Here is a 144,179-nt window from a genome sequence, read left to right on the forward strand (position 1 = left end):
GATAACCCATGTATGTTTTTATTACTGTTTGTTGTGTCTTGGAAGTTGTTACTACTGTAACAACCTCTCCTTATGATATTGTTGTGCCAAGTAAAGTCTCTGATAGTAAAGTTGATACTAGATTTGGATTGCTGCACAGAAACAGATTTCTACCTGTCACGAATTTGAGTAGATCTCTCTGTAGGAAACTCGTAAAATGCTGCAAATTTTCATGCGTGATCCTCAGATATGTACGCAACTTTCATTAGTTTTGATCTTTTTCATCTGAGCCTGTTAAGTGCCTCTAAAAAATTCGTATTTACGGACTGTTCTGTTTTGACAGATTCTGCCTTTTATTTCACATTGCCTCTTTTACTGTGTTGAGTGGATTTCTTTGTTCCATTAACTTTCAGTAGCTTTGGGTAATGTCCAGAAGTGTTAAAAATGATTGTGTCCCCTCTGAACATGTGAATTTTTGATTATGCACTGACCCTCTAATGAGTTTGTTTTGAGTTTGGTGTGGAGGAAGTTTTCAAGGGTCAAGAGAGAAGGGTGATATAATGCGATCAAGAAGAGTGAAGAGCCTAAGCTTGGGGATGCCCCCGTGGTTCATCCCTGCATATTTCAAGAAGACTCAAGCATCTAAGCTTGGGGATGCCCAAGGCATCCCCTTCTTCATCAACTTATCAGGTCATCTCTAGTGAAACTATATTTTTATTCTTCCACATCATATGTGCTTTACTTGGAGCGTCTGTTTGCTTTTATTTTTGTTTGCGTTTGAATAAATTCGGATCCTAGCAATCCTTGTGTGGGAGAGAGACACGCTCCGCTTTTTCATATGAACACTGGTGGTCTTCGTTTTATTTTTCATGTTCATAGCGAAGCTGAGAGCCGCATCACTTATTGATATTTGGTTGGAAATAGAAAATGCTACATATTGTCTTGAATAATTTGATACTTGGCAATTGTTTTGAGCTCTCGAGTAGATCATGTTTAAGCTCTTGCATCATGTAGTTTAAACCTATTAGTGGAGAACTACCATAGAGCTTGTTGAAATTTGGTTTGCATGATTGGTCCCTCTAAGGTCTAGATATTTTCTGGTAAAAGTGTTTGAGCAACAAGGAAGACAGTGTAGAGTCTTATAATGCTTGCAATTTGTTTTTATGTAAGTTTTGCTGTACCAGTTCATACTTGTGTTTGCTTCAAACAACCTTGCTAGCCAAAGCCTTGTACTGAGAGGGAATGCTTCTCGTGCATCCAAAACCTTGAGCCAAAACCTATGCCATGTGTGTCCACCATATCTACCTACTATGTGGTATTTCCTGCCATTCCAAGTAAATACTTCATGTGCTACCTTTAAACAATTCAAAAGCTATTATCTCTTATTTGTGTCAATGTTTTATAGCTCATTTACTTCGGACAGACTTTCACCAATGGACTAGTGGCATATACATCCGCTTATCCAATAATTTTGCAAAAAGAGCTGGCAATGGGGTTCCCAGCCCCAATTAATTACAACTTTCACTAATAATTCTCTTCACGTGTTTTGCCCTGATCTATCAGTAAGCAACTTAATTTTGCAAATAGACACTCCTCCATGGTATGTGAATGTTGGAAGGCACCCGAGGATTTGGTTAGCCATGGCTTGTGTAAGCAAAAGGTTGGGAGGAGTGTCATCAAATAATGAAACTAAAATACATGTGTAAACAAAAGAGAAGAGGGATGATCTACCTTGCTGGTAGAGATAACGTCCTTCATGGGAGCCGCTCCTGAAAGTCTGGTTGATAAGGTAGTTAGAGTACCCGCTACCATTCGTTGACAACAACAAACACCTCTCAAAACTTTACTTTTATGCTCTCTATATGATTTCAAAACTTGAAAAGCCCTAGCACATGATTTAATCCCTGCTTCCCTCTGCGAAGGGCCTTTCTTTTACTTTATGTTGAGTCAGTTTACCTACTTCTTTCCATCTTAGAAGCAAACACTTGTGTCAACTGTGCATTGATTCTTACATGCTTGCTTATTGCACTTATTATGTTACTTTGTGTTGACAATTATCCATGAGATATGCATGTTGAAAGTTGAAAGCAATTGCTGAAACTTAAATATTCTTTTGTGTTGCTTCAAACCTCTTATTAAGAATCTATTGCTTTATGAGTTAACTCTTATGCAAGACTTTTTTATGCTTGTCTTGAAAGTACTATTCATGAAAAGTTTTGCTATATGTTATCTATTTGTTAGCAAACTATAGATCATTGCCTTTAGTCACTTCATTCATCTCATATGCTTTACAATAGTATGGTCAAGATTATGTTAGTGGCATGTCACTTCAGAAATTATTCTTTTTATCGTTTACCTACTCGAGGGCAAGTAGGAACTAAGCTTGGGGATGCTTGATACGTCTCCAACGTATCTATAATTTCTGATGTTCCATGCTAGTTTTATGACAATACCTACATGTTTTTCTCACACTTTATAATGTTTTTATGCATTTTTCGGGACTAACCTATTAACAAGATGCCGAAGTGCCAGTTCCTGTTTTCTCCTGTTTTTGGTTCCAGAAAAGCTGTTCGGGCAATATTCTCGGAATTGGACGAAACAAAAGACGAACCTCGTATTTTACCGAGATGGACCCAGAACACCGAAGGAGAGACGGAGAAGGGCCAGGGGCCCCACACCACCTGGCGGCGCGGCCAAGGAGGGGGGCGCGCCCCCCTAGGGTGTGGACCCCTCTGACACCCCCTCGCGCCGCCTCTTCGCCTATATAATCCCTCGCGACGCGAAAACCCTATAACAATCAACCATACTCCAGAAAGACTCCAGGGGCGCCGCCGCCATCGCGAAAGTCCGTTTCGGGGGACAGAATCTCTGTTCCGGCACGCCACCGGGACGGGGAAGTGCCCCCGGAAGCCATCTCCATCGACGCCACCGCCTTCATCATGCTCCGTGAGTAGTTCCCCCATGGACTACGGGTTCTAGCTGTAGCTAGATGGTACTCTCTCTCTCCCATGCACTTCAATAGAATGATCTCATGAGCTGCCTTACATGATTGAGATCCGTCGGATGTAATCGGTGTTGTGTTTGTTGGGATCCGATGAATTGTTACATTATGATCAGTCTATCTATATAAGTTTGTGTTATCACCAGAATTTAACCAAGTCTGGAGATGGGCCGTGATTAAATGGGCTTAGAGGATATGCACGGAAAATATTCCCGAACCGGCCTTGTACAAGAAGTTTGGGCAAGATTGCCCGTGTATCTGTAAATTATAGTAGGATACATGTCAGTTAGAATTAAGAGATAGAGTTTAGCTCGTACACGGTTGGGTTTATTCCCAAGTTAGAAAGTCTACGGACTATAAATATGTATCTAGGGTTATTAAGAAAGGAGGACGATCACGTTCACAACAAATCAATCTAGGTGCATCGCCACCACTTGTTTCGAGGGTTTCTCCCGGGTAAGCAACATGCTACCTAGATCGCATCTTGCGATCTAGGCAGTATCAGTTTATTCGTTATTGGTGTTGTTCGTACTGAAGCCTTTTTGATGGCGAGCAACACCCTTATCTCAGGTGTTTTGGGGCTGACGTTGATGCTTTCACGATGTACTTATTTAGCTACGCTGCCCCTCGATATCTAGCTGCCCTTACACCTATTTTAGGTGTAAGGGCAGCATCTTGCTTGATCTTTATTTAGTAGATCTAATCTGTTATAGTTGCTCCTTGTTCTTCAAGGATTGGTTTGATATCCGTATGGTTAGGCCTTATAAACGGGTTGAACGATCCGGTAGTGCGTAGGGTGTGGTTTATTAAGCTCTAGAGGGATTGTTCCGGGGATCAACTTCACGTTGGTTTTTAGGCCTCTTTAGGGCTGGTTTTCCATTATCTTACGTATCTGTTAGGCTCAACTACGCATAGGATGTTCCGATTATACGGTGAAAACCCTAGACTATCGTAGATTAGTTTAGCTTGATATTGATAAAGCATGATCCCCATGTCCTTATAAATCTAACATGAACCATGGGGCAATCGACTCTTTGAGCCGATCCACAGAACAACTTAAGAGCCGATCGGGGCTCGTATTTAATGTTTACGTGTTTGCCATGCAGGAAACTAGTCGAAGCAATCCATCACCTTCCTGACCAGGTATAGGTCAGGTGGCACGCCCTCGTAAGCACCAGGACGTGTGCCAGAAGGCATTGCGGGCCGTCGCCCGAGGGACCAGGGTCCACCGCAATCCTGGGAGCCTCCCGGCTCTACGGTGTTGCCCGTCGATACTCGCCGGTGGGTTTCTGGCAGGCAACACATTCTGGCACGCCCGGTGGGACACTCTGCAACAACCACGTCAACATCTGCAGCTGCGATGTCGGACGAACCAGTCAAGTACGAAGACCTGCCTGAAGAGCACAAGAAGAAGTATGATGAGCTCAAGGCCGTCTTTGAAGCCGATCTCATCGGCTCTTTCGAGAAAATCCGTTCACATGGCATTAGATTCAAAGGATTCACACCCGAAGGCGTACTCGAGGGACTAGATCTGTCTCTCCCTTCGGAGGAACGCACCAGAGCCCTGCGACAGGAAGTTAACTATATGGTGGCTCATTCTCTACATCGTCATTCGGAGAGCCTGGTGAACGCCTTCGAGCGTGTTGCGCTTCGCGTGGTTCAGGAGATCATGAAGCATCAGTATTCTCCGTCAGGACCTACCCTGGGGACTCACCAGGGGGAAATACCGCTCCACACCAAGTCACAACTACCGTTCACGTTTGCAGCTCCACAGCAACAAGGTTCACCGGCATACGTCGTCTACAAGGTTGGAGGTGATCCTGGCGATTACCAATTCCTGTATGAGCCGCCCAAGGAGATCCCACATGGGTACGTGTGCACATACGTGCCGGACTGCAACAACTGGGCGCACACGAACCAGATTACAGCAGGAGGGATTGCTGGAGTAGGAGGGAGTTCTGGAGCAGATGCTGAGAAACAGGCGTGGCTAGCTAAATATGCCACCGGAACGAGTTATGAAAGCTCAACCCCTGCAGCTCATACCGTGGATCAGATCAGTGCGATCTTGAGAGACCAGTTCGGTATCCTGCCAAAGAAGAGAACAATCGGCTATTCCAAGCCATATCCCAATGAGTATGACCTGATCCCACTGCCGCCCAAGTATCGGCTCCCTGACTTCACAAAGTTCAGTGGAGCAGAAGGGTCTAGCTCAATTGAGCACGTGAGCCGATATTTGGCACAGTTGGGCATGGTCTCAGCATCAGACCAGCTGCGCGTAAGGTTCTTTGCGCAATCTCTCACGGGTCCAGCCTTTGGATGGTACACCTCGTTGCCACCAGATTCAGTTCGGACATGGAAGCAGCTGGAAGAGCAGTTTCACATACAATATCACTCGGAAGCTACCGAAGCTGGCATTGCCGATCTGACGCAGGTGCGGCAGAGGCGGGGAGAAACAGTGTCTGAGTACATTCAACGTTTCAGAACTGTCAAGAACCGATGTTATTCGGTTCGTTTATCTGAGAAAGAAGCAGTCGAACTGGCAGTGGCAGGCCTCGCAGCGCCACTCAAGGATCTGACTTTCCAAGTGGAGTACAATTCACTGACGCATATGGTCCAGAAGCTAACATCGTATGAGCAGCGCCATCCAGAATTGTACCACGACAAGTTCAAGCGCCCGATAGGCCTGGTCGAGGCAGAAGAAGTTGACGACTCTGCAGAAGATCAGGAAGTCGCTGTGGCTGAATGGGCTCGGGGGGCAGTACCCGTGTCCTGCAAATGGGTGAAGCAACCAGGGCCTGCAAAAGGGTTTGACTTTGATTTAAGCAAAACTGAGCAGATTTTTGATTTGCTGCTGAAGGAAAAACAGCTGAAGTTACCCGAAGGCCATAAAATCCCTACGGCGCAAGAGTTGAACGGGAGACCATACTGCAAATGGCATCACACGTTCACCCACACCACCAACGACTGCAAAGTATTGCACGGACAGATTCAAATGGCAATAGAATCAGGCCGATTAATCTTCGGTCAGTTTGCCATGAAAGTGGACACGCAGCCGTTTCCTGGCGTCAACATGGTGGAGCTCAACCATGCCACGAAGCGTCAGCCAGGTTTCTCGTTCGATGTCAACATGGCAGGGCTTGTGAACCGCCATGGCAAGGATAAAGCAGAAAGCAGTCACTCCCGTGGCAAGGATAAAGAGGAGGCCGATCCACGCGACTGGCCCCAATATGATGACAGACGATACTTGACCGAGGAAGAAGTGAGAAGCGTGCGGTATCAACGACCACTCTCCGCGCATCTCCTTAACAAATATGAGCATCAGGATGACCGACGTCGGCGATATGACAGGGATGATGGAAGATATCGTCGGTCTGATGCAGACAACAGGAAGTATCGTCGATATGATAGTGACGACGAAGGATATGAGCGTCACGCAAAGGGGAGGTCAAGAGAGCAGGAAGACGTGGATAGGCACTGGGACTGTCCCTTCTTTAAACACTGCTGGGATTCAGGGATGAGCCGATTGCCTACAATCGACAACTGCCCGGAGTGTAGACGCCGGAAGAAAGATGCAGGGGAAGTTTCAGTTTTCAAGCGTCTAGGGCCTCTCCCGCCACAGAACAAATGAGCTGAGTCATCTCAAGATGAAGACTTTAAGGAGTCAGAAGATGAAGAAGAGGATAGGTACCACCGGCCAAGGTGGTGCCCCGATGGACTCAGCCACTCCCAAAAGCGTAGGGTGCAGCGGCTACGTAGCTTCGAGCAAGCCGAATCGCGATACTTGCACACGTTGAGGAAAGCGCGGCCCGATCTGGCCGTGAAAATTCAGCAGACTTTGGACGAAGAGAGTCATCCACCAAAGAAGGTTTGGCGTCCCAAGCAAGAAAAAGCCGATGTGAGTACATCGGCTGGCACAAACATGGTGTTCCTCCTTCCATCAGAGTTTCGTGCCCCAGGAACTGAAGAAGTGCCGATAGCACAGTTTGACTGCGGTCCACAGCCAGTCATCTTTGAAAAGCCACGAGAGAAGGGCTACAAACACATGAAGGCCCTGTACCTAAAGGGTTATATCAATGGGCAGCCCGTCGGCAGGATGTTGGTTGACACGGGAGCGGCGGTCAATATAATGCCATATTCCATGCTACGGCATTTGGGACGCTCCAGTGCCGATCTGGTCAAGACCAACGTCACACTGAACGACTTCAACGGCCAAGCATCAGGGACGCAAGGTGTCCTGAACGTGGATCTAACCATAGGCCAAAAGACGATCCCAACGACATTCTTCATCGTCGACAGCAAGAGTACCTACGCTGTCCTACTAGGAAGGGATTGGATTCACGCCAACTACTGCATTCCATCTACAATGCACCAATGCCTGTGTAGGATAACGTTGCATAGAAAACAAAAAATTTCCTACCGCGAACACGAAATCCAAGCCAAGATGCAATCTAGAAGACGGTAGCAACGAGGAGATTATCGAGTCTCACCCTTGAAGAGATTCCAAAGCCTACAAGATGAGGCTCTTGTTGCTGCGGTAGATGTTCACTTGCCGCTTGCAAAAGCGCGTAGAAGATCTTGATCACGATCGGTTCCGGCGCCACGAACGGGCAGCACCTCCGTACTCGGTCACACGTTCGGTTGTTGATGAAGACGACGTCCACCTCCCCGTTCCAGCGGGCAGCGGAAGTAGTAGCTCCTCTTGAATCCGACAGCACGACGGCGTGGTGTCGGTGGTGGTGGAGAAGTCCGGCGGAGCTTCGCTAAGCGTGCGGGACGTGGTGGAGGAGAGAGGCCGCTAGGGTTTGGGGAGAGGGGGTGCCGGCCACTAAGGGGTGCGGCCACCTTGGTGGTTCTTGGGTGGCCGGCCCCCTCCCCTTGGCCCCTCATTATATAGGTGGATCCCCAAGAGTTGGTCTCCAAGTCTTCGAATAAGACCCGAACCAAAAACCTTCCATATGGTGGGGAAACCTAGCCAAGCTAGGACTCCCACTAGAGGTGGGAGTTCCACCTCCCATATGGGGGGGTTGGCCGGCCCCTAAGGGGGAGTCCACTTGGGACTCCTCCCCCACTAGGGCTGGCCGGCCATGGAGGTGGAGTCCCATGTGGACTCCACCTTCCTTGGTGGTTTCTTCCGGACTTTTCTAGAACCTTCTAGAACCTTCCATAGAACCTTCCGCGTCAATTTTATTCACATAAAATGACATCCTATATATGAATCTTATTCTCCGGACCATTCCGGAACTCCTCGTGATGTCCGGGATCTCATCCGGGACTTCGAACAAATATTCGAACTCCATTCCATATTCAAGTTCTACCATTTCAACATCCAACTTTAAGTGTGTCACCCTACGGTTCGCGAACTATGCAGACATGGTTGAGTACTCACTCCGACCAATAACCAATAGCGGGATCTGGAGATCCATAATGGCTCCCACATATTCAACGATGACTTTAGTGATCGAATGAACCATTCACATACGATACCAATTCCCTTTGTCACGCGATATTTTACTTGTCCGAGGTTTGATCTTCGGTATCACTCTATACCTTGTTCAACCTCGTCTCCTGACAAGTACTCTTTACTCGTACCGTGGTATGTGGTCTCTTATGAACTTATTCATATGCTTGCAAGACATTAGACGACATTCCACCGAGAGGGCCCAGAGTATATCTATCCGTCATCGGGATGGACAAATCCCAATCGTTGATCCATATGCCTCAACTCATACTTTCCGGATACTTAATCCCACCTTTATAACCACCCATTTACGCAGTGGCGTTTGATGTAATCAAAGTACCTTTCCGGTATAAGTGATTTACATGATCTCATGGTTATAAGGACTAGGTAACTATGTATCGAAAGCTTATAGCAAATAACTTAATGACGAGATCTTATGCTACGCTTAATTGGGTGTGTCCATTACATCATTCATATAATGATATAACCTTGTTATTAATAACATCCAATGTTCATGATTATGAAACTAATCATCCATTAATCAACAAGCTAGTTTAAGAGGCATACTAGGGACTTCTTGTTGTCTACATATCACACATGTACTAATGTTTCGGTTAATACAATTATAGCATGATATATAAACATTTATCATAAACATAAAGATATAAATAATAACCACTTTATTATTGCCTCTAGGGCATATCTCCTTCAGTCTCCCACTTGCACTAGAGTCAATAATCTAGTTTACATTTGTAAAGATATAACACCTTGGCCTTCCGGTGCTTTATCATGTTTTGCTCACGGGAGAGGTTTTAGTCAACGGATCTGACATGTTCAGAAACGTATGTATTTTGTAATTCATTTGCGTCTCAACGCATCACTCATTTCCAAATGAGTCGGCATTAAATATGTTTGGTCTTCTGGTGGAACCTTAATTCCGCGGTCTGAAATATGTCACTAATATTGTCACACACAATATAGCTTCAAAGTTCTGACACTATCGGAACTACACCAAGTTCTCAAAGAACTTCTTGACTTAACATCCTTTGTCATTGTCAAAACAATGACATACTCTGCCTTCTTTTGTAGAATCCGTCATAATATTTAGAACTCTTCTAAATCTAGCATAGACAACTTCTAGCTCATTGTGCTACCTTTTAAACAACACTTAGTCTAATTTGAGATTTGAAATTTTATTTTCATATGTGACAAAATTAGTATTGGTGCAACACCTTACAGCGATTTGTTTTGTCATTTCTCCATATAAAACTATATATATACTTGGTTCTTCTTAAGTACCCAAGAATATTCTTACTGTTTTTCAGTGATTATCACATGAATCATGCTCATAACATTTTTAGAGCATAAGATATCTGATTGTGTACATATTATTCGTGATCTATAATCACTCATGTGTTTTTACTCATTGAGTGTCAGATACACTCAAGTCTTGTTAAAACTTCACATGACAAGAACATCTTCTTAATATTTCTATATTGAACTATTTCAATATCCATTCTATGTACTTTGACTTAAACTTATTTTGTGTTTCAATCTATCTTCATAGATCTTGACACTAAATTTGTTTCACTCCATATCTTTTCATTGAAGTTAATTTCTCAATGAAACCTTTTTAATCAAGTATATAATTACATTATTTATAACCAACTATATGTCACCTACATAAAGTATTATAAATATGTCTTAGCGCTCCCACTTAATTTCTTGCAAATACAAGCCTCTTCATCGTCTCTGATGAAATCAAAAACTCTTTGACTATTTCATCTGGTGAAGATTCAAACTCCGCGATACTCACTTCATCAAATTGAAGTTTGTATACCTATCTAATATTCCACGGACCAGCAAAACTCTTGGTTGTATCTTGTATACACCTTTAATACATACTTCTGATAAGTAATGTATTTTGCCATCCTACTAGAATAATCCATATAGACTATAAGCATTTCTACGGAAGATCTAATCTTATCGTAGTCAACTCTTTGAACTTTGTCGTAAACAATTTTTCGACAAGTCGAGCTTCTTCAAGGATTTTTCATCCAAGTCTATAGATCCATTTACTTTCAAAAAGTATTCATCTATTATGGATTTCATGGCGCATGGCCATTTTAACGGAATCAGGGCCCATCATAACTTCTTTGTTTGTAGTTGGTTTATCATTGTTCAAAATCAATCCTTTGTCCATAAATCATTTATTTAATCACAAAGTAAACCATACCTACAAGGTTCAATATGTACTTCGATCTCCATGGCTAAAACACTTTGTAGTCATGGGAGCCATGATCGTTGTGGCCGCTTCCGAAACCAATTCCGATGCTGCGCTACTCTGATCATTATGCTCAGGTTCATAAACCTTATCAAATTATATTGTCCTCCCACTCAAATACTTCACTAGAAACATTTTCTCGGAAATAAGAAACATTGACAAACACTTTTTGTCTTTGTCTCGTGGGAAGAATTCCCAATTAAATCTCTGGGATAACCAACAAAGACATTCATCCGATTTTGGTTGTAAACTTATTTACTTAAGCTATGCATACCAAAATTTAAGAAAAGACTATCAGGTTTCTTACCTATGCCATAACTCGTATGGTGTCATTTCAACGGATCATGATGATGCTCTATTTAGTGTAAAAGCGGTAGTCACTAAAGCATAATCCACAAAAATATAATGGCGTCATAATAATTTATCTCATCATTGATCCAACAAGGTTTGGATACATTTCTTGGATACTTCATCATCACTATGATACTCCAATAAATGTGAGTTGTAGAACAATTTCATAACTCTCTTAGATGTTCGCTAAAAACTCGTAATTCAAATATTTCCACCATGATCCAATCATAGATATTTGATTTTTTTATTACGATGATTTCCACTTCATGCTGAAACTTATTTGAATTCATTCAAATGTTTCAAACTTCTTCCTTATTGAATATATCCACATATATACTCAATTCATTGTTGAAAGTTTTCATGAAGTAGAAGAATCTCCCGCACACAACTATGCTCAGTGAACCACATATATCATTATGTATTTTTCCACTAAGTTTGTTGCCCGTTCAACTCTTGGCCTATGAACGGTATTTTAATCATTCTCTTTAGAAAAGATTTGCAAGCGCCAAATGATTCAAAAATCAAATGACTCCAAAAATCCATTTGCATGGAGTTCCTTCATGCGTTCCTTTCTAACATGACCTAAATGGCGGTTCCACAAATAAGTGGAATTCAAATCATTTGCCTTATGGCATTTTAGCGTCAGTGTTATGTATGTGTGTTTCACCATTAAGATTTATAATAACTTATCCATCGTACATGGAGTAATGTCATAATTTGAACAACTCATTGTTTTCATTTGACCAGAGCAAAATAACAATTATTAAGTTCTTTATTATAAATTCTAAGGGCTAGATAGAATGCCAACGACGAACATAATAACACTTTATTTTTGTTCCAGACTTGCATTCTTATCATATTCCTTGTCAGTCACTTAGGCCATTGTATTCTTGTATTGCGTTGTTTTGTATGACACTTCATACCAACCAATATGGTACAAATACCCAAGAATTTCATTGTGTGACCTAACTAGGAATACAACCATAACATGTATATCATTTATATACACCTGAGCTAGACTTTCTAGTCTTTTCTTTCTTTTTGCCAAAATATCTTTTGCAGTTTCTCTTTTAGCTTTCCTCATTATTCAGAAAAACACTTTAACATTAATAACTTCTAGGTTTGTTGGTCAAATACCAATAACCTTGAGGTTCTTACTTTGAAGTTGATCATCATATGACAAGTGTTCTAGATTTCACTTATTAGTAACTTTGTAATATGATGAACAATTTCACTCATATTTTTATTCATCAATTCATGACAACTTTTGAGACCATGTATGTACATGCTAGGCTCATAAAGTTTAACCTTAGTATTCGCATGTGCAAATCTGGCTTGCACCCGTTGTATGCACACGTAGAATCTATCACACCCGATCATCACGTGATGCTTCGAAACGACGAGTCTTAGCAACGGTGCATACTAAGGATGATAACTTCATGGATATGCGAATATTATTAGTGCCCCAATAGTTGGAGGATTGTGACGCCTGGCGTCTTCAACCTTCATACATTCCCATAAAACTTATGAGTTTATGTAGTCTCACCAAATTTATATTCTATCATCTTGCAATAAGGTCTTAGATATCACATATATCTCATACCTTGATTATTTCTGAAAACTAAATTTTCAGCTCCTTACTTTTCAAACAGATTTGAACTTCAAGTTTCACGGAGACAAGATAACTTTGGGTACTAATTGAAACCATAGCTCTTTGAATCAACAATGTGAGGTTTACTAAAAGTTTGCAATAGGACTTAATCAATTCTTGATTCTTTAACAATACGGTACTAATCCGTAAAGTTTCTTATCAGATTTAACAGTATTTCTATCTCAATAACAAGACTAGCGCATAGTAGTAAACGGATGCCAATACTACAAAATTAATACAAAATACTACTCAGACTATGTTTATGATAATTAGTTCATGTTTTAATCTAATTACTAATGAACTCCCACTTAATACAACATCCCTCATAGTTGTTAAGTGGTACACGATCCAAATCCACTACACCAAAACCGATCATCACGTGAGATGATGTAGCTTCAATGGTGAACATCAACATGTTGATCATATCATCCATATGACTCGTGTTCAACCTTTCGGTTTCCGTTGTCCCGAGGCCATGTCTGTACATGCTAGGCTCGTCAAGCAAACCCAAGTATTCCGCGTGTGCAACATTGCTTACACCCGTTGTATGTGAACGTTGAGTCTATCACATCCGATCATCACGAGATGCTTCGAAACGACGAACTGTACAACGGTGCATACGAGGGGAGAACACTTTATTATCTTGATATTAATGTGAGGGATCATCTTATAATGCTACCGTCGCGATCTAAGCAAAATAAGATGCAAAAAGGATTAACATCACATGCAGTTCATATGTGATATGATATGGCCCTTTTGTCTTTGCGCTTTTGATCTTCATCTCCAAAGCACGGACATGATCTCCATCATCAACGGACATGATCTCCATCATCATTGGCGAAGGCCAAGGTTCATGGCGCCGTCTTCATGGTTGTTCACCTCATGTAGCAACTATTACAACTACTTTGAAATACTACTCAACATGAAATTTAAAGACAACCATAAGGCTCTCGCCGGTTGCCACAATACAATAATGATCATCTCATACATATTCATCATCATATCATGGCCATATCACATCACCAAACCCTGCAAAAACAAGTTAGACGTCTCTAATTTGGTTTGCATATTTTACGTGGTTTAGGGTTTTCGAGTAAGATCTAATCTACCTACGAACATGAACCACAACGGTGATACTAGTGTTGTCAATAGAAGAGTAAGTTGAATCTTCACTATAGTAGGAGAGACAGACACCCGCAAAGCCTCTTATGCAATACTAGTTGCATGTCGAACGAGGAACAAGTCTCATGAACGCGGTCATGTAAAGTTAGTCCGGGCCGCTTCATCCCACTATGCCACAAAGATGCAAAGTACTCAAACTAAAGATAACAAGAGCATCAACGCCCATAAAACCATTGTGTTCTACTCGTGCAACCATCTATGCATAGACACGGCTCTGATACCACTGTAGGATAACGTTGCATAGAAAACAAAAAATTTCCTACCGCGAACACGAAATCCAAGCCAAGATGCAATCTAGAAGACGGTAGCAACGAGGAGATTATCGAGTCTCACCCTTGAAGAGATTCCAAAGCCTACAAGATGAGGCTCTTGTTGCTGCGGTAGATGTTCACTTGCCGCTTGCAAAAGCGCGTAGAAGATCTTGATCACGATCGGTTCCGGCGCCACGAACGGGCAGCACCTCCGTACTCGGTCACACGTTCGGTTGTTGATGAAGACGACGTCCACCTCCCCGTTCCAGCGGGCAGCAGAAGTAGTAGCTCCTTCTTGAATCCGACAAAGACGACGGCGTGGTGTCGGTGGTGGTGGAGAAGTCCGGCGGAGCTTCGCTAAGCGTGCGGGACGTGGTGGAGGAGAGAGGCCGCTAGGGTTTGGGGAGAGGGGGTGCCGGCCACTAAGGGGTGCGGCCACCTTGGTGGTTCTTGGGTGGCCGGCCCCCTCCCCTTGGCCCCTCATTATATAGGTGGATCCCCAAGAGTTGGTCTCCAAGTCTTCGAATAAGACCCGAACCAAAAACCTTCCATATGGTGGGGAAACCTAGCCAAGCTAGGACTCCCACTAGAGGTGGGAGTTCCACCTCCCATATGGGGGGGTTGGCCGGCCCCTCCGGGGGAGTCCACTTGGGACTCCTCCCCCACTAGGGCTGGCCGGCCATGGAGGTGGAGTCCCATGTGGACTCCACCTTCCTTGGTGGTTTCTTCCGGACTTTTCTAGAACCTTCTAGAACCTTCCATAGAACCTTCCGCGTCAATTTTATTCACATAAAATGACATCCTATATATGAATCTTATTCTCCGACCATTCCGGAACTCCTCGTGATGTCCGGGATCTCATCCGGGACTTCGAACAAATATTCGAACTCCATTCCATATTCAAGTTCTACCATTTCAACATCCAACTTTAAGTGTGTCACCCTACGGTTCGCGAACTATGCGGACATGGTTGAGTACTCACTCCGACCAATAACCAATAGCGGGATCTGGAGATCCATAATGGCTCCCACATATTCAACGATGACTTTAGTGATCGAATGAACCATTCACATACGATACCAATTCCCTTTGTCACGCGATATTTTACTTGTCCGAGGTTTGATCTTCGGTATCACTCTATACCTTGTTCAACCTCGTCTCCTGACAAGTACTCTTTACTCGTACCGTGGTATGTGGTCTCTTATGAACTTATTCATATGCTTGCAAGACATTAGACGACATTCCACCGAGAGGGCCCAGAGTATATCTATCCGTCATCGGGATGGACAAATCCCACTGTTGATCCATATGCCTCAACTCATACTTTCCGGATACTTAATCCCACCTTTATAACCACCCATTTACGCAGTGGCGTTTGATGTAATCAAAGTACCTTTCCGGTATAAGTGATTTACATGATCTCATGGTTATAAGGACTAGGTAACTATGTATCGAAAGCTTATAGCAAATAACTTAATGACGAGATCTTATGCTACGCTTAATTGGGTGTGTCCATTACATCATTCATATAATGATATAACCTTGTTATTAATAACATCCAATGTTCATGATTATGAAACTAATCATCCATTAATCAACAAGCTAGTTTAAGAGGCATACTAGGGACTTCTTGTTGTCTACATATCACACATGTACTAATGTTTCGGTTAATACAATTATAGCATGATATATAAACATTTATCATAAACATAAAGATATAAATAATAACCACTTTATTATTGCCTCTAGGGCATATCTCCTTCAGCCTGATACAGTGGGATGGAGACGACGTAGAAGTCGTACATGCAGATGACTCGATCGACGTCTCAATAGCCGGCATGAACATTTGGGACTCGGAAGACCAAGAGCCGCTCTCTGGAATCAGTTTGGACGGCTGTGATCGCATCGAGGTGACAAAAAAAGAGGTGAGGCTGGTCTTATCCACCGGCCTGATAGAGTAGCAAGAGCAACATCCATCGACATACGTGGCAAGGCCGATCCCTGCGATCGGCCCCAAAAAATAAAAAGCAAGGATCTTACTTCAAACATGTCACGTAGTCGTGGTAGGGAGGCTTCCTCCTGTAAGGGAGCATATACAAGTTGTAAACCTTCATTGAGCAATTCAATCAACATGGAGGCCGATTCCAGCAATCGGCCAAAATTATCCTCGCCATACGTTCTGCCTGTGTTCAACGTCGATCTAACAGGCGACGGAAAGCTAGGATATGGGTTTGCGTCAGCTGATGAGCTAGAAGAGATTGACATTGGTCCTGGGGATAGGCCACGACCAACATTCATCAGCAAGAGCCGATATCTTCAATCACTTGAAAGATTCGGCTCGGGGGGCACCTAATATGGAATAATGGACAATAAAATATGTAGGCCGATGCACGAAATCGGCCAGTAAAAAAAAATTCAGACAGCCGATGCACAGACATCGACTTTAGAACTAAGAAACAAAAAAAAGCCGATGCACAGCCATCGACTCTGGAGTACAAACTCAATAATGAAGTTTCTCAGATTACACAGGGAGACTCTACTGAAGGAACATCTCAAGGGCATGGAGGGCATCAGCACGAACACGATCCACCTCGGCGATCTCGGCCTCATCATCTTCGTCTTTGCCTGCCACCAGCTGCTTGTTCAAGGCGCGGATTTCGGCCAGATCAGACTTCAGTTCAGCTTTGAGGCCTTCTGCTTCCTCGAGGGACTGGGCGATAAGAGCTTCCTTAGCTTCAATGAGTTGTTTTGTTGCCCGAACCTTCTCTTCAAGGGCCTCCAACTCTTTGCGCAAGGTCGCGCGATTCAGCAAGATCGTCGAGAGGTGCTGATCTTGGCGTCCAAAGCTGCCTTTTTCTCATTAAGCCGTTGGCATTTGTCTGCGATATCGGCTTTCAACGGAAGCTGGGTGTGGCGCAGGTTGATTCTCTGACGAGCCGATGTCACTCTTGACCTGTAGGCAGACAGAGTTACGACTGGCCAAAGTTTCACCTGCAGCGTCACCGGGAGATGAGGCTGGATGTCTTCCAGAATGCTCTTCACCGCCTCAGAGTCTCCAACCAATGTCTCAATGGAAGAGGAGAGCAGGGCCTTGAGATGCTGGAGTTGACCATGTGTAGTGCTGGGTCCTGGCTCTTCGCTTGTTTTAGCAGTAGCCGGCTCGATGGATTCGGGGTCAAATGTCAGCAAGCTTGAAAGGTCATAACCCTGACAAACAACAAGAAAAACGTCAGGAGACAGCAAAGGAGTAAGGTAGAGTTAAGGGAAAGGATTGTACCTCTCCTAAGACCAGAGGAACAGCCGATGAAGAGGTGATTGGCTCTGGTGTTTCTGTTGTCGGTTTGGCCAAGCTGGCCACTTTGTCAGCTACACTTTTAGAAGTTGCTAGGTCCAGGGTGGCGGATGGCTTTGGCACCTCCTCGACTTCCCCACTGGAGGTATCATCAGTCTGCAAAGGGAATGGTTAGCCGATGAGAACAGCAATAGTTCAGCATGAAATATAAGCCAAGGAGAGTATGGAGGAGTTACGTTCGAAATCTCTTGGTTTGATAAAGAGGCTTGCGGTTCCTTGCGAGCTCTCTTGATGCATCGGCTCTTTGTTCGTAGACTACCCTGCCCTGCTTTGATGGGGGTTTGGGAAACAGCAGGTTCAGGGGCCGACCTTTTCTTGGAAGTCGACGGTGGCAAGTCTGGCTGGCTCTGCGTGATGGTTTTCCCAGAGTTGCCCAAGCTCGAGTCCCTTCGACTGGACTGTGTGTCCTCACTGGAGTTTTCTTCAGTGGAGGTATGTAAAAGAAATACAAGTATGCTGCAGAAGCCTAGAAGGATGAGTGAAATCAGCCAAAGCATGGGTCAACTTACGTGCAAACTTTCTTGAGCCAGAGTAGGGCTTTGGTGCTTCAGAGTCTTCCTGGCAGCTACTTTCCTCACTGCTGTTCTCGCCTTGACTGGGGCTCGGGGGGCAGCTGGCCTGGAAGACACTCTGCTTTTGGAAGTCGATGTTGGTGTCATCGGCTGGCTCTGCATCACAACATTTTTCAAAGATGGCGAGTTTTTGCAGAAGAGGACCACCGGAGCTGGTGGGAGGAATCTGAAAGGGGAGCCATTATCATATACAGGATCTGGACCATCTTGTTGCTGTAAGGAGACAGAGCAAGGTTATAGAAGGAAATCATTATAAGCCACTTCAAGATAATTCGTGAGTAGTGGTACATGTTCTGCAGGGATGTCATATTCAGCATCAAGTTGTTTCAGCAACGGTCCCAGAGCTCTCCTGAAGGCATGAGTCTTCCACATTGACCACCAGGTCTCAAAACCATCGGTGGATGAGGTGAAAGAGAGGTTGTGAGGAATTGGGATGGCTAGAGCATCAAAGAAGGTATAACACCTCTGGCTGGTGAGGACATCAGGTAGATCAGCTCTGCTCTCTGTCAGGTGGTGCAGAAAGAAGTGGGGAGATACCTGTCCAAGACCAAATTGCCGGGCTGCTACGACCGGCTGATAAGACTCATAACCAGGTTTGATGATCCTGTTTGAGGTGCTCATGCCAACTGGAAGGAAGCAGGGACGGATCATGATGGAATACAGTTGCCGAGTGTCAGCATCATCGGCAAAGCTATCTAACCTAAAGGAGACTGGATTTTCAAAATTTTCAGACTCTGTGTAAGGAAAGAAGAGAGGGTTGTCCAGGCCTTGGTAGAACGTCTTGAACCACTCTGATGCTCCCTTTAAGGTTAGTTTGCTGCCTGGGAGGCTATATAGAGCTTGGCCATAGCTAGTACATCGGATCTGCCTCCCATTAGTATCTGGGAAGGTGCAAGTAGCTAAGGGTGGAAGGTTTGGGATCTGGTTTTGGAAGTACAGCTGAGCCCATAACTGAATAAACCACCAGGGACCTCCGGTTTTGACTGTCTTTTGGGAGAACAGTTTAACAGACATTAGCTGGAGATATCTATAGACCTCTCCAAGAAATAGTTTGCCGATGCCAAGCTGAGTGCCTCTGGCAAGTTCATAGGCCAGGGAAAGATAATTCTTGGTTGGAGCAAGTGAAGGACCACAAAATATGAAGTGTTCCAACCAGAAATTCAGGAAGGCCGTGTGTTCTTTTTCTGTTACGGGGCCTTTGTTTTTCATGTGGCGCCGAAGGTAAGCACCCCAGTTTGTGTACTCCGTTTTGGAAGAGAGCGTGAAGGGAACCTTTGGCAGCCTAAAGGCAGATGGGCTTGGGGATGCAATGTCTAAGCCAGTGATCATGGCCACATCTAGTAAGGTTGGTGTCATGGGGCCATGACCAAACATGAAGCAATTCAAAGCATCAGACCAAAAATAGCCGATGGTTTTCAGAAGGTTTTCGTGTTTCTCAAGGGGAGACAGTGATAAAGCTAAAGCATCGGCTATTCCTGCGGTTTCCCAGGTGGCTTGGTGAGTTTTGGAGATCCTATTGTACCAGGAAACCCAATCTTCAGGAGGATTAGGCCAGGCTCGTAAGCAGTCGGCCCAAGAAGTCAGATCTAGATTTTGGTTCACGAAGGGAATTCTATTGGCCTCGCATGAAATCAAATGGGCAGGACTCTCGGTAGAACAAGGGCCAAGACAGAGAGAATTTGGAAGAGAAGGATGTGGCAGTAGGATGTCTGATACCTAGAAATTAATGACGGGATGAAGCATTAATTCAGATGTTTATTGTTAATTCTAGCACTATGTTCAGACAGCGAGGAGCGGCTGAGGATTACCTTCAGGCCGGAGACCATGGCGTTGGCATTGGATGACTCCGCCATTGGATTCGCTGCGGGGTTGAGCCTGCGAAATTGAGATCTGAGGTTCGCGTGGCCGTGAGTTAGATCTGTTCGAGCGGCGATTTGGGGATCTGAGTGTTGCTCTTTCGGATAAGTCACAGGTTACCGTTTGAATAGGCGACAGAGTTGGCTTTGTTTGCGTTTTATGGCAAAGGCCGATGCGCTGCCATCGGCTCTTGGTGTGTTGACTTGCTTTGACAATCGGCAAAATTGATAGGAAGGCAAAATCGGCTCAGAAATATTTTCTTCATTAATAAAGGGGTTTTACAGAGAAGAGCCGATGGCTCAAGGAAGAAAGAACAAAAGCCGATTACTACTACTATTAGTCCTATACTAGTAGTCCCTAATCTAAGGGCCGTTGCTGCCCTCGTCGTCGTCATCGCTGCCGCCGGCGCTGCTGCTGGCGGGCTCCTCGTCGCTGCTCTCGTAGCCCTCTACGGGAGCCTCGTCTTCCTCGTCGTCGTCGTCGTCGTCGTCGTCATCCGACCCGGCGCGGAAGTGCTTCGCCGGCGGATATTCGTCGGAGGAGTCATCGTCCTCTTCTTCGTCCTCCTCGTCGGAGGAGGTGTAGCCGTCCCACGAGAAGCGGTCGTCCTCGCTCCCCGCCTCCAGCTCCCCGTCGACGAGGAACTGGAAGTCATCTTCTCCTTCGGTCAAGGACTTGTTATCCTCGGACCAAACGGAGGAATCGTGGGACTCGATGTCCCACTTCTCCGGGGCGCGGAGGTCGTACGCCGCCAGCGAGTCCCACTCCGGTGTGGGCTCACGGAAGGGAGAAGATACGTAGGAGAGACCTGATGAGGCAGAGGAGGAGGAGGAGGAAGACATGGCTACAGAGGAAGGGGGTTTTTTGCCGATGGCTAGTACGGAGCAAGAGGATGAAGAGGCGAACTGCTCGGCGCGGTAAAATAAAGGGATATGGGGGAGAGTTAATGTTACATCAGTTTCCGAGGAAGTGGTGCCAAAGAACTGTCAAATTGTGCAGAGAAGTTGAGAAGGCAAGGCATCATGATGAAGGATACTGCGACGGTTCTGCTCTGCCACGACGTGACCCTACGAAGGAAAAAAACGAAGTGGTTTTGAAATTATCATTGCCTTTTGAAATTATCATTGCCAAAACCAGGGGACATGTGTTATCACCAGAATTTAACCAAGTCTGGAGATGGGCCGTGATTAAATGGGCTTAGAGGATATGCACGGAAAATATTCCCGAACCGGCCTTGTACAAGAAGTTTGGGCAAGATTGCCCGTGTATCTGTAAATTATAGTAGGATACGTGTCGGTTAGAATTAAGAAATAGAGTTTAGCTCGTACACGGTTGGGTTTATTCCCAAGTTAGAAAGTCTACGGACTATAAATATGTATCTAGGGTTATTAAGAAAGGAGGACGATCACGTTCACAACAAATCAATCTAGGCGCATCGCCACCCCTTGTTTCGAGGGTTTCTCCCGGGTAAGCAACATGCTGCCTAGATCGCATCTTGCGATCTAGGCAGTATCAGTTTATTCGTTATTGGTGTTATTCGTGCTGAAGCCTTTTTGATGGCGAGAAACACCCTTATCTCAGGTGTTTTGGGGCTGACGTCGATGCTTTCACGATGTACTTATTTAGCTACGCTGCCCCTCGATATCTAGCTGCCCTTACACCTATTTTAGGTGTAAGGGCAGCATCTTGCTTGATCTTTATTTAGTAGATCTAATCCGTTATAGTTGCTCCTTGTTCTTCAAGGATTGGTTTGATATCCGTATGGTTAGGCCTTATAAACGGGTTGAACGATCCGGTAGTGCGTAGGGTGTGGTTTATTAAGCTCTAGAGGGATTGTTCCGGGGATCAACTTCACGTTGGTTTTTAGGCCTCTTTAGGGCTGGTTTTCCATTATCTTACGTATCTGTTAGGCTCAACTACGCATAGGATGTTCCGATTATACGGTGAAAACCCTAGACTATCGTAGATTAGTTTAGCTTGATATTGATAAAGCATGATCCCCATGTCCTTATAAATCTAACATGAACCATGGGGCAATCGGCTCTTTGAGCCGATCCACAGAACAACTTAAGAGCCGATCGGGGCTCGTATTTAATGTTTACGTGTTTGCCATGCAGGAAACTAGTCGAAGCAATCCATCACCTTCCTGACCAGGTATAGGTCAGGTGGCACACCCTCGTAAGCACCAGGACGTGTGCCTGAAGGCATTGCGGGCCGTCGCCCGAGGGACCAGGGTCCACCGCAATCCTGGGAGCCTCCCGGCTCTACGGTGTTGCCCGTCGATACTCGCCGGTGGGTTTCTGGCAGGCAACAGTTTGTGAAGTTATTGTTGCTGCAATCTTGTTGTGTTTAATGCTTGTCACTAGTGCACGAGTGGCATGATCTTACATTTGAGCTCTATAATTATTGCTTAGATTGTATCTACAAGTTGTTTGCACATGTCTATGTCCGGAACCCGAGGCCCCAGAGTGACAGCAACTGGGATAACTGGAGGGGAAGGCTTAGATATGAGGATCACATGTTTTCACCAAGTGTTAATGCTTTGCTGCGGTGCTCTATTAAAAGGAGTGCCTTAATTACCAGTAGATTCCCTTGAGGCCCGGCTGCCACCGGCTGGTAGGACAAAAGATGTTATGCAAGTTTCTCATTGCGAGCACGTATGACTATATATGGAAAGCATGCCTACATGATTAATAGACTTGATGTTCTGTCTTAATGCTATTTCAATCCTGTCAATTGCCCAACTGTAATTTGTTCACCCAACACTTGTTATTGGAGAGTTACCACTAGTGTAGATAGGTGGGAACCCCGGTCCATTTGTCATCATCAAATACTCACTCGGTCCTATATGCCATTAGAAGTAGTATCAACTATTTTCTGGTGCCATTGCCTCTGTGTTACTGTTACTGCTGCTATGTTACTGTTACTATTGCTCTCATATTACTGCTGCTTTCACATCACCCCTGTTACTAGTGCTTTTCCAGGAGCAGCTGAATTGACAACTCAGTTGTTAAGGCTTATAAGTATTCTTTGTCTCCCCTTGTGTCGAATCAATAAATTTGGGTTTTACTTCCCTCGAAGACTGTTGCGATCCCCTATACTTGTGGGTCATCAATAACTCTTCGAAGAGGCACAAAATTAATTTCATATTAACAGCTTTGTTGAGGTCATGCTCCAGAAAAAGGATAGTATCATCAGCGTATTGTAGTATAGAGAGACCTCCCTCAACTAAATGAGGAATTAATCCTCCTACTTGACCATCCTCTTTTGCTCTTTCAATTAAGATGGCAAGCATATCCACTACAATATTAAAAAGCATTGGAGATAGAGGATCTCCTTGTCTTAAACCTTTTTTTGTCTGGAAATAATGACCAATGTCATCATTCACCTTCACCCCAACACTACCTCCTTGAACGAATTGTTGCACTAATCTCCCCCATTCTGGGGCAAAATCTTTCATTCGTAATGTTTGTTATAAAAAAGTCCATTTCACCTTATCATAAGCTTTCTCGAAATCGATTTTAAATAACACCCCATCCATCTTCTTAGTATGTAGTTCATGAATTGTTTCATGGAGGATTACTAACCCTTCCAAAATATTCCTTCCTGGCATAAATGCTGATTGTGTTGGTTTTATAACTCTCGGGGCAATCCCCGAGATGCGATTCGTACCAACTTTAGTGAATATCTTAAAACATACATTTAGTAAACAAATAGGTCTATATTGTTGTATTTGAACAACATTCTCTTTCTTGGGTAGCAAAGTGATAACACCAAAATTCAGTTTATAAATGGGCAAATCCCCATTAGTAAACTGTGAGAATAAGGCCATCAAATCACCCTTAATTATTTCCCAATTTTTTTTGATAAAACTCAGCTGGAAAACCATCTGGTCCAGGAGCTTTATTCAATTCCATCTGAGAAAATTCCTAAAAAACCTCCTCTTCAGTAAAAGGGGCCGTTAAGATCTCATTCTCAATTGATGAAATTTGCGTGATATCGTGGATCTCTTCTTCTACTAAAGAAATATTTGTTGGAGCCGGCGCTCCAAATAATTTCTTATAGAATTCAGTAATATAGACCTTCAAATTATCTTCCCCGACAATAGTCCCCTCTTGTTGTTCTAATTGGAAAATTTTCTTTCGTCGGTGTTTACCATTCCCTATTAAGTGAAAATATCTCGTATTATTACCCCCTTCCTGAATATGCTTCACCTTTGCTCTCTGGGCCCATTTCGATTCCTCTTCTCTTCTTAATTTATTCAAACTATCATTTTCCTTTTTTAATTCCTCCTTTCCATGAGTATTCAAAATATTTGTTTCCGCTTTCAAATCAAGCTGATCAATAATATATAACAATCTCTCTTTTTCTTTCTTATACTTTCCACTCTGATTTTTTGCCCATCCCTTAAGGAATCTTCTTATATGTCTTAACTTGTTCAACCAAACCTCCATCGGACTAGCTCCACCTATGACTGAACTCCACTCCTTTACTACCACCTCATAAAAAACCTCTTGCCGCAACCAATGTAGCTCAAAAGAGAATTTTGCTTGGTTACCCAGGTGTGCTTTCACCCCTGAATCAATAAGTATTGGAGTATGGTCTGAATCAGCTCTAGTTAAAGCTCTAACAGTCACCAAAGGAAAATTTTGTTCCCACGAGATTGATGCTAGAACTCTATCTAGCTTCTCATATGTAGGTTCTTCTCTCCTACTTGCCCATGTAAATTGTCTCCCAGTGAGGACAATTTCACGCAAGTTCAAGTGCTCAATGATTGCATTAAAAACAAAGGGCCAACGACCTTTGAAATTATCATTATTTTTCTCCTCCCTTTTACGAATAATATTGAAATCACCCCTACCAACATAGGTAGTGTTTCAGGTTCACAAGTTCTCACTAATTGAGCCAAAAATTCTGCTTTGTGCGAGTCTTGGGCAGCCCCATAAACCGGCACTAGAATCCATTCAAATCCATCTCTCTTACATTTAATGTGAAGTTTGACACAAAAGTCTCATGTACTTACTTTTAATACTTATAGCGTATCAGAGTTTATTCCCACTAGAATACCCCCTGAGCGACCATGTGGTGGTAAGCAAAACCAGGAGAAATTATATCCTGCAGCTAATTGGTTCAAAAAAGGAATCGAGAATTTTTTTTGAAAGGAAAGGAATCGAGAAATTAGATCTCCCAGTTTCCAACAAAGCTATGAAGTCTAATTTATGTTCCCGAATTGCCTCTTTGACAAACAAAGGCTTAGCAGTATCCCCAAAACCTCCTGGATTCCAGTTAATACCTTTTATATTCTGCATTATGAAAATTGTTTCTTAATTCTATTCCTAGTGCTTTTTCGAATATTGCTAGTGTCATAAACTTTCCTTTGTCTAATTTTCTTTACCTTAACTATTGGTTTAAGATGATCCAAGTGATCATCTAAATCCAGTGGGATATCATCATCCTCAATCAAGTCCTCACAAAGGGTGGATACTTTTGACAATACAAGAGTCTCCAGACCCTCCTCCCTATTCTCAATTTCAGACTTTTTTCTCCAAAATCGTTAAAATACGTTCCTCTTCCACCATTTTAAGCCCTTTAACAGATTTGCCTATTTCTCCTGTTGAATTACCTAAGGATATACCTAGTCGATCCGCTCTCTTAACTATTTCAGAATCTGGAATATTAATGATAGAGTGTATGGGGACTGCCAACTCACCTGAAGTGAATGACTCATCACGCAACTGCGCCTTCCTTCATCACCTTTTCCAATTGAGGCATGTCTGCATTAGGCTGGCCATCCAGCCGGGTACTCGTTCTCACTCCAGTAGTGGACTTCGGAATTCCCCCAAACGCGATAACCTCCTCTATAGAAGGACAATGAGATACCGAATCATTCTCAATTAAAGATAAGGATCGAGTGGGCATATCATTATTAGATGATTTATCAGTAGCAAAAAAGGACTCACCAGTAGACTTCATAAATGAGGCATCCCTCATTGTATCTTGAAGATCAACCGGAGTCATCTCCCCCTTCTTCTCCAAAAAAGAATCTCCCATAGCATCTTCCAAATTTTTGTCCAAAGGGCCAACCATAAAAGAGTCCAAGGTAGGACCTGCATCATTAACATTACTTCCATGAGATACATACTATGCAAAACTACTTGACATACTGATACGTCTCCAACGTATCTATAATTTCTTATGTTCCATGCTAGTTTTATGACAATACCAACATGTTTTAGTCATACTTTATAATGTTTTTATGCATTTTCCGAGACTAACCTATTAACAAGATGCCGCAGTGCCAGTTCCTGTTTTCTTCTGTTTTTGGTTTCAGAAATCCTACACAGGCAATATTCTCGGAATTGGACGAAACAAAAGCCCACGGTCCTATTTTCCACGGAGCCTTCCAGAACACCGAAGAGGAGACGAAGAAGGGACGCGAGGCGGCCACACCATAGGGGGGCGCGGCCCCACCCCTGGCCGCGCCGCCTTATGGGGTGGGCCCCTCGGGCGTCCCCCGACTCTGCCCCTTCGCCTATTTATTCTCTCCGTCGCGAAAACCCTAGTACCGAGAGCCACGATACGAGAAAAGTTACTGAGATGCCGCCGCCGTTAACCCCATCTCGGGGGGGTTCTGAAGATCGACTCCGGCACCCTGCCGGAGAGGGGAATCATCACCGGAGGGCTCTACATCACCATGCCCGCCTCCGGACTGATGCGTGAGTAGTTCATCCTTGGACTATGGGTCCATAGCAGTAGCTAGATGGTTGTCTTCTCCTCTTGTGCTATCATGTTTAGATCTTGTGAGCTGCCTATCATGATCAGGATCATCTATTTGTAATGCTACATGTTGTGTTTGTTGGGATCCGATGAATATGGAATACTATGTCAAGTTGATTATTTATCTATCATATATGTGTTATTTATGTTCTTGCATGCTCTCGGTTGCTAGTAGAGGCTCTGACCAAGTTGATACTTGTGACTCCAAGAGGGAGTATTTATGCTCGATAGTGGGTTCATGCCTCCATTGAATCTGGGACAAAGGATGTAAAAGTTCTAAGGTTGTGGATGTGCTGTTGCCACTAGGGATAAAACATCAATGCTTTGTCTAAGGATATTTGTATTGATTACATTACGCACAGTACTTAATGCAATTGTCTGTTGTTTGCAACTTAATACTGGAAGGGGTGCGGATGCTAACCCGAAGGTGGACTTTTTAGGCATAGATGCATGCTGGATGGCGGTCTATGTTCTTTGTTGTAATGCCCTAAGTAAATCTCATAGTAGTCATCATGATATGTATATGCATCTCTATTTGTCAATTGCCCAACTGTAATTTGTTCACCCAACATGCTATTTATCATATGGGAGAGACAACACTAGTGAACTGTGGACCCCGGTCCATTCTTTACATATGAAATACAACCTACTGCAATCACTGTTCTCTGTTGTTCTTTGCAAACAAACATCATTCTCCACACCATACGTTTAATCCTTTGTTTTCAGCAAGCCCGTGAGATTGACAACCTCACTGTTAAGTTGGGGCAAAGTATTTTGATTGTGTTGTGCAGGTTCCACGTTGGCGCCGGAATCCCTGGTGTTGCGTCGCACTACACTGCTTCACCAACAACCTTCACGTGGCCTTCATCTCCTACTGGTTCGATAAACCTTGGTTTTTTACTGAGGGAAAACTTGTTGCTGTACTCATCATACCTTCCTCTTGGGGTTCCCAACGGACGTGTGCTTTACCGTCACAAGGAGCTGCCTCACACGCCAGCAGCAACCTCTTTTCTGGCGCCGTTGCCGGGGAGATCAAGACACGCTGCAAGGGGAGTCTCTCACATCCAATCTCTTTACTTTGTTTATTGTCTTGCTTTATTTTATTTTATGTCTTGTTTTCTTTCTTATATAAAAAAACACAAAAAAATTAGTTACTTGCATTTAATTTATTTAGTTATCATGTCTAGTCCTGTACTTGTTACTCTGTCACCTGAGGAATTGATCTTTACTTTTAAACAAGGGGATGAGAAGAGATTTAAAGAGGCTTGGTCTAGAATTTTTGATTCTTATGGTAAAACTGAACGTAAAATGACTCTAAGCTTGCTTCTTAGTAACTTCTATTTTGGGCTTATTCTTCGCTATAGATATGCTTTGGATGCTGTAGTGGGAGGAGATTTCCTTCACTGCGATGGGGATCAAGCTTTTAATGCCATAAAAAAAATTGATTGCATCATTTAGCTCAGCTAGTAAATTTGATTCATCTCTTGCTAGCATTCATAATGGACTAAACTCCCTCGAGACAAATATATCTTGTTTAAGAGAAGGGTATAATCAGATTCGTGAATATTATGATTATGTTCCAGTAAGCTTTGAACCTTCAATGTGGGTCTCTACTATTAAGGTTGCTATTTGTGGTGAAACTTTTTATGCCCGTTGTGATATTATGTCTGAGTTTTGCCTTATGCCTAAAAGTATTTATGAATCTTTGACACTTTGGAGACTTACTGAAGGTGGAGAAGGAATAACTCTTACTGATAATTCTGTTATAATTCCTGAGGGGATAGCTGAAGGTGTGTTCACAACCTTTCTTGGAAGAACGGTATCCACTGATTATCTCGTTATTGAATGTGTAGGAACAGGTCAAATCACACTTGGAAGATCCCTGCTAAAACTATTGGGAGCAACCATAGATGTGGGAAAAGGCACCCTAAATTTCACCTCTACACCCGGAGGCGGTCATGTATTCCCTAGACCAAAGAGTAAGAATAAGAGTAAGAGGGGTAGGCATAAAGCCCGAGGTAATAATGTTAATGCTTCTTCTCTTGATAATACTTGATTTGCACTTTCTGCGCCTAGCTGAAAGGCGTTAAAGAAAAGCACTTCTTGGGAGATAACCCATGATGTTTTAATTTTACTACTGTTTTGTTGTGTCTTGGAAGTTATTACTACTGTAGCAACCTCTCCTTATCATGTTTATTTCGTTGTTGTGCCAAGTAAAGTCTTTGATAGTAAAGTTGATACTAGATTTGGATTCCTGCGCAGAAACAGATTTTTACCTGTCACGAATTTAAGTAGATCTCTCTGTAGGAAACTCGTAAAATGCTGAAAAAAATTCATGCGTGATCCTAAGATATGTACGCAACTTTCGTTCAATTTGAGCTTTTTCATCTGAGCCTGTTAAGTGCCTCGAAAAAATTCTTCTTTTCGGACTGTTCTGTTTTGACAGATTCTGCATTTTATTTCGCGTTGCCTCTTTTACTGTGTTGAGTGGATTTCTTTGTTCCATTAACTTTCAGTAGCCTTGGGTAATGTCCAGAAGTGTTGATAATGATTGTGTCCTTGCTGAACATGTGAATTTTTGATTATGCACTAACCCTCTAATGAGATTGTTTTGAGTTTGGTGTGGAGGAAGTTTTCAAGGATCAAGAGAGGAGGATGATATGATATGATCAAGAAGAGTGAAAAGTCTAAGCTTGGGGATGCCCCCGTGGTTCATCCCTGCATATTTCAAGAAGACTCAAGCGTCTAAGCTTGGGGATGCCCAAGGCATCCCCTTCTTCATCAACAACTTATCAGGTCACTTCTAGTGAAACTATATTTTTATTCCGTCACATCCTATGTTCTGTACTTGGAGCATCTGTTTGTTTTTATTTTTGTTTATGATTGAATAAATTCGGATCCCAGCAATCCTTGTGTTGGAGAGAGACACGCTCCGCTTTTTCATTTGAACACTCGTGTTCTTCGTTTTACTTTAATATTCATGGTGAAAGCTGAAAGCCGCAGCATTTATATTTATTGTTATTTGGTTGGAAACAGAAAATGCTTCATATTGTCTTGAATAACTTGATACTTGGCAATTGTTTTGAGCTCTCATAGATCATGTTTAAGCTCTTGCATCATGTAGTTTAAATCTATTAGTGGAGAACTACCGTAGAGCTTGTTGAAATTTGGATTGCATGATTGATCTCTCTAAGGTCTAGATATTTTCTGGTAAAAGTGTTTGAACAACAAGGAAGACAACGTAGAGTCTTATAATGCTTGCAATATGTTCTTGTGTAAGTTTTTGCTGTACCGGTTCCTACTTGTGTTTGCTTCAAACAACCTTGCTAGCCAAAGCCTTGTACTGAGAGGAAATGCTTCTCATGCATCCAAAAACCTTGAGCCAAAACCTATGCCATTTGTGTCGACCATAACTACCTATATGTGGTATTTTTCTGCCATTCCAAAATAAATTGCTTGCGTGCTACCTTTAAAATTTCATTCCTTGTCTTTGCAATACATAGCTCATGGGAAAGTAGCCTAAAAAAAACTATTGTGGTAATGAATATGTCGCTTATGTATCTTAGTTCTTATAAGTTGCTTGTTGAGCGGTAACCATGTTTCTGGGGACGCCATCAACCTATCACACCTTTGTTGAATATCATGTGAGTTGCTATGCATGTTCGTCTTGTCTGAAGTAAGGGAGATTTCTCATGATTAAATGGTTTGAGTATGCATATTGTTAGAGAAGAACATTGGGCCGCCAACCAAAGCTATGTATCATGGTGGAAGTTTCAGCTTGGACATTAATCCTCAGAATCTCTTATGAGAATATTATTTCTTGTTGAATGCTTAAAGCATTAAAAAGAGGAGTCCATTATCTGTTTTCTATGCTATCCCGGTATGGATGTCCTCAAGTTGAGATCTATCAAAATCGAGAAATCAAATTCGATTTATCTCCTTGGACCTTTGTACAGGTGGTATAGAGGTACCCCTTTGTGACACTTGGTTGAAACATATGTAATGCAATGATAATCCATGGAAATCCGAGCTAATTAGGACAAGGTGCGGGCACTATTGGTATTCGATGCATGAGGCTTGCAACTTATAGGAGGTTTTATGCATAACACATATGAATTATTACTACCGTTGACACAATTGTTTCCATGTTTTCAAAATAAAAAGCTCTAGCACATGAGTAATCCCTGTTTCCTTCTGCGAAGGGCCTTTCTTTTTTACTTTATGTAGAGTCAGTTTACCTACTTCTTTCTATCTTAGAAGCAAACACTTGTGTCAACTGTGTGCGTTGATTCTTACATGCTTACTTATTGCACTTAATATTACTTTGTGTTGACAATTATCCATGAGATATACATGTTGAAAGTTGAAAGCAATTGCTGAAACTTAATCATCCTGTGTGTTGCTTCAATGCCTTCTACTTTGAATCTATTGCTTTATGAGTTAACTCTTATGCAAGTCTTTTTGATACTTGTTTTGAAAGTACTATTCATGAAAAGTTTTTGCTATATGATTCAGTTGTTTAGTCATTATCTTTTTGTTAGCAAAACTATATATATCATTGCTTTGAATCACTTCATTCATCTCATATGCTTTACAATAGTATTGATCAAGATTGTGTTGGTAGTATGTCACTTCAGATTTTTTTTTATCGTTTACCTACTCGAGGGCGAGTAGGAACTAAGCTTGGGGATGCTTGATACGTCTCCAACGTATCTATAATTTCTTATGTTCCATGTTAGTTTTATGACAATACCAACATGTTTTAGTCATACTTTATAATGTTTTTATGCATTTTCCGAGACTAACCTATTAACAAGATGCCGCAGTGCCAGTTCCTGTTTTCTGCTGTTTTTGGTTTCAGAAATCCTACACAGGAAATATTCTCGGAATTGGACGAAACAAAAGCCCACGGTCCTATTTTCCACGGAGCCTTCCAGAACACCGAAGAGGAGACGAAGAAGGGACGCGAGGTGGCCACACCATAGGGGGCGCGGCCCCACCCCTGGCCGCGCCGCCTTATGGGGTGGGCCCCTCGGGCGTCCCCCGACTCTGCCCCTTCGCCTATTTATTCTCTCCGTCGCGAAAACCCTAGTACCAAGAGCCACGATATGAGAAAAGTTACTGAGACGCCGCCGTCGTCAACCCCATCTCGGGGGGTTCTGAAGATCGCCTCCGGCACCCTGCCGGAGAGGGGAATCATCACCGGAGGGCTCTACATCACCATGCCCGCCTCCGGACTGATGCGTGAGTAGTTCATCCTTGGACTATGGGTCCATTGCAGTAGCTAGATGGTTGTCTTCTCCTCTTGTGCTATCATGTTTAGATCTTGTGAGCTGCCTATCATGATCAGGATCATCTATTTGTAATGCTACATGTTGTGTTTGTTGGGATCCGATGAATATGGAATACTATGTCAAGTTGATTATTGATCTATCATATATGTGTTATTTATGTTCTTGCATGCTCTCCGTTGCTAGTAGAGGCTCTGGCCAAGTTGATACTTGTGACTCCAAGAGGGAGTATTTATGCTCGATAGTGGGTTCATGCCTCCATTGAATCTGGGACAAAGGATGTAAAAGTTCTAAGGTTGTGGATGTGCTGTTGCCACTAGGGATAAAACATCAATGCTTTGTCTAAGGATATTTGTAGATTACATTACGCACAGTACTTAATGCAATTGTCTGTTGTTTGCAACTTAATACTGGAAGGGGTGCGGATGCTAACCCGAAGGTGGACTTTTTAGGCATAGATGCATGCTGTATGGCGGTCTATGTTCTTTGTCGTAATGCCCTAAGTAAATCTCATAGTAGTCATCATGATATGTATATGCATCTCTATTTGTCAATTGCCCAACTGTAATTTGTTCACCCAACATGCTATTTATCTTATGGGAGAGACACCACTAGTGAACTGTGGACCCCGGTCCATTCTTTACATCTGAAATACAACCTACTGCAATCATTGTTCTCTGTTGTTCTTTGCAAACAAACATCATTCTCCACACCATACGTTTAATCCTTTGTTTTCAGCAAGCCGGTGAGATTGACAACCTCACTGTTAAGTTGGGGCAAAGTATTTTGATTGTGTTGTGCAGGTTCCACGTTGGCACCGGAATCCCTGGTGTTGCGCCGCACTACACTCCTTCACCAACAACCTTCACGTGGCCTTCATCTCCTACTGGTTCGATAAACCTTGGTTTCTTACTGAGGGAAAACTTGTTGCTGTACTCATCATACCTTCCTCTTGGGGTTCCCAACGGACGTGTGCTTTACCGTCACAAGGAGCTGCCTCACACGCCAGCAGCACATACATAACCCAAAATCAATAGATTTATCAATAAAATTCGGTTTATTATAAAACACACCATTTCCCACATCAATACCGTGCACAGATGATCCCCCCAGATTCTCCAGCACCAGCCTCATCATTGGCTCATCAAGTGGCCAATGATTGGACCTGTCCCCATGCGCAGTAGTGGTGGCAGCGTCAGCAGCTGGCTGGATCTTCTGTGTCGCGGAAGACAAGCTCGCAGGCGTGCCAGCAGCCGACGTGGCCGCAGCCGGCGTGGCCGCAACCGATCCCGCCCTGGGACCAGTGTCCCCGTGCCAGTGGTTGTCCACAGCCCCGACCATGCGTGTCCCCTGAAAGCCATTGGCCCGCAGTGGCCCAGATGGTGTCTTGGGAGCCACGTGCTGCATGCAAGGGGCAGCTGGCACCTCGGCAGTGGCTGCCACAACACCCAGCGATGCTGCTGGTTGGTGAAGCCTCTGCCTCTCGCTGTCCGCAGCAGCATCACAGCTGTGGTTGCTCTGCATGCAGCGACTGCCAGCTGACAGGGTGCCAGCCGAGGTCGCACGCGCTCTGTCCCCCGGCAATCTCGAGACAGATCGGCCTGCCAGCATATCTGCATTGAATTCAGTGTATTTTTTGTTGCTTAGTGCCAAATTTTGAACATGAAATATGGGCTTATAAAATTTGTTTTCAGCCAAATTGGGATCAAAAGAAACAGTACCTATGGGGGATAACTGCACCTTCAAAGTACCAATCTGAATTTCATCGACTTGTTGGCATTGCTCTTGCATCCCCTCTACACCACTTTTTGAAACATTTTCATCTTGCCCATTATTGTTTGAAGTTGCCTCCTCGTCCACCCCTTTAGCATCCATATCCATAACATTTACCCCATCAATATTTCCTGTACCATTATTTGGATCTCCTCCCCCATCCTTGTCATTATTTACCTCACTCATATTCACCTCTTGAGCAACATGTGCAGTCTCCACCTCAAATCGAAGTTTGTAGAAACCCTTCCTAATGAAAACATCACTATCCACAGGAATAAGATTGTGGTCCAAACATCCAATCTTGATCCTAAGAAGCTTATTCTTGCGAGTAAAAGGCATGTCTACATCCAAAGTTTTCCCAAAAAGAGAACCAATTCCCCACAAGGACAAATAATCAGCTCTCATGTCAGATGGTACCCCAGCAACACGTACCCACACTTCTGGCAACATGTAAAGTGGCTCCTCCACAGCAGACCAAAGATAAAAAAACATAACAGTGTCCTTCTGTGGGCAGATATAAGAACCAAAATTCTTTAACCTCTGCACTTCATTCTTGGATGGTAACTTCACTCTATAAATATTATCATTGTAATGAAAAACTTCCCAATGAAATTTCTCAGAAGGCACAATCCTCTTCATATGTTCAATGATCTCTGGTATAGTCAAAACCTCCCCCTCCACAGTTAGCACGACGCAATTCTGCAAAGAGAATGGAACACTTCCCGGATTCATAAGTTGCCCGGTTGCCTCCGCATTGGTGTTCAACACACTCTTCACCACAATATCTTGAGCTGAATTAGCTTTGAGGAAAAGCATTGTATCATCTGCAAACAGAAGATGAGATATCCCTGATGCTCGCCGGCAGATCCTTATCGGTACCAGTAAATTATCCAATGTCGATTTATGTAACAACCCTGATAAAGCATTAGCAACAAAATGAATAGGAAAGGTGACAAAGGGTCACCTTGGCGAAGTCCCCGCGTTGGAGAAAATTGATTCAATCGAACACGTCACAGATTTAATGCACTCCATAATCCAGTGTACCCATGTAGGAGAGAAGCCCCACTTCAGAAGAAATTTTTCCAAAAAGTCCAAATCCACCCTATCCTAGGCCTTTGATAAATCTAATTTATAAGATCAATACGGAGAATTCGCACTACCCTGTTAAATGAAGTGGGTACATTTGGAAGAAATAATTGCATTATCATGTGTTAGCAACGTGCTAATTCTTGGCAGCTGTATTTGTTTTCCTATGCCCCTCCAAGACACGGAATTGCATCGTATGCAGGACATCCTATTTTTCGATAAAGGGAATATATTAATATCAAGAGATATTAATTAGATCCAACCTTTGCAACAACGCACTACCCTAATGGTAGTACGGATGCACACAGTAAAAAAAAACTAAGAAAGAAAAGTCCTGCTACGGTATTATATCCCTAACAGCAATAATACAAAAACCACCAAGACAACACCTGAAGTCCAGACTCTCCAAAAGAGACACCTCCAAGAAGGGAACAACGCACAAGAGCCATCGTTGCACGATCAAAAGATCTTAGTTTTCACCCTGGAGGTAGTCTCCGATCTCAAAGCAATGCCTTCAACAAGGCCATTGCCAGGTACAACCAATTAAGGCCAGACCTTAGATTTTCACCCTGAAAGGTAAGACTCTGAACTTCACATGTGTTGTCGCCCCCACTTGCGTATTGATGCTGCGAAAACCAGAACACCAACATGTCCCTCAACATCAGAAAGACTTGAACCTTCATTGCTAGTCCTCCAATCCGTCCATCATGATATTCTCCGCCTCTAATTTCACCATGGACCAGAATATCATTTGATGGCAACATAGAACAGAGCTTCGCGTCGGTCCCTCCAAAATCAAACGGTTGGAATAAAAGCATGGGTGCGCACGACCGAATACCACCTGATCCAGCAAACTCCAGGCATAAGGTGCACCGTTACGTTCATCGGCGTAGCCTTCGGAAACTCAACATTCCGGCCCGCTGAAGAAGAACCAGCCTCAGGAAGGTCACCATCTTCGCAAAAGAAGAACCCTAGGACAACCACCTTTATTAGGCAGATTGGACGACCCCGACACCATCGCCCGCCACCACCAACCAGGCTCCGACCACCTCCGGCGGAGGAAGAAGCCACCTCATGTGGCGGAGAATCTTGTCCAGGTGGTGCAGGTAAGCTGCATGCGCAACCGCATCAGCGAGCTGCCCCAGTAGCCAACGCGAGACGCCAACGAAGGGAGGCCGAACGCGACTGCGATGCAGCCCAGCAAGCTAAGCCGCATGACAACATGGCAGCACCGCGTACATCACCAAGACGGGCGATGCAAGGGAGCAACTGCCACACACAGCCACGGCCTACCCGTCCCATTACGGGTCCAGATCGGTAGTTGGCCGCACCAATGCTGCCAGCAACCGCTCCAAAGGGCCGCCGCCGCCACCTGCCACACCACTCCGATCACCGCAAAGCCGACATGCCGCGCCATGCTAGGGGATTTTTGCAGCTCGCCGTTGCCACAACACGAACAGCCGCCGCGAGAGAGGAGCCATGTCGCGCGTCGCGTCCACCGCGAGATCTCCCCGCACCACCTTTGGAGGGGCGGCAGGGGATGAGGTCCTGCCGGCGGCGGGATTTGTTTCCACCCGAGCCGCCCAAGGTGAGCGAGATGGGGTCAGCGGTTCCGTTTCTCTAACGCCGCAGGACATCATGTTGCAGTAAAATAAACATAACTAAATCATACTAGTGTTCGCACTACTATGAAAAAACATATTAATGACGTACCATGGTGCACTATTACTAGCACGTCACTGCTAATAAGTAGTAGTGGCGCACCACATGGTGAACTGGTAAGGCATATACCACTACTAGTTGCAAGGTGCGCTACTAATACGTCCTCTAGGTGCGCCAGTAATAAAAGGCATGGTGCGGCACAAGTACTTAGGAATAGGGCGCTACTGTATTGAGGAGAGGTGCGCCACTGATAGAAGTATGCCTAATAAAAAAACACCCTGCTCCAACGATAGGGTTTCTCAATCATATAATGCACAGTTTATATTGGGGCACGGTTCCTCAATCATATAATACAATATATACTCATAACCGCTCAATACAGAACATGAACATAGATCACACCCACTTATTACTTCCGTGTTGTCTTCTGCACCTGGTAGAAGAGAATATTTAAGCTTCTCCCTTGGCTTTAAGGCATCAGCTGAGCTGATCTCGCATGCCACTTTGCCTTTCACTTCGACTACACCCTCACGTTTAAGATGAACCTACAAAAACAAAGAGACACAGCTGTTTGACCATGGACTTAATCATCATCGGCCAATATGAATTATATTCTAGTTTTTTTATTTAAATTCAATTGATTTGTTGTCTGCGGCTAACGAGCCAAAATGGCCAGCGTGGACCTAATGGATCGCGGCGCTGTGGGCGTTGACCTAGCAGTCTGGACAACGATCCAAATTCTTTCTGCGGGCCGATCTAAATAAACATAAACAGATCATTCAGATCGCCGTTTTGGGTCACCTCAGTGTTGTTACCCTTTCGTATGATTGGTCGTGTCCGGTCAGTAATGAGTACAGTCGGAACCTCTTATTTTCATGATGGGTTAGCTAGCTTACATCCATTGTCGTAGACTAACACAGATGAATCAAGGCCACATAGATGAAAGAGAAGCAGATTGCTGACCATCCCGTTACATTACACACGCAAGAAACTTGCACTGAAATTGCACAGAGCATACACTGAACGGACCTGCATGGAAGGCAGAACAAGTGACAAAAGCACCATCTTAGGATTACCCATTTGCTCAGAATAGTATCGTAAGTTCAGTACACAGGTCACACCTTGTTCTAGTAGCCACAGTGCTTCAAGAATCCAACTAAATTCCTTATATGCAACGGGGATTTTTCCTATCCCTAGCTGTGTCACTGACAAAGGCGGGTCTGGCCGACACAACGGCAAATAAGGAACACGGAAATAGTAGTGTCATACAAGGGATTGCCAGCATACCTAACTTGAACTAGGGTACAAAATGCTACAGGTTCAGTTTCCAGTTGCACATCCATACACACTATGCTTACCAAAATGTAGGAGAACGGGTGTGCAGGAGCTTAAAATTTCACGCAGCTGCCTGCGATGCAACACCAGGTACTACAGGTTTAGTTTGCACTGGCACGTCCAGAGTTCCAGACACATATTGCTTACCAAAATGTAGGAGAAAGGGTTAAGCGTGTGCAGGGGCTTAAAAGTTATCCCACTTTGACAAACCGGCCGTCTTTCTTCCTCCTCCGGGCGATATGAACAGCCATCGTTACCACCTTGTTCTTCTTCTTCGCTCCTTTGATCAGCTCGAAGATGCAGACGTCTCCCTCGCGCAGCCTGTTGTCCCTAACAAATTTAACCCAGCGTTGGCAGTTGAAGCCTCTGGTGTGGCTGGATTGATAGTACCTGACACGCCACTTCTCTGCTATGCTCGGCCTGAAAAGCAGGACGTCAGGAGGCCTCCTCTGAAGGTGATCAGCAGCAAATTTACAGGGGACGATCTGCACAATAAGTTGATATGTTAATGATGTAGTAAGTAAACTTGATGGATATTTATGGTTGACAAATCAAAGTTTTCAGCTAGATTAAAATTGACCTTGTTCCTGCGTTGATTAAATTCCAAACTTTGCAAGTATTAAGTGGTCATCTAAGATAACTGATGAAACTCACCAGAAAGTTGTTCTTTTGTTGGAGATGGGTCCTCTGCAGAACGGACACGAATGCAGGATTGCCCGGTTCAGTTGAAGCCAGCCCAATTATTTCCCGTCTTTGGTCGCCATCTAGCTGTTCTAAAGCCCTCGAGTAGTAGAAATCGGGTTCATCGTGCATTTCATGGTCACACTCCTCTTCCTCAGTTGACTCAAGCTTAGCATCAGAGCTGCTGCGGCTGCTTGGTGATTCAGGAAGATGTTTACCTGTGGAGAAAATTCAGTATACATGAACACTAGTCTATATAGTGTACTGAAAGTTACCAAGAGAAACACATAATTTTATTTGAGAAAAACAGATTTATGATGATACATAGTTGCAGAGTTACAGATGTTTGAGTTAGCTAACTACACATGCTTATGAAATCATGCATCCTGCATGCCCCAAAATCCTACTGCTACTTACTTGATTTGCTCTTGACACTGTATTTCTTTGATGTGGAGGCCCTGTGAGGGGAGCCAACCAACTGAGACGGCACACTGGTATCATCATCAGAATCATCATCGACAGTCAGAGAGTATTTCTCAATCTGCTGACCCATCACAATATCGTCAAAATGTTTGCACATTCTGCCGGTGAAGAGGGGAGACAGTTTCTCACAGCCAGTTGCATCGAAGATCAGGACCTCAAAGGAAGATCTTCCACTGCATGTGAAGAGCAGGAGGTCATTCTCCTGCAGTTCATGAGCCTTGGCAAAATCTCCCCACCCTGACCCCAAGAATAGCTCATCAGCAACCTTGCTGACACCCACACGCCATGTTTCGCCGCTTGGCGCTTTCAGGTGGAGTCCCTCTGTGATATCCATCTGCCTGATGAAATTGCTCGCAAACTTGTCCGGTATGCACTGAGATGGAGAAACATAAATCATAGAAAGGATTATTTACAGCCCTTTGAGATTGGCATCGATGCATTCTATTTTCTATGGATGAATTAATCAAATAGTATTAGCCTTGCAAGACTTGTTTAAGCTTCCTACAAAATTAGGGGCAGGTTTGAATCTCTTTCCATTAGATAAATTTTTCGAAAATGGGCACTTTATTACTTGCGCAATAGACCCGGCCTCTGCATAACTAAGATGCACACAGCCGCACACAAATTCGTTACAAAACCAGAAAGGTGTTCAAATGGATAAAAAAAGTTCAAAAAACAGAAACAAATTCTAGGTGGGAGGATCTAGCCGAAGGTCACGCTGCCACCCATGTTGGGAAAAAATATCCCTCGCCGTATCCTCCAACCGTGAAGACACCTCCGTAAAGAATCATATATAATCTCGATTTACAGTTAATAGAATCATATATATTCTTCTGTTTTATTACACTGTTTAACTAGTACGCCATCCATAACAAAACGAAATTAACCTAATCCTGGCAAAAAAAAAAATCCACCTTCGTTGTACTTAAATGTCTGAACATAAAGTAGCTCTATTTTGCCCTTTCTTGTATTTAGCAAAACATTAGCACAAGCCCTCAACATTACCATGGTATGCTGAATCCTGCCACTTGTTACTTGTCACTTTATCGGAAAAAACTTGTCAAATGTCAGGATAATAGATGTACTTACAATGCTCTGCTGGAAATCTCCTGTCATGAGCTTGAAGAACCTGATCTTGTTCACATCCATGTGCTCCCAGTAGTAGTGCTCTTGCCACTCACTGCACCTCTCACACCCCTTCCCACTCCCAGCCATCTTCACTTGCTGCTCAAACACGGTCAGTCACATTAGAAAATATTACAACAAACCCTGCATCAGCTTGTGAGAGCGAGAGAAGAGAGTTCTTGCCTTTGCTCTGATTCCTGATGAGTGAGAGGGGCGTTCTAGTTCTTTGGTGAGGGTGAGACGAGTAATTGCATACATAAATAGATTTCACCTACGCGTTTAGCTCAGAAGGAGACCGGTGGACCAAGTGCTCATAGACCTCACCAACCGAAAAGTGGGGTCACCATCGTAGGTGCACTAGGACTTGTGTGTTTGCTACGCATTGGGGAGAGCCGGAGAGGTAAAGTTGGCAGTAAACAGTGCTCAGGATTTAATTCACTTCCATTGAGTTGTAAACTCTGAACACCTAGCGAAAACTACAACGGAGGCCAAGCTACATGTAGCTTTTTATTTTTTAAAGTTCTGAAATCATAGTTTTAAGTTTCGAAAAAATTTAAAAACAAATCCTAGATGTAGATAATGATGAAATCAACAAACATGCAAAATTTTAATGTAATTTTTTTTATTATAGACTACACAAAAATGATAAAATCTGATAGATTTTATAGTTTTGAAATATGCACTATTCACTCTTCTCAGATCCACATATTTGTCTTTTTTGTGTAGCATACTAAGAATTTCCCATTGAGCTTTTGCATGTTTATAAATTTCATCATTAGCTACATCCAGGATTTTTTTCAGAATTTTTTAAAACTTTAAAGTACGATTTTCGAATTTTAAAAATAAAGAGTAGCTCGGCCTCCATTTGTCCACTCTAGAACACCCAGTCTCTTCACAACCAAAAGGAAGCCAACGTTTTGCAGTAGCATCCTGTAAAGAATATTGGGTTTACAATGCACAACCTGGAGATACTACGGCAGCCACAGCATGAGAAGGTAGCAGCCTGACGCAACATGTTCCACTTCCACCACGTTTTAGCCAATTTACAAGCCATGACAGCATCAACCAACTTTAACTAGCCATTACGTTTTGAAACAAAGCATACCAATGGTTGCGGTAGCTTTCTTTGACAAAGAAAATATGTTAATACCAATCGAATATCAGTTATACTCAGTCTTCGCAGCAACATGATGCCAAAAGATATTAAGGATGCGCAGAGCTAAAAGAAAAGAAAAAACGCCACCAAACTATATAGCGAAGCAGCAAGAACCACCACCACAATGGTCACACATGGAGTACGAAAAAATTCTCCTATAAACCATGCCTACATGAAGAAAACAATGCACACAACACCGCCATCGCCTGATCATCAGATCATTGGTTTTCACCTCGAAGAAAGTCCAAATATAATTCAGACCATACCTTCTTCAAGGAAACAAATATAGATCTGTCGTTGCCATGTACAAGGGTTTTCACCCTAAAAATTGAGACATGATGCCCAACGGACACCACAAGAACGAAGTCACATGTGTTGCCGCCCCTACTTGTCGAGGCTGCTGCAAAATACCGATCATCTGGTACAATCTTCACCACATCAAAACTCAGGCCATCAAGATCCGCTGGTCTTTCGGGCGCAACCATCTTGATATTCCCTATCATTGTTAGCACCACCGTAATCACAGCTAAAGATTCCATGGTCGACGTACCCATTGGTGCTGACAAAATTGAGTCCTCCGGACATGTCTCCTCGAAGCTGCACGATCATGTAGCTCTCATCCCTGCCCATGCAGAGAAAGATGGGAGTGTCACCGAGCCTCCTCCCTCCCCTCCAAGCCGGAAAGGCCCCGAAGGGCCATGAAACTACCACTAATCAACCGGTGCATGCAAGATTATTGGGAGGACCCTAGAAAAAGGAAAACATATAGCAGAGTCCTTAAACTTTGCAAAGAGGGCCCTAGAAAGATAACCAAAAAAGGGATTGATTCTTGTCTTCACTGCTGCAGCCATGAAAGCTCAAAGTCTAGGCACCAGCACCGATGATGCGGCGCGACCACTTGGGGCAACACGAGTGAGGTACCCCGCACCGAGGTCCAACATCCTCCGAAAAGGCACCAAGGACAGGAGGAAGAAATAGCTCAAGCTAAGCTTGTAACCTAACATGGAGGGGCTCCTATGGCCAAGGATAACGACGGCACAAGGTTGTCGTCGCATCATCCGGAGCGCACGAGGCACGCACACCCCCATCCCTCACAACTACGGAACTAGGAGTTTCCGAAGGCAGTCTCCCCACTCCATCTTCACCAGCACCACGCTAGCTGAGAAGAAGAGAGAGAAACTAATTCATACCCTCTCAAGAACACACTCTGCCGAGCTTATTCAAGTTGGCGCCTTTCGATCCACTTCCTCTGTACACCATTCACCATGAAAAATCGATGGGGGAGAGCTTCTCCATGCCATTGCCGTTGCTCGACTGTGACCACGCTAGGTGAGAGGACAACGACACATCATCATACTCCACTGAGGGAAACATCATGAAGTAAACCTAGTCACTTCTATGTACAAGAGGAGGCTGGCCTCCTCTCCCCCACTCACTACGGCCAGCGAGGCCGCTGGAGGAGAAGGGGAGAAGAGCCGGGATAAGCGGAGCGGTCACAAAAAGTGGCTCGATGAGAGAGAGTAAAAGGGGAAATGAGGAGAAGAGATTTAGTGCACACGAGCATCAGTGCTCATACTTTTAAAAACTATATTTTTGTAATTTAAATATGAAAAAATTAGTTCCATGAATACATACGTATGTCCTGAATAAATGTGTGAAATTTCATTAGAGATTGTGTTGTATTTTAAGGTATAGAAAAAAAATTGTGCCTGTATATAGGGGTAGCAATCTCATATTTTCGTCAGAAATCATTTTTGTGTAGCTTAAAATATAAAATATTCCCCCCGAAATTTTTACCGTACCTCCAGAATATGTATATATGCACATATTTCATATAATTTTTTTAGAGTATCATAACTATTGTTTCTATTAAAAAAACTGAAAACACCGGCGCTTATGTACCAAAGGCACTTTCCGAAGGATGGGGATAACTCGTATACGTAACCGAACCATTTTTTCCAGGGCTCTCGACAGGGGCGATCGTGAAAGCGATCTAGCGACCTCGGCCGCTGACACCGCCGCCGCTGGTTCCCCTGACCTGTGCGGAACCTCGGATCGGATGACCGGTTTTCGTAAGATGTTCGAATTCTTCATCTTCGATGTAGGGGCATCGGCGGCGACTAGAATAAAGGTCCTTCTGTCTGCCCCAATCGAGGCTCTTTCATCGACGAGCGTCGACGGGTCCAAGTTTGAAGTCGATCGTCGGCCATTAGGTCTAGCATGTTAAGGTTTTTTTCTACGGCGGTGGCATTCAGTGGAGGGGATGTTGTCGCAACGTATTGGTGTCCTCATGCTCCGCCTCCACCTGATGATGCTCAACCAGGGACGGCTTTGTTGGGAACTTGCGAGTTTGGTGTCCACCATCTCCGTCTGGCTGGAGCTAGAATTATCTCCCGACCCTTCTCGGTACTAGCTTTCCTAGGATGGCGATCTCTCGAGGTCGTAGTCGCCGGCATCTTCTGGTCTGCGTCGACGACTTCCCAGCCGCTGGATTTTTCAAGTTTTCTCCAACATGAGCTTTGCTATGCTGGAGGCCCAGAGAGGGTATCGAACTTTGCTCAGGGCGCGCTGTCGAGGGATGCAGAAGGACGATGGTGTTGAATTTTCCAAGAACTTGTGTTTTATTTCTTTTTATAAGGATGTTTTTGTAAGGATGGCTTTATGACTTCCAAAATAGGCACTTTCCGGAAAATGGGAGTCTTCATACAGGCTCCAGCGGCCATATGGTATCGACCATTGCTTGGTGTGCGTCACGGCGAAATCAACGACACACACAAGATCCAATCGACCAGTGGAAGCTCAGCCATTCTGCCACGACATCGCTCCGTTTAAAGAAAGAAAGACAATGCACTGCAACGGTCCTATCCACTCGATCTCGTAACTGAACTTGTCTTTCCACTTGTTTACTTGTTCTTCTTCGTCTTCTCTTTGCCTTTTTTAATTGAGTTCAACCGAATCGTCCTATGATTCGTCCAGGGCTCCAGGCTTCGCGAAGGTACGGAGGCGCCACACCGCGTGTCCTCTCTACGTGTCCGTCGTGTTCGACTGTTCGTGCTCGGCCCCTCGACGTGTCCCCGCTTGCTGTCCCGCAGCTGATGCCTATATAAATGTCACCTGCTGTAATATGCAGGCAGATCAATCGAAGCTAAGCCAAGCAACAGCCAAAGTAATCTTGTTTTCAGAGTGAAATTTGCAGTTGGTTTCAGTTCGTGTTCGTGGTGTACGTGAGAGATGGCATCCAACCAGGAGCAAGCGAGCTACCGCGTCGGCGAGGCCAAGGGCCACACTCAGGTACGTCTTCACGATCTCCATTGATCGTTCCCGAGAAAATTTGAGAATGGCTCGTGCTGAGTTGCCGCGTGCGTTCGCCGTGTCTGAATTCTGAAATGATTTGCGATCGTTTGCAGGAGAAGACGGGGCAGGTGATGGAAGCGGCCAAGGATACGGCGTACGAGGCCAAGGACCGGGCGGCGGGTCTGGCCGGGAACGCGTCCGGCCAGGGGCAGGGCGCCACGGAGGCCACCAAGCAGAAGGCCGGCGAGGCCAAGGACAAGACGGCCGAGACGGCGCAGGCGGCCAAGGACAAGGCTGCCGGGACGGCGCAGGCCGCCAAGGACAGGACGACGGAGACGGCGCAGGCGGCCAAGGACAAGACCGTCGAGAGCAAGGACCAGACCGGTAGCTTCCTCGGCGAGAAGACGGAGCTGGCGAAGCAGAAGGCGGCCGAGACGGCGCAGTACGCCAAGGACTCCGCCGTCGCTGGCAAGGACCAGACCGGCAGCGTGCTCCAGCAGGCCACCGAGACGGTGAAGGGCGCGGTGGTGGGCGCCAAGGACGCGGTGGTGAACACGCTTGGGATGGGCGGAGACAACACGGCCAGCAACGGCACCGCCAAGGACACCACCAGCGTCACCGAGAAGATCACCGGGGATCACTAGATGAATGCTTTGCAGCTTAATTTGTTCTCCTTTCGTTCCTTCTCATACATTTTCATAATTTCCAAACACACATTTGGTTGCAGCTTTGCTTTTGATGTATTTACGTGTCTAGAGCCTGTATGGATGTTGTATGTTCGAGTCGGGCGATGATGTCTGAATTCATTTTTATTCGTCAGCCATCTCAGTTTCAAATTCCAGTACGCTGTAATAAAAAAAAAATATCAAGGGGGTTGTGCTTCAATTTTTTTTTTTTTTTTTGAGAAACACAGTACAAATGCAGGCGCTCACATACACGCGCATACACTCACCCCTATGAACGCACACACGCACACCCTACCCCTATGAGCACCTCCGGAAGACTGAGCCGGCGGATTGGATCTTGAAATTGACGAAGTCACCACAGGCGCTTCGCTGTCGACGGGAACGTCGCCTCCCACTGAATGAATATTCCGCCTTTTATGAGACACACAGATGTCAAACCTGGGGTTTAAACTCTGGTGGGCTGGGGGTACAACCACCCACCTAACCACCTTCAATTTACATGTACGGTATGTTGCCATGGTTTGTTTACGATACTTCGCGCGCTGTGCTCTCACCTCTGATGAACCGAGTGAAAAAAACACGAATCTTGGCCTTGTCAAATGAAACGGTCCAAATTTCGGTCAAATTAGTGAACCAAAAGTCTCAAACCTGAATAAATGCTATAGAAATGCTAAAGTTTAACACACGGCCTCATTAATAAACAATTAAATGTTCTATACCATCAGGATTTTTATATGGTAATTTTTATATTTTAGAGTTAGATGTCATTTTATACGATTTTGTTTGTGGTAGATCAAAATTATCTTTTTTATAAAATATATTATTATAGTGAAAATATCAATTACATTCAATCTACATACACAGAGATATCAAAAAAAGGATGCACATAGTAAAAAAATAAGAATACAAATAGCGAAAAGATAGAGAAAACATAAAAAAAACGCAGTGATGAATCACTTGCAACAACAGCACTACAACCACAACTGAATATAACACTCAAACTGCAAAATAATTCTCCAAAAGTAATACCTTTAAGAAGAAAACAATACACAAGCATTATCGTTGTTCAATTGAAAAACTTGGGTTTTCACTTTGAGAAAAGTCCAAATTTCTAAAACAATATCTTGAGCAAAATCATTATCACATACAATCAATGATGGCCAGTCCTCAGTAACAATGTCTTCAGCAAGATCACCATCACGTACAACAAAAAGTTTCAAAACTCACGTCCTTAATAATAAACAAGTAAATATTCCTGACCACCAGGATTTATATAGTAATTTGTATATAGTTAGATGCCATTTTATATGATTGTGTTTGTGGAAAATCAAAAGAAATTAACTATAAAATATATTAATTTTATAAAGATATCAATTACACTCAGTCTTTACACAAATAAAATCTCGAAAGACAACAAAGATGCACCCGATAAAGAACATATGAAGAGAAAGAGAAATATAAATAGATGAAATAATAAAGGGAAAGATAACATAAAACAAAGACCCAACGCCGGTGATGAATCACTCAACGGCAGCACTATAACCACCACCGAATATAACACTCAAACTATCAAAATAATTCTTCAAAAGCAACGCTTCCAAGAAAAAATAATGCACATGCATTAAGGTCGCTCGATTAAAGATCTTGGGTTTTCATCTTGCAGAAAGTTCCCAAAACAATGTCTTCCACACGATCATTGCCAAATACAACTGATAATGGCCAGACCCTGAAAAATGTGACTCGGTACTCAAGGAGCACTAAAATGCAGTCCACATGTGTTGCCACTCCCTCTTGCCAAGGGTGATGTTATCAAACATCTGACACACATGAAGAGCATGTACATCATAGTCTTCATCGCAACCAATACACCGTTCCATCATAACTTCAAAACCTCCATTCTTAACCACCATGACTCTCTTCACCTCTGTCAATGTCATGAAAGTCTATTATTAAACATGTCTCATGGCACCAATAGGAAAATGAAGCTTCGCTCCACGCCCTCGTGAAGTAAAATTAGCTGAATATAAGGGCGCACGCGATCAGATCAATTCTGATCTAGATATTCGGTGGTGACATGCGCAAATGATCAAAGATCTCTCAAAGTTTCGAGTACATGTTCAAGAGAAGTTCAAGAATCAAGAGAAGTTGAGGTCGCTCAAAGTTTCGAGTACATGTTCAAGCTGTAAACACTAATGAACATTACCTTGTCCTTTACTTCCATCGGGAGTGCATGTGATGACCCACAAGTATAGGGGGTGTATCGTAGTATCTTCGATAAGTAAGAATGTCGATCCCAACGAGGAGCAGAAGGTGTTGACAAGCAGTTTCGATGAAGGATTCACTGTAAATGCTCACAGACAAGTATTCAGGGGGTTTTGATGTAGCAGATGAATAAAGTACGAGTAAGTAAAGTGCGAGAGTAATAATTGCAGCGAGTGGCCCAATCCTTTTTAGCACAAAGGACAAGCCGGTATGTTTAATTATAATGACCGAACGTTCTCGAGGACACACGTGATTTTAGTCTAGTGCTTTCGCTACATACGGCTAATTAATCTTCATTGTTTTGATAAGTGTTGTGTGGGTGAACCTGTGCTAATGTACCGCCCTTCCTAGGACTAATACATACTTGTGATTATACCCCTTGGAAGCATCCGCAACTACAAGAAAGTAATTAAGATAAATCTAACCACAGCCTTAAACTCTGAGATCCTGCTATCCCTCCTGCATCGATATACCAACGGGGGCTTAGGTTTCTGTCACTCCGGCAACCCCGCAATTGGCAAACGAGTACAAGATGCATTCCCCTAGGCCCATAAAGGTGAAGTGTCGTGTAGTCGACGTTCACACGACACCACTAGAAGAATAACACCACAACTTAAATATCATAACATTGAATATTACTCAACCATACTTCACTACTAACATTTAGACGTCATCCATGTCCTCAAGAACTAAACGAACTACTCACGAGACATCATATGGAACATGATCAGAGGTGATATGATGATGAATAACAATCTGAACATAAACCTTGGTCCAACGGTTTCACTCAATAGCATCAATAACAAGTAGAAATCAACACCGGGAGAGTTTCCCCTATCAAACAATCAAGATCAAACCCAAATTGTTACAGCGGTGACGATGTGCAGCGGTGGAGACGGCGGTGCTGATGATGGAGATGATGATGATGATGGTGATGGAGATGATGTCCAGCTCGATGGCGGTGACGATGGCGTCGATTTCCCCCTCCGGGAGGGAATTTCCCCGGCAGATCTCAGCCTGCCGGAGAGCTCTTTTCTCTCTGGTGTTCTCCGCCCCGCAGAGGTGACTGTGACTCTTCGCGACTTACTTCCTGGAGCTTAGGTTTTTGGGACGAAGAAATACGCGAAGGAGAGGAGGCCAGAGGGGGCTGTGGGCCCCCTCCCCACAAGGCGGCGTGGCCAGGGCAGGGCCCGCGCCGGCCTGTGAGGGGGGCCCATGGTGGCCCTCCTCGGCTCCTCCTTCTGGCTCTCGTCATCTTCTAGAAAAATAGGTTTTTTCATATAACTTTCGTCAATTGTTGATCTTCCGAAATATTGCATTCTGACGGTGCTTTTTCCAGCAGAATCCTGACTCCCGGTGCGCGATCCTCCAATAATCATGAATCATGCAAAATAGATGAAATAACATAAGTATTATCTCCAAATATGAAATATGTCAATGAATAACAGCAAATTATGATATAAAATAGTGATGCAAATTGGACGTATCAACTCCCCCCAAGCTTAGACTTCGCTTGTCCCTAAGCGAAACTGAACTCGGTAAACAGGGCCACATGTTTATGGAGTGAAGAGTCGATAAATAAAATACGGACAAGAAGCATCATATTCATTCACACAAGACATTCTAGTAAACAACTTCCTCATATAATCGAACTTGAAACAAGTATAAGGTAATCACAAATAAAGGTGCATAAGAAATCATAGTTGGTGATGGCAAACTTCGTTCTTGGTCAGAGAACAATTAACAGGTTATACTTATCTATCGAGCAGCGCTCTTATGTTAAAGTTTATATGGCACAACTTTCATACTCAATCATAATAATCTCCTCATGATCATTGATAACTTTCAAAGCTATATTCATTCAGATAAAACTTATACTAAACAAGGAAGAGTAAAAGACATGATGAAGTAAATCACAATATAATGGTTTGATCACAACAACTCAAATGCTTGCTTAAGATGGAGGGAAATAGGTTTACTGACTCAACATAAAGTAAAAGACAGGCCCTTCGCAGAGGGAAGCAGGGATTAAATCATGTGCTAGAGCTTTTTCAGTTTTGAAATCATATAAAGAGAATAAAAGTAACATTTTGAGAGGTGTTTGTTGTTGTCAACGACTGGTAGCGGGTACTCTAACCCCCTTGCCAGACAAACTCTCGAAGAGCGGCTCCCATAAAGTTTTATTCTGGGTTGGCACTCCTTCCAACCTTTGCTTTCACAAACCATGGCTAACCGAATCCTCGGGTGCCTGCCAACAATCTCATACCATGAAGGAGTGCCTTTTTATTTTAGTTTTATTATGATGACACTCCTCCCCACCTTTGCTTTCTCAAGCCATGGCTAACCGAATCCTTCGGGTGCCGTCCAACAATCACATACCATGGAGGAGTGTCTATTTAGGTTAATTAATTTGGGACTGGGAACCCCATTGCCAGCTCTTTTTGCAAAGTTATTGGATAAGTGGATGAAGCCACTAGTCCATTGATGAAAGTTGCCCAACAAGATTGAAAGATAAAACACCACATACTTCCTCATGAGCTATAAAACATTGACACAAATAAGAGATAGTAAATTTTGAATCATTTAAAGGTAGCACACGAAGTATTTACTTGGAATGGCAGGAAATACCATGTAGTGGGTAGTTATGGTGGACACAAATGGCATAGGTTTGGGTTAAGGTTTGGATGCACGAGAAGCATTCCCTCTCGGTACAGGTTTTTGGCTAGCAAGGTTAATTAGCAAGCACAAGAGTTGAGGGAAAACAAACAAATATACATGTGAGAGAAACAATCATGCATCTTCCTTGTAAGCACAAACAATTTTAACTTCAGAATAATAAGCTATGAGCTAACAAGAAAAGAAGACAATGAAACAACTACATGTATTTCTCTTTTCTACTTAAACCTCAAAGTGTTATTGCTATTGACCAATGCTAAGTTTGCCAAAACCAAATAGATTTATTCAATGCTCCCAAAGTGATACCAATACTAATGACAAGATCAATCATATAATAAGGATTGCAAACTAAAATAAGATGTGCAATATGTAAATGATAAGACTTCTCATTAATATTCCATAACGATAACTCACACCAAGGGATACATAGACAACCAACTAAAGGAGAGATACTTCCACAACGCAACCCATCTTATATGATAACTTCCCTACTCATGATATGACACTACTTGATAGTAAAAAGTAAAAGGTAGTGATGATGTGATACCGCGGCACTCCCCCAAGCTTGGAACAAACCAAGGGGATGCCAATACTGATGATGAATTACTCCTTCGGCGGTGGTGATGATGAATTCTCGACAAGCTTCTCAACAAGCTCCTGAAGCTCATCAATCTTGTACATGAGGTTGCGGATCATCTCCGAATTGTGCTCGACGCGATTAAGAAGTATGTCCGACGGCGAGTCTCAATTCTTGGAGTTATTTCCCCACCCTTCAGCTTCAGGCTTCATCCTTCCTGCAGTGTTAGAACGATCTATATCCCAATTGCTAGGCAATGCTGCCTTGGGAGTCTTTTCAATTTGACTATTGTAAATTAGATTGCGGAAGGGGTGGTGAGTGCCTGAAGAAGATGTCTTTGGAGCTAGGTAATGACGTGGAACCCTTCCTCCGGTGCGAATTCTCGCGCTCCTGCTTGCACTAAAAGGGTTATCCACCACCTCGATGCTTGCGATGGTGGCACGCGGGTATGCGCGCGAGTCTTCCTCCACTTCTTCTTCATCCTCTTCCTTGATGCTCTCGTCCATCTCTTTCCACTCGGGATCTTGAATATCTTCATCCGAAAGCCCCTTGCCCTTGTTCTTGGAGACCATGGTGCTTCTAGATTGAAAACAGATCCTGGCAGAAACAGCTCGAAACAAAACACGTCGAGAAAACGATATACGGACCTACAGGGGTCCGGGGGATTATATAGCAGGAATTTGTATGTCATAAGGAAAGTACTAGGTCGAACCAAAGTCGGAGAGAGGCGACGAGGCGGCCAGCTCATAGGGCAGCGCGGGCCAAGGCCTAGCCGCGCCGGCCTATGGGGGCACGCCCTCGTGCGTCTCCTCCACTCCGTTTCGATCTCGTAATTTTTCATATTTTCCAAAAATACCAAAAACATTATTCGGAAAGTAAATTGCGAACTTTTTATTACCAGTACTGTTACCTATTCAAAGTCGAGTTCTGGCGGACTGTCAATTTGACCTTTAATGAAAGCCTCCGGTGTTTCTACTCGAATAACATCAACATCTACATTGTAAGAATCACCTGAGATATAATGCTTGAGTCTTTGTCCATTCACCACTTGTGTGGCATTGCCTTGGAGAGAGCTAATTTTAATTGCTCCTGAGTGATACACCTCCTCAACAACATATGGTCCTTCCCATTTCGAGAGTAATTTCCCTGCAAAGAATCTGAGACGAGACCGATACAATAGGACTTTATCCCTGATGCGTGTAGTTGACACGTCCGTTGGGAACCCCAAGAGGAAGGTGTGATGCGCACAGCGGCAAGTTTCCCTCAGTAAAAACCAAGGTTTAATCGAACCAGTAGGAGTCAAGAAGCACGTTGAAGGTTGATGGCGGCGGGATGTAGTGCGGCGCAACACCAGAGATTCCGGCGCCAACGTGGAACCTTCACAACACAACCAAAGTACTTTGCCCCAACGAAACAGTGAGGTTGTCAATCTCACCGGCTTGCTGTAACAAAGGATTAACCGTATTGTGTGGAAGATGATTGTTTGCAGAAAACAGTAGAACGATAAAAGAGATTGTATTTCAGTATAGAGAATTGGACCGGGGTCCACAGTTCACTAGAGGTGTCTCTCCCATAAGATAAACAGCATGTTGGGTGAACAAACTACAGTTGGGCAATTGACAAATAAAGAGGGCATGACCATGCACATACATATTATGATGAGTATAGTGAGATTTAATTGGGCATTACGACAAAGTACATAGACCGCCATCCAGCATGCATCTATGCCTAAAAAGTCCACCTTCAGGTTATCATCCGAACCCCCTCCAGTATTAAGTTGCTAACAACAGACAATTGCATTAAGTATTGCGCGTAATGTAATTAGTGACTACATCCTTGAACATAGCACCAATGTTTTATCCCTAGTGGCAACAGCACATCCATAACCTTAGAGGTTCTTGTCACCCCTCCAGATTCACGGAGACATGAACCCACTATCGAGCATAAATACTCCCTCTTGGAGTTACTAGCATCAACTTGGCCAGAGCATCTACTAATAACGGAGAGCATGCAAGATCATAAACAACACATAGACATGAATTGATAATCAACATAACAAGTATTCTCTATTCATCGGATCCCAACAAACGCAACATATAGAATTACAGATAGATGATCTTGATCATGTTAGGCAGCTCACAAGATCCGACAATGAAGCACAATGGGGAGAAGACAACCATCTAGCTACTGCTATGGACCCATAGTCCAGGGGTAGACTACTCACACATCACTCCGGAGGCGACCATGGCGGCGTAGAGTCCTCCGGGAGATGAATCCCCTCTCCGGCAGGGTGCCGGAGGCGATCTCCTGGATCCCCCGAGATGGGATCGGCGGCGGCGGCGTCTCTGGAAGGTTTTCCGTATCGTGGCTCTCGGTACTGGGGGTTTCGCGACGGAGGCTTTAAGTAGGCGGAAGGGCAGGTCAGGAGGCGGCACGAGGGCCCCACACCACAGGGCCGCGCGGCCAAGGGGGGGGCCGCGCCGCCCTAGGGTGTGGCCACCTCGTGGCCCCACTTCGTCTCCTCTTCGGACTTCTGGAAGCTTCGTGGCAAAATAGGACCCTGGACGTTGATTTCGTCCAATTCCGAGAATATTTCGTTACTAGGATTTCTGAAACCAAAAACAGCAGAAAATAGCAACTGGCACTTCGGCATCTTGTTAATAGGTTAGTTCCAGAAAATGCACGAATATGACATAAAGTGTGCATAAAACATGTAGATAACATCAATAATGTGGCATGGAACATAAGAAATTATCGATACGTCGGAGACGTATCAGCATCCCCAAGCTTAGTTCTGCTCGTCCCGAGCAGGTAAAACGATAACACAGATAATTTCGGGAGTGACATGCCATCATAACCTTGATCATACTATTTGTAAAGCATATGTAGTGAATGCAGCGATCAAAACAATGTATATGACATGAGTAAACAAGTGAATCATAAAGCAAAGACTTTTCATGAATAGCACTTCAAGACAAGCATCAATAAGTCTTGCATAAGAGTTAACTCATAAAGCAATAATTCATAGTAAAAGCATTGAAGCAACACAAAGGAAGATTAAGTTTCAGCGGTTGCTTTCAACTTGTAACATGTATATCTCATGGATATTGTCAACATAGAGTAATATAATAAGTGCAATAAGCAAATATGTAGGAATCAATGCACAGTTCACACAAGTGTTTGCTTCTTGAGGTGGAGAGAAATAGGTGAACTGACTCAACATTGAAAGTAAAAGAATGGTCCTCCATAGAGGAAAAGCATCGATTGCTATATTTGTGCTAGAGCTTTGATTTTGAAAACATGAAACAATTTTGTCAACGGTAGTAATAAAGCATATGTATCATGTAAATTATATCTTACAAGTTGCAAGCCTCATGCATAGTATACTAATAGTGCCCGCACCTTGTCCTAATTAGCTTGGACTACCGGATCATCACAATGCACATGTTTTAACCAAGTGTCACAAAGGGGTACCTCTATGCCGCCTGTACAAAGGTCTAAGGAGAAAGCTCGCATTGGATTTCTCGCTATTGATTATTCTCAACTTAGACATCCATACCGGGACAACATAGACAACAGATAATGGACTCCTCTTTTATGCATAAGAATGTAACAACAATTAATAATTTTCTCATATGAGATTGGGGATATTTGTCCAAAACTGAAACTTCCACCATGGATCATGGCTTTAGTTAGCGGCCCAATGTTCTTCTCTAACAATATGCATGCTTAACCATAAGGTGGTAGATCGCTCTTACTTCAGACAAGACGAACATGCATAGCAACTCACATGAAATTCAACAAAGAGTAGTTGATGGCGTCCCCAGTGAACATGGTTATCGCACAACAAGCAACTTAATAAGAGATAAAGTGCATAATTACATATTCAATACCACAATAGTTTTTAAGCTATTTGTCCCATGAGCTATATATTGCAAAGGTGAATGATGGAATTTTAAAGGTAGCACTCAAGCAATTTACTTTGGAATGGCGGAAAATACCATGTAGTAGGTAGGTATGGTGGACACAAATGGCATAGTGGTTGGCTCAAGTATTTTGGATGCATGAGAAGTATTCCCTCTCGATACAAGGTTTAGGCTAGCAAGGTTTATTTGAAACAAACACAAGTATGAACCGGTGCAGCAAAACTCACATAAAAGACATATTGAAAACATTATAAGACTCTACACCGTCTTCCTTGTTGTTCAAACTCAATACTAGAAATTATCTAGACCTTAGAGAAACCAAATATGCAAGCCAAATTTTAGCATGCTCTATGTATTTCTTCATTAATGGGTGCAAAGCATATGATGCAAGAGCTTAAACATGAGCACAACAATTGCCAAGTATCACATTACCCAAGACATTAATAGCAATTACTACATGTATCATTTTCCAATTCCAACCATATAACAATTTAACGAAGGAGAAACTTCGCCATGAATACTATGAGTAGAAACTAAGGACATACTTGTCCATATGCTACAGCGGAGCGTGTCTCTCTCCCATAAAGTGAATGCTAGGATCCATTTTATTCAAACAAAACAAAAAACAAAAACAAACCGACGCTCCAAGCAAAGCACATAAGATGTGATGGAATAAAAATATAGTTTCAGGGGAGGAACCTGATAATGTTGTCGATGAAGAAGGGGATGCCTTGGGCATCCCCAAGCTTAGACGCTTAAGTCTTCTTGATATATGCAGGGGTGAACCACCGGGGCATCCCCAAGCTTAGAGCTTTCACTCTCCTTGATCATGTTGCATCATACTACTCTCTTGATCCTTGAAAACTTCCTCCACACCAAACTTAGAACAACTCATTAGAGGGTTAGCGACAATAAAAATTAACATGTTCAGAGGTGACACAATCATTCTTAACACTTCTGGACATTGCATAAAGCTACTGGACATTAATGGATCAAAGAAATTCATCCAACATAGCAAAAGAGGCAATGCGAAATAAAAGGCAGAATCTGTCAAAACAGAACAGTTCGTATTGACGAATTTTATCGAGGCACCAGACTTGCTCAAATGAAAATGCTCAAATTGAATGAAAGTTGCGTACATATCTGAGGATCACTCACGTAAATTGGCATAATTTTCTGAGTTACCTACAGAGAAAACAGCCCAGATTCGTGACAGCAAAGAAATCTGTTTCTGCGCAGTAATCCAAATCTAGTATGAACTTTTCTATCAACGACTTTACTTGGCACAATAAAACACTAAACTAAGATAAGGAGAGGTTGCTACATTAGTAAACAACTTCCAAGACACAAAATAAAAACAAAGTACTATAGGTAAAAAAAAACATGGGTTGTCTCCCATAAGCGCTTTTCTTTAACGCCTTTCAGCTAGGCGCAGAAAGTGTGTATCAAGTATTATCAAAGGGTGGTGCATTCTCAGCGGGGTGTGGAGTTTTCTCAACCAGGCATAGTATATTAGATACATAAGTTTTAGCATCTCCCTTTTCATTAGTCTTAGGCGTGCTACTCTCATCAAACAAATTTTCAGGAACAAGCCAAGCATAGTTATTTTCTAGTGCATCATTCATAGCTAAGAGTTTACATGGTATTGGTGCTTTGATCTCCCCTCCATCATTAATATTATTAGTGTACTTTATTCTATCCATATCCATCTTTTCAAGGAGACTAACAAAATTGGTGTAAGAACCTAGCATATTAAATTTAGCAAAGACCTTTCTAGCCTCTCTCGCTATACCACCAAATTCTCTAAGAAGGGTTTCTAAAACAAAATCTTTCTTTTCCCCTTCTTCCATATCACCAAGTGTGAGAAACATGTGTTGGATTATAGGATTGAGATTAACAAATTTAGTTTCCAACATGCGAACTAAAGCAGCAGCAGCAATTTCATAGGTAGGGGCAAGGTCTACCAAGTGTCTATCCTCAAAATCGTCAACGGTACTAACATGGTTGAAGAATTCTTCTATATTATTTCTCCCAATTATAGACCCACGTCCTACCGGTATGTCTTTCGTGGTAAAATTAAAAGGAAACATGATGAATCAAGTAAGGTAAATGCAAGTAACTAATTTTTTTGTGTTTTTGATATAGCAAACAAGATAGCAAATAAAGTAAAACTAGCAACTATTTTTTTTGTATTTTGATTTAGTGCAGCAAACAAAGTAGTAAATAAAACTAAGCAAGACAAAAACAAAGTAAAGAGTTTGAGAAGTGGAGACTCCCCTTGCAGCGTGTCTTGATCTCCCCGGCAACGGCGCCAGAAATTTGCTTGATGCGTGTAGTTGACACGTCCGTTGGGAACCCCAAGAGGAAGGTGTGATGCGCACAGCGGCAAGTTTCCCTCAGTAAGAAACCAAGGTTTAATCGAACCAGTAGGAGTCAAGAAGCACGTTGAAGGTTGATGGCGGCGGGATGTAGTGCGGCGCAACACCAGAGATTCCGGCGCCAACGTGGAACCTGCACAACACAACCAAAGTACTTTGCCCCAACGAAACAGTGAGGTTGTCAATCTCACCGGCTTGCTGTAACAAAGGATTAACCGTATTGTGTGGAAGATGATTGTTTGCAGAAAACAGTAGAATAGTATTGCAGTAGATTGTATTTCAGTATAGAGAATTGGACCGGGGTCCACAGTTCACTAGAGGTGTCTCTCCCATAAGATAAACAACATGTTGGGTGAACAAATTACAGTTGGGCAATTGACAAATAAAGAGGGCATGACCATGCACATACATATTATGATGAGTATAGTGAGATTTAATTGGGCATTACGACAAAGTACATAGACCGCCATCCAGCATGCATCTATGCCTAAAAAGTCAACCTTCAGGTTATCATCCGAACCCCCTCCAGTATTAAGTTGCTAACAACAGACAATTGCATTAAGTATTGCGCGTAATGTAATTAGTGACTACATCCTTGAACATAGCACCAATGTTTTATCCCTAGTGGCAACAGCACATCCATAACCTTAGAGGTTCTTGTCACCCCTCCAGATTCACGGAGACATGAACCCACTATCGAGCATAAATACTCCCTCTTGGAGTTACTAGCATCAACTTGGCCAGAGCATCTACTAATAACGGAGAGCATGCAAGATCATAAACAACACATAGACATGAATTGATAATCAACATAACAAGTATTCTCTATTCATCGGATCCCAACAAACGCAACATATAGAATTACAGATAGATGATCTTGATCATGTTAGGCAGCTCACAAGATCCAACAATGAAGCACAATGGGGAGAAGACAACCATCTAGCTACTGCTATGGACCCATAGTCCAGGGGTAGACTACTCACACATCACTCCGGAGGCGACCATGGCGGCGTAGAGTCCTCCGGGAGATGAATCCCCTCTCCGGCAGGGTGCCGGAGGCGATCTCCTGGATCCCCCGAGATGGGATCGGCGGCGGTGGCGTCTCTGGAAGGTTTTCCGTATCGTGGCTCTCGGTACTGGGGGTTTCGCGACGGAGGCTTTAAGTAGGCGGAAGGGCAGGTCAGGAGGCGGCACGAGGGCCCCACACCACAGGGCCGCGCGGCCAAGGGGGCGCCGCCCTAGGGTGTGGCCACCTCGTGGCCCCACTTCGTCTCCTCTTCGGACTTACGGAAGCTTCGTGGCAAAATAGGACCACTGGGCGTTGATTTCGTCCAATTCCGAGAATATTTCGTTACTAGGATTTCTGAAACCAAAAACAGCAGAAAACAAAGAATCGGCACTTCGGCATCTTGTTAATAGGTTAGTTCCAGAAAATGCACGAATATGACATAAAGTGTGCATAAAACATGTAGATAACATCAATAATGTGGCATGGAACATAAGAAATTATCGATACGTCGGAGACGTATCAATCCCCAATATTAAACTCTCTTTTGATAATCCTTCTATCATGCCATTTTTTAACTTTCTCTTTAAAGAGTTTAGCATTTTCATAAGCTTCACTTCTCCATTCATCTAGAGAACTCAATTGCAGCAACCTCTTCTTACCGGCTAGTTTAGGATCTTTATTTAGTTCTCTTACAGCCCAATAAGCTTTGTGCTCTAGTTCTAAAGGTAAATGACAAGCTTTTCCATAAACCATTTTATAAGGTGACATTCCCATGGGATTTTTATAAGCAGTTCTATAAGCCCATAGTGCTTCCTTCAATTTACTAGCCCAATTCTTTCTAGTTTTATTAACAGTCTTTTGCAAGATAGATTTAATTTCTCTATTTGATAGTTCTACTTGCCCACTAGTTTGAGGATGATAAGCGGAAGCAATTCTATGATTAATACCATATTTAGCAAGAGTTTTTCTAAAACCACCATGAATAAAATGAGAACCTCCATCAGTCATAATATATCTAGGAACTCCAAATCTAGGAAAAATAATATCTAAAAGCATTCTTAAAGAGGTCTCACCATCAACACTTTTTGTAGGTATGGCTTCCACCCATTTAGTAACATAATCAACAGCAACAAGTATATGAGTGTTACCTTCTGAAGAGGGAAAAGGTCCCATGAAGTCAAACCCCCAACAATCGAATGGTTCAATAACAAGAGTATAATTCATAGGCATTTCATTGTGTCTGGAGATATTACTGTAAGGGTACATTGCCCCTATGTGTGGTTTTGGTAATTAATGACAACCCCTATGGACTAATGTTTTCATTGAGTTTATATGAAGGAATATTCCATAGGTACTACTTGTACTCCATGTGTTGGATTCAAGTATGGATGCCATGAAGATAAAGGTATACCTTGTGTATTGGCATCAAGATCATCGGTATGAAGATATATATGTGATATGATCAAGAAGAAGAAATGAAGATGGAGTTCTTATGTGGAACTCAATATTAGTCATGCTCTATCTTATGTGAGTATGAGAAGATACAAGGTTGAGTTGGGCAAGTTCAAGATGAGTATCTTGAGTGGATCACATGCTTGAAGCTTGTAGTCTATTTGGTGATAATGGACATGTGAAGATGTGCATCAATGGGGCTTTCCCATCATAGTGTATGGGGGAGCATTTGTGAGTCTTCACGAAGCAACATTGATCAAGTGAGGCATTCCGGCTTGAGTGAAGCTTGAAGAGTTATCATCAAGATCAAGCGGGATGCGCAAGGCAAAGGTATGGCCTTGCTAGGTTTTCCTTTTACCGGTCTCAAGGTGGATGTTGGGAGACCGGATTATAGGATAGATAGCCGCACTATCAAGAGGGGCTTTCGGTTGGGTAACTTGATCACATCGTCTTAGGGAGCTCAATCCTTTGCATACATTGCATATTCTTATTGCTTCTTGGTGTTTCTCTGTGTGAGGTTCTTGAGCTTGTTGCTAGCTTTACAACAAGCCCAAGTTCATCGAAAACGGAATCCGCATGCATCTTCTATTGCGTTTTCGAGTTTGGACGTCTTCACCGTTTCTTGACGGTGGGAGACTCCCTCTCTAAAATCATCTAAAAATGTTATGTGAGGAGTCTCCATATTTCAAGTTTTTGTTGGGGTTCTATTCGTCGTTATCTTTCCAACAAAATTGGTTTCATGCGAATCGGAGTTCGGGAGCACTAGTTATTAAAGAAAAAGGAAAAAGGAGAAAAGAAGAAAAAGAAGTAAAAAGAAAAGAAAAAAAAGAGGAGGAGCAGCCGGCCGGTCGGCCGGCCTGCCGGGCCCCGCGCCGGCCCACCCGGCCGAATCCGGCCCGGGAGCTGATGCCATCCGGGGGCGGGATCCGGTGGGCACGGCAGCTCCCTCCGGCCCGGGCGCCGGTTTGCCACCGGGCCGCTCGGCTGCCAGGCCAGCCCAGCCGGATTCTCCACCGGACCGCGCGCCCAGCTCCTTTCCTTACCTGCCGCCCACGCCCGGTTGTTGGGCCGGTCCGGCCGGACCCCCTGCTGGGCTCCTCAGCGCCAAATCCGGCCGGCCGGCCTGGCAGCCGGCTGGGCCGTTTTTCGGGGCATTTTTCCTGCGTTTTTAATGATTCTTTTTCCCCAACGGTTATATTTTCTTCCATGATATAAATAGCCCTTCTTCCACCTTGAGACATACACTTCTTCCCTTTCTCTCACCTCCATTGTTGCATTTGAAGAAGTTGCTCTCTCTCTTGTTCCCCCCCCATGATTCTTGCTCATTCTTGAGGGATCTAAGAGAGGAGATCTAGATCTACACTTCCACCAAACCATTTCTTCTCTAAGTGAGGGAATCTCTTGGGATCTAGATCTTGGAGTCTTTGGTTGACTTTCTCCCTTGTTCTTCCTCTCCAATCTCATCCTAGCATTCGTTGCTTTGGTGGGATTTGAGTGTGAAGGACTTGAACACCTCCGGTGTTCTTGCTTTGCATCATTGCATAGTGTTGAGCTCTCCACCACGATTTGTTCGAGTGAGAGACCGTGAGCTTGTTACTCTTGGAGGGTGACCTCCTAGTTGGCTTGGTTGGTGTCCGGGTGATCTCTTCGTGGAAGATTGTGAAGGGGCCCGGGCTTCTCCTTCGTGGAGCTTGTGAAGTGGTTGTGGAGCTTGCCATCTCCGGAGCGGAGGAAAAGCTAACAATAAGGAAAGGGCCATTATCCTTCGTGGGTGTGGTTCGGAGAATAGGGTGAGCCTTCGTGGCGCGGGGAATCCTTCGTGGGACCTCCACTCCTTCATGTTAGATCATGCCCATTGAAGAAGAAGAAGCAGTTGAGTGAGAAACAACAAGGGAAACGGCCACAAGGTCAAGGTCAAGCTCATGCTCGACCTCAAGTTGAAGATAGGCCACTTCCCAAGAAGAATCAAGATAATGTTCCCCAAGAGAAGAAATCAATAAAGAAGAGAAAGGGGAACACTTGCTACTTATGTCGTGAGAAGGGGCACTTTGCTTCTTCTTGCTTAAGTGATACCTTATCTAACCCTATAATTGTTGATGATGATTACTCTCTAGGGAAGGATAAGGATGGCAATGTGTTTGCCAAGTTTGTTGGAACTCAAAGTGGTTTCAAGAAAAGAACCATTTGGGTTGCCAAGCTTATTGTGACTAACCTCTTAGGACCCAACTTGGTTGGGGACCAACAATCTCAAACTTGATCAATAGGTACAAGTGGAGGGCATTGGAGACTTGGCTACTTCATGAAGAATTAAGGGATCTTCATATATTATATTTTTTACCAAGCCAAGTCGTATGGATTATCATCTATATCTTATATCCAATGTTCCTCTTTGCGGTAACTTATACTTCAACTCTTCATGTTTATTGTAAGTTACTTGCCCCTTTGCATGTTTGGTTTTGTACCAAATATGTGTATGTATGTGTTGTGTCTTACTTGCCTATCTTGTGTATTCAAGTATGTTTGTTTGACTCATCATATACTTGTGTATTGTTTTGAGCCTAATGCATCTTGATGATATCTTATTTGGCTCTCTTTGAAGTGATTAATGGAACATCCCATTTTGGGGGAGTGATATGCTTTGTGCATCTCTCTTTCTTTAAAATGTGTGTACATGGGTACCACCACTTAGTATTGATATTGCAAGATTATCTAGTCACTATGTGGTGTGCCATACTCATGAGAAATTCAAATTCTAAATATCCATTAATCATCTCTAGTTGAATTTTAGTTGCCTCTTATGTAGAAGAAATGTTTTATCACATTATGGGGGAGTAATATGTTTTGTACATATCACAAGCCTAGAAAATGTGAACATATGAGGTTATGCCACTTAGAGTTGATGCTCTTAATTATCTTGTTCCTAGGTGGCATGTTTGCTCAAACAAGCTCCATTCCTAATAAAAATATTTTATTACTCATCTTGTGGGCTCTTGTTTGAATATGAAATTCTTGGTGCGGTTTTTCCCTCAAATACATATCTCTATATCTTATTTGGGACACCGTTTGCTTCAAGTTATTATAATCATTGCCGTGCGTGATTGTGTGACTAGTTGAAGTTATCAAGAATCTTCATCCGTGCATAGTGCTTAATTCTATATACTTATCCTATGCCTTTTATTGTGAAGTTGATCCTTTCTATCATTGTCAATACTCCACCGGAAATTATTTCCAATATACTCATTGTCTTTGACAATTGATAACCTTGTATGTGGTTGAATTTTTGGATCATCTTCATCTTGGATTGTTTCTTACTTCCTTATTTTATTTCCAAGAAATCTTTATAGCTCCCATATGTCTTCCTTGTCCCTTTGAAAAATCTTTTGATAAATCCTCTTGATTCATATCAAGTGTTTGTTTTGGAATACATAACTTTTCCTTACGGTACATTGTGCCATTGTGAAAAGTGTAGTGGGTTTGGTTTATTTGTTCGAACCTTGCTCCTTTGGGAGTTTTGCTATCTCATTCCTTCTTCTATGCTTTATTTGTTGAATGAGATAAAATCTTTGAGCATGGTTGCTTTATTTAATCCTTTATGCTCAATGGTCTCTTCTTAGTTCATTTGTTGAACTTTGTTGAACAAATCTTTTGTGATTTGCTTCTTAGATATAATTTGGACAACAAATTTGTTTTGTGAAACCTCTATGCCTTATTCATTTCAATTGTGGTGTTTTGTCCAAAGTATATCTTTCTTGGATCTTTAAAAGTCTTTGTGTGTGCTTATATGTAATTTATTTATATTTATAGCATGCTTGCTTTCTTTCGATCCATTATGTAGGATATACTCCATCAAATCCTAAATGGCTAAGATGTGCATGAAATTCAAATTTCATCTAAATATGCACATGTTTATATGGAGTGTGTCCTATATATTGTGGTTAGTCTAACCATGTTGGACCCAATAAGATTGGGGACCAAGATGTACTTGAATGATGTTTTAGGTACATTGGAGATGCAATGGAGGCTTGTCTCATCTATAAGGAAGGTGTTGTCACCATATGAGGATTTGAGTCAAGCTAGGATGATCGATGAACTCTTATCTACTACATCAAGCCATTGCCATCTCGGTAACAAGTATCTTATTCATGCACTCTCATATAGCATCCAACCTCTTGTAGGTTGTATCTTGGCATGATAGGTTATATATATATATACCATATTTTATGATTCACCTATCACAAATATGCCCTCTAGCAATTTATTGCATATCAATTCCTCAAAGAGCTCTTGTGTGCAATATTGATGTATTTGTGAAATAAATCCGTATCTGTGATACTTGTTGCCTTTCTCAAAACACTCCAACTAGCTTTACTTCCCTTATTGTTAGTTGTGATGTTTTTGAGATTTAACTTGGTTGAAGTTCATTCATAAACCATAAGTGAAAATTGGAGCCATAGGCTATATATGCTTCTTAAGCAAACATCCTTTGGTATATTTTATGACTTCATCTTGGATATCTTGTCTTATCTACTTTGTTAACCTCTTGTGTGTGCATGTTTCTTTATGGATCACTTTGTCCACTTTAGAAACTCATATACATAAGAGCGTTAATCCATCACCTTGATATCCTTGTTCTTTGCCGACCATCTTTTACCCCTTTGTTTTTAGTGGGTTGGTAAAGAAGATTTATGAGTGCTTGGTTTATTTATTTTCTTCATGCACTCATATCTCGTAATTGTTGGACTAAAGTTGTTCTTGATAAGCATATTCTCTTTATCTTAATTGTGTTCTAAATGATATATAGGGAGTGAGGATTCCATGTTTGTGCATATTGTATTCAAATGCAAACACTATAAATTGTGCACGAACCTTGGGGAGCTTTCTTATTTTATTTAGAGCACTATATCTCTCTTATCATGATATCTCTGTTTGTCCAATTGGATCTTTGATTGCTTGCTTTATTTGTGAAAACTTTCTCCATCATGTTATTCTTATGCAATCTTTGATCCTCAATATAGTTTGACTTCCTTCAAGTATTCATCATTGGTTATGTGCATTTGATTCCACTCAAATTATGGGAAGTGCACACTTTGGGGAGGATCTCACATTATATTGGCTTTCTAAATTTGTCACCCATTTTGGCACTCGATGCCAATGGGGGAGAAGTTTAGAGGGTTTAAGGGAATGGTTTTTTTACTTAAGTTTGGTTTGTGCTTAAGTGTTTTGCCTCTCATGCATTCCATATTTATATGTCTTGCATGGTTGTATATATATAGTGGAAACTATCCCAAAGGTTAATCTTGACAATGTATGCAATGAATTCATGTTCATCACACGTGCATACATTGTGGGGGAGTTTTCTCTATATATATTGGTTCTACTCACATCCCGTGCATTTGTTGTAGTTGTGTGAGTAGAGACGGTTTTGATATGGGCTAGTAGCTTTGTGTTACTTGACCATATCAAATACAACCTCTTGTATACAACTTATTCTCGGATAAGTTGCGTACTTGTTTCTAATATTCATTATATAAACCCTCTTATTGTGGTTGTCATCAATTACCAAAATGGGGGAGATTGTAAGGGTACATTGCCCCTATGTGTGGTTTTGGTAATTAATGACAACCCCTATGGACTAATGTTTTCATTGAGTTTATATGAAGGAATATTCCATAGGTACTACTTGTACTCCATGTGTTGGATTCAAGTATGGATGCCATGAAGATAAAGGTATACCTTGTGTATTGGCATCAAGATCATCGGTATGAAGATATATATGTGATATGATCAAGAAGAAGAAATGAAGATGGAGTTCTTATGTGGAACTCAATATTAGTCATGCTCTAGCTTATGTGAGTATGAGAAGATACAAGGTTGAGTTGGGCAAGTTCAAGATGCGTATCTTGAGTGGATCACATGCTTGAAGCTTGTAGTCTATTTGGTGATAATGGACATGTGAAGATGTGCATCAATGGGGCTTTCCCATCATAGTGTATGGGGGAGCATTTGTGAGTCTTCACGAAGCAACATTGATCAAGTGAGGCATTCCGGCTTGAGTGAAGCTTGAAGAGTTATCATCAAGATCAAGCGGGATGCGCAAGGCAAAGGTATGGCCTTGCTAGGTTTTCCTTTTACCGGTCTCAAGGTGGATGTTGGGAGACCGGATTATAGGATAGATAGCCGCACTATCAAGAGGGGCTTTCGGTTGGGTAACTTGATCACATCGTCTTAGGGAGCTCAATCCTTTGCATACATTGCATATTCTTATTGCTTCTTGGTGTTTCTCTGTGTGAGGTTCTTGAGCTTGTTGCTAGCTTTACAACAAGCCCAAGTTCATCGAAAACGGAATCCGCATGCATCTTCTATTGCGTTTTCGAGTTTGGACGTCTTCACCGTTTCTTGACGGTGGGAGACTCCCTCTCTAAAATCATCTAAAAATGTTATGTGAGGAGTCTCCATATTTCAAGTTTTTGTTGGGGTTCTATTCTTCGTTATCTTTCCAACAAAATTGGTTTCATGCGAATCGGAGTTCGGGAGCACTAGTTATTAAAGAAAAAGGAAAAAGGAGAAAAGAAGAAAAAGAAGTAAAAAGAAAAGAAAAAAAAAGAGGAGGAGCAGCCGGCCGGTCGGCCGGCCTGCCGGGCCCCGCGCCGGCCCACCCGGCCGAATCCGGCCCGGGAGCTGATGCCATCCGGGGGCGGGATCCAGTGGGCCTAGCAGCTCCCTCCGGCCCAGGCGCCGGTTTGCCACCGGGCCGCTCGGCTGCCAGGCCAGCCCAGCCGGATTCTCCACCGGACCGCGCGCCCAGCTCCTTTCCTTACCTGCCGCCCACGCCCGGTTGCTGGGCCGGTCCGGCCGGACCCCCTGCTGGGCTCCTCAGCGCCAAATCCGGCCGGCCGGCCTGGCAGCCGGCTGGGCCGTTTTTCGGGGCGTTTTTCCTGCGTTTTTAATGATTCTTTTTCCCCAACGGTTATATTTTCTTCCATGATATAAATAGCCCTTCTTCCACCTTGAGACATACACTTCTTCCCTTTCTCTCACCTCCATTGTTGCATTTGAAGAAGTTGCTCTCTCTCTTGTTCCCCCCCATGATTCTTGCTCATTCTTGAGGGATCTAAGAGAGGAGATCTAGATCTACACTTCCACCAAACCATTTCTTCTCTAAGTGAGGGAATCTCTTGGGATCTAGATCTTGGAGTCTTTGGTTGACTTTCCCCCTTGTTCTTCCTCTCCAATCTCATCCTAGCATTCGTTGCTTTGATGGGATTTGAGTGTGAAGGACTTGAACACCTCCGGTGTTCTTGCTTTGCATCATTGCATAGTGTTGAGCTCTCCACCACGATTTGTTCGAGTGAGAGACCGTGAGCTTGTTACTCTTGGAGGGTGACCTCCTAGTTGGCTTGGTTGGTGTCCCGGTGATCTCTTCGTGGAAGATTGTGAAGGGGCCCGGGCTTCTCCTTCGTGGAGCTTGTGAAGTGGTTGTGGAGCTTGCCATCTCCAGAGCGGAGGAAAAGCTAACAATAAGGAAAGGGCCATTATCCTTCGTGGGTGTGGTTCGGAGAATAGGGTGAGCCTTCGTGGCGCGGGGAATCCTTCGTGGGACCTCCACTCCTCCAAACGTGACGTACCTTGTTGCAAAGCAAGGGAACACGGGAATACATCCTCGTCTCCGCGTGCCTCGGTTATTTCTATACCCGAGCTCTCTTTCCTTGTGATAGCCATCGTGCTTGAAGTACATATATCTTGCTATCACTTGTGCTACATATATCTTGTGCCTATCTTGCTTAGCTCTAGTTGCTATTGTTACACTTAGTTGAGCTTAGCATATTTAGGGTTTGTGCTTGTAAACTAAACGATAGTTTAATTCCGCATTCTTACAAGACAAATCCGCAAGAGTTTGTAATTGCCTATTCACCCCCCCCCCCTCTAGGCGACATCTCGATCTTTCAATTACCGACCCTTTGACATTCATCACAAGATAAAATAAACTTCCTTGCATCTTTGAAGAGAGTTGGCCAATAAAAACCTGATTGTAGAACCTTTTGCGCGGTTCTATCTCCGGCATGATGTCCTCCATAAGCACTACCATGACATTTACTCAATATCTCTTGCTGTTCATATTCGGGAACACATCTTCGCAGAATACCATCCACTCCTTCTTTATATAAGTGTGGGTCATCCCAGAAATAATGTCTCAAGTCATAAAAGAATTTCCTCCTTTGCTGAGCTGAAATGGTTGGAGGCAAGTACTTGGAAACAATAAAGTTAGCATAATCAGCATACCAAGGACTGTCTCGCGAGCTCACCTTTATTACAGCCAATTGTTCATTCGGAAAACTATCATTAACAGGAACAGGATCATAAGCAATATTTTCCAATCTAGACAAATTATCAGCAACAGGATTATCAGCACCTTTCCTATCTACAATATGTAAATCAAATTGTTGCAACAGAAGTACCCATCTAATAAGCCTTGGCTTAGCATCTTTCTTTTGCATAAGGTATCTAATTGCAGCATGATCAGTATGTATAGTAACTTTTGAATCAATAATATAGGATCTAAACTTATCACAAGCAAAGACTACAGCTAACAATTCTTTTTCAGTAGTAGCATAATTTCTTCGAGCAGCATCAAGGGTTTTACTAGCATAATGAATAACATTCAATTTTTTATTTACTCGCTGTCCAAGAACAGCGCCTACAGCAAAATCACTAGCATCACACATAATTTCAAATGGTAAGTTCCAATCAGGAGGTTCAACTATAGGAGCAGTTGTTAAGGCTTTCTTTAGAGTTTCAAAAGCTTCCTTACAATCATCATCAAAAACAAAAGGTACATCTTTTTGAAGAAGATTAGTAAGAGGCTTTGAAATCTTGGAGAAATCTTTAATAAACCTCCTATAAAACCCAGCATGACCAAGAACACTACGAATACCTTTAACATCCCTAGGATAGGGCATCTTCTCAATTGCTTCAACTTTAGCTCTATCAACTTCAATACCTCTCTCGAAAATTTTATGTCCCAATACAATTCCTTCATTAACCATAAAGTGGCATTTCTCCCAATTAAGAACAAGGTTAGTTTCTTCACATCTCTGCAAAACTTTATGAAGGTTCCGCAAGCAATTATCAAAAGAATTCCCATAGACAGAAAAATCATCCATGAATACCTCTACAATACTCTCGCAAAAGCCATGAAAAATAGCAGATATGCATCTTTGAAAAGTAGCAGGGGCATTACATAAACCAAAAGACATACGTCTATAAGCATAAGTTCCATAGGGACAAGTGAAAGTGGTTTTCTCTTGATCCTTAGTTTTAACAGCAATTTGTGAAAACCCAGAATAACCATCAAGAAAGCAAAAGTGAGTATTCTTAGACAACCTTTCTAACATTTGATCAATAAAAGGTAAAGGGTAATGATCTTTCTTAGTAACTTTATTAACTTTTCGATAATCAATGCACATTCTATACCCTACAACTACTCTTTGAGGTATGAGCTCATCATTATAATTAGGCACAACAGTCATTCCTCCTTTCTTAGGAACACAATGCACATGACTAACCCATCTACTATCACCAATAGGATATATAATACCAGCTTCAAGAAGTCTTAATACCTCATTTCTTACCACATCCTTCATCTTAGGAATTAGACGACGCTGAGGTTCAACAACAGGCTTCGCATCATCTTCCATATTAATGGCATGTTGGCAAATAGAGGGAGAAATCCCCTTCAAGTCATCAAGAGTGTAGCCAATAGCTCCTCGGTGTTTCTTCAATATTTCCAATAACCTTTCTTCTTCAAACTCTGAAAGCTTAGAACTAATAATAACAGCATATATTTTATTATCATCAATATGAGCATATTTAAGATTATCAGGCAATGGTTTTAAATCAAAGACAGGATCTTCCTTTGGTGGTGGTGTTGTACCCAGATCTTCTACCGGTAAATCATGCTTAAGAATAGGTTGACGAAGGAAAATTTCATCAAGCTCATCTCTTTCTTCCCTAAAAACTTCACTCTCACTATTCTCCAAATGCTGCTGCAAAGGATTATTAGGAGCAAGAGCAATAGATGCACACTGTTCAACTCTAAAATCATTATTACGCGAATCAGCTTTATAAGGAGTTTTGGCAAATTTAGAGAAGTTAAACTCATAAGATTCACCAACAAATTTAGTCAAAATTTTCTCTTTCTTGCAATCTATAACAGCTCCACAAGTATTTAGAAAAGGTCTGCCAAAAATGATAGAACAATATTTACTAGCAGCAGAACCAAGTACCAAAAAGTCAGCAGGATATTTAATCTTACCGCGTAGAACTTCCACATCTCGAACAATACCAATTGGAGAGATAGTTTCTCTATTAGCCAGCCAAATAACCACATCAATATCTTCAAGTTCACAAGAACCAATTTCGTGCATAATCTCTGTGTAAAGCTCATAAGGAATAGCACTAATACTTGCACCAATATCACATAAACCATAATAACAATGATCTCCAATTCTAACAGATAACATAGGAACACTAGCTTTCCTAGACTTATTAGGATGTGAAACAATGTTAGAGGCATCTTCACAGAAAATAATATGACCATCCTCCACACTTTCAGTCACAAGATCTTTAACTATTGCAACAGCAGGTTCAACTTTTATTTGTTCTTCAGGTTCTATAGGTTTCTTTTCACTTTTATGAACCGCACTATTTATAACAGAGTACTCCTTCATTTTAGCAGGGAAAGGAGTTTTTTCAATATAAGCTTCAGGAATAACATGATCAACAGTTTCAACTACAACACATTTATTTATAGATGAATCAATTTTATCTTTATACGGTTCATGATACTTATCAAAGTTCTTCTTAGGCAATTCATAATGAGAGGCAAAAGCTTTATAAAGATTTGCAGCAACTTGAGAATCAAGACCATAAGTAGCACTCATATTACGAAATTTATCAGTATCCATAAAAGCTTCAATGCATTTGTAATCATAATTTATACCTGATTCTCTATCTTTGTCGTTCTCCCATCCTTCAGTATTTTCCTGGATCCGATTAAGAAGGTCCCTTTTAAACTCTTCTTTGTTGCGCGTAAATGATCCAGAACAAGAAGTATCCAGCAAGGTCTTGTCTGGAAAAGAAAGTCTTGCATAGAAATTATCAATAATAACATTACCAGGAAGCTCATGAATGGGGCATTTGAGCATTAAAGACTTCAATCTCCCCCACGCTTGGGCAATACTCTCTCCATCATGAAGCCAAAAATTATATATGCGATTCCGATCTTTGTGAATTTCACTTGGAGGATAGAACTTAGAATAAAACCGGGGCACAATATCATTCCATTCAAGAGAATCCCCATTATCCAGTAATTTATACCAATGCGCCGCTTTACCAGACAGCGATATAGAGAATAGTTTCTTCCTCACTTCATCCATAGCAATACCTGCACACTTGAATAAACCGCATAATTCATGTAAGAACAGTAAATGATCTCCAGGGTGGACAGTTTCATCCCCTGTATAACGGTTATCCACTACACGTTCAATAATTTTCATAGGAATTTTGTATGGTATTTCTTCCTCACCTGGCGCCTCATCCACTACCTTTGCAGTAGTAGTAGATTTTCCAAATAAAAACTCAAGAGAAGATCTCTCCATAATGAATTATGGCAGCAGGCAGAAATAAAATCAGCACAAACAGTAGAAATTTCCCTTACCAATTCCACTTACCAATAGCGCTTCACTCCCCGGCAACGGCGCCAGAAAATAATCTTGATGACCCACAAGTATAGGGGTGTATCGTAGTATCTTCGATAAGTAAGAATGTCGATCCCAACGAGGAGCAGAAGGTGTTGACAAGCAGTTTCGATGAAGGATTCACTGTAAATGCTCACAGACAAGTATTCAGGGGGTTTTGATGTAGCAGATGAATAAAGTACGAGTAAGTAAAGTGCGAGAGTAATAATTGCAGCGAGTGTTTAACCGCAAGCTAGGGGAGTACGGTTTCGGTGATCAGCCTGAAGTCGACTCCGCCCAGCCTAAGCAGGTTCTCGCAACCGTAGCAGCGCTGGGGCAACCTGGATCAGAAGAGGCAACCAACCAATCTGACCCTCAGCCATCCCGCCAAGGATCTCCACTGTCACGGGAGCGACCCCGCAGGGATTCTTCCTCGGAGGAACTCCTGTCAGCTGAAGAGATGGTTGCACGAACAGTTCTTAACAAACCTATAACCCCGGGCGACGCCGCAGATCCGGAGGCTCTAGAGGCCACTAGAAAGGAAATGCTGGCCACAGCCAAGAAGCTCGCTGATGCGTGTAGTTGACACGTCCGTTGGGAACCCCAAGAGGAAGGTGTGATGCGCACAGCGGCAAGTTTCCCTCAGTAAGAAACCAAGGTTTAATCGAACCAGTAGGAGTCAAGAAGCACGTTGAATGTTGATGGCGGCGGGATGTAGTGCGGCGCAACACCAGAGATTCCGGCGCCAACGTGGAACCTGCACAACACAACCAAAGTACTTTGCCCCAACGAAACAGTGAGGTTGTCAATCTCACCGGCTTGCTGTAACAAAGGATTAACCGTATTGTGTGGAAGATGATTGTTTGCAGAAAACAAGAGAACAAGTATTGCAAGAGATTGTATTTCAGTATAGAGAATTGGACCGGGGTCCACAGTTCACTAGAGGTGTCTCTCCCATAAGATAAACAGCATGTTGGGTGAACAAATTACAGTTGGGCAATTGACAAATAAAGAGGGCATGACCATGCACATACATATTATGATGAGTATAGTGAGATTTAATTGGGCATTACGACAAAGTACATAGACCGCCATCCAGCATGCATCTATGCCTAAAAAGTCCACCTTCAGGTTATCATCCGAACCCCCTCCAGTATTAAGTTGCTAACAACAGACAATTGCATTAAGTATTGCGCGTAATGTAATTAGTGACTACATCCTTGAACATAGCACCAATGTTTTATCCCTAGTGGCAACAGCACATCCATAACCTTAGAGGTTCTTGTCACCCCTCCAGATTCACGGAGACATGAACCCACTATCGAGCATAAATACTCCCTCTTGGAGTTACTAGCATCAACTTGGCCAGAGCATCTACTAATAACGGAGAGCATGCAAGATCATAAACAACACATAGACATGAATTGATAATCAACATAACAAGTATTCTCTATTCATCGGATCCCAACAAACGCAACATATAGAATTACAGATAGATGATCTTGATCATGTTCGGCAGCTCACAAGACCCGACAATTAAGCACAATGGGGAGAAGACAACCATCTAGCTACTGCTATGGACCCATAGTCCAGGGGTAGACTACTCACACATCACTCCGGAGGCGACCATGGCGGCGTAGAGTCCTCCGGGAGATGAATCCCCTCTCCGGCAGGGTGCCGGAGGCGATCTCCTGGATCCCCCGAGATGGGATCGGCGGCGGCGGCGTCTCTGGAAGGTTTTCCGTATCGTGGCTCTCGGTACTGGGGGTTTCGCGACCGAGGCTTTAAGTAGGCGGAAGGGCAGGTCAGGAGGCGGCACGAGGGCCCCACACCACAGGGCCGCGCGGCCAAGGGGGGGGGGCCGCGCCGCCCTAGGGTGTGGCCACCTCGTGGCCCCACTTCGTCTCCTCTTCGGACTTCTGGAAGCTTCGTGGCAAAATAGGACCCTGGGCGTTGATTTCGTCCAATTCCGAGAATATTTCGTTACTAGGATTTCTGAAACCAAAAACAGCAGAAAACAAAGAATCGGCACTTCGGCATCTTGTTAATAGGTTAGTTCCAGAAAATGCACAAATATGACATAAAGTGTGCATAAAACATGTAGATAACATCAATAATGTGGCATGGAACATAAGAAATTATCGATACGTCGGAGACGTATCAGCATCCCCAAGCTTAGTTCTGCTCGTCCCGAGCAGGTAAAACGATAACACAGATAATTTCTGGAGTGACATGCCATCACAACCTTGATCATACTATTTGTAAAGCATATGTAGTGAATGCAGCGATCAAAACAATGTATATGACATGAGTAAACAAGTGAATCATAAAGCAAAGACTTTTCATGAATAGCACTTCAAGACAAGCATCAATAAGTCTTGCATAAGAGTTAACTCATAAAGCAATAATTCATAGTAAAAGCATTGAAGCAACACAAAGGAAGATTAAGTTTCAGCGGTTGCTTTCAACTTGTAACATGTATATCTCATGGATATTGTCAACATAGAGTAATATAATAAGTGCAATAAGCAAATATGTAGGAATCAATGCACAGTTCACACAAGTGTTTGCTTCTTGAGGTGGAGAGAAATAGGTGAACTGACTCAACATTGAAAGTAAAAGAATGGTCCTCCATAGAGGAAAAGCATCGATTGCTATATTTGTGCTAGAGCTTTGATTTTGAAAACATGAAACAATTTTGTCAACGGTAGTAATAAAGCATATGTATCATGTAAATTATATCTTACAAGTTGCAAGCCTCATGCATAGTATACTAATAGTGCCCGCACCTTGTCCTAATTAGCTTGGACTACCGGATCATCGCAATGCACATGTTTTAACCAAGTGTCACAAAGGGGTACCTCTATGACGCCTGTACAAAGGTCTAAGGAGAAAGCTCGCATTGGATTTCTCGCTATTGATTATTCTCAACTTAGACATCCATACCGGGACAACATAGACAACAGATAATGGACTCCTCTTTTATGCATAAGCATGTAACAACAATTAATAATTTTCTCATATGAGATTGAGGATATTTGTCCAAAACTGAAACTTCCACCATGGATCATGGCTTTAGTTAGCGGCCCAATGTTCTTCTCTAACAATATGCATGCTTAACCATAAGGTGGTAGATCGCTCTTACTTCAGACAAGACGAACATGCATAGCAACTCACATGAAATTCAACAAAGAGTAGTTGATGGCGTCCCCAGTGAACATGGTTATCGCACAACAAGCAACTTAATAAGAGATAAAGTGCATAATTACATATTCAATACCACAATAGTTTTTAAGCTATTTGTCCCATGAGCTATATATTGCAAAGGTGAATGATGGAATTTTAAAGGTAGCACTCAAGCAATTTACTTTGGAATGGCGGAAAATACCATGTAGTAGGTAGGTATGGTGGACACAAATGGCATAGTGGTTGGCTCAAGTATTTTGGATGCATGAGAAGTATTCCCTCTCGATACAAGGTTTAGGCTAGCAAGGCTTATTTGAAACAAACACAAGGATGAACCGGTGCAGCAAAACTCACATAAAATACATATTGAAAACATTATAAGACTCTACACCGTCTTCCTTGTTGTTCAAACTCAATACTAGAAATTATCTAGACCTTAGAGAAACCAAATATGCAAGCCAAATTTTAGCATGCTCTATGTATTTCTTCATTAATGGGTGCAAAGCATATGATGCAAGAGCTTAAACATGAGCACAACAATTACCAAGTATCACATTACCCAAGACATTTATAGCAATTACTACATGTATCATTTTCCAATTCCAACCATATAACAATTTAACGAAGGAGAAACTTCGCCATGAATACTATGAGTAGAAACTAAGGACATACTTGTCCATATGCTACAGCGGAGCGTGTCTCTCTCCCATAAAGTGAATGCTAGGATCCATTTTATTCAAACAAAACAAAATCAAAAACAAACCGACGCTCCAAGCAAAGCACATAAGATGTGATGGAATAAAAATATAGTTTCAGGGGAGGAACCTGATAATGTTGTCGATGAAGAAGGGGATGCCTTGGGCATCCCCAAGCTTAGATGCTTGAGTCTTCTTGATATATGCAGGGATGAACCACCGGGGCATCCCCAAGCTTAGAGCTTTCACTCTCCTTGATCATGTTGCATCATACTCCTCTCTTGATCCTTGAAAACTTCCTCCACACCAAACTTAGAACAACTCATTAGAGGGTTAGTGACAATAAAAATTAACATGTTCAGAGGTGACACAATCATTCTTAACACTTCTGGACATTGCATAAAGCTACTGGACATTAATGGATCAAAGAAATTCATCCAACATAGCAAAAGAGGCAATGCGAAATAAAAGGCAGAATCTGTCAAAACAGAATAGTTCGTATTGACGAATTTTATCGAGGCACCAGACTTGCTCAAATGAAAATGCTCAAATTGAATGAAAGTTGCGTACATATCTGAGGATCACTCACGTAAATTGGCATAATTTTCTGAGTTACCTACAGAGAAAACAGCCCAGATTCGTGACAGCAAAGAAATCTGTTTCTGCGCAGTAATCCAAATCTAGTATGAACTTTTCTATCAACGACTTTACTTGGCACAATAAAACACTAAACTAAGATAAGGAGAGGTTGCTAAAGTAGTAAACAACTTCCAAGACACAAAATAAAAACAAAGTACTGTAGGTAAAAAAAAAACATGGGTTGTCTCCCATAAGCGCTTTTCTTTAACGCCTTTCAGCTAGGCGCAGAAAGTGTGTATCAGGTATTATCAAGAGATGATGCATCGGCATTCTTACCAGGGGTGTTGCACTTACCTTTCTTACTCTTATTCCTACTCTTTGGTCTAGGGAATACATGACCGCATCCGGGTGTAGAGGTAAAATTTAGAGTGCCTTTCCCAACATCTATGACTGCTCCCATGAGTTTCAGCAGGGATCTTCCAAGCGTGATTTGTCCTGTCCCTACACATTCAATAACGAGATAATCAGTGGATACCGTCCTTCCAAGAAAGGTTGTGAAAACACCTTCAGCTATACCCTTAGGAATTACAACAGAGTTATCCGTAAGAGTTATTTCTTCTCCCCCTTCAGTAAGTCCCCAATGTGTCAAAGATTTATAAATTTTTTCAGGCATGAGGCAAAACTCGGACATAATATCACAACGAGCAGGAAAAGTTTCACCACCAATAGTAGCTTTAACGGTAGGCACCCACATTGAAGGTTCGAAGCTTAATGGAACATAATCATAGTATTCACGAATTCGGTTATACACTTCTTTTAAACAGGATATATTTGTTTCAATAGTGTTTAATCTATTATGCATGCTAGCATGAGATGGATCAAAATTATTATCGGAGCTAAATGATGTAATCAATTTCCTTATGGCATTAAAAGCTTGATCCCCATCACAATGAAGGAAATCTCCTCCCACTACAGCATCTAAGGCATATCTATAGCGAAGAATAAGCCCGAAATAGAAATTACTAAGAAGCAAACTTAAGGTCATTTTAGGTTCAGTTTTACTATAAGCATCAAAAATTCTAGACCATGCTTCTTTAAAATTCTCTTCACCTCCTTGTTTAAAAGTGAAGATCGATTCCTCAGGTGATAGAGTAGCAACTACGGGACTAGACATGATAATAAAGTAAATGCGAGTAACTAATTTTTTTGTGTTTTTGATATAGCAAACAAGATAGCAAATAAAGTAAAACTAGCAACTAATTTTTTTGTATTTTGATTTAGTGCAGCAAACAAAGTAGTAAATAAAACTAAGCAAGACAAAAACAAAGTAAAGAGATTGAGAAGTGGAGACTCCCCTTGCAGCGTGTCTTGATCTCCCCGGCAACGGCGCCAGAAATTTGCTTGATGCGTGTAGTTGACACGTCCGTTGGGAACCCCAAGAGGAAGGTGTGATGCGCACAGCGGCAAGTTTCCCTCAGTAAGAAACCAAGGTTTAATCGAACCAGTAGGAGTCAAGAAGCACGTTGAAGGTTGATGGCGGCGGGATGTAGTGCGGCGCAACACCAGAGATTCCGGTGCCAACGTGGAACCTGCACAACACAACCAAAGTACTTTGCCCCAACGAAACAGTGAGGTTGTCAATCTCACCGGCTTGCTGTAACAAAGGATTAACCGTATTGTGTGGAAGATGATTGTTTGCAGAAAACAGTAGAACAGTATTGCAGTAGATTGTATTTCAGTATAGAGAATTGGACCGGGGTCCACAGTTCACTAGAGGTGTCTCTCCCATAAGATAAACAGCATGTTGGGTGAACAAATTACAGTTGGGCAATTGACAAATAAAGAGGGCATGACCATGCACATACATATTATGATGAGTATAGTGAGATTTAATTGGGCATTACGACAAAGTACATAGACCGCCATCCAAAGATGCATCTATGCCTAAAAATCCACCTTCAAAGTTATCATCCGAACCCCTCCTGTATTAAGTTGCTAACAACAGACAATTGCATTAAGTATTGCGCGTAATGTAATTAGTGACTACATCCTTGAACATAGCACCAATGTTTTATCCCTAGTGGCAACAGCACATCTATAACCTTAGAGGTTCTTGTCACCCCTCCAGATTCACGGAGACATGAACCCACTATCGAGCATAAATACTCCCTCTTGGAGTTACTAGCATCAACTTGGCCAGAGCATCTACTAATAACGGAGAGCATGCAAGATCATAAACAACACATAGACATGAATTGATAATCAACATAACAAGTATTCTCTATTCATCGGATCCCAACAAACGCAACATATAGAATTACAGATAGATGATCTTGATCATGTTCGGCAGCTCACAAGACCCGACAATTAAGCACAATGGGGAGAAGACAACCATCTAGCTACTGCTATGGACCCATAGTCCAGGGGTAGACTACTCACACATCACTCCGGAGGCGACCATGGCGGCGTAGAGTCCTCCGGGAGATGAATCCCCTCTCCGGCAGGGTGCCGGAGGCGATCTCCTGGATCCCCCGAGATGGGATCGGCGGCGGCGGCGTCTCTGGAAGGTTTTCCGTATCGTGGCTCTCGGTACTGGGGGTTTCGCGACGGAGGCTTTAAGTAGGCGGAAGGGCAGGTCAGGAGGCGGCACGAGGGCCCCACACCACAGGGCCGCGCGGCCAAGGGGGGGGCCGCGCCGCCCTAGGGTGTGGCCACCTCGTGGCCCCACTTCGTCTCCTCTTCGGACTTCTGGAAGCTTCGTGGCAAAATAGGACCCTGGGCGTTGATTTCGTCCAATTCCGAGAATATTTCGTTACTAGGATTTCTGAAACCAAAAACAGCAGAAAACAGCAACTGGCACTTCGGCATCTTGTTAATAGGTTAGTTCCAGAAAATGAACAAATATGACATAAAGTGTGCATAAAACATGTAGATAACATCAATAATGTGGCATGGAACATAAGAAATTATCGATACGTCGGAGACGTATCACTCGCCGATGCCGCAGCCGCATTAAGGGATGAAAGGGCAGAAGCTGCAGGTTTGGTGGACCAATTCGACAGACAGAATCGCGAAATTGCTGCCACACTCGAGCATGTCAAGAGCATGGCGCAAGAGTGGGAAGTAAAGATGACCTATGCACAGGCGGAGGCCGATCGAATTGTTAGAGAAGCAATTCCGCCTCGCAGAATCAACTTCGCCACGCCCGCAGAGCAGCAGCCGCTGGAAACCCCAAAGGACAACATGCTAAAAGCTGCGGAGCTGTTGAAGAAGAAGGACGAAGAGGTTGATATCAACTACCTCCGCAAACTTGTCGCTTCAGCAATGCAGCAGCAGAGCAAGGCGGATACTTCGCGCAGGTGCCACCTACCAACGTACGATGCAGCGGTGCCTGAAGGACCAAATCGGCCGGAACGTGTACGCTTACGTCGACGACATCGCGGTCATGACCCGGAAAGGATCCGACCTGATCAGCGACCTCACAGAAACCTTCGACAACCTCCGCAGGTACAAGATGATGTTGAATCCGCTGAAGTGCGTCTTTGGCGTGCCAGCCGGAAAACTCCTTGGCTTCATAGTCTCTCACAGAGGCATTGAGGTTAACCCGGAAAAGATCAAGGCAATCCTGTGTATCAAACGGCCAACTTGTCTTAAAGATGTGCAACGACTAACTGGTTGCGTCGCAGCAATCAGTAGGTTTGTTAGCCGTCTTGGCGAGAAGGCGCTACCTTTGTACAAGCTGCTGAAGAAAATAGACAAATTCGTCTGGGACGACGCAGCCGACGCAGCTCTTCGGGGGTTGAAAGAAATACTCACCTCCCCACCTATCTTGGCAGCCCCAGCAGAGTCAGAGCCGATGCTCCTTTATCTGGCAGCTACTAACAAAGTCATCAGCCTCGTCATCGTGGTGGAGCGAAAGGAAGAAGGTCATGAATATGACGTCCAAAGACCTGTCTATTACATTAGCGAGGTACTGACGGAGTCAAAGCAAAGATACCCTCACTTTCAGAAGCTAGCTTATGGAGTGTTCCTAGGCAGCCGGAAGCTGAGACATTACTTCCAAGAGCACCCGAATGCCATTTGTGAGCAAGGCTCCGCTGTCAACAATTCTCAACAACGCTGACGCAACAGGACGTACGGCTAAATGGGGCATCGAATTATCCGCCTTCGACATCGCTTACAAGCCTAGGACTGCGGTTAAATCTCAAGTCTTGGCAGATTTCATCGCAGATTGGACAGAAGCTCCGGATGCAAGTCTGGAGCTGGAACCAGAAACATGGGTCATGCACTTCGATGGATCCAAGCAGCATCAAGGCTCAGGAGCCGGAGTCACCCTAAAGTCCCCTACCGGAGAAGAACTGCAGTATGTTCTGCAGATCCACTTCGAAGCTACAAACAATATGGCGGAATACGAGGCTCTACTACACGGTCTGCGCATCGCTAAGGAAATCGGGATCAAGCACATTATATGCTGTGGAGATTCCGACCTGGTGGCACAACAAGTAGCCGGAACCTGGAACGCCAGAAACTCCGTCATGGCGGCCTACAGAGACGAAGTTGACGAGATCGCCAAGTGCTTCCTCGGATACGAAGTCAAGTACGTCAGGAGAGACGATAACACAGCGGCAGACATGCTATCCAAGCTCGGATCCGGCAGGAAGCAAATTCCGCCTGGCATTTTCCTGGAGCATCTCCGGATACCCTCGGTAAAGGGCGCTAACCCGGAAAACCCAGAAGTGGCAGTGTCTCCGGCTAGGGAAGTGATGGCTATCATTCCGGCTTGGACACAGCCTTTCCTGGACTACCTCATCGATCAAAAGTTGCCAGAGGACGAGGTCCTCGCGCGACAGATCGTCAGACGAGCAAGATCCTACACAATTGTTGATGGACAGCTCTACAAACGAAGTGCAACAGGGGTATTTCTCAAATGCGTCTCCAATCAAGATGGCATTGAAATCCTCAGAGAGATCCATGCAGCGGACTGCGGGCATCATGCCGCCTCCAGGTCACTCGTTGCAAAAGCTTTCCGGCTAGGTTTTTACTGGCTCACAGCTAAAGAAGATGCTGACAAAATAGTCAAGACCTGCCGAGGTTGTCAGTACTATGCTACTCAACCAAACGCTCCAGCCCAAGAGCTGAAGACCATACCTATCACCTGGCCGTTTGCGGTCTGGGGGCTTGATATGGTTGGTAAGTTAAAAAGATCATCTCCTGACGGTTTTGAATACCTCCTGGTCGCTGTTGACAAATTCAGCAAGTGGATCGAGGCGAAGCCAGTGAGGAAAGCCGACGGTGCTACGGCACTAAAATTTGTCTGCAGCCTCGTGATGAGATTCGGCATCCCACACAGCATAATCACAGATAATGGCACAAACTTCGCTCAAGGAGAGTTGAGGGATTATTGTGAGACAGTAGGGATTCGATTGGACCTTGCATCTGTGGCTCACCCACAATCCAACGGTCAGGTTGAAAGGGCTAACGGCCTAATATTATCAGGAATTAAACCAAGCCTTGAAGAACCGCTGCGACGAGCAGCTGGAGCTTGGGCTGATGAGTTGGAAGCTGTTTTGTGGAGTTTACGAACTACCCCTAACAGATCAACAGGGTTTACCCCATTTTTCCTGGTATACGGATCCGAAGCCGTGCTCCCCTCCGACATCATCCACGACTCACCGCGAGTTTCCGCCTACAATGAAGAAACAGCTGACGAGGCCAGACAGCTATCTGTGGACCTGATCGAGGAAGCTCGGAACTTAGCTGACCAGCGCTCCGCCATCTACCAGCAGAAGCTCCGACGTTATCACAGTCGTCGAGTTCGGAATCGCTCCTTCATGGCAGGAGACCTGGTCCTCCGCCTTCGACAGGTGAAAGACCATAAGCTGCAATCTCCATGGGAGGGACCCTTCGTCGTTAGCAAAGTGCTTCATAACGGGTCGTACTACCTTGTTGATTTCCGCGAGATGAAGGATAGACCTGCTAATTGGCACCGGAAACGCAAGCGTGAGGATCCGGATGACATCTACGACTAGACAGATCGCCCTTGGAACATCGCACAGCTACGTCCTTTCTACACTTAGCATATTTTTTCCGAGTTACAAACTCTGTAATAGTTATACATGATCAATGAAATAAAGCTTATGGTTCACTCTTTGAGTCTTTTACCTCCTTTACTTGTTCATTTTAGATCATGTATGTTTTTTCCGACTAAAACCGCAGAGCTGGATGTTTCCGCCTAGGCGTGTATGAAAGTTGTGATTTTTAAAATCGTCCTTTAGGACGTAAGCTTAAGTTTTCTGGTGGAAATTTTTTTCGTTGCGAACTCGTGGATTCCTGGTAGCGACTTCCGGCACCTAGGCTGGGGGCTTGTTTCCGCGGTTATGGACGGACGCCATTGGGCTTCGTCACCGCAGGCGAGCGTTGCCGGCCAAAGGTTTTTCGGCTCGTGGAAGGTCAAATGAGTAAGCCGGAAAATTAACAAACCAGCACTTGCTTTTAACAAACGAAACATGCAAAATAATTCTAACGGATAGCAGGATAAGTTTTCCGCCCACGCATAATCGTTTCGTCCCTAGATACTTAAGAATTAAAGTTATATTACAAACCCTCGCTGGGGCCAAAATGATGCATTGTTTCTCCCGCAGGAATAAAAGTTTTCACTCCCCCTTAGCCGGAGAAGTCTTGCCCTCTGGATCTTTTTCCTTGGCGTCTTCGGCCGGAGATGACACGTCTTCATCACTTTCTTCCTCTTCTTCAGAAGCTGCAGCGCTGGTCTTGGGTTCCTCTTGGGGAGCGTCCTTGGAGCTGGTTCAGGTAAATCGGGTTCCGGATTCCGCAGGTCGTGCCTCCGCGTCGCGCTCCTTTTGAAGTTCGGCTTCCAAGGGCTCGTCCGCAGGAAGAACGACCTTGTCGTAGAATTCATTATGCCAGATCCTGCGCGCGATACGGGTGTCGTAGCCGCTCACTGCATCCAGGAGCGCGTTGACATCCGCATCCGGAGGAACGCCCGTGGTTACCTGCTCAAGATCAAGCTCCGGGTTATGTGCTAAGCACATAGTTAAGGTCATTGCAGCTGCGCCTCGGGCTGATGATGCTTGTAGATCCGTCACCAGCTCCGGAAGAACGTCCACTTTTCTAACAAGTTTGCGAACGTTGCAAGTGCGACTCCTCTTGATGGATAAGTTGTAGCATATCTTGCGCGAGGCGGAGATGAGATCTTTGCAATCATCGCCTGCAAGTTGAAGAAGGTCGTCTCGTGGGAACAAATTCTGACGTTTTTCCGGATACCCAAGCGGCTCTGCATAAGATAATCAGGATATAAGCATGCAATTTGAGCACAAAGAAAAATGTCGGAGCAAACATCTAGACAAGGTTTCAGCATAGTACCCAAGATGTTCTCGTTGAGCAAGTCCCAGTGATGTTCCGCGGTCTCCATATATTTCTGGAACCCATAGAGCTCTTTCTGCTGCCTCTTGATGGTCTCGCTGTCAGCATTTCGTTTCAATATAAATTCGCCCTTTTCCCTGATGTGCTCGGAGTTTTTCTCCGCCAGCTGTTTCTCGGCCTGCTCCCTCTTTAGTTCCGCCTCCTTTAGTTTCGTTTCCAATTCTTGGTACGAGGAGCGCAGGTTCTCAAGTTCCGACGAGGCTGTAGCAAGGGAAGAGGATGCACCTATAATAACATAAGTCAAAAGCAAGTTCAAAGCCGGAATATGAACTAATGACGAAAAAGACGGAAACCAACCTTGGGCGTCCGCCAGTTGTTTGCTCAGTTCCGCATTCGCATCTTTCAGAGTCCGGATATTTTCCGCCTGATTCAGAGTAACGCGGCGCTGAAGGGCAATGTTCTTGTGCAGCTCGTAATGTAGCGCCTGCTGTTCCTGTAAAACATAGACAGGGCAGGAGTAAAAATTCGGCCTGTAACAGTGGTTTCCTTCAAAGCATTATTGCCGGAACCTTTCCGCCATAATGCTTGGGGGCTACTGATCCAATTTAAAAACTTTCCCGGAAGTAGTCTTTCTCTAAGCATCTAAGCGCTAACTATTCTTTGAGTTTCCGCCTACATGCTTGGGGGCTACTGGGGACTATCCTTTTTCTTGCAGATGAGTTTGTCGAAGAACTGGCCGACATCCTTCTTAAAGTCCTGGATTTCCGATGTCGCGACGTCAGGCTTCCCCCAGGCGTTGTTCAGCATGGTGTTGAGCAAGTCTTGTTCAAGCTCCCATTTCTCCGCCTCGGTTAACTTGTTGAAAAATTTGGTAGCATATGCCTTGGGGGTGGAAGTGGTGTCAGCCGGATCTCCAAAGTTTTTCGGAAAAACGACGATGTCACCAGCACCGTTTCTGGCCTTCTCAGAAGAAGTGACTTCAGCCTCTCCTTGGCCTTGTTCTTCTGCGTCTTCTTGGGCAGGGCCTTTGGCCTTAGGATCTTCTCCGCCCACTTTCTCGCTGCTAACCGGGATTATTTCCGGTGGAGTGTTTGCGGCAGGAGGGGGAGATTGATCAGCCTGAGGGGGAGACGGCCGAGGAGTAGGGTGGGAGGTTCTTGGCGGAGCTGGAGTAGTAGGACCAACTGCTGGAGACTTTTTCATGTATTTAGTAATAGGCTCTTGGCTGATGGTCCGCGTGGCAGTGGTACTCGGATTCCTGCAAACAAGTGAAAGGGATCGAATAAGAAATAATTTCGCCAAAATAGAGGTGCACCATATTCGGAAACTTACGGGGCGCCGGGGATGATGGGGCGCGAGCGTTTGCCAGCTGTTGAAAGCATCTTCAGGCGTGCACGTTCCGCTTTCCTCGAGTCTAGCGGAGGTGGCCTTACGGTCTTGGACTTCTTGGCGGAGGCCTCGCCGCTAGCTCCGGCTTCTGAGCTGGAAGCTTTGGCGCGGGGACGCTTCGAAGGTCGAGGGGCTGCCTTGCGGGGTGCCTGTTCCTCTTCCTCCTCTTCGTCTTCCGGAACCTCCTCCGCCGCGTCGCCGCTGACAGGGACACGAAGAATGGTGCGGAAGTTTTCCTCCGCCAAAGTGTTGAGCTGGGAGGAATATGAATAAAAGTCAGAGTTAACATCCAAAAACTTGTGAAGTTTGAAGCAACGAAAAGAACAGAGCTTACCGGAGGACACTGGTCGTTTGTGTAGATATCCTTGATCAGTTCCGGGACTTGTTGGCCCCTAGGAATCTTCACCAACGTCTTGAACCTTCTCTTGAGGGAGTCGGCCGGAAGATCGTGGCGAGTGACTCGGAGGAGATCGTCCGCCCCAGTATAAGCGCACATCAGGCGTGCGTTGTAGCGCAGGGGCTGGATTCTCCAGGAAAACCAGCTGAGGGTGAGCTGGGCTCCGGTCAGTCCGTCATGGACTAGCCAGGAGATTCTCCGCGCTGCCTTCTCCAAAATAGGGGTTTGGGCGAGCGAAGGAACAAAGCTCCAGCTTGCGAGCTCTTCCGGAGGCTCGTTGATGAACTTGGGCAAGCCATCTTGGATGTCCGGAACTGAGGCGTTCTTTTCATAGAACCATCCGGCGTTCCAGTACCGGACGGATTCGTGTGAATCGTGGGGAGGATACATGCGGCTAGGTCGGAGCATGAACGTCATACTCCCACAGTTCACCATTGCTTTGTCTTTTGTTTCCTTCTTCACCCGGAAGAAGAACTGCCATAATTTGACATCTGGTCGGATCCCAAGGTGCCCTTCGCAAAGAGTTACGAAGTTGGAGAGGAGGAGGTATGAGTTTGGGCAGATGTTGTGGGGCTGGAGCCCGTATGTGTTGAGGATGGAGAGGAAAAACTCCGAGCAAGGGAGTGATAATCCGCGTTCCACCCAAGCCTTAGTCATGACGATTTCTCCGGCTTCGGGTTTGGGGACGATGGAATCGCGTGTGAAGCTCCAGTGAGTGGAGATCATACCCTCGTTCTGGAGCTCTCTAAGCTCCACATCAGTAGTTTCGCAGGGCCACCACTGACCCCGCTCTCCTTCACGGATCCGGGCCTTGGACGCCCTCTTGTTTTCCGCCTCCTGTACTTTGGCTGCCATCCTAGCTTGTCCCTCGAGTTCTTCTTGAAGCTCTTTGAGGGAGGGGATCCGGCCTGGAGCGGTGCTGGAAGATGCGGAAAACGGTTGAGCTAACCTAATGTCGGAAACATATGGTGGCAGGTATGCTATGGGATCCGGACATATTGTTTCTAATGGATTGGGATCCGGGCTACTCGGAGAGCTACCAGTACAGTGCGATGAATCAAGTGGCATGCTTCCGGCTGCGCCCATGCAAATTATTTGAGTATCCGGATCTACACTAAGTTTGTCTTCTACGAGGCCGGCGCACGTACCGTTAATGGCGCGGTGGCTCGACGGAGCTCCGGTGAAGTCGAGGTCGCCGGACTTGCAGGAAATCACCTCGCGTGACCACGAATCGGCGGCGGGAAGGATTTCCCGTTCAACCGAAGGGGTCTTGGCACGAGGAGAGGCTTGGACTGGCGGCGCGCGGAGTTCACCGTGGCGAGGTTCGCCGGAGATGAGATCCGTCGGGCGGCGCGGCGCGAGGAGGAAGATGAAGTGGTGAGGAGAGGTGAAAGAATGAAGAATTACCGAGCCGCGGGGTATTTATAGGCCACACGCGGAGATTCGGGATTCGGATCCGACGGTGGAAACGGAACGGTCACACCGTTGGATGGACGACACGTGTTTTAGGTCAAGTGCGGTAAAACGACGTGAAGGTAACTTAACCATGCACTCCCGAAAGTTCCGGCTGAAGATTTGCATCTGCGAAAATTTAGCGCGGGAAATAAGGAGGTAGATCGCGGGAAAAGCGGAATTTCCGTTGCAATATCTCATCTGAAGACGAAGGATTTTTGAGTAAATGAACCCGGAATCAAGTGAAAGTTTTGAAGCTCTTCAAGATTCTCTTCGGATCCGAGTTGAATGAAGTCGGAGGAATGATGAATCTCGGAGAACTTCGGGGGCTACTGTTGTGGGTATACTTTATGGGTATATCAACGGCATGGCCTAGATCCGGCAAGCCCGGGTGGCCCATAGTTGGTGGTGAGGCATGTGGCCCATCGGGCGGCCCAGTTGCTGTAGATCATGAAGGATGAAGTCCAGCCCAGGAACAGGAAGGCGGATCTCAACCGACCTACGAAGGAGGCCGGATCCGTGATAGCCCATGAAGTATCCGGATCCAGCACGTACTTGGAGGAAGGCGGATCCTTGACGTACACGGCAAGACATTTTACCGTAGTTAGGCGACTTGTATTCCGGCTAGGACTCTCCATGTAAACCCTAGATCCGTGCGCCTATATAAGCCAGATCCCGGGAGCCCTAGAGGCACAACCACAACTCATTGTAACAACGCGAAAGCGCCCAGATAATTCCAGACAAGCAGCAGTAGGCCCTGTCATCGTGCAGGTGTTCCGAAGCTGGGTAAATCGCGTACCACCGTCCCGAGAGCACTCCGCCCTATGGCCCCTACTTCTTCTCCCCCTCGTGAGGATCCCTCCTCCGAGGTACCGTCGATTAGGCAACGACAGAGTGGCTCAATCCTTTTTAGCACAAAGGATAAGCCGGTTTGTTTACTTATAATGACCAAACGTTCTCGAGGACACACGGGATTTTAGTCTAGTGCTTTCGCTACATACGGCTAATTAATCTTCATTGTTTTGATAAGTGTTGTGTGGGTGAACCTATGCTAATGTACCGCCCTTCCTAGGACTAATACATACTTGTGAGTATACCCCTTGCAAGCATCCGCAACTACAAGAAAGTAATTAAGATAAATCTAACCACAGCCTTAAACTCTGAGATCCTGCTATCCCTCCTGCATCGATATACCAACGGGGGTTTAGGTTTCTGTCACTCCGGCAACCCCGCAATTGGCAAACGAGTACAAGATGCATTCCCCTAGGCCCATAAAGGTGAAGTGTCGTGTAGTCGACGTTCACACGACACCACTAGAAGAATAACACCACAACTTAAATATCATAACATTGAATATTACTCAACCATACTTCACTACTAACATTTAGACTTCACCCATGTCCTCAAGAACTAAACGAACTACTCACGAGACATCATATGGAACATGATCAGAGGTGATATGATGATGAATAACAATCTGAACATAAACCTTGGTCCAACGGTTTCACTCAATAGCATCAATAACAAGTAGAAATCAACACCGGGAGAGTTTCCCCTATCAAACAATCAAGATCAAACCCAAATTGTTACAGCGGTGACGATGTGCAGCGGTGGAGACGGTGGTGATGATGATGGAGATGATGATGATGGTGATGGAGATGATGTCCAGCTCGATGGCGGTGACGATGGTGTCGATTTCCCCCTCCGGGAGGGAATTTCCCCGGCAGATCTCAGCCTGCCGGAGAGCTCTTTTCTCTCTGGTGTTCTCCGCACCACAGAGGCGGCTGTGACTCTTCGCGACTTACTTCCTGGAGCTTAGGTTTTCGGGACGAAGAAATACGCGAAGGAGAGGAGGCCAGAGGGGGCTGTGGGCCCCCTCCCCACAAGGCGGCGCGGCCAGGGCAGGGCCCGCGCTGGCCTGTGATGGGGGCCCATGGTGGCCCTCCTCGGCTCCTCCTTCTGGCTCTCGTCATCTTCTGGAAAAATAGGATTTTTCATATAACTTTCATCAATTGTTGATCTTCCGAAATATTGCATTCTGACGGTGCTTTTTCCAGCAGAATCCTGACTCCCGGTGCGCGATCCTCCAATAATCATGAATCATGCAAAATAGATGAAACAACATAAGTATTATCTCCAAATATGAAATATATCAATGAATAACAGCAAATTATGATATAAAATAGTGATGCAAATTGGACGTATCAGCATGCACCCAAAATAACCTGCGAACTTCAGGTAATCCAACAGGCAAACAAGACATCCGATAAAAAATAATCCTAGACGGCGTTCACCGCGAAATATGTCTGGAAGCCGTGTTTTTTAGCACGAAGGTAAGACCATCGGGATCCGTACTGTGAGGCCTAGCACCGCCAAATAATGCGCTCTGCTAGAAATATCCATGTCATCGTTGATGTGATGACAAATCCAGACGAACGTGTCAGGTACACTAAATAACTTCAACTAGAATTCAGAACTTGATAAGTCCTCCGTGTCCTGAGCTGTATTACACAAGTTATCCAAATTTATGTCCGGAGACTCGGGTTTGAAGTAGGTTTACTCGCATTTACCCATGCAATTAACTGATTCCCGATCTATCGAAAGCATCAGGCTTGTTCCTTAATATGCCTATGATCAAGACACTTGTTAATGATTAAAATTATGAATTAGTTACAAGTTCGTGTTGTAAAGGAAGAGGTCAACAGGATTGAAACTCGACTCGAGTAGAGTCTCGGGGGCTACTTACATGGGGATGCCATATCAGGTACTCAGTTTTACCATCTTTGGTACGAAGTCCAAGTAGGAATCGGCGAAGGCCCTTGATGTAAAGTACATGAAGCCGACGCCCAATTACTATGTAAAATAGAAAAGCTAGGCTCATATCGGGTGAACCGACAAACACGATGTAACCGATCTCGAGGTGGACTCCAAGACCTAGCCCACTATATAAAGGCTAGGATGAGCCACCGAGGGTGGACAGATTTTACAACTCGTAACATCATGTAACCCTAATTCTTGATAATACAATCTCGACGATTTTCGCCCTTGTTCATACTTTCGTCGGCTACCTAGTTTGGTTGATCGGTCTTTGAGTTCACCAACTTTCTCCTTCCTGAAAACCCAAGTCCATCATTATGGGCATTGATAAGGTTACCATCTTGTTGAGAAGACGACCGCGCGGGGGGGGGGGGGGGGGTGACCCTCAATGCCGAATCCACCACCACGGCCGCGTTCGGCTGTCGTCGCCACGTCCACCCCTCTGCTCCTCTCCTCAGACTCCCATGCGTACCTGCGCTCGCCGCTCGGAGTGAGGGCGGGTGGGGCTCCCCATCGACCTGGCGTAGTGCTGCACGAAATCTCCAACAAATTCCCAGCGTTGTGCAGGCCATGGGCTCCTCTCTCTAGCTGGCGTCCTTCCTCTTGACGGCCATGGGACGCATCCCTCTTCTCCTTGTCGGATGTGCTGCGGGCTCGCTGCTACATACGTGGGCCACTGCTTCTACATACGTCGGCATCCACTGTGTCCAATGGACGGACATCCAGGCTGCAAGGTGTGTGCCTCCGCTACTACAAGTTCCAACGCTGATGCTGCATATGAAGTGCGGCAACGCTACTGGAGGTCTGCGCCTGTGCTACCTTAGGTCGAAGGTGTTGCTACCTTGTTTTGGAAGTTTTTTATGTGGTTGGTGGCGATTTGCTACATACCTAAATTGTTTTTGCTTTAATCATTATGTAGTTTTGCTACAATATTATAATTTTTTTGGTACGATGGTTTCGATGAGGGTCTTCTACGAAGTTGGTTTTGCTACAATAGTATTTTTTTCGATCGATGTCTCCGATGATGTTTTCGGCCAGGTCATTTTTTCCTACAATAGGACATTCTTTTTGCTACATGATCTCTGGTGAGGTCTCCGGTGAGATCTATGTTTTTTGTGTGAACCGGATTTCGCTACAATTGAAATGGTTTTGCTACAATTGTATTTTTATGAAAGCAAAACTGAAATTTTATATGGGAATAAATTGGAAACAAAACTTTTTTTGCTACTTTAACAAATTATGGTACTAGCAAAATACGAAATTTAGGATCTCTGGAGAACACGTGTCACGCTCTGGACCCGAGATCAAATTTTTGATCCCAGGGAAGGCCCACACTGCCCTTCGCTGCTTCATCGTCCACGAGATATTAATAATAGAATATTTGAAAGTTCAAATTAAACAGAATAGGTTGGAAGCCGCCCGGTGGAATGGAAGCTAGGGCACATATACGCTCCACGCCTCCACCGGGCACCGGCCACCGCATCGATCATTGCTGGCACGCGTCACGGCGAACTTTACCACGCAGGTGGAAAGAGGTATCCTACTAGCACACTAGTAAGTTTGCACGTGCAATCGCACATCTTAAATAATACAAGTTGCAATTATGAACATCTATAAACTAAAAAAATAAACATAGTTAAAAAATTAAAACAGATTTGTTCTTTGCAATCAAGAATTATAGAAACTGTAACTCAAATCAATTATATAAATAAAGTGCAGCAATACATATGGATAAATAAAAAATATGTAAAATAAAAGTATAAATTTAATATTAAACTATGCAAGAGTTTCATACAAAATAAATAAAAATAAAATAAATACTTCCCTTTCATGCTATCAGGATATAAGCCCATCTCATAACAGTTATGAAGGAAATATGCCCTACTCGAAGAATAATACTTAGCTACACAAGTTAACCCTTTCATGCTTCATCATGAACGAATGCAGTAGTAGCTGGTAAAAACTATTGCATCTTGACATTACAAGAGGGAAGCATGTTCATATCAAAAAAGGAACAATAATGTAAGAACAAAAATGACCTGAAAAATGAGAAGTTGACACCTACAACTGTAATATTATGTGCTTTAACACAAGGCTCACCGCTGACTCTTGGATTTTCTCACAAAAATATCATGAAAAATTATATCTAATAAGAAAAATGATATCATGACATAAACCCATCTCATAACAACGATGAAGAAAATATGCCTTACTCGAGGAAGAATAATTACCAACTTGCAATTGTTAACCCTTTCTGGTCACGTAGCTGAAATGTTTCAGATGTATATTCTGGGCCAATATGTCTGCAGCAACTCAAAAAGTCGCATTCTGAAAGCTGGGTATTGACTTAACTATCCTGGTCCTTATAAGTACTTTTTTACTGAACGGCGTATATGCAGACGAAATATATGATTTAGTGGAAGCAGAATTAAGAACTTATATTCATTCCGTGAAGGTCTAATGGAAATACTAAATACACTGATCCAAACTCCAGGAAGTTAAGCTGACCAGCATTACTATAGGACGACTAAATCAATGTAATCCTGTATAAGATGCCACTGATTAAATTTAAATAATCCAACAAAAAAAGAACATAAATAATAATTGCTACTAAACTATGCGCAAGTTTGTACTGAAAAAGGTCATACCATCATGTATGTTAAGATCACCTTGTAATTGTGCTATTCTGTTAAGGTCATACTGCAGCAAATTTACTTCCTGCTCTGGTTAATTTTCCAGCAATAAATATAAGAGATACCCAAATGGGCAATCTTCCAAATGAGATATCCCCAAGAGGATTTTTTCCTCTTAAAAAACACCAGCAAAACCAGTTGTTAGGAACTGAAAAACACCTAGCTCCAAAGATTCAACTTCAGCCTGAATGAAAGAAGAAGCAGTTCAGGTAGCTGCAATGTAAAAATACCTTAGCATTGCCCCTGCAAATATAGTAATCAAGCACGTGAATTGAACGTTGCCATCAGTAACTGTAATTGATATTGATGCAACCAGATCGAGTATATAAGCAACTGATGTTTTGAACCATAGTTGTCTGCATGTAAAACCATGGGGAAACACTATAATCGGTAAATGTAAAAGGGATAAAAGACCATGTACCGATGTGGAGAACATGACATTGAGCATAAACAGTATAATCTATAATTTTGAATAAGACATCATCTCATGCTAACAGGGCACTTCACCCGGTGGATTCTCCCATGCGATAGACCGATTTATGTAGGAAAATGGCAAATGCAAATTACGGAGGGAGTACATGCACTTTATTCAGAGTAAATATATGTCTAATTCTCTGTAAATTCACATCTATAATTTTCATACATGATTGCAGTGTATGCGTTATCTATCCCTGTTTTTCTCATATGAAGCATTTCCTCGTGTTGCAGTAAAATAGCAGCCCCTACTACTTCCGTGAAAAAAAAGGACTTACACGTACATGCAAATCAGAATGGATAGAGCATGGTTAAGACTTAAGAGTATGTTAGGAATCTCTCCGGCTCCGTCCCGCAGAGCTCAGTTTCACCCACTTTGGGAAAATGACCTGCAACTCCTTCCGCTCCGGGAGCGCACTTGAGGAGCAGAGAGGATCTGAACAAGTTCTAAATATAATAACAATGACATTAAAGTGCTTAGGGAAGGGTGTTTAATTTCCACCAAAAGAATTGATACACACGAACATTGAATTTCTTGCATCAGTCATAGCACATCATAGGTCAACTTGAAGGCAAGAATTTGGATCAGATGAAACATTGGAAAACCAAGTATGGAGAAACAACTTAAACTGCCAAACTATCCACCATTTACCTATATACTCTTCAACCAAACAATATGCTATCACTGTAATGTCAAAAAAGGAATATTCTGATCAGTAGTTTTTTCTTCAGTTATAGATAGTGAACCAGAAAGGCTGCCTCATCTACCTAAAAAGTGAGATCGCGAACTCTATCTTGTATCTTCAAGTAAGATTTTCCTTTGATTCTGAATAAAATTCCCATGGTGTGCCAGAACTTACTATGCAAATATGTGTGCCTGGATGATATTGAAAATATATAATGGTTGCCGGAGTTTTGGCAGTCGATCAAAAGAAATATAAAATGCAGTGGCTGCCTACAATTTACCATTTTACTGAAACATAAAGGCCATGCAGTCATGCACTATGTGGCAGTATCCACAAGAAATTCAAAGGGACAAACAAACAGCTCAACCAAAAAGGACTGTGCAAAGTAGAGCGAGAAGAGTACCCAAGTTTCTTCCTGGTTAAATAATTCACAAGCTGTAATAGATGAACGATTCAGATCCAGGAAATAACAGCAAAGGTTCTAACCGACTAAATAAATCTATGATTCAGAAGACATGAATTGGCGATTCATCTTATTATTAACTAAAGTTGAAATTCGTATCAATTGAAGCCACATCGATCAAGTTACAAACACCAAATCTGTGTTATACTCAGATGATGAGTCGAAGATCGGTGACCTGGGCAACAGCTGTGGCGGGACCCTGTCTTCGAGCAGCATACTTTCCAGCGACGTTCCGGCGCAGGTACGGGACGGGCTGAGGCGGCCGGGTGCGTGGTCGCTGGCGTGCGGGAGGGCAGAAGGGCCTTCGCCGACGGAGAAGCAGGGAACGGGCGACGATTGAGAGGCAGGTCAGCGCTTGCGGCGGGCAGCGCTTGCTCGGGGCGGCGCGACGATTACAGGGGGTGGCGCGGTGGCTTTCTGGGGGAAGCCCGCCGCAGGGAATGCGGGGGACGACTTGCAGGTCGTGGAGGTTGGTGTCGAGAGCGGCGGCTTGCTGGGGCGGGCCGGCGCGGTGCGGGGATTGCGGGGGAACGTGGAGGTCGTGGTATCGCGGCTGTGGCGAAAAAAGGGCCCTACTAAGCGGTTTGTTTGGATGTTTTAATTAGACGGGAGGCGCGCGTCTAACACTGTTTTAGGGCATGTACAATAGTACACCTCAGCTGTCTGTAAGACCAGACACGTAAGCGATTTGTACTATATGGAAGAGAGAGAGAGAGGAGAGAGAAGACCTTCGTCGGTAGAACTACGGCCGGGCGATTCCCGCAGAACGCGCTTCTTATCGACAGCCATTTCCCCTTTGTATGGAGGTCGTCGTCTATCGTGGCCGAGAAAATCTCGTGTCTAGATTTTCCCCTTTCCCGCGAAATTCAGCTCTCTCGCGCCAAGCAAAATCAGCGAGGCCGCGCCCTTCTTCTCCACGATGACCTTGTTCCCACTCCGCCTTCTCCTGCACGAGGACCACGACGCCCCCCTCCTTCTGAACCAGATCAATTCCTTGCTGTGTTTCGGCTCTGTTCATCTTCTCCTGTAGTTTATTTTCCAAATCGAGAGAATGGTGCGGCAATCAACACGGATTCCTGCTCCGCCGCCGTCGCCGTCACCATTGGGAACGCAGCAGGTCTCCTCAGCTGAGAACGCATCCGCCCTCTTCCGATCCACGCCGGTTTTTTGGCCGGGCGAGATGACCAGAAGCAGAGCATCCTCGAGTCAGCCTCCTCCTGCGGACAAGCATGCGTGGAATATCCCTGCCGCCGGCTTCTCAACACCTATCCCAAATTGGTACAGTTCTTACCTCCTCAAATCTCTACGTTTTTCTAGATATTATTGGATCTGATGTTGGTATCCATCGTATTGATTAGCAGTATACTAGTATATATAGCACGAATTGGTTTCTACAGTAGCTGTTGTTCTACTCCAACTCGGAAATTGAATTGCTCCCTCCAGCCCATTAAATTTGTCTTGTATTTGACAAGATTTGGATGCATTATTTATCTAACTGATTAGCTAAAATTTATGGTGTATTGTATGACTGCTCGTTGTTTTGTTGCATTAGTTGTTTTACTGATTAGCTAAAAACATATTTGCATTTGTATGTTCTTTATAATCTTCAAGTTACATAACAGTTCTACTTTAGACTATATCGAAACATTAGTTTCACACAAGGTTTATTTTTTCCTTTTTTAAGGGGTGTCGATCCTCGCCCTCCTGGTGGTTTTGTCAACTATTTGCATGACCCATCAAGTGTTCTACCGCAACAACCAGTTAATCAACATACCATGGCACAAAATTTTCATTTTGTTGGCGGTCCTTTGCCTTCTGCTCCATTTTCAGCACCACAACCATCTGTGTTCAGAGGAATTCCATCACCATCACTTGCCAATGAGAGGACTCCACTTCAAACATCTCAGTCACAGCGAGCTACCAATCTTGACAGTGGTGATGAGGATGGAGATGTTAGGACTGAGAAGCGACTTGCATGGACAAAAGATGAAGATGAAAGATTGGTAACTCTCTTGTGTACTATATTTGGCATTCTGAATTAACCATGTTGGTAAGAGGACTAATTTTTTTGTTCACAAATGTAGATGAGTGCTTGGTTATACAATTCAAATGACCCAATCAGTGGCAACAACAAGAAGAGTGATCAATATTGGGGAGATGTTGCTAGGGTCTACAACAGCACTACTCCAAGAAGTCGGAAAAGAAGTGTGAAACAAGCAAAAGATCATTGGCATAGTCTTAACAAGCTGGTATATCAGTTCCACTGCTGTTATAGCAAAGCTTCTGCCATATATGCTAGTGGACAGTCTGATGCTCAGCTGCTAGAGAAAGCCTACAAATTCTATGAGGATGACTATAAATCACAATTTCATCACTATGACTGTTGGAAGGCTGTTAATGAGTGGCCAAAATGGCGTACTTACAATGAGTGGCTTGAGAACACGAAGAAAAGAAAGACATCAGATGCAGGGGTGGCGGGAGAGGACACTTCTTCCCCAAAAGATGCTGAAGATATCCCGCGTCCGATAGGAACAAAAGCAGCGAAGGCTGAGCGTAATGGCAAAGGGAAGTCAAAGGAGGTTGCAGCTGATATGGAGTTGCTCGAGAAGTTGGTAGCTGCCCAAGCTGAAGGTAAGAAAGCTAGTAGTGAGAAGATAGAAATGAGGAAACGTGTCTCTTCTGAGAAGCTTGAAACAGCAAGGCTATCAGCAGAAACAGCAAGGCTCTCGGCCCAAGCAGCAAAGGACAATATGGAAGCTAGAAAGCTAGATAAGGAGGCTGAAATGATGAGAGCTTACAGGGAGCTTCTTGTGCAAGATACAATAGGGATGACAGATGAAATGAGGAACGAGCATGTGAAGACACTGAAGGTTATGAGAGAGAGATTATTTGGTGTGTAGGATCTGGAGCATAGTGTTCATCCACTTTCATGTCAACAAGCTTTTACATGGCTTGATTAATTTTTAGTGGTTTATGTTGTTTTTTAAGTCCAAGCATAGTGATATCTGTTTATCTGTTTCAGATTTATTTCCGAACTTATTTTCCTTTCCAGGAACTGTTGATCGCCAAAACCCACCGGCGGGCAGCGGCCTGTCAACACGGTAGAGCCGGGAAGAGCCTAGAGCTGCGGCTGGCTGAGACCCCTCCGAGCGACGGCCCGCAATGCTCTTCTGGTCACACGCGGCGATGCGAAGTGCAAGGGCGTGCCACCTGACCTATACCTGGTCAGGAAGGTGATGGGGATGCCTCGCTTAGTTCCTGCATGGCATACACGTAAACATTAAATACGAGCCTCGATCGGCTCTCAGGTTATCCTGTGAATCGGCTCAAAGAGCCGATCCACCCATGATCCGTACGGGGTGCACGAATACTTGGTGATCCTGCTTGATCAAGATAAAGCTAATGAGATCTACGACGATTTAGGGTTTTCACCGCATAATCGGATCATCCTACTCCAGGTTGGGCCTCGCGGCCACGCACGGTGCTCATAAGCCGATCCTAAACAAGGCCAAAGAACCAACAATGATGTTGATCCGCGGAACATCCTGTTTAGGACTTGCGAACGCCACCCTACATGCCACTGGATCCTCCCCCCCTTTGTAAGGTCTAACTATTGCAGATATTAAACTAATCCTTGCATAACAAGGAGCAATCGTAACGGATCAGATCTACTAGATGATGAACAAGCAGGGTGCCGCCCCCACGCCTGAGATAGGCGTGAGGGCGGCTAGACATGCAAGGGTTGCACTACGTAAGCATGTTTATACGAAGAGCCATGCTAACCCTAACACATCTATGATAACTACGTTGCGCGCCATCAAAGACGCTTCAGTACGCGCAACGCATGAACAACGTGGAGCTTGTGCTGCCTAGATCGCAAGATGCGATCTAGGCAGCATGTCGCTTACCTGATTGAAACCCTCGAGACGAAGGAGTTGGCGGTGCGCCGAGATTGGTTTGTTTTGGGGTGAACGTTGTGTTGTTGTTTATTCCATAAACCCTAGATACATATTTATAGTCCAGCGGACTTTCTAACGTGGGAATATCCCACCGTGTGCGATACAAACTCTAAATCTTGATCTAAGATATAACCTACTACAATTAAAGATACACGGGCAAACTAGCCCAAATTCTCCGTGCAAGGCCGCTTCAGAGATCTTCCACGTGTAGTCCTCTAATCCCATCTCTCTTACGGCCCACCTCTGGATTTGTCCAAAATCTGGTGATAACACATGCCCCCCTGGTTTTGGAAATAATTTTTCCAAAATCATTAAGCGTTCCTCCGTCGGGTCATGTCGTGGCAGAACAGAGCCATTTGCAGCCTCCGTCATCATTATGCCCTGTCCTTTCAGCTTCTCTGCAAAATTTGACAGCTCTGACATTACCCCTTCGGAAACTGTGATGGCAGTAATTCCCACCAGGTTTCTCATTATTTAACCGTGCCGACTGAATAGTCATCTTTATCCCCTTCCTCTGTTCCAGCCATCGGCACTCCAAAAAACCCTTCTGCGCACCATGTCCTCTTCTTCCTCTGCCTCGTCGGGACTTTCTTTCGAGTCCTCTTCTCCCGAGCCGATGCCAGCACTGAGCCCAAAAGAAGTCCATACGGCCAACATCCGCCGCGCCATTGAGGCCGGGGAGGAGTCAGACCATGACTTCTCCATCTGGTCCGAGGACGACCAATCCTCGACGGACGGGGAGAGCGACCTCCGCTTCCTCGCCAACGGGGAATCGGAAGAGGAGAGCGATGACGATCGCTTCTCCTGGGATGACTTTACCTCCTCCGAGGTGAAGGAAGAGGAAGAGGAAGAGGAGGACGACGACGACAGCCTCTCCGACGAGCCGCCGGCCAAGCGCCATTGCCCCTGGCCAGGGAATCTCAGTGATTATGATAGCGACGACGACGACGACGACGTGGAGGACGAGGACAACGAAGGTCCTGCCGGCGGCCGCTACAGCAGCGACGACGAGCTCGCCGGGAGCAGCGCCGACAGCGCTGACGATGGCGACGAAGGGGGCAGTGACGGCCCGTAGAATAGGTCCTCTAGAATAGGATCAGCAACAGTAGACGGGGCAATGTATCCCCTTAATACTCCCTTTTGAGAGCAATCAGCTCTTCTATGTAAGAAATCTGGTTTATCAATGAAGAACTTTTCCCCAATTTGAGTTTGCCGATTTCTTCGGAGTTTAATCGAGCCGATTCCCTCTTCCGCTGACCCTGCCGATCGTCACTTAGCCAATGCCCAACGAGCCGATAACAACGCACCAGTATCTCAATGCCCCACCCCTTTGAGCTCTGGCGGACAACTATGCAAATCGTCGTTCTCACGAGAGTCCTGAATTGCTGCCGAAAACGGCTTGATCCTGAAGTCGATACCATCGGGTTTTCAGCTGATGAAATCTCATTCGGCTTCTTAAGAACGGCAAACTCTGCGCCTACTGTGGCCCCCGAGCCTTTATCAAGGCGAGCATATCGATGGACTGACCAAATGTGTCGCCATCGGTTTCCAAGTCATGATGCGGAACCAGCCGATTTCAGCAAAATCGGCTCTCCAGCAGAGAACCTTCAGGGTGAGCTGCCCCCCGAGCCTTAATTAAGGCAAGAACACCGGCAAGGATGCACAGGTCGCTGACCATCTTTCTTCTACTGAACGTCGACGTTGATGCAAACCTTGAGTACATAGTCAGTAGGTCGTGATCTTGCGTAACTGTACTAAAGTCGATGGCTGCGCATCGGCTTTGCTTCTGAAATTTTTTTTTTATTTGGCCGATTTTTCCTTAACCGGCCCCCAATGTTCCACTGCACGCGTGTCTGCACATGTTTATCTGCATATGTTCATCTGACTATATGCCCCCCGAGCCGAATCTGCTGAATGACTGCAGATATCGGCTTTCTTGGTTAGTCAGGGCACTGTACTTGCACGTCGGCTTCGCAAAGACTTATGCTGACTTTCATCTGCCGACGTGGCCACTGCCCAGTAGATCGTTGCTGACCACAAACAGAATATGTGCAGAAGATAATTTTGGCCGATTGCTGGAATCGGCCTCCACCTTGCTCGTTCGATGAAGGTTTTGTAATGTCCCTCCATAAACTTTTTGGGGCCGATCACAAGGATCAGCCTCGCACGGTTTGCTCATTGGTTTGATCTTGCTACTCGGTTAGGCTGGATAAAACCAACCCAACCTCTGACTTGACGCGCCTGCTGTCGTCCACCTTAAGTGCATCGTATAATCGTGGAACACTAAGCTCCGTCGGCAAGACAAGCACCATGTTTGTGCCAGCCGATGTTTCATCATCGGCTTTCTTTTGCTTGGGACGCCACTCCATTCTTCGTGGACGACCCTCTTCATCCAGGGCTCGCTGAACCTTTGCGGCCAGATCAGGCCGTGCCTTCCTTAGCGTATGCAGGTATACCCTTTCAGCTTCCTCCAGGCCGCGCAACCGCTGAACCCTGCGCTTTTGGGAACGGCTGAGTCCGTCAGGGCACCACCTTGGCCGGTGGTACCTGTCTTCTTCTTCTTCTCCCTCGTCTTCTGAATCCTCGAGATCTGCCCAACGAGGTGACTCAGCGCGTTTGCTTTGTGGCGGGAGAGGCCCTAGGCGCTTGAACACAGACACGTTGGCTGCCTCCTTCTTCTTCTGGTTGCATTCTCGCGCTTGCCGATTGTGGGCAATCGGCTCATTCCTGAATCCCAGCAGTGTCTGAAGAAGGGGCAGTCCCAGTGCCTGGCGTTGTCATCTTGCTCCCTTGATGTGTCCGTGGCACGGCGCTCGTGCTCCTCCTCATAGCGATCCTGCCGACGATGTCTTCTGGCTTCTCTAGCCAGACGATCTCCTTCATCATCATAGTTGGACCGTCGGCGTTGGTCATACTGTCTCACATATTTGTTGAGGAGGTGATCAGAGAGAGGTCGTTGATATCTTATGTTCTTCACTTCTCCCTCTGTAACGTAGCGCTTGCCATCATGATGGAGCCGATCGCGTGGAGCGGCCTCCTCTGTATCCTTGCTATGAGAGCAGCTGCCCTCATCTCCATCTTTGCCAGAGTGGTTCCCAGGTCCTACCATGTTGATGCTGAACGTGGGACCTGGCTGGCAACTCTCAGGGTAGATGACTTCTACCATGTTAACGGCGGGGAAGGGCTGGGTGTCTACCTTCATGGCGTACTGGTTGAAAATTAAACGCCCCTTCTCTATCGCCGCTTGGATGTGCTGACGCCACACCCTGCAGTCGTTGGTGGCATGGGAAAGCGAGTTGTGGAACTTGCAGTATGGCTTTCCGTTTAGCTCTTGCGCCGTAGGGAACTTGAGACCTTCAGGAATCGTCAACTGTTTCTCCTTGAGCAGGAGGTCGAAGATTTGTTCAGTCTTGGTCACGTCAAAATCAAATCCCCTGGGCGGCCCTGGTGGCTTTACCCATTTGCAGGACACAGGGGTTCCTCCCCGAGTCCATTCAGCCACTGCTACTTCTTGGTCTCCCGCAGGCACTTCACCTTCCTCTGTATCGACCATGACTACTGCACGCTTGAACTTGTCTTGGTACAGGTCTGGGTGGCGCTGTTCATATGCTGATAGTTTCTGAACCATGTGCGCCTGGGGGGGATCATCGGCTTGGGCGGCCATGTCCTTGAGCTGTGTTGCAAGGCCAGCTACGCCAACTCGGCGCTTCCTTTTCAGTTATACGAACCGAATAACATCGGTTCCTAAGATTCCTGGAGCGCTGGATGTACTCTGTCACCGTTTCTCCGCGCTTCTGACGTAGTTGTGCTAGATCGGCAATGCTAGACTCGGAAGCTTCTGAATGATATTGCATATGGAACTGTTCTTCCAATTGCTTCCAAGATCGGATGGAGTTTGCCGGCAAAGAGGTATACCATCCAAAAGCCGATCTGTGAGGGACTCGTGAAAAGAGCCTCACACGTAGCTGATCCGACACCGAAGCCGGTCCTAGTTGCGCCAAATATCGGCCGATGTGCTCGATGGAGCTGGAGCCATCTGATCCACTGAATTTGGAGAAGTCAGGGAGCCGATATTTAGGTGGCAGCGGGATCATCTCGTACTCGTCGGGGTACGGCTTAGAATAGCCGATTGCCCTCCTTTTCGGCATAATGCCGAACTGGTCTCTCAGTATGGTACTGATCTGATCCGCCGTGCTGGCTGCAGGAGATGCACTCTGAAGATTCGCCGGGGTGGCGTACTTAGCCAGCCATGTTTGCTTTTCCAGCTCTGAGCCAACTGCAGGAGCTGGGCTCTGGAGTTTCGTCGGGGTGGCGTACTTAGTTAGCCACGTCTGCTTCTCAAGCTCGTCGCCGACGTCCCTCTGTCTGCGCCGGAGTCCCCGACGTTGTGGCCTGGTTTGAGAATGCCCGATTGCCACAATCCGGCACATACGTGCACGCGTATCCTTGAGGGATCTCCTTAGGCGCCTCAGCCAAGAACCGGTAGTCACTAGGGTCACCACCGATCTTGTAGACGACGAATGCCGGTGTAGCCGGCACTTCAGTGTGATGCTGCCAACGCATATGGCAGCGGTGGACGGACCGGAGTGGCAACTCTCCTTGGTGCGTCCCGAGAGCTGGTCCCGACGGCGAGTACCGGTGGCTCATGATCTCTGGATCACGCGCAGAGCGAGACGCTCCAACACGTTGACCAAGTTTTCAGAGTGGCGGTGTAGCGAGTGAGCCACCAAGTAGTTGATCTCCGCCGCAGGGCCCCGGTGCGTTCCTCCGACGGGGCAGAGAGATCTATCCCATCGAGTGCACCTTGTGGTGAGAACCCCTTCCATCCGATGCCATGGGTACGGGTTCTCTCGAAAAGAGCCGCTGAGGTCGGCTTCGAGGGTGGCCTTGATCTCTTCATGTATCTGCTTGAGCTCAGCAGGCAGCTCCTCGTAGGTGATCGGCGTGCCGTCCGTCGCCATCTCAGATGTAGATGGCGATGTGGTTGATGTAGACGATTGTCCCACCGGGCGTGCCAGAATGTGTTGATCGCCAAAACCCACCGGCGGGCAGCGGCCTGTCAACACGGTAGAGCCGGGAAGAGCCTAGAGCTGCGGCTGGCTGAGACCCCTCCGAGCGACGGCCCGCAATGCTCTTCTGGTCACACGCGGCGATGCGAAGTGCAAGGGCGTGCCACCTGACCTATACCTGGTCAGGAAGGTGATGGGGATGCCTCGCTTAGTTCCTGCATGGCATACACGTAAACATTAAATACGAGCCTCGATCGGCTCTCAGGTTATCCTGTGAATCGGCTCAAAGAGCCGATCCACCCATGATCCGTACGGGGTGCACGAATACTTGGTGATCCTGCTTGATCAAGATAAAGCTAATGAGATCTACGACGATTTAGGGTTTTCACCGCATAATCGGATCATCCTACTCCAGGTTGGGCCTCGCGGCCACGCACGGTGCTCATAAGCCGATCCTAAACAAGGCCAAAGAACCAACAATGATGTTGATCCGCGGAACATCCTGTTTAGGACTTGCGAACGCCACCCTACATGCCACTGGATCCTCCCCCCCTTTGTAAGGCCTAACTATTGCAGATATTAAACTAATCCTTGCATAACAAGGAGCAATCGTAACGGATCAGATCTACTAGATGATGAACAAGCAGGTGCGCCCCACGCCTGAGATAGGCGTGAGGGCGGCTAGACATGCAAGGGTTGCACTACGTAAGCATGTTTATACGAAGAGCCATGCTAACCCTAACACATCTATGATAACTACGTTGCGCGCCATCAAAGACGCTTCAGTACGCGCAACGCATGAACAACGTGGAGCTTGTGCTGCCTAGATCGCAAGATGCGATCTAGGCAGCATGTCGCTTACCTGATTGAAACCCTCGAGACGAAGGAGTTGGCGGTGCGCCGAGATTGGTTTGTTTTGGGGTGAACGTTGTGTTGTTGTTTATTCCATAAACCCTAGATACATATTTATAGTCCAGCGGACTTTCTAACGTGGGAATATCCCACCGTGTGCGATACAAACTCTAAATCTTGATCTAAGATATAACCTACTACAATTAAAGATACACGGGCAAACTAGCCCAAATTCTCCGTGCAAGGCCGCTTCAGAGATCTTCCACGTGTAGTCCTCTAATCCCATCTCTCTTACGGCCCACCTCTGGATTTGTCCAAAATCTGGTGATAACAGGAACTTCCAAGTTGTTTATGAACTCTGTAGAACTGATCAGCTTTGCTACTCCCAAGTTGATGTGATATATGTTTTTAAGTCCAAACACTTAAAGTTTCTTATGATGGCATGAGACCTGTGTGTGCTGATACCAGTCTAGTTTGAGTAATAATGTTGTGTACTCTCGTTGCAATTATTCTATTCAATGGACTGCCAGTTTGCTTATTACCCGGTTACTGGTACCTTTTCAAAGTACGGATATGCATGCAGGACTTGGATCTAGTAACTCACACCATGACTAATTCACACCACTTATATATATTTACTTTTGGTTTTCAAAGTCAAGATCTGCATGGAGTAAGACTTGGAGCTATTAACTCGCACCATGACTAATTCACACCACTATATATCTACTTCCCTGCGCTCATCCAAAACGACTTCACAAGAACATCTTGCCCCTATCTGGGCGTACTAGCTTTTTATTTGAGCCTCTTGTCAACTACTTCGTCTGGATGATTGACACCACGCCTACTTCACTTCTCATCGTAAATTGTAAGTCATCATATCTGTTTAATCTTGTAACTTTAATTGGGTTTTTAATGCATGCCTTCCCAATGTTATCTACAATTACTAGCACTCTCTTATATATAGTGTAGTATGGAATATTTATTTAGCTTCTCAACCCTAGATTTATGAGCACTCTCTTTTATATACTGTACCTAACTTCAGAGTGATAATATAATGTAGGACCTCATTTGCAAAACATGTCACATCAATATGGCTCTAATTTTTCATCCGATGAAGGTGACATCATCGACAATGATAGCCCAATTGAGTATTCATCTTTCTCTGATGAGGACGATGACTTAGAATCAGAGGAAGAGGAAGAAATCTTTGACGGGATGTTTGATAGGATTAGTGAGCGGGTCACAACTAGGTTGATGGCTAGGCTCGAGGGACAATCTAGCCGTCGAAGTGGTACCAGGAGATACATACTAAGGTATCGTGAAGTTGCCCATCAAAACCTTGTGCATTGTTACTTCTCTGAAAACCCAATGTACACGGATGAGATGTTCCGTAGAAGATTTCGAATGAGAAGACCTTTATTCCTAAGGATAGTAAATGCACTCACCGAGTGGGATCCCTATTTCACAGATAGGATAGATGCCACAAACCGACAAGGGCTCACACCATTGCAAAAGTGTACTGCCGCCATCCGCATGTTGGCATACGGCACCTCTGCCGACCAACTTGACGAGGTACTAATGATGGCTGCAAGCACTACATTGGAATGCTTGGATAAGTTTGCACAAGGGGTGATTGAAAAGTTCGGTGGAGAGTATTTGCGGCCACCAAGATGTGATGAAGTGGAACATTTGCTTCAAGTTGGCGAGTCTCGTGGTTTTCCTGGTATGTTAGGTAGCATAGACTGTATGCACTGGCCATGGGAAAAATGCCCAACTGCATGGAGGGGCCAATTTACACGTGGTGATCATGGGGTTCCTACCATGATCCTGGAAGCAGTCGCTTCGCAAGACCTTCGGATATGGCATGCTTATTTTGGTACAGCGGGATCAAACAATGACATCAATGTCCTTAATAAGTCACATTTGTTTATTCAAGAGTTGAAAGGGGAAGCTCCACGTGTTCAGTTCACTGTTAATGGACGACAATATAATAAGGGTTACTACCTTGCAGATGGAATTTATCCAGAATGGGCTGTCTTTGTAAAGACTATAGCGCTTCCTCAGACGGAGAAGCACAAATTATTTGCACAACATCAAGAAGGAGCAAGAAAAGATGTTGAACGTGCATTTGGAGTTCTACAGGCTCGTTTTAATATTGTTCGACGTCCAGCACGTTTTTGGAAGCGTGCTTCAGTCAACAAAGTTATGGAAGCTTGTGTCATTCTCCATAATATGATTGTTGAAGATGAGGGAGAAATGATTAACATTCCTTTGGACTTGAACGACAATCCAGGAACATCTTTCGCTTTACCGCCAGAGGTCAACTGTGGACCTAATATTTGCTTCGCTGATGTTCTACAAAGAAACTCCGCTATTCGTGCGAGACCGACACATAAACAACTCAAGGAAGATTTAGTTGAGCATATTTGGAGAACTATGAGAGACGAGTGATCTGTTAGCACTTCTATTGCTCTTAATTTGTATTCATCTTCTCTTCTTCGTACATTATACACATTCCTTACCGGTTCAATTTTTGTGTAATAATTACTTTATTATTTTGTAATGTTTCTTCTGTAATAAATCTAGATGTGTTGTATTTATATATGCTCTTTGAGAATAAAATGACATAAAGTTCTCCCATTGCTTGCTAGTATTTTTCTTCCTGGCGAGTGCACTCAGCTTGTTGCTAATCTACCGTACACTATTCAGTTAGTTAACAATAGATTCCAGCTTTTGCGGTGCTTATAGACAGCCATACAGACACCTCATTGCTTATATATAAGAGAGTGCTAGTAATTGTAGATAACATTGGGAAGGCATGCATTAAAAACCCAATTAAAGTTACAAGATTAAACAGATATGATGACTTACAATTTACGATGAGAAGTGAAGTAGGCGTGGTGTCAATCATCCAGACGAAGTAGTTGACAAGAGGCTCAAATAAAAAGCTAGTACGCCCAGATAGGGGCAAGATGTTCTTGTGAAGTCGTTTTGGATGAGCGCAGGGAAGTAGATATATAGTGGTGTGAATTAGTCATGGTGCGAGTTAATAGCTCCAAGTCTTACTCCATGCAGATCTTGACTTTGAAAACCAAAAGTAAATATATATAAGTGGTGTGAATTAGTCATGGTGTGAGTTACTAGATCCAAGTCCTGCATGCATATCCGTACTTTGAAAAGGTACCAGTAACCGGGTAATAAGCAAACTGGCAGTCCATTGAATAGAATAATTGCAACGAGAGTACACAACATTATTACTCAAACTAGACTGGTATCAGCACACACAGGTCTCATGCCATCATAAGAAACTTTAAGTGTTTGGACTTAAAAACATATATCACATCAACTTGGGAGTAGCAAAGCTGATCAGTTCTACAGAGTTCATAAACAACTTGGAAGTTCCTGGAAAGGAAAATAAGTTCGGAAATAAATCTGAAACAGATAAACAGATATCACTATGCTTGGACTTAAAAAACAACATAAACCACTAAAAATTAATCAAGCCATGTAAAAGCTTGTTGACATGAAAGTGGATGAACACTATGCTCCAGATCCTACACACCAAATAATCTCTCTCTCATAACCTTCAGTGTCTTCACATGCTCGTTCCTCATTTCATCTGTCATCCCTATTGTATCTTGCACAAGAAGCTCCCTGTAAGCTCTCATCATTTCAGCCTCCTTATCTAGCTTTCTAGCTTCCATATTGTCCTTTGCTGCTTGGGCCGAGAGCCTTGCTGTTTCTGCTGATAGCCTTGCTGTTTCAAGCTTCTCAGAAGAGACACGTTTCCTCATTTCTATCTTCTCACTACTAGCTTTCTTACCTTCAGCTTGGGCAGCTACCAACTTCTCGAGCAACTCCATATCAGCTGCAACCTCCTTTGACTTCCCTTTGCCATTACGCTCAGCCTTCGCTGCTTTTGTTCCTATCGGACGCGGGATATCTTCAGCATCTTTTGGGGAAGAAGTGTCCTCTCCCGCCACCCCTGCATCTGATGTCTTTCTTTTCTTCGTGTTCTCAAGCCACTCATTGTAAGTACGCCATTTTGGCCACTCATTAACAGCCTTCCAACAGTCATAGTGATGAAATTGTGATTTATAGTCATCCTCATAGAATTTGAAGGCTTTCTCTAGCAGCTGAGCATCAGACTGTCCACTAGCATATATGGCAGAAGCTTTGCTATAACAGCAGTGGAACTGATATACCAGCTTGTTAAGACTATGCCAATGATCTTTTGCTTGTTTCACACTTCTTTTCCGACTTCTTGGAGTAGTGCTGTTGTAGACCCTAGCAACATCTCCCCAATATTGATCACTCTTCTTGTTGTTGCCACTGATTGGGTCATTTGAATTGTATAACCAAGCACTCATCTACATTTGTGAACAAAAAATTAGTCCTCTTACCAACATGGTTAATTCAGAATGCCAAATATAGTACACAAGAGAGTTACCAATCTTTCATCTTCATCTTTTGTCCATGCAAGTCGCTTCTCAGTCCTAACATCTCCATCCTCATCACCACTGTCAAGATTGGTAGCTCGCTGTGACTGAGATGTTTGAAGTGGAGTCCTCTCATTGGCAAGTGATGGTGATGGAATTCCTCTGAACACAGATGGTTGTGGTGCTGAAAATGGAGCAGAAGGCAAAGGACCGCCAACAAAATGAAAATTTTGTGCCATGGTATGTTGATTAACTGGTTGTTGCGGTAGAACACTTGATGGGTCATGCAAATAGTTGACAAAACCACCAGGAGGGCGAGGATCGACACCCCTTAAAAAAGGACTAAATAAACCTTGTGTGAAACTAATGTTTCGATATAGTCTAAAGTAGAACTGTTATGTAACTTGAAGATTATAAAGAACATACAAATGCAAATATGTTTTTAGCTAATCAGTAAAACAACTAATGCAACAAAACAACGAGCAGTCATACAATACACCATAAATTTTAGCTAATCAGTTAGATAAATAATGCATCCAAATCTTGTCAAATACAAGACAAATTTAATGGGCTGGAGGGAGCAATTCAATTTCCGAGTTGGAGTAGAACAACAGCTACTGTAGAAACCAATTCGTGCTATATATACTAGTATACTGCTAATCAATACGATGGATACCAACATCAGATCCAATAATATCTAGAAAAACGTAGAGATTTGAGGAGGTAAGAACTGTACCAATTTGGGATAGGTGTTGAGAAGCCGGCGGCAGGGATATTCCACGCATGCTTGTCCGCAGGAGGAGGCTGACTCGAGGATGCTCTGCTTCTGGTCATCTCGCCCGGCCAAAAAACCGGCGTGGATCGGAAGAGGGCGGATGCGTTCTCAGCTGAGGAGACCTGCTGCGTTCCCAATGGTGACGGCGACGGCGGCGGAGCAGGAATCCGTGTTGATTGCCGCACCATTCTCTCGATTTGGAAAATAAACTACAGGAGAAGATGAACAGAGCCGAAACACAGCAAGGAATTGATCTGGTTCAGAAGGAGGGGGGCGTCGTGGTCCTCGTGCAGGAGAAGGCGGAGTGGGAACAAGGTCATCGTGGAGAAGAAGGGCGCGGCCTCGCTGATTTTGCTTGGCGCGAGAGAGCTGAATTTCGCGGGAAAGGGGAAAATCTAGACACGAGATTTTCTCGGCCACGATAGACGACGACCTCCATACAAAGGGGAAATGGCTGTCGATAAGAAGCGCGTTCTGCGGGAATCGCCCGGCCGTAGTTCTACCGACGAAGGTCTTCTCTCTCCTCTCTCTCTCTCTTCCATATAGTACAAATCGCTTACGTGTCTGGTCTTACAGACAGCTGAGGTGTACTATTGTACATGCCCTTAGTGGCAATCTGATCCGGTGGATTAAATGATTGGATGGTTCAGATGGTTTGGATCTGCCGCTCAGGTTTTTTTAATAGTAGTGGAGATTTGTTCCCGATCAAACTAGTCTGATCCCCAGCCAATCCGTTACCTGCCACGATTCATGGACTCAGTTTAGAAATGAGAGACAGTGTGCTCCGTCCGTCGGCATCTGCTATCCACCACTCCCATCTATTTACACTTGTTTACCTGTACTTCTTGCCCTTCTCCTTGCATTTTTTAATGAGCTTCCGCATGTGTTCGAGCGAATCAGCTCCCAAGATATGGCCAAGCTTCGCGAAGGTACCGACGACGGGATACACCGCGTGTCCTCTCTACGTGTCCCTCCGCTGCGCGACGTGTCCCACGGTCCTGTCCCGTAGTTGATGCCTATATAAACGGCGTCCGCAGCTTGCCAGGCATATCGATCACAGCTGAGTTGAGCCGGCCAGTGACCTTCTTCTCCAGAGACAAATCTACGCATTCCAGTTCGTTTTCGCAGTTGTGATCTTGCTTCTCCGAGCGAAGCAATTTGTTTTGTGCCAATTTAGTTCGTGAGATCGAGATGGCATCCAACCAGGAGCAGGCGAGCTACCGCGTCGGCGAGGCCAAGGGCCACACCCAGGTACGCCTTCACGTCCACCATGTCCACTCCACCGATCGTTGTTCGTTTCCGAGAAAATGTCTTGCATCGATCGACCATTCGATCCTAGCGCTTCTTCGGTTCGTCTCTGTAATATGATCGTGGTATGTTTGCAGGAGAAGGCGGGCCAGGTGATGGGCGCGGCCAAGGACAAGGCGTACGAGGCCAAGGACCAGGCGGCCGGCCTTGCGGGGAACGCGTCCGGCCAGGGGCAGGGCGTCACGGAGGCCGCCAAGCAGAAGGCCGGCGAGGCAATGAACAAAACTTCGCAGATGACGCAGGCTGCCAAGGACCGCGCCGCCGAGACGGCGCAGGCGGCAACGGACAAGACGACCGGCACGGCGCAGGCCGCCAAGGACCGCGCTGCCGAGACGGCGCAGGCGACCAAGGAGAAGACGACCGGCACGGCGCAGGCGACCAAGGAGAAGACGACCGGCACGGCGCAGGCCGCCAAGGACCGTGCCGCCGAGACGGCGCAGGCCGCCAAGGACAAGACGACCGGCACTGCGCAGGCGGCCAAGGACAAGACCGTCGAGAGCAAGGACCAGACCGGCAGCTTCCTCGGCGAGAAGACGGAGTTGGCCAAGCAGAAGGCCGCGGAGACCGCCGAGTTGGCGCGGCAGAAGGCGGCAGAGACCGCGCAGTACGCGCAGGACAGGACCTACGACGCCGCACAGTACACCAAGGAGTCCGCCGTCGCCGGCAAAGACAAGACCGGTAGCGTGCTCCAGCAGGCCGGCGAGACGGTGGTGGGCGCGGTGGTGGGCGCCAAGGACGCGGTGGTGAACACGCTGGGGATGGGCGGAGACAACACGAACAACAGCGCCACCGCCAAGGACACCACCAGCGCCACCGAGAAGATCACCGGCGATCAGTAGATGAATGCGTTCTAGATTAATTTGCTTTCGTTTCATTAATACTTTTTCATGGTTTCCGAACACACATTTGGTTGCAACTTTGATTTTGATGTATTTACGTGTCTAGAGTCTGTATGGATGCTGTATGGGTGATGTTTTCACTTTCTTTTTTATAAAAGGGGCTGAGGCTCGATTTCCACTAGAAGTAACCATCATGTGCAAAGTTCCATCTGCGACACCGCCATTACATAACCCACCACAGCCGCAGCTCAGAGACCAGAAGAAACGTGAGACCTTTTTGCTGGGCAGCAGCAAGAAAGAAAAGCCTTCCGTTATTAAAAGTTGTAACTTATCAAAGTATGTTGTATGCATGTATCTAGATATATTTCAGGCTGTAGATATATGTAATTTTTTTGAAGTAGATATATGTAAATTTAAACAAAGTTGAAATACTTTTTTGAAGTACAATATTATTCGCTTCAACCTCATAATCCCAAAGCCAGCTCCATTTTGCCTGGAAAACTTCATCCGTAATTTCTCCAGCAGTTCTGCGTCCTGCTGCATTTCCAAGGCCAGCTCCTTCTTGCTTGAAAAGCTTCATCCGCAATTTTTTCCAACTGCAGTTCCAGTCATGCGGTTTCCTAAACCTGTAGAGAATACAAATAGTCAATCTAACATCAACAAACTTTCTACGCAACTTTTTTATTAAAAAAAAAAAAGAGACCCATGGGCACTAGCACCCAGGGCTTATCTCTATCTCTACTACTACTTAATAAAAAGATAATAAAAAGACTAAAGTGGTTCCTTATTCTGCCATCCACGATACGTTTCGTCGTCGTACCCTTCACCCGTTCGTCGTCCCGCAAACCGTGCCTCCCGAAAAAAACGATTCGTCCATACCCTTCGCCCGTTCGTCGCTCGGTCGCCGTCCCTCTCCCTGTCTCCCATCTGCACGCCGCCCCTCTCGCCGCCACACCTGACCCAACCGCCAACTTTCCCACACCGCCGCTCGAGCCCTAGGACACCTCCACACCGTCTACCATGAATGGCTGGCTTGTTCCCGCCCGGCGACCTGCCTGAGGACCAGATCGATGGCTGGGGGCGCCAGATCGATGGGCGACGGGGCGTGATGAAGACAATACAAGAAGCGCGCAACAACGGTGGCCGGATCAAAGCACGTTGGCGGTGGAGCTGAAGGACGGGTAGCTCCGGCACCAGTATCAGGTCCTGATCCTGCTCCTCCTACGGTTTCCCACCGCTTCCATGCCTGATCCTGCCACGCACCACCTCGATTCGCGCCGCCGCCATGCCTTTGCAGATCGGATCTCGCGGTGTGGTTTCATCCTAGGAGACGAGAGGGAGGAGGGCCAGCCCAATTCCGGGCATATTGGCGTTGATCGGACTGGAGATCCTCCAAATCTGGACCTGGGTTGATTTGGTTTTTCGGTGGGGAACCCTTCCCACCTTGGAATAATTTTTATTTAGGCTTTTCATTGCGAACGCATCTTGTCCTTTCCACGGATCTCAAAATTCTGTCCTCCAATTCTCTTTTGCGTTCCCTTTTCTAGGCTTTTGATTGTGAGTCTATTTTCGTTCTTGTGATTGGGAACATTTAGATCAGAGAGAGATCCTCAGATCCGCGTTCTTGTGAATTATATTTGTCCAAAAATCTGATGCACGTGTTCCTTCGAGATCAATTGCATACAAGAATACGAATAATGCTAGCGTTCAATAAATATTTTAGCATGTACCTGCTTTTTGGCCTATTGTACAAGTAAGGACATTGTATTGTGTCAATTCAGTTCGCTAATCTTCACTAAAATATTTCTGCCTGAGGTTTTACTAAACATAGAGTAATTTGTTTCATGTCTGAATATTACCCTGTTGTAACTATTTACTCGATCCTTCCGACCATTGCAGCAGAAGTATCTGTGTTTTACCCTTATTTGTGAAAATTAACATATTTTTGACTTATTTGTGCTATCCGAAAGAACAATTTAGTTACAATAAAGGACAAGTTTGCTAATGTATGCTGATTTCCATTGCTGTGGGGATTCTCTCACAGATACCATACCATGGTAACTGCATTACAGATTTATGGATGCATGACTGTTACATTGAATTTTAGCCATGTATTTTTGCGAAAGTAATTTTTCATATTTGTATACACAACAGTCTACATTTATTTGACTTATGAAGCCTTTTTTGCAGGTTGCAGCTAATAGTAATTCCAATTCTTCCTCCAATCGCTTGTGAGGAGATACTACTTATAGTCGGGCAATCAGGAGGATGCGCTCATGTAAGAGCATTTGCTAATTCTTTTTGTTATTTACTTGTTGACTATTGTAGCACCCTGTGTTTTCAGATGCTGAATAAATATTGATTTGTTTTACTGAATATAGCTTAATACAAGTCTGTTTAAGAGCGAGCTGTTGTCGAGGATTAGAGTGAGTTCTGTTTCACGCCTTAGTTGCACCTATTGTTTTATCATTTGTATTTCCACTTCCATTAGTCTGACTCTGCAGATTAAAAGCTTCGGTCTTTTTACGGGAAAAGGTCTTCTGGCTAATCCTTTTCACTTTTGAGCTTAATTTTCAGGAAATTGATCCCAATGGAGAAAATGACGATTTTGGATATTTGATGAAATGCTGAAGCTATAACCTCCAGTTTATTGTTCATTTTCTTCCCTCCGCAAAAGAAGTTCCTTATTTAGCCCATTTCTCAATTTCCAATAACTATTGGAGTAATGTTTTTCTCTTACTGCAGGTTAGTTCAAATCATGGGTTACTATGTTGTACTTTTATACTGCTTCTACAGGATGTACTTTAAGATTAATGCAGTTCCAACAACACTGGAGAATGGACTATTGAAAATGTTGGACTCAAATAGATTCGATGGTGTGATAAATGATGTATTCTTTAAGCTTAGGATATGTTTTCTCCTCTTTAGAGTATGAACAAAAAGAGAGGAATAATAGCAGCCGATGTCTTTTTCCTCTTTAGAGTATGAACAAGAGAGATTGAATCTTCTTTTGAACCTTACTGTCCTGTTTTCTTATTATGATGGCATTTTACTGAAGGTGATGGTTCATGTACAACATGCATTAATTTATTCATGATCTTATGATACACAATAATTTGCATCAGTCAACTATTAGTATCTTTGATCTATCTCCTTTACACTGAACATGGATTGAACCGCAGTTGATTTGTGTTTTTGCGTCTCAGCTACTGTACATCATCCAATGTTCTCGAATACATGGTCTCTGTGCCTTCTGGTGGAGCGCTAATATGAGCATGGCTTGGTGCTTGGGCTATTCCTCTTGTCTGGGAGAGACCAGGTCAGGTAAAATATATCGGTTGCGACTTCATGCACTATGTTGTTAACAACCTATTTAATTAGTATCATGAAAGAAAAGGATCATTTAGCCTCGTAGAGATGTTTACGTTCTGCATCTAACATAAATGATTAGAGGACGATAAATTTAAAATACCCTCAATTCTTCCGAGCATGTATGAATGAATTGGTCTAGCTGGTTTGACATACATCCAATCCTATACTAATCTGATTATTTTTTTCAATCAGATCACAGTTGGTTCTGATTATTTTTTTCAATCAGATCACAGTTTGTTCTGCTCAAATGCAGCTAGATCATTTAGAAGAAACCTTAAACCTCTGAGCACCTGCCAACTCTGTGGGATTGCAGTCGAAGACGCTCGCCATGCCACGGTGAACTGCACCAAAGGTGCCAGCGTGCGTCAGGCTATGCGTGATCACTGGCCAATTCTTATTGAAGAGGCTAGACTGGCTCCTCGTGTTACTGAGCAGCACTGATGTCTGCATCAGGGGCTAAAATCCTGCTGATCCTTTAGCGCGCATGGCACCTGAGAAAGGATGTCATGCAAAATTCAGGTAAGGAAAGAATTGCAAAGTCCGTAACTTTCTTACGGACCTATGTCAATGGGCAAGAGCTTAGGACTATGCCCGAAGACGATGTCAAATGAAAATGGCCACTCCTGATGACGCCTGCAAAGGAGACCGTCGACCTCAGGGCTCCTCAGATTAATTCGTGGAAGCCACCGCCACCAGGGTGCTCAAGACCAACACGGATGCCTCGTTCTTGGGGAACAACATACCAAGTGGTGTGTATGCCGTTGGCAGGGATCATGAGGATCAGCTTGCTCTCCGATGCTGAAGCTAAAGCTGCCCTAATAGGCATCAGGATGCTGTCCGGACATGGGCATGTGAAGATCGTCATCGAGTTGGACTGCACAAATGCTGCTAAAGTGTTGCTGCGTTCATCGACGGCTGACAGATCTAAGCAGTGGGCACCATATGACGAAGCAAGACGCTGCTGATGAATTTCGATGACCACAGTGTTGGCCATGTTCGACAAAAGAGCAACTACGTTGTTGATTCCGTATCTAAAATGGCTAGATCGGCCGGTAGCTGCATTTGGACTGATCACTTCCCATGTGTTGTTTGGGATTTTGTAACACGTGACATCAACTCGAGTGTTACCATGATAATATAAGGGCTCTCTCTACTCAAAAAAGAAAACATGCAAATGATGCCGAAGACAACGTCCCTAATATTTTCAAATTATGTTTCTGATTCTATATCAACTATCATAATTTTTTCCACTGAATAACCAACACAGATGATTCTGTCAAGATTTCTTGTGAAAATATGGTACTTCCTTTGTTGTAGGCTTCTTCACTAGCTTTGAAATTACAATTGTAAAGTGGGATGTTTTTACAGCATTTGCACCTATCATTTTGCAATAATGTTATTTGCTTAAGTTAATAACGCCTTGACAAATTTTCTTTTCTTGCTGCATGGCATTGCATAATAGATGATTGGATTCTAAATTCAACGCAATCGCTAGTGATAATTCTTGCATATGAAGTTAATTCCTATAGAAAGAAGAGCTCAAGCCGATGGGGAGGAGGCAGAAAAAAATGAGGAAGATGTGTCCCTTCGTGTGGGTTGGTGATGATAGAGAAGAAGATATGAAACAAGAAAAAATGATTATGATATTCACTGGAAAGTGGAGAAACATATGAGAATTAGTTCAATCGTCACGCTCAATCACGAAACAAATCGAACAACCTTATCTAGCCCGAATATTTTATTTGGTTGACCCACATTGTTTTCTATGCATAGGACATGAAATTATAGCTTCTTATTAGATTACATTTTAAACAAAATATAATCTTACTGTACTTGGAATATCATTTTGCTATATTGCATATGTAAATTATTATGTACTCCGTGAGCTGTGCCTGCTTGCTGGGTTTAGAGTATATATGTGCGACAAAAAAAAAGAACCCGTAGCAAAGCAAGGGCATTTAACTATGAAAATTCAAAACTAAGAACCATCAAGCCAACTGAGCGTATCTTGCTACGTTATTGTATTGTTCATACTAACGATGATGATTGCCTTTCTTCAAAAAGGCTTGACTCCGTGAGCTGTGTCTGCTTGTTGGGTTCAGAGAGGAACCATGTTCCCTAAATTTATCGTCATTAAAGTTACTAGCAGGTTCTCACAGGATTCAACAGTGCTCTCAAGCATGGTAAAGAAATATGTTCAAACATGTTGTGTTGCTATCACAGTCAAAATTGCAAGGATATCCTTACCCCTAAAAGTATTAACTACAGGATGACACGTCATTTTTTCAAGAGCCGCCAAAGACGATTGGGTTGGGTGTTGCTTCCTAAGCGATGCTGTTGTTAGTGGGCCTCGAATTGCAAAACTACAAAAATATGTCTTGCTAAGACCAAGACAATTAGGTTTTGATATGACAGTACAAGAAATTGTTGCAGGGTTACAGTCAGCGACACCGTGTATTACTGGTAAATTAAACGTGCAATCTATTGGTGTTCAGGGCTTCATATCATGATCCACGGATCCTCCATTGCCTCATCTTTTGCAGGAAACTTTCGGAGTTCGCAACGATATTATCTTTTGTTGGCACCCTTTTCTTGGTTTCCATGGTCATCCACTTTTGGAGTGGTCAAGGAATCGGTGCCTAAAAAACTAGCATCCGCACCACCGGCCTGCCGACGGATTTTTTTACCCTAGCCATTATTGAAAATTTGCTAAGCCCCTTTTGTATGTTTGACAGAAGACTATAATCCAGGGTTATCTCCGGATATTTATGAATATCAAAGTGTTGTTTAGACTAATCATAAAAAAAGAAGTATTCACCCACGTTTTGTGAGACAATAATATATCGAAAAGGAGAGGTTGTTGAGTTGACAGTTATGATGGTCCATAATACAGGTGTGGGACTTACCGCGAAAAAGTAACAAGAAGACCTAGAACTTGGAACCACGCAGATGCATACCAATGATGTCTTGTTATTGCGTTAGGTGTTATCATGTTGTACTACATTATGATATTTCTGACTTATTTTGACTTTTTATAGTGAGTTATGAATTAAATATGTAAATTGCGAAATAAAATTTGAAGACCCGTGGCAACGCACGGGCATTTGTACTAGTTCTTATAGAAGAGGCTCAATGATCCGCAAATCTGCGTTCGAGAAGATTCGAACCCAGGTTGCGGGGTAGCCACCAACTCGAGCTAATCATCTGACCCTCTGGTCATTCCCAACAACTTTTTTATCAAAGCAGGCCAAGTTTCTTGTCTCTCAAATAGCACATAACACGGCGGCAGTTTCAACAGTTAAAATTTTCAGTTTCTTAGATGCAAAACTCTTGAGCCAGACATTAAAACAAGAATTAGCATTGGAGAACCAAGGCTTAGCCAACTATGTTGCATATATGTCTTGCGAGAGGGCATGCAAAAAAGAGAGGATCAATGCTCACATTCTTACCACAAATAAGACAATTGGCGGTACATTTTCCAGGAAGAGACTTGTATAGGATCTCCCCATTAGGTAGGATCATAGGATCAACTTAGAGAAATCATACTTTGGCTATGCAAAGAAATCCGAAAATAATTAGCAAAATGCATATAGGTTGTATCTACAACTCCAAGAAATTTCAGCTCAAAATCTAATCTACACTTGGAGAAACAAAAAAGACAAATTCTGTTGTGAATAGTGTCAGATCTAGTTGAACAGTATTTCACACTATTCACACCCAGATTTATCTTTTTTGTCTGTCTAAGTGTATGTCGAATTTGAAGTTGCAAATTTTTGGCATTGCATATATAACATAGATGTGTGTTGTCATTTTTTTTCAGAATTTTTAAACATGTTTTGTCTTTGCAAAAAATTAATCTCATAGATCCTATCTAAGACCTGATCCTACCTAAGTCTTGCCCACATTTTCCACCCTGTTTGAGCAAATCATCTCTTTTTTAAGTATCAGAGGCCCGGTTTATTGTTTAAACTTTTGAGTAACAAAACATCATTTATCGAAAAAAGTTGCTAGAAAAATGTTTAATTCTTAGAGGAATTTTAATTTGCCAAAGAAATTTATAAGGAACATTACCACAGTTTTGCATGGCTAAATAAAAAGATTTGACACTAAAAACACCAGATTGAGACAAAGTCGAGATCAGCTCGTCATCCATCACCATTTCACATACTGCAATAAGAAATTCAATTTGGCATTAAGTTGACAAGTATGGTTTATGGTTTTTGTACAATACTTTTCCGCCTCTGAGGAGAGATATTGTTACCGAGTAAAATACCGCGTTACTGACTAGTAACTGAATTCTTTAGCCGAATTTCCTGTAACCGTAACTGAATTCCCTCATTAGTAGTCGGTAAACGAATCCTCAGGTTATTAACCGGCAAACGGCAACCGAATTCCCACGTTGCAGGCCATGTACCTGGCGGTAACCAAACAGTAATGCTAGACGTACGGACAAATCTACGAAATTTGCTTACGGATTCATCGTGCAGCAACCTGATTGGACAGAACGAGTGCACTTTGGGTCCACCAAATTTTCACGTTGCAGCAACTTGATTGACACATCAGCGGGTAAAGAAATTCCGTAACAATCTGTTCCGTAAGTATAGCATTATTGGTAACCAAATTCCCCGCTCTGTCAGATGAATGATGTTATCGTGGAAAAAATCCTAGTCCGCATGAAATTGTTTTAAATTTTTGTTGGTTAATTAATGAAACCTAAATCATACTCCATCATTTCCAAATTAAGAGGCATATTTTTTTTGACCGTAATTAGGAGGCATATTAGTTTTAGTTAAAGTCAAACTTTAACTTTATTAAATATATAAAAAATAATATCAACATCTAAAATATTAATTCAATGTTATTATAACCATTATAAAATATTTTCCAATATAGTAAGTCAAGCTGTATACTTTGACCAAAACTAATATGGGTCCTAAATTAGAAAGGAGGGAGTATGTACGTGTTCCCTCCAATCTAACCCTATGTCCAACTCATTTTTCTAAAACTTTTTATTCCTCGTACTTCAAACATTATATTCGAAAGGTTTAGACATTAGTGATTATTTAATAGAAATTGTGTTTAATAATGTTGCGTCGTTTCAAATGGTTATCGTAAATCCCAATCTCAGCCCCTCCGAGGTTTTTGGCTTGGGCCTGATGAATGATACGTCTCCGACGTATCGATAATTTCTTATGTTCCATGCCACATTATTGATGTTATCTACATGTTTTATGCACACTTTATGTCATATTCGTGCATTTTCTGGAACTAACCTATTAACAAGATGCCGAAGTGCCAGTTGCTGTTTTCTGCTGTTTTTGGTTTCAGAAATCCTAGTAACGAAATATTCTCGGAATTGGACGAAATCAACGCCCAGGGTCCTATTTTGCCACGAAGCTTCCAGAAGTCCGAAGAGGAGACGAAGAGGGGCCACGAGGGGGCCACACCCTAGGGCGGCGCGGCCCCCCCTTGGCCGCGCGGCCCTGTGGTGTGGGGCCCCCGTGCCGCCTCTTGACCTGCCCTTCCGCCTACAAATAGCCTCCGTCGCGAACCCCCCAGTACCGAGAGCTACGATACGGAAAACCTTCCAGAGACGCCGCCGCCGCCGATCCCATCTCGGGGGATCCAGGAGATCGCCTCCGGCACCCTGCCGGAGAGGGGAATCATCTTCCGGAGGACTCTACGCCGCCATGGTCGCCTCCGGTGTGATGTGTGAGTAGTCTACCCCTGGACTATGGGTCCATAGCAGTAGCTAGATGGTTGTCTTCTCCCCATTGTGCTATCATTGTCGGATCTTGTGAGCTGCCTAACATGATCAAGATCATCTATCTGTAATTCTATATGTTGCGTTTGTTGGGATCCGATGAATAGAGAATACTTGTTATGTTGATTATCAAAATTATATCTATGTGTTGTTTATGATCTTGCATGCTCTCCGTTACTAGTAGATGCTCTGGCCAAGTAGATGCTTGTAACTCCAAGAGGGAGTATTTATGCTCGATAGTGGGTTCATGCCTGCATTGACACAGGACGATGTGAGAAAGTTCTAAGGTTGTGTTGTCTTGTTGCCACTAGGGATAAAACATTGATGCTATGTCTAAGGATGTAGTTGTTGATTACATTACGCACCATACTTAATGCAATTGTCTGTTGCTTTGCAACTTAATACCGGAGGGTTCGGATGATAACCTGAAGGTGGACTTTTTAGGCATAGATGCAGTTGGATGGCGGTCTATGTACTTTGTCGTAATGCCCAATTAAATCTCACTATACTCATCATGATATGTATGTGCATGGTCATGCCCTCTTTATTTGTCAATTGCCCAACTGTAATTTGTTCACCCAACATGCTGTTTATCTTATGGGAGAGACACCTCTAGTGAATTGTGGACCCCGGTCCAATTCTCTTTCTTGAAATACAATCTCTTGCAATACTTGTTCTCTTGTTTCTGCAAACAATCATCTTCCACACAATACGGTTAATCCTTTGTTACAGCAAGCCGGTGAGATTGACAACCTCACTGTTTCGTTGGGGCAAAGTACTTTGGTTGTGTTGTGCAGGTTCCACGTTGGCGCCGGAATCCCTGGTGTTGCGCCGCACTACATCCCGCCGCCATCAACCTTCAACGTGCTTCTTGGCTCCTACTGGTTCGATAACCTTAGTTTCATACTGAGGGAAACTTGCCGCTGTACGCATCACACCTTCCTCTTGGGGTTCCCAACGGACGCGTGTTGAACGCGTATCAAGCAGCTTTTTCTGGCGCCGTTGCCGGGGAGATCAAGACACGCTGCAAGGGGAGTCTCCACTTCTCAATCTCTTTACTTTGTTTTTGTCTTGCTTAGTTTTATTTACTAATTTGTTTGCTGCACTAAATCAAAATACAAAAAAATTAGTTGCTAGTTTTACTTTATTTGCTATCTTGTTTACTATATCAAAAACACACAAAAATTAGTTACTTGCATTTACTTTATCTAGTTTGCTTTATTTACTGTTGCTAAAATGGCCAACCATGAAAATACTAAGTTGTGTGATTTCACAACCACAAATAATAATAATTTCTTATGCACACCTATTGCTCCACCTGCTACTACAGCAGAATTCTTTGAAATTAAACCTGCTTTACTGAATCTTGTTATGCGAGAGCAATTTTCTGGTGTTAGTTCTGATGATGCTGCTGCCCATCTCAATAATTTTGTTGAATTATGTGAAATGCAAAAGTATAAGGATGTAGATGGTGACATTATAAAATTAAAATTGTTCCCTTTCTCATTAAGAGGAAGAGCTAAAGATTGGTTGCTATCTCTGCCTAAGAATAGTATTGATTCATGGACTAAATGCAAGGATGCTTTTATTGGTAGATATTATCCCCCTGCTAAAATTATATCTTTGAGGAGTAGCATAATGAATTTTAAACAATTAGATACTGAACATGTTGCTCAAGCTTGGGAAAGAATGAAATCTTTGGTTAAAAATTGCCCAACCCATGGACTGACTACTTGGATGATCATCCAAACCTTCTATGCAGGACTAAATTTTTCTTCACGGAATTTATTGGATTCAGCTGCTGGAGGTACCTTTATGTCCATCACTCTTGGTGAAGAAACGAAGCTTCTTGATAATATGATGATCAACTACTCTGAATGGCACACGGAAAGAGCTCCACAAGGTAAGAAGGTAAATTCTGTCGAAGAAACCTCTTCCTTGAGTGATAAGATTGATGCTATTATGTCTATGCTTGTGAATGGTAGGCCTAATGTTAATTCTAATAATGTTCCGTTAGCGTCATTGGTTGCTCAAAAAGAATATGTTGATGTGAATTTCATTAAAAATAACAATTACAATGATTCTAGGCCATATCCTGCTAATGGTAATTCTCATGGTAGATATGTTTCACCTAATGAAGAGAAGATGCTAGAAATTGAAAGATCCACTAAGAGCTTTATGCAATCACAATATGAGCAAAATAAATTGTTTACTAAAACAATGAATGAGCAATCTACCTTGTTGAAGAATATAGGGAATCAACTTGAAAATCTGAATAGGGAGATCTCGGGGTTGCAAACTAAATTTGCTAATGCTGAAAACCGAATCTCATTCATGTCTGCATCACAATCTTCTTTAATTAATAAAATGGCTGCTAAACCTGAGGATTTAGATGATAAAATTACTACTACAGCAAATGCCATCCAAGTTAGAATTAATGAGAATATAAGATTAATGGCTGAACTGCGTGCTAGGTGGGATAGAGAAGAAAATGAAAAACTAGCTAAAGAGAAGAATGTAGCTAAAGTTTGGACCATTACCACCACTAGTAATGCTAATGCTACACATGTTGCTGCACCTCCTACTATTAATAATAAAAGAATTGGTGTTAGCAATGTTTCCACTTCTAATGCAAAGCGCGAGAAACTGCCTGAAACTGCTAAAACTGCTGAAACTGCCTGTGATAAAGCTGCTGAAATTTTTTCCAACATTGGGGATGATGATCCCATTGCTTTAGATTATAATGGTTTGAATTTTGATGATTGCCACATCTCTGAAGTTATAAAGTTCTTGCAAAAACTTGCTAAAAGTCCTAATGCTAATGCTATAAATTTGGCTTTCACGCAACATATTACAAATGCTCTCATAAAAGCTAGAGAAGAGAAACTAGAGCGCGAAGCCTCTATTCCTAAAAAGTTAGAGGATGGTTGGGAGCCCATCATTAAGATGAAGGTTAAAGATTTTGATTGTAACGCTTTATGTGATCTTGGTGCAAGTATTTCCGTTATGCCTAAGAAAATTTATAATATGCTTGACTTGCCACCGCTGAAAAATTGTTATTTGGATGTTAATCTTGCTGATCATTCTACAAAGAAACCTTTGGGGAAAGTTGATAATGTTCGCATTACCGTTAACAATAACCTTGTCCCCGTTGATTTTGTTGTCTTGGATATTGAATGCAATGCATCTTGTCCCATTATATTGGGAAGACCTTTTCTTCGAACTGTTGGTGCTATCATTGATATGAAGGAATGTAATATAAAATATCAATTTCCTCTCAAGAAAGGTATGGAACACTTCCCTAGAAAGAGAATGAAGTTACCTTTTGATTCTATTATGATAACAAATTATGATGTTGACACTTCGTCTCTTGATAATACTTGATATACACTTTCTGCGCCTAGCTGAAAGACGTTAAAGAAAAGCGCTTATGGGAGACAACCCATGTTTTTACCTACAGTACTTTGTTTTTATTTTGTATCTTGGAAGTTGTTTACTACTGTAGCAACCTCTCCTTATCTTAGTTTAGTGTTTTGTTGTGCCAAGTAAAGTCTTTGATAGTAAAGTAAGTACTAGATTTGGATTACTGCACAGTTCCAGATTTCTTTGCTGTCACGAATCTGGGTCTACCTCTCTGTAGGTAGCTCAGAAAATTAAGCCAATTTACGTGCATGATCCTCAGATATGTACGCAACTTTCATTCAATTTGGGCATTTTCATTTGAGCAAGTCTGGTGCCATTTTAAAATTCGTCAATACGAACTGTTCTGTTTTGACAGATTCTGCCTTTTATTTCGCATTGCCTCTTTTGCTATGTTGGATGAATTTCTTTGTTCCATTAATGTCCAGTAGCTTTATGCAATGTCCAGAAGTGTTAAGAATGATTGTGTCACCTCTGAATATGTTAATTTTTATTGTGCACTAACCCTCTAATGAGTTGTTTCGAGTTTGGTGTGGAGGAAGTTTTCAAGGATCAAGAGAGGAGTATGATGCAACATGATCAAGGAGAGTGAAAGCTCTAAGCTTGGGGATGCCCCGGTGGTTCACCCCTGCATATTCTAAGAAGACTCAAGCGTCTAAGCTTGGGGATGCCCAAGGCATCCCCTTCTTCATCGACAACATTATCAGGTTCCTCCCCTGAAACTATATTTTTATTCCATCACATCTTATGTGCTTTGCTTGGAGCGTCGGTTTGTTTTTGCTTTTTGTTTTGTTTGAATAAAATGGATCCTAGCATTCACTTTATGGGAGAGAGACACGCTCCGCTGTAGCATATGGACAAGTATGTCCTTGGTTTCTACTCATAGTATTCATGGCGAAGTTTCTCCTTCGTTAAATTGTTATATGGTTGGAATTGGAAAATGATACATGTAGTAATTGCTATAAATGTCTTGGGTAATGTGATACTTGGCAATTGTTGTGTTCATGATTAAGCTCTTGCATCATATGCTTTGCACCCATTAATGAAGAAATACATAGAGCATGCTAAAATTTGGTTTGCATATTTGGTTTCTCTAAGGTCTAGATAATTTCTAGTACTGAGTTTGAACAACAAGGAAGACGATGTAGAGTCTTATAATGTTTTCAATATGTCCTTTATGTGAGTTCTGCTGCACCGGTTCATCCTTGTGTTTGTTTCAAATAAGCCTTGCTAGCCTAAACCTTGTATCGAGAGGGAATACTTCTCATGCATCCAAAATACTTGAGCCAACCACTATGCCATTTGTGTCCACCATACCTACCTACTACATGGTATTTTCCGCCATTCCAAAGTAAATTGCTTGAGTGCTACCTTTAAACAATTCAAAATTTATTACCTCTGATTTGTGTCAATGTTTTATAGCTCATGAGGAAGTATGTGGTGTTTATCTTTCAATCTTGTTGGGCAACTTTCACCAATGGACTAGTGGCTTCATCCGCTTATCCAATAATTTTGCAAAAAGAGCTGGCAATGGGATTCCCAGTCCCAAATTAATTAATAAAAATAGACACTCCTCCATGGTATGTGATTGATTGGACGGCACCCGAAGGATTCGGTTAGCCATGGCTTGAGAAATCAAAGGTGGGGAGGAGTGTCATCATAATAAAACTAAAATAAAAAGGCACTCCTTCATGGTATGAGATTGTTGGCAGGCACCCGAAGGATTCGGTTAGCCATGGTTTGTGAAAGAAAGGTTGGAAGGAGTGCCACACAAAAATAAAATAAAATGGGAGCCGCTCTTTGAAGGTTTGTCTGGCAAGGGGGTTATAGTACCCGCTACCATTCGTTGACAACAACATACACCTCTCAAAACTTTATTTTTATGCTCTCTTTATGTTTTCAAAATCAAAGCTCTAGCACAAATATAGCAATCGATGCTTTTCCTCTATGGAGGACCATTCTTTTACTTTCAATGTTGAGTCAGTTCACCTATTTCTCTCCACCTCAAGAAGCAAACACTTGTGTGAACTGTGCATTGATTCCTACATATTTGCATATTGCACTTATTATATTACTCTATGTTGACAATATCCATGAGATATACATGTTATGAGTAGAAAGCAACCGCTGAAACTTAATCTTCTTTTGTGTTGCTTCAATGTCTTTACTTTGAATTATTGCTTTATGAGTTAACTCTTATGCAAGACTTATTGATGCTTGTCTTGAAGTGCTATTCATGAAAAGTCTTTGCTTTATGATTCACTTGTTTACTCATGTCATATACATTGTTTTGATCGCTGCATTCACTACATATGCTTTACAAATAGTATGATCAAGATTATGATGGCATGTCACTCCAGAAATTATCTGTGTTATCGTTTTACCTGCTCGGGACGAGCAGAACTAAGCTTGGGGATGCTGATACGTCTCCGACGTATCGATAATTTCTTATGTTCCATGCCACATTATTGATGTTATCTACATGTTTTATGCACACTTTATGTCATATTCGTGCATTTTCTGGAACTAACCTATTAACAAGATGCCGAAGTGCCGATTCTTTGTTTCTGCTGTTTTTGGTTTCAGAAATCCTAGTAACGAAATATTCTCGGAATTGGACGAAATCAACGCCCAGGGTCCTATTTTGCCATGAAGCTTCCAGAAGTCCGAAGAGGAGACGAAGAGGGGCCACGAGGGGGCCACACCCTAGGGCGGCGCGGCCCCCCCTTGGCCGCGCGGTCCTGTGGTGTGGGGCCCCCGTGCCGCCTCTTGACCTGCCCTTCCGCCTACAAATAGCCTCCGTCGCGAAACCCCCAGTACCGAGAGCCACGATACGGAAAACCTTCCAGAGACGCCGCCGCCGCCGATCCCGTCTCGGGGGATCCTGGAGATAGCCTCCGGCACCCTGCCGGAGAGGGGAATCATCTCCGGAGGACTCTACGCCGCCATGGTCGCCTCCGGTGTGATGTGTGAGTAGTCTACCCCTGGACTATGGGTCCATAGCAGTAGCTAGATGGTTGTCTTCTCCCCATTGTGCTATCATTGTCGGATCTTGTGAGCTGCCTAACATGATCAAGATCATCTATCTGTAATTCTATATGTTGCGTTTGTTGGGATCCGATGAATAGAGAATACTTGTTATGTTGATTATCAAAGTTATATCTATGTGTTGTTTATGATCTTGCATGCTGTCCGTTACTAGTAGATGCTCTGGCCAAGTAGATGCTTGTAACTCCAAGAGGGAGTATTTATGCTCGATAGTGGGTTCATGCCTGCATTGACACAGGACGATGTGAGAAAGTTCTAAGGTTGTGTTGTGCTGTTGCCACTAGGGATAAAACATTGATGCTATGTCTAAGGATGTAGTTGTTGATTACATTACGCACCATACTTAATGCAATTGTCTGTTGCTTTGCAACTTAATACTGGAGGGGGTTCGGATGATAACCTGAAGGTGGACTTTTTAGGCATAGATGCAGTTGGATGGCGGTCTATGTACTTTGTCGTAATGCCCAATTAAATCTCACTATACTCATCATGATATGTATGTGCATGGTCATGCCCTCTTTATTTGTCAATTGCCCAACTGTAATTTGTTCACCCAACATGCTGTTTATCTTATGGGAGAGACACCTCTAGTGAACTGTGGACCCCGGTCCAATTCTCTTTACTGAAATACAATCTACTGCAATACTTGTTCTACTGTTTTCTGCAAACAATCATCTTCCACACAATATGGTTAATCCTTTGTTACAGCAAGCCGGTGAGATTGACAACCTCACTGTTTCGTTGGGGCAAAGTACTTTGGTTGTGTTGTGCAGGTTCCACGTTGGCGCCGGAATCCCTGGTGTTGCGCCGCACTACATCCCGCCGCCATCAACCTTCAACGTGCTTCTTGGCTCCTACTGGTTCGATAACCTTGGTTTCATACTGAGGGAAACTTGCCGCTGTACGCATCACATCTTCCTCTTGGGGTTCCCAACGGACGCGTGTTGAACGCGTATCAATGAACCAAGTGAAAAAACACTAAATCTTTCTCTTGTCAGAAAATTTAAGCCAGAAAATAAAGTGTTCTATATATTAATAATTTATGAAAATCACCCTCTTTGGTCAATGCCCTACACTCAGCCGCATTAAGGTTTCAATACGGCTCGACACTCGGATCCGACCAAGGTAGGGTGTGCCTAAGCTCAATGCCATAATCCCATGAATTGGATGTTGAACCTGCTACCTCAATGCCTCGACCTACATAGAGACAAACCATAGATGCTACAAATCCATCGGTCCTTGCAAACATAGAGATTAACCCTAGATGCTACACATCCCTCAGTCCTTGTTGACTGATTATGTTGGCCTCTCTCACTTCTAGCAGCCGGTTTCCTCGCTAGGGGGTATTGAAGACCATTGTGGTCTAATTTGTAAGGTAGTCGTGCCATTGTGTCGTCCATTCTAGAATCAGAGGGGACGACACATTTTTTTTTGAAAATTTAACATTAGGAAAGACTCCTACTATTTTTATATTAGAATACCCCTTAGGGTAAAGAGTTTCACCGGTTACATTAGAGAATATTTACAACTGATCATGTCAAGGTCACTGAACAAAGGAGACAAGTGTTGCCTACTAATGAAATGCTTATAAACTATGGGAGAGGTTGTAGCTGAAGGGGTGTTATGGCGTGTACTCGTCTTATGCGGACACGCTATTGGGGAACCCCAAGAGGAAGGTATGATGAGCACAGTAGCAAGTTTTTTCTCAGTAAGAAACCAAGGTTTAATCGACCAATAGGAGAAAGGCGTGACTTTTGAAAGTGTTGTTGGCTGACTAGTGGCAGGGCGCACTACCGGCGTCAGCAACAACGTGGACCTGCACACAACACAACCAAAGTTGATAAGGGGTGGCCCGATCTTCTTAGTAAGCGAGGTGGATGGTGATGAACACACGATGAACACAGCGGAGATAACTTGATGATAACTTGTATGACGCAACGAGATCTCTCGATTGGTCCCTATCGCCAGATGCAACAACTCTCAACCCTGCAAGATATTCGCAACTCCACACAATTGCGCGCATAGCCGCCGACCACGAAGCGGTAAGTTGCAACCTCCCAATTCCCAATGGAACAGCAGATCACACAAGACTTTCAGCAATTCCACACCAAATCAAAGGAATCGGGTGTAGAGATTCAATAGAGTTGCAAAGCAAACAACTATGAACTAGGGTATATCTTAAACGTGGTCTAAAGCAACTTTCGGGGCGTCCCAGGGACTTATATAGGCGTCTGGGACGACCTCAGGTCCAAAAAGTACGAAAATAACCGACCAAGAATAGATCTGGTCGAGACAGACTCGGACTCGGCCGGCCTGGGGGCCGGTCGACCGGGTCTGGGACCGGCCGGTCCGGTTCAAACCGGACCCTGGACCGGGTGGTGACCGGACTGGATAGTGCCCGGTTGGCACAAGCGCCGTGGCCGGTTTGGACCGGGCGCTCCCGGCGCGGGATCCGGTCGGACCGGGCCTGGAACCGGATGGTCCGGCGGCACAGCCGGATCTGGCACCGGCCTGGACATTGTCTTCTCCTCTCGCTCATTCCTCCCGCTCCTCCCTCGCACGTCCATGGGATGTCTTCATGTCCAGCTTTACGTCCATCTTCTGGTCCAGCTGCTCCTCTCCTCCTCGTGCGATGCTTGGTTCCTCTTCATACCTGATCATACATAAGTAATAGGACTTAGGCAGTATAAAATTATCATCGATCAAAGTATCACTAAGAAACAAGTTCACATGTTGTTTAAGTAGCTTCGCACGAGCTCGTGTCATTGGTCCAATCCTGACTTCATTGGACTTGAGCTTCACAACAGGATCATCTTCAGCTTGTAATGACGGAGGTAGTAGTGAGGTAGGGATGTCCTCATCATCTCCCCCCCCCTTCAAAAGGCGTCGACCTCGACGCTCCAAGGTCTTCTCCGTCATATGGTGTCAAATCAGCAACATTGAAAGAAGTACTGACACCAAATTCATCTTCAGGAAGATCTATCGAGTATGCATTATCATTGATCTTAGCAAGCACTTTGTAAGGACCAGCACCACGAGGAAGCAACTTGGACTTCCGTAGCTTCGGGAACCTGTACTTGCGAAAGTGTACCCAAACCAAATCACCAGGCTTGAACAACATATACTTGCGCTTCTTGTTCATTCTTGCAGCATTGCTCTTGCCTTTCTTTTCGATCAACTCTTTAGTCTTCAAATGTATCTTTCTCACAAAATCTGCCCTCTTGGATGCCTCCATATTGACTCTCTCCTGTATGGGTAGAGGCAACAAATCAAGTGGAGTAATGGGTTTGAAACCATACACCACCTCAAAAGGACACAACTCTGTGGTAGAATGTACCGCCCTGTTGTAAGCAAACTCCACATGCGGCAAACACTCTTCCCACTCCTTCAGGTTCTTCTTGATCATGGATCTCAACAGTTGTGACAAGGTTCTATTCACCACTTCAGTTTGACCATCAGTTTGGGGATGACAAGTAGTGCTGAAAAGCAGCTTCGTCCCCAGCTTCTTCCAAAGCGTCTTCCAAAAGTAGCTCATAAACTTCACGTCACGATCAGAAACGATAGTCTTCGGGACTCCATGTAGACGTACAATCTCCCTGAAAAACAGGTTAGCAATATGCGACGCATCGTCGCACTTGTGGCAGGCAATAAAGTGTGATATTTTAGAAAATCTATCCACTACCACAAATATAGAATCATGGCCTCTTTTAGTACGCGGCAAACCCAACACAAAATCCATACTTATATCTTCTCATGGTGTAGTAGGTGCCGGTAAAGGAGTATACAAACCGTGAGGCTTCAGCTTGGACTTGGACTTGTTGCAAGTAATGCATCTCTTCACATATCTATCCAAGTCCCGCCTCATCTTTGGCCAATAAAAGTGGTCAACTAGCATGAGTAGCGTCTTCTCACGCCCAAAGTGACCCATCAAACCTCCAGCATGTGATTCCTGCAATAAGAGCAAAAGTACAGACGATTCTGGAATACATAGTTTGTTAGCCCTAAACAAGAACCCATCATGTATGTGATATTTTTCCCATGCTTTACCAAGAGCACACAAGCGATATGGTTCAGCAAAATCATGATCAGTAGCATATAAATCACATAGTATCTCTAATCCAGGAACTTTAACATCAAGTTGAGTTAATAGCATATTCTTCCTAGATAGAGCATCAGCAACAATATTATCTTTTCCTTTCTTATGCTTAATAATGTATGGAAAAGACTCAATGAACTCAACCCACTTAGCTAGACGCTTATGCAAAGTAGATTGGGCTTTCAGGTATTTCAAAGCTTCATGATCAGAATGTATGATAAATTCTTTTGGCCACAAGTAATGTTGCCAAACCTCAAGAACTCTAATTAAAGCATACAATTCTTTATCATATATTGGATAGTTCAACTTAGCACCAGAAAGTTTCTCAGAAAAATATGCAATTGGACGACCCTCTTGCATCAACACATCACCAATTCCAATACCACTAGCATCACATTAAATCTCAAATTGCTTATTGAAATCAGGAAGTGCAAGCAACGGTGCAGAAGTTAACAATCGTTTCAGTTCATCAAATGCATGATCTTGGGCTGCGCCCCACTCAAAGACAACACCCTTTTTAGTTAAATCATTCAAAGGTGCAGCAATAGTACTAAAGTTGGGCACAAATCTTCTATAAAACCCAGGTAGACCATGAAAACTTCTTACTTGACTCACATTCATGGGAGTAGACCAATTTTGAATAGCTTCAATTTTAGACACATCTACTTCTACTCCATGCTTAGAGACAACATAACCAAGAAATATGACCTTATCTTTGCAAAATGTGCATTTCTCAAGATTACCATAGAGTTTATTATCACACAACACTTGCAAAACATGTCGAATATGTATAGTATGATCAGATTCATTGTGGCTGTAGATTAATATATCATCAAAGTACACAACCACAAACTTGCCAATAAATTCACGCAAAACATGGTTCATCAGTCTCATGAAAGTGCTAGGTGCATTAGTCAAACCAAAAGGCATTACTAACCACTCATATAAACCAAATTTTGTTTTAAAGGTTGTTTTCCATTCATCCCCTTCTTTCATCCTAATTTGATGATAACCACTACGCAAATCAATTTTAGAGAACACAGCAGCACCACTCAATTCATCTAGCATATCCTCTAAACGGGGAATAGGATGACGATATCGAATAGTAATGTTGTTTATAGCTCTAAAATCTACGCACATACGCCATGTACCATCTTTCTTAGGAACTAGAATAACAGGAACAACACAAGGACTAAGGCTTATGCGGATATAACCTTTGTCGAGTAGCGCTTGTACTTGCTTCTGTATCTCCTTCGTTTCTTCGGGATTTGTTCTATATGGCGCCCTATTGGGCAGCGATGCTCCGGGAATCAAGTCAATTTGATGCTCAATACCTCGCAATGGTGGTAGTCCTGCAGGTAACTCCTCCGGAAACACGTCGCCGAATTCCTGCAAAACATTAGAAACACCAAGAGGAAGAGGGGACATATCGTTAGAAACCAAAACCGTACCCCTGTACAAAAGCACAAGAGGCATGGCCGTAGGATCCTCACTAAATTCTCTCATGTCTTCTTTGGTGGCTAATGAAACTAAGGAATTCACTCGCTCACTTTTCGTTATATCACTCACAATATTACAATTCTCTCGCCTATCTAGAGGTGCATCCTCCAAGTTTACTTCAATCTTCGGAAGAGACTCATTGACAATTTGTTGTGGTGACATAGGCTGTAAGTTAATTTTCTTACCCTTGTACTCCAAGTGATATGTATTGGCACGGACATTGTGTTGCACAGAACGGTCATAGAGCCAAGGCCGACCCAATAGTAGATGACACACCGTCATAGGAACTACATCAAAGTCAATGCAATCCTTATACGATCCAATCTCAAACTCAACACGCACCATGTGGTTTACCTTCATCTCACCATTGTCACTCAACCCTGAATATAGTATGGATGCGGGTGCGGTAGATACTTCAACTTCAGCTTGGTACACAACTCCTTGCTTGCTAAATTGCGGCAACTCCCGCCATCAATAATGACCTTGCAAGCCTTGTCAGGACCAACTAAAGCCTTGGTTTGGAACAAATTGCAGCGCTGAGTAGATGCACTTGGCAACACATTAAGAGCACGCTGCGACACAACAATAGTGCGAGCATCAGAAGGATATGCATCTTCACCATCAGTGTCATAGTCATCATCTTCTGGAGCATTTTGATCAACATCATCTCCAGTCTCATACCCATTGTCCTCATTGATAATCATGACTTTGCGGTTAGGACAATCTCTCTTGAAGTGATCCTTGCCACCACATGTATGACAAAGAATATCACGGTTGCGCGCTGTAGACAGGCTAGAACCACTCGTACTTGCAGCAGATTCGGACTTCTTTGCGTTGGACACATTGGAGACCGGCTTGCTAGGCGGAGTAGAGTAAGGGGCGGAGCGCGTCGATGGCACCAGCGCCATAGGTGGGGGCGCGCGAGGCGTGAAGCGCCCAGCTCCCGTAGTACGTCCCTTAACCTTTGCTTCTTCAGCTAACTGTGATTCAGCTTCTCTTGTATGATGTAACAATTGATTCATATTGGTGTAGCTGTAATGATGAGCAATGCCTTTGACATCATCCTTCAATCCATTGAGAAAACGCTGCATTGTCATCTCTAGAGACTCACGAACCCGGCCACGCTGCATAAGCATCTTATCAAATATTGTACGCAAATAACTAGTGGGCACAAACCGAGAATTCATCGCCTCCTTCATAGCACGCCATGTGATAATAGGCAGCTCACCATCTTCTTGGCGATTATGAACAAGTGCATCCCATTAACGCAATGCGTAACCATCAAATTCGGAAGAAGCAAGCTTGATATTCCTATCTTCATTGTAGTTTGGATGTAAGCTCCATAACTTCTCAATCTTGAGCTCCCAAGTGAGGTATTCTTCAACGTCAGCTCCTCCTTCAAACTTGGGTATGGAAAACTTGGGCTTACCCAATCCATCTTCTTCATCTTGTCCACGATGGCGGCCTGATACGTCTCCAACGTATCTATAATTTCTGATGTTCCATGCTAGTTTTATGACAATACCTACATGTTTTGCTCACACTTTATAATGATTTTGATGAATTTTCCGGAACTAACCTATTAACAAGATGCCGAAGTGCCAGTTCCTGTTTTCTGCTATTTTTGGTTTCAGAAATCTTACACAGGAAATATTCTCGAAATTGGACGAAACAAAAGGCCACGTTCCTATTTTTCCAGGGGCTTCACGGAGTCCGAAGGAGAGACGAAGGAGGGCCACGAGGAGCCCACAGCATAGGGGGGGTGCGGGGCCCTCCCTGCACTACAAGAAAAGTTCTGATAGACAACGTCTCAAAATCGTCCGCTAAGGGGTATTTTTCGTCGCCTATGGGCCTAACCCGACGATATGGGTTCTGTTGTGGAAACTGCGTCAGGCAAAGTCCTACGACGATTTTTTCGGTCCGTCGCGCTTGGGCGCCCTTCCGCCACGGAAAATCAGACCGTTGCCCAAGTGTTTCCGGGAGCCCGTTGACTGCTGACGTCATGCAAACTGACACGTGGCAGACGCCGTTAACTGGCAGTTAACGGCGTTAACCGGCTGAAACCCCGTGGTAGATGGTAGGCCCACACGAGGCCTGCCACGTCTTAAGCGGGCCGGCCCATTAAGTTTGCGGGCCGGGCCAGCAAACTTAGTTTGACCGGTCAACTATATAGCTGGGCTGGTCCATTAGTTACGTGGGCCGGGCCTAACCTCTAAGGTTGACTGGTCAAAACTTTAATGGGCCGGCCCACTAAGCATGTGAGCCGGGCCGAATGCACTCGTTTGACCGGTCAACAGGCAAAAGGGCCGGCCCACAAGACATGTGGGACCCACTTTCCTGGTATCGGGCCGGCCTATTTACAAAGTGGGGTCCACATTAAAGCAACTGGGCCGGCCCAAGAAGTTATTGGGCCGGCCCAATTAGCATGTGGGTCCCACTTTCCTGCTATCGGGCCGGCCCATTTAGTACGTGGGGTCCACATTTGATCAAATGGGCTGGCCCAACAAGCCAGTGGGCCGGGCCAAAAGCACCGGTGGGTCCCACTTTCCTGTTAAAGGGCTAGCCCATTTAGTATGTGGGGTCCACCATATAGCAAGTGGGCCGGCCCAACAAGATAGTGGGCCGGGCCAAAAACACAGGTGGGTCCCACTTTCCTGTTAAAGGGCCGGCCCATTTAGTATGTGGGGTCCTCCATATAGCAAGTGGGCCGGCCCAACAAGATAGTGGGCCGGGCCAAAACACTGGTGGGTCCCACTTTCCTGTTAAAGGGCCGGCCCATTTAGTATGTGGGGTCCACCATATAGCAAGTGGGCCGGCCCAACACGCTAGTGGGTCGGGCCAAAAACACAGGTGGGTCCCACTTTCCTCTTAAAGGGCCGGCCCGTTTAGTATGTGGGGTCCACCATATAGCAAGTGGGCCGGCCCACCAAGATAGTGGGCCGGGCCAAAAACACTGGTGGGTCCCACTTTCGTCTTAAAGGGCCGACCCATTTAGTATGCGGGGTCCACCGCAAAAGCAATTGGGCTGGCCCAACTAGTTAGTGGGCCGGCCCAGTAGTGGGTGGGGTCCACCTTAAAGCAAGTGGGCCGGCCCAATTAGAGTGTGGGGTCCACAGTAAATCAAGTGGGCTGGCCCAATAAGTAAGTGGGCCAGCCCGTTTAGTTGCTGTTTATATGCCGGCGTAAAAGGCGCTTTAGGATTTTGCGGGCCGGCACGTATGTGATTTCGCTTAATTGGGCCGTTTAAGGGATAGGAATTCGTGATTTAGATACTGAGAATATTTACGCAGCATTGATTTCTGTCGGATAGCCTCACTTACCACAAGCACCAAAGAAAAAATGCGCGAAAGAACTATAAAAACTAACTAAATATTACATCAGCTGCAAGGCTTTGAAAAAATATTACAGAACCCAGAGAAATTGAATGGTAATTAAACCTAGCAATACAATGAAGCGATCCGGCAATCTTTTAAGTTGTCCATGCAGCACCTATATCTGAAACAAAGACATTACAAGTTAAGACAGCAACAATGGAAACGCAAAGACACTGCAATATTGTTTGCCAAAGAATTTGGAACTCATCATTTCGTCGTTATAACAAGATCATTGTAATGCGCACAATAAGCAAACAAAGAGTGCATGTCGCATACCAACAGCCAATATAACAGAGCATGTTAGAATGAAACAGCAGACTTACTACTGTCGAGTCCCATGCAAACCAACATGTTCAGGGAGTACAAAATTGGCATGAACAACATAGTAGCAGGCTATAAATTTTGTAACAACGACTGAGCAAGATGAAGTTATGATGGCTACATCTACAGAGCAGGGAATGTAAACCAAAAATAGAAGTTACGATGGCAAAAGCTAAAGAGGAGGGAATGTGAACCAACATGTGCCAAGTGCAATTACTTCATTTTGGCCGTGAACTAAATAATACTCCTGAACTTATAGTGAAGGGGATGCAAATCAAGATGTTTCGGGATATAAACTTGTAATGAGCAACACATAGAGGATAGTTAATGCTGGAGCTTAGGATGGACCAGATACAGAATATAGTGGGATCACCTGTGAACTTGTATAAGAGGGAATGCAAACCAATATGTTCAGCTTTCCATATGTGAGCGTCATGCCAAGTCAGAGAAACAAGTCAATAATGCAGCTTTTGAAGAACAAGATGGCACGCAAAATTATTATCTAGTAGTATGACAAGTTTATTTGTACTACAGGCTAGATAACAGAGTGATAGCATGCCAAACTAAGTCCTTACTTTGTTAGCTTACAATGAACTAGATACAAAACAATGGCATCACCTGTAGTACAGGGAATGCAAGCCAACATGTTCATGGAGTAAAAAATTGGCACAAACAACATAGTAGCAGGCCATAATTTTTGTAACAACGACTGAGCAAGATAAAGTTATGATGGCTAGATCTACAGAGCAGGGAATGTAAACCAAATATAGAAGTTATGATGCCAAAAGCTATAGAGCAGGGAATGCGAACCAACATGTGGAATTACTTAAAATTGGCCATGAACTAAATAATAGCAGGATGTTACTATAATACCTATAATTTTTGTAACAACGACTGAGCAAGATAGAAGTTATGATGGCTACATCTACAGAGCAGGGAATGCAAACCAAAATGTTCAATCGCTTAAAGTTAGCAATGAAGTAGAAAATAGCAACGTGTTACGGTCATAGCTAGGAATGAACTAAAAGAGCTTCAGACAAACAAGCATCTGAACCCAGAACATGGCGCTAAAACAAGGGACTTACATTAGGAGAAGCACTCTGTGGGAGTCACAGCAGATCTTCCTGGGGTTGATAGATCCGGTGATGAAGTACGCTACATGTGCTACTTGGGGTTGGAGAGACGGCCATTACACTTCATGATTACTCATCTCATCTGCAAAAACGTAACGGCGCGTCGTTAGCACAAACAGGTTCCCCCAAGATTAAACAAGAACTTGCAGGCAAGCAATAGAAAAGCGACAGTAGAAGAGTTTAGATCATGCAAGGCGCCGGTGAAGCAGATCCGGTTCATGCACAGCGGTGTCGGTGAGCAAGATCCGATGCGGTGGACGACGGATCCGGCGAAGCGGCTCCGGCGGGGTGGACGATACCGCAGCTGAAGCGACTGCGGTAGACTGCTGGATGAGCATATGGTTTCGAGGTACGGCGGGGATGATCTGGTCCGGTTGATGATGGCGTCGATGAAGCGGCTCCGGCAGGCAGCCGGATGACGAGGATCGCGAGGGCTCGGGTAGGCCAGGGAAGTCCGGCGGGGATTTTCCGGTGCGGTGGTCGTGGAGGTGGGAGAGAGGGACTTGGGAAGTTCCGGTGGGTGGTCTGAAGGAAATGTATTTTTTTGGGAGGGTTTCCGGGCTAGGGAGGTGGTGATCCAAAAAATGATGGGCAGACCCCCCCACCAACCGACTTTGCTGCCATCTCCACAGGGGTAGAATGGGAATTTGGAAGCGTGTGAAATTTTTGTATTTTGTGGGCGGGAAGTTTTGCCGCTATGAGATTTTGAATTTGGCCACCGTCCAAGTATAACGATAAAAAATTGTGAGACCGTACTAGTACCTCTGTTCAAGGCCGAGTGCAAAATCAAATCATCATCACGTTGAAAATTTGTTACCAACTTACCATGATCATGATCTACCTCTGAAAATGGGCGCATCCACTAAAACTTGCAAAGTATAATGATACAAATTTGTGAGACCGTACTAGTACTTATGTTCAAGGTCGAGTACAACATCAAATCATCATTACATTGAAAATTGTGTTACCATGATCATGATATTTCTCTGAATTTGGCGCATCCGCTAAATCTCGCAAAGGATAATGATAAAAAAATGTGAGATTGTACTAGTTCTTATGTTCAAGGCCGAGTACAAGATCAAATCATCATCACGTTGAAATTTGTTACAATGATCATGACATATCTCTAAAATTGGTGCATCCGCTAAATCTTGCACGTGGCGCATCTCGGTGTGGAGCAACAGGTCGGTGCTATCAAGGTTGAGGCGTCGGTAGCGTCATCGGGCTCTCCTCTCTTGATAGATCTTCTACATGGCGCGGCGCACCACCTGCCGATAAGCAGTCACATGTGAGACCGAGGTGGAGACGTCCCCGGCATCCTCGAGGCGCGGCCGCCCTTCTACGAGCCAGCGTCGACTCAAGGTATGAATCCATGTGGTGCCTTAGATTTATTGTTCTTCTCTTATGATTATTTTGAGCCGAACATGTGTGCTCTTTCTCTGAATATATTGCTTGAAAAGCTTACCAAGTTACTTAAATTCACTTCGTTCTTAATCTTGCGAGCTAATATTATTATTTTAATGAACGGTGGTGCGCGCAAGCAGAATTATTTGTGGGTGTGTTGAGCTGTTAGGCATAAGTCGAAATCCTCATCTAAACGAGGCCTCAGCTTAACACATAAAAAAGGTGTTCAATCTCGCCCACAATACCCTCTTCTTTCCTCTCCCTTTATTGGAACTTGTTTTGCAGACAAGGAAAGTGGCACGTGTTATGTGAGTAAAACCCTCTTAGCCAAAATCATCTACGGGCAAGATTTTCTATATTGTAGATGCCCCAATTGACTCTCATCCCCAAAGTAGTTTTTTTATGTCAGTATAGACTTCTTTACTGGATGTATACTATCGTACATGGCATGCATTTGCCTAATGAGCAGCATTGTATTGCTATTCTAGCCAACCTGATCGATATGTCAAGCTTCATGCACGAGATGCCATGTTTAATTTACTCCCTCGCTCTGATCCATATTTCTTGATGTGAAATGAATGTGAATCGGAGGGAGTACTTTTCTTAGATAGTACTATATCATTTCAAAAAAAAGTACTACTACATCACAAATGCATCAAAAGAGTACTACATCACAAGACCACCACGGTTGTACTAGTAGAGTTTAATGCTGAACTTCCAAAGGGATTAAGATTACACATATGAACTTTAAACATGACCAGGAGCATGAGGGCCAGCAGCAGGGGCGTTGACGTGGAGCAAGCTAGGCAAGACGTAATTCTGGAGGAAGAGGCCATATGATGCGTGCTTGGCCTTGGTTGCAGGGCGGTGTTTCCCCCTATGTACTTAGGCCTACTCCCATCGCATGTTGGATCAGGCTGTGGATGTCCTTCTAGAGAAATTTGCCACATAATGGGCAAAATAGCTCCCCGCGCATGCAGAAACGAATTTCACCACCCTTCAGCCACTTGAGAACATAGCGGCTTTTCCGGTCCCTGCACACCTTGTTGTTGTCCATGTCATCAGAATACTCCTATGAATTATTAAGTACTACATAATCAGATTTTTTATGACAGATCGAATAAATACTCCACTAACATAATCAAACCTTAGAAACCCTAAAATTAAATGTGTAGAACAAGTAAATGGCAGAAGAAATCGTAATAAATCATGAGAAACCCTATGAACAACCATGAACATAAGCCACAACAATTGCAAGTCCACTAAGTATGAACACATAAATTGATTATATGACTACATGGCAGATTAGTCGAAATTAAACTAGAATCTGATCTTACGAATCGTAGAATCAATTACATCTACAAGAACAAGGTAGGATATCAAATCAATCAAGAACTAGGCTCGTGCAAACCATGTGAACAGCAATATGACACAAAGAGGGTTGGGATAGTTTCGGTAAAAGAGAAGTACCTCCTCGTCATCACCCTCAACATCCTCCTGGAACTGAACGTTTGGGCCGAAATCGTCGAAGGGGTCGAGGTTCGCGTCCAGCATCGGGCCTAGGAAGACCTCGCCGTGGTGGCCTGCAACGCCGTGCACATCTTCGGCGGGATAAACAACATTGGTATCCACCTTCTGCTCGACGGCCAGGACGCCCGTTTCGACCGAGGTCGAAGAACCAGACAAGCAGAGGAGACGAGCGGCATGGGTGCCCGGTGAAGCCTCACCCGTCGTGACGGCCAGGACGCCCATTTCGACCGAGGTCGAAGAATCCGACAAGCAGAGGAGACGAGCGGCCTGGGTGCCCGGTGAAGCCTCACCCACCGCGACGGCCACTACCGTAGAGGCATCCTCTGCGTGGGCGGTCGCCTATTGCTCCGCCTCGTATGCAATACCTATCTTCATGCTGCTGCGGTTGGAAACGGGAAAGTCGATGCCTCAGAGGTGCGGTGAGTGGATGGGGGGTTTTCACAGTGTGGGGGAGGCAAGTTGGGGGAGTGGAGAGGACGAGCTCGCGAGAGATGATGAGGCCGATTATGTTATAGCCTCTGACTCTCTGTATCCAGTAGTGGACGCGTGAAGTCATGCATGTACTCGACTTTCCACTTTCTGGGAGACGTGTACGAAACTTTTTTTTTGGACCATTTAACTTCATGTGGGACTCATGTATACCAATACTTCCAAACGTCATAAGTAATTCAAAATCATTCAGAATAATATGAGACCTTAACATTTTATTTTTTGTGTCAGATATTGTCTATGAAAAATAACATCCTTCAAAAAATAAATCCCCTATGCCAATCCGATCATGCCCGTCTACTCCAACTAGCTTCCTCGAGTAATTTGTCACCTTACATTCTTAAAATGAACCGAAATTTGGCACAGGGGTGCATCATCACATGGAAAATGATGTTACCATTCTGTCTTCCCATTTTTTTTTGAATTTTTCAAAATTGTCATGCCCTAACGGAAAAAATGTACTCCTTCTAAGAAGCATGTATCAGAATGGCATTACCAAAACCTAGGGGTGGGGTGGGGGGAGGGGGCACATGGTGGTGTGATGATACATCACATTTGGACCACACAACACCATTTGGACCAACCAAAAAAAACCACCCTACACAAACCCTGGTCAAAACTAGTTTGACCAATATTACAAAAGTTGTACGGAGTACATAATTCAGAAACCGTCAGAAATATACGAAGCATTCAGGAGTCCCCAAAGTCAGTGACTTTGAGTCACTTACAACTGTGGTCCACATATCAGTCACCCAAATTCATGGCAAAGTCAGCTTGGCAAAGTCACCGACAGACAAAGCAAGCAGTGAACAGACAACTCCGTAGCACTGAAAAGACATCTCACAGAAAAGGCTAGTACTACCTTTTCTTCCCCGGATAAGCAAAAATAGCTGATCGGTATCGACGAAATGCACCAGGTCCGCAATGTACTCCAGCTATAAGTGAAGCATGCCTACCACTGAAGAGGAAATTCAAGATTCCACCAGATCCCCATATCACTCTTTTGCATAAAACACGGACATATCTTTTGCACAATTCACCACTTGTTGGTCTAATCTATCGCAGCTTCCATCAGTTGGTCATCCAATTAACGATTTAACGGATTAGAAAAATAAGCGGTGGAATTAGAAGTACTAGTAGCGAAATGTGCAAAATATACCGTCCTTCCCGAGGGGGTTTGTCCAGAAGAGGGCCGGATGACAATGTCCCGGGTGCATCCAGAAACGAGAGGGGTAGTTTCTAATACATGTAAGAAATTATTTTACAAAAAGGTACATATTAAGTAGTACAACTATTAGTACAGTACTACTATTTCGAGGGAAAATGCCATGTCGTGCGACCTCTAATCAATGAGTAGAAGTTGTAGGTGCGCATAACATGCATTGCTGAAAGCTGGTTCCGCTGGAATTTGAGCTCAGCCGGGGCGGATTCTGCGAAGTTCGCCCGACGTCACTCATGTATCCCACCAAACTGCTCACTTCTTTCAATGTCTCTTCTCTTTCACTGCAGCTCTCCAACATCAGGTGCATCAACTTATCTTGTGCCTTCTGCCTCTCGAGAAGGGCAAGGATGGCGATGTCAGCATATTCAAGGTTCAACTTTTGGAGCTGTACTTTATCCTGAAGAAGGATTTTGTACTCTATATCAGACTTGTCTCTTTCGAGGCACACAGTCTTGAGTATGCTGCTGGCTTTCTCTGCTGATGCAATGTTCCTCTCTTTCTGCTTAATCAGCTCGTTCTTCAACATATCGCGCTCATTGCGAAGGCTGCAAATGAGCTCCACAAGAGTTTTCGAATTCTTCTTCTTGGCAGCCAAATCGTCTCGGAGGCGATCACACTCTAAGCTGAGCTCCTCGTTTTTTTCCATCAAGATGGCGACAGTGGTGTCGATAGTCGGCGCCGCTTCCTTCAGGGCGAAATCATCGGTAGCAAGTAAGCGCAAAGGAAGAAGAAGAAGAAGAAGAAGATAACTACACAGTGCTTGGTGCTACCTCATTTCGCCGGGGTAGGGCCGGGTTGAAATCATCGGACGACGATGATTCCTTGGTCGTGGAAGTTGGTGCAGTACGGGCGTCGTTGGAACTTCCAACCCTTTAAGATGTATAACCATAGAGACTCTTAAAGAGCTTGAGCCCAGGCAAGAAGAAATGAAAGTACATGGCGAAGGAAACTAACCCGGTGAGCACAGCACGGACGCGTTTCGGCGACGGCGGCAGCGGCGGCGACGGCGAGCCCACTTGGTTTCTGGAACCGTCTCTCGAAATTTCGAGCCGGCGTTTTTTATCCGCGTACTTGACCGCCGGTGACCTGAAGTTTGAACACATTAATTGCTGGAGGAGAGAGCGACGAAAGAAACGAAAGTACATGGCGAAGGAAACTAACCCGGTGAGCACAGCACAGACGCGTTTCGGCGGCGGCGACGGCGAGCCCACTTGGTTTCTGGAAGCGTCTCTCGAAATTTCGAGCCGGCGTTTTTTCTCCGCGTACTTGACCGCCGACGACCTGAATTTTGAAGACATTGCTGGAGGAGAGAGCGACGAACAAATGTTTGTTAGGTGGAGAGAGGAAGAAAGTGAATGGAACGAGAGAGTTTAGCGTTTTGCCCTTATAGTCATAGTCGCTAACCGTGACGCGGGAAGGTTGGTCGTCGGCGTTTAATGGTCTCCCGCGTGGAAACCGAGGCGGCCACGAGGCAGCGGCTGGCCACGCGGCGTCCAGTCACCTACGCCGCCATAAATGAGGGTAGTTGCCTACCACCACCAGGTGACATGCACCTTTTGCATGTCACCGTGTGACATGCGGCCTAAATTCAAATTTAAAACATTGCGAAAAAAATCATGCATCCGGTGACATGCCCATGGCATGCCACCGATGAAGAGTTCCGTGCCATGCACTCTGGCACTCTGCGCCGTCTTGGATCAGAAAATGAGCGAAGAACGAGGACGAGGCACTAGTTCAAATTTAGGATGAAATTTAAGTTTTATTTTGGTTTAAATTAGATTAGAGGGAGTAGTACTCTTACTTTATTACTCGTACTTGTGTTAATGTAGTAGTATTATTATGGTGGTGTACTTGCGTTCATGTACTTGTTTCAGCTGTTTTGGTGAAGGATACATGCATCACCTTTTTTGGTGATGTATCTAGTCGTCATGTAGCCCTTGTCAAATTCCTCTGATATACTAATGGGAGGGCTTGTTCACCCCATACTGATGGGAGCCCTTGTCAAATCGTAATCATAGCCAAAAGGCGCATTTTTTCCCGATATTACTCGATGCTTAAGGCGCGGGTGGTTGTGGTTCAGTTATCTCCCTAATTTGCACCTGCTTTCCCGTTTCCACTAGTCGAAAGTCGAAACCTGGCCACATTAACCCAAGATCCTGAAGCCGCCGCCTCAACCCTAACCGCCTCCAGTTCTTCCTCCTCCATAGATTGGTTCCCCCTCCTTCGGTTGGCTTCGCCGGCGTCAGGAGGAGTGGGGAACCCGATCTATGCGTGGAGTTTCGAATAAAAGTATTGTTTTCATTAGATTATATTAGATTATGTTAGGATTTTGGTAGCCGCCTTCTTGTTGGTTTCCCCTCAATGGAGATGGCATCGTCTGCAATAAGTGATCTTCGGCCTTTCGTTCGGCGACGAGATCTTCTTCCCGGCGTCAATGGTGGTCTTGAACGATCACAATTTTCTAGGTATGGGCCTTTGGATCTTGCTTCGCCAGATCGATTTTGGATCTTTTGTCTTTGTTGCCGTGGGGAGGATTATCCTCGCAGTTTTTGTCCCGGCTGCTACGTCCTCGACAATGGTGATTCGTACTCTCGGCTCTCCATCGACGATGACAAAGCTAGTCGGTTATTATTCCCTGATATACTGGTGTTGGTACTCTTGCCGATGTTGTATGACTGCTTTAATGGTTGCGTGCGTGCACGCAGCTTTGGCATTGCGGCTCAAAAAATTATGGGAGAACTTTCATCGGTATCTCCATGTCTATGGTTAGTTATCTATTTTTGGCTGCCTTCAGAAAAGTACAAGATTG

General features: G+C 44.1%; 5 protein-coding genes and 1 long non-coding RNA gene across 17 annotated transcripts; 4 read left to right on the plus strand and 2 right to left on the minus strand.

Moving 5' to 3' along the window:
- Positions 1–37,670: 37,670 nt before the first annotated feature.
- Positions 37,671–40,246, minus strand: LOC127324222 (B3 domain-containing protein Os12g0592300). The gene is made up of 4 exons (XM_051352221.1): positions 40,116–40,246; positions 38,961–39,399; positions 38,517–38,761; positions 37,671–38,347 (listed from the first exon to the last, which is right to left on the minus strand). Exons 1-4 carry the CDS (start codon positions 40,239–40,241, stop codon positions 38,054–38,056), a joined length of 1,104 nt encoding a protein of 367 aa, XP_051208181.1. The 5' UTR covers positions 40,242–40,246; the 3' UTR covers positions 37,671–38,053.
- A 4,177-nt stretch (positions 40,247–44,423) lies between these two features.
- On the plus strand, positions 44,424–110,881 carry LOC127324246 (uncharacterized). 4 transcript variants are annotated; one of them, XM_051352224.2, is made up of 3 exons: positions 44,424–44,598; positions 44,715–44,729; positions 109,951–110,881. In XM_051352224.2, exons 1-3 carry the CDS (start codon positions 44,539–44,541, stop codon positions 110,695–110,697), a joined length of 822 nt encoding a protein of 273 aa, XP_051208184.2. In that variant the 5' UTR covers positions 44,424–44,538; the 3' UTR covers positions 110,698–110,881. The 4 variants fall into 4 exon arrangements, with proteins under 4 accessions (XP_051208184.2, XP_051208186.2, XP_071681066.1 ...); XM_071824965.1 differs by lacking the exons at positions 44,424–44,598; positions 44,715–44,729 and adding an exon at positions 109,608–109,801 and having other exon boundaries at positions 109,936–110,199; positions 110,233–110,881; XM_051352226.2 differs by lacking the exon at positions 44,715–44,729 and having other exon boundaries at positions 109,936–110,881.
- On the plus strand, positions 94,312–96,504 carry LOC127324214 (uncharacterized). The gene is made up of 3 exons (XM_051352211.2): positions 94,312–94,794; positions 95,201–95,519; positions 95,601–96,504. The coding sequence occupies exons 1-3, from the start codon at positions 94,568–94,570 to the stop codon at positions 96,414–96,416; spliced, it is 1,362 nt and encodes a 453-aa protein (XP_051208171.1). The 5' UTR covers positions 94,312–94,567; the 3' UTR covers positions 96,417–96,504.
- On the plus strand, positions 104,682–105,858 carry LOC127324231 (uncharacterized). Its single transcript, XM_051352222.2, has one exon. It carries the CDS (start codon positions 104,705–104,707, stop codon positions 105,785–105,787), a length of 1,083 nt encoding a protein of 360 aa, XP_051208182.1. The 5' UTR covers positions 104,682–104,704; the 3' UTR covers positions 105,788–105,858.
- LOC127324203 (uncharacterized) lies at positions 106,692–108,994 on the minus strand. Its single transcript, XM_051352200.2, has 3 exons — positions 108,512–108,994; positions 107,787–108,105; positions 106,692–107,706 (listed from the first exon to the last, which is right to left on the minus strand). The coding sequence occupies exons 1-3, from the start codon at positions 108,736–108,738 to the stop codon at positions 106,891–106,893; spliced, it is 1,362 nt and encodes a 453-aa protein (XP_051208160.1). The 5' UTR covers positions 108,739–108,994; the 3' UTR covers positions 106,692–106,890.
- A 618-nt stretch (positions 110,882–111,499) lies between the features above and the next one.
- On the plus strand, positions 111,500–115,278 carry LOC127324173 (uncharacterized). Of its 9 annotated transcripts, none has more exons than XR_007866124.1 (6): positions 111,500–112,122; positions 112,888–112,975; positions 113,079–113,123; positions 113,275–113,442; positions 113,904–114,021; positions 114,323–115,278. It is a non-coding gene; the product is annotated as an uncharacterized lncRNA (long non-coding RNA). The 9 variants fall into 9 exon arrangements; XR_011750704.1 differs by having other exon boundaries at positions 111,500–111,900; XR_007866127.1 differs by having other exon boundaries at positions 111,500–111,900; positions 111,995–112,122; positions 112,888–113,442.
- Positions 115,279–144,179: the final 28,901 nt, after the last annotated feature.

This window comes from Lolium perenne, chromosome 1 (genome assembly GCF_019359855.2).
Source record: "Lolium perenne isolate Kyuss_39 chromosome 1, Kyuss_2.0, whole genome shotgun sequence".
Classification (NCBI taxonomy): Eukaryota; Viridiplantae; Streptophyta; class Magnoliopsida; order Poales; family Poaceae; genus Lolium; species Lolium perenne.

Excerpts from the sequence above, each read along its gene's own strand:
- LOC127324214 (XM_051352211.2), top strand. The coding sequence starts at position 94,568 with ATGGTGCGGCAATCAACACGGATTCCTGCTCCGCCGCCGTCGCCGTCA. Across the intron at positions 94,795-95,200 it reads TCAACACCTATCCCAAATTG|GGGTGTCGATCCTCGCCCTC; the intron begins GTACAGTTCTTA and ends TCCTTTTTTAAG. Across the intron at positions 95,520-95,600 it reads AAGATGAAGATGAAAGATTG|ATGAGTGCTTGGTTATACAA; the intron begins GTAACTCTCTTG and ends TCACAAATGTAG.
- LOC127324231 (XM_051352222.2), top strand. The coding sequence starts at position 104,705 with ATGTACACGGATGAGATGTTCCGTAGAAGATTTCGAATGAGAAGACCT.
- LOC127324203 (XM_051352200.2), bottom strand. The coding sequence starts at position 108,738 with ATGGTGCGGCAATCAACACGGATTCCTGCTCCGCCGCCGTCGCCGTCA. Across the intron at positions 108,106-108,511 it reads TCAACACCTATCCCAAATTG|GGGTGTCGATCCTCGCCCTC; the intron begins GTACAGTTCTTA and ends TCCTTTTTTAAG. Across the intron at positions 107,707-107,786 it reads AAGATGAAGATGAAAGATTG|ATGAGTGCTTGGTTATACAA; the intron begins GTAACTCTCTTG and ends TCACAAATGTAG.
- LOC127324222 (XM_051352221.1), bottom strand. The coding sequence starts at position 40,241 with ATGGCTGGGAGTGGGAAGGGGTGTGAGAGGTGCAGTGAGTGGCAAGAG. Across the intron at positions 39,400-40,115 it reads GAGATTTCCAGCAGAGCATT|TGCATACCGGACAAGTTTGC; the intron begins GTAAGTACATCT and ends TCTCCATCTCAG. Across the intron at positions 38,348-38,516 it reads AACAAAAGAACAACTTTCTG|ATCGTCCCCTGTAAATTTGC; the intron begins GTGAGTTTCATC and ends CTTATTGTGCAG.
- LOC127324246 (XM_051352224.2), top strand. The coding sequence starts at position 44,539 with ATGGCATCCAACCAGGAGCAAGCGAGCTACCGCGTCGGCGAGGCCAAG.